This window comes from Ornithorhynchus anatinus, chromosome 16, assembly GCF_004115215.2.
Source record: "Ornithorhynchus anatinus isolate Pmale09 chromosome 16, mOrnAna1.pri.v4, whole genome shotgun sequence".
Lineage (NCBI taxonomy): Eukaryota > Metazoa > Chordata > Mammalia > Monotremata > Ornithorhynchidae > Ornithorhynchus > Ornithorhynchus anatinus.
The window spans coordinates 15932042-16076220 of NC_041743.1; positions in this window are offsets into that span (position 1 = coordinate 15932042).

Consider the following 144179-nt stretch of genomic DNA (forward strand, 5'->3'; position numbering starts at 1 on the left):
AACTCTGTTATATTGCATACTCTCCTGAGCATTTAGTACAGCGCTCTGTACACAGTAAGCAATCAATGAATGCAATGGATTGGCTGGAATACCAGTTTCTTACCACATCAGATGGAAACTCCTTTGACTCGAAGGCTCTCCACAAGCAATTAATAATAATAATACTAATAATGTTGGTATTTGTTAAGCGCTTACTATGTGCAGAGCACTGTTCTAAGCACTGGGGTAGATACGGGGTAATCAGGTTGTCCCACGTGAGGCTCACAGTCTTAATCCCCATTTTATAATAATAATAATAATGTTGGTATTTGTTAAGTGCTTACTATGTGCAGAGCACTGTTCTAAGCGCTGGGGTAAACACAGGGGAATCAGGTTGTCCCACGTGGGGCTCACAGTCTTAATCTCCATTTTACAGATGAGGGAACTGAGGCACAGAGAAGTTAAGTGACTTGCCCACAGTCACACAGCAGACAAGTGGCAGAGCTGGGATTCGAACTCATGAGCCCTGACTCTAAAGCCCATGCTCTTTCCACTGCGCCACGCTGCTTCTCTAACAAAGGGGAATCAGGTTGTCCCACGTGGGGCTCACAGTCTTAATCCCCATTTTACAGATGAGGGAACTGAGGCACAGAGAAGTTAAGTGACTTGCCCACAGTCACACAGCTGACAAGTGGCAGAGCTGGGATTCGAACTCATGAGCCCTGACTCCAAAGCCTGTGCTCTTTCCACTGCGCCACGCTGTTTTTACAGATGAGGTCACTGAAGCACAGAGAAGTTAAGTGACTTGCTCACAGTCACATAACTGGCAAGTGGCAGAGAGGGAATTCGAACCCATGACCTCTGACTCCCAAGCCCGTGCTCTTTCCACTGAGCTACACTGCTTCTCATTAAGTTCATGCCTTTCCTTTCTCTTCGCCACTACACCTCAGCATGCCCTCTTCACTCCATGGAAAAAACACCAGCCTGCGAGTTAGAGGACCTGAGTTTGCATCTTGACCCTGACACTCACCTGCTGTGTGAGCTTGGGCAAATCGCTTAACTTCTCTATGCCTCAGTTTCCTCTTCTGTAAAATGGGTATTGATTGCTCCTCCCCTAACTTAGACTGTGAGCCTCAGGTGGGACAGGGACTGTTTCCATCCTGATTAGCTTGTAACTGATGATAATGTTGGTATTTGTTAAGTGCTTACTATGTGCAGAGCACTGTTCTAAGCGCTGGGGTAGACACAGGGGAATCAGCTTGTCCCACGTGGGGCTCACAGTCTTAATCCCCATTTTACAGATGAGGGAACTGAGGCAAAGAGAAGTGAAGTGACTTGCCCACAGTCACACAACTGACAGGTGGCAGAGTTGGGATGCGAACCCATGACTTCTGACTCCAAAGCCCATGCTCTTGCCACTGAGCCACGCTGCTTCTCTACACCAGGGCTTAGTACAGTGCCTGACACATAGTAAGCACTTAACAAATGTAAGCCCGTCACTGGGCAGGGATTGTCTCTATCTGTTGTCGAATTGTACATTCCAAGCACTTAGTACAGTGCTCTGCCCATAGTAAGCGCTCAATAAATACTATTGAATGAACGAATGAACAAATACCATAAAAAATGGGTGGAGGGGGAGCTTCAGTGAGGATGGCAGAAGACCCTATGAAGCCCAGCATCAATAATGTGACAGTGCTAGGGAAGACTGTGGGATTGGGAATTAATGGGAGGTAGATAACTCTGAGGGACAGAGAGACCTTTTTAAAGCAGACCCCGTGGGAAGTTGGAACCACAAAGAGGCTGAGTGAAATAGATGCCAAAGACTTCCAATAAAAAATGTGAAAACCCAGCAGAGGCAGGTCGCTCCTGACATGTATCGTTGCAGAACTGAATGGTCACATATTGATCTTCTCTGACATTCCTGCACACATGGAAAAAAATCTCACTGCTAAGAATGGTATCTTGGAACCTGAAGGACAGCTATGTATTTGAAATCATCCAAGTTGCTAATTAATGAGCAGCGTAGCCTTTTTCTTCTGAATGGTATTCGTTGAGCGCTTAGTGTGTGTCAGGCACTGAACTAAATGCTGGGGTAGATACAAGCTAATCGGGGTGGACACAGTCCATGTCCCTCATGAGGCTCACAGTCTTAATCCCATTATTTAGATGAGGTAACTGAGGCACAGAGAAGTTAAGTGACTGGTCCAAGATCACGGAGCAGACAAGTGGCAGAGCCGGGATTAGAACCCTGGTCCTTCTGACTCCCAGCTCCATGTTCCATCCACTGCTATTCTCTGCTTCTCTGCTGTGTACTGTTTCCCCAAGGGGCCATGTCAAAAAGTTAGTGATTTCTTTCACAGCACCAAAATCTTGACACACAGTGGCAGGAACTAACCCTCAAACCAGAATCACACACACCAGGTGTCACCTGTCATTTCAACTTAACCAGATGCTTTGAGAGACCAAGTCTCCTGTAGAAAACTCAGTCCACAAGAGAGAAATAATCTGGGTGCAAAGGAGGAAATCCTCTCAAGAAAATGCTTCCCTTGCCTAAATTATCAAGGTTTCTCCCATTTTTGTGAGCTAATTTAAACTCGAGTGGGAAAAGATTAACTGCTTAATATGCTGACAGCGCTGAAAAACGAAGTGGAAATGTTGGCTTCTGTGAGGAGTCTCATTTTCAAACGGTTTGATTTTCCCCTTTTTTTCATGATCTTTAACTTAGAATAAAATCATGGGAGTCCCAGAAGAGCACTGTTTTGGGGGTCTTAATGTACTAGCTTCTCTGGGTTCCCCTTACTTTCAGACAAATTCTCTTTTCTTGCTATCGGGTGATTCACAGGGCTCTTCTATCAACTGGTAAGGAGCTCTGCATGAGGAGAAATCTTTGACGAAGAGCATCTACCAAGTATTAATTAAATGATTTATGAAGAATTAGTTTTTGTTGGAAAACGGGAAGAGACGATCGAATATTTATGACATCAAAGCCGTGGAACCGCCCATTCCGTCTAACTGGGACAAGTGTCGGCCCGCCTAGCCTAGAGAATTGACCGACAAAATAAAACATCTCCTTTCTAATGAGAGAATGCCATATCGATCTCATTGTAAATGTTACTCTTCATTCCTGCAACTTTATCGACGTCTCCCCTTGGATTAGTTTCAATGAGCAGCGATGGGAGCCTCACATCAGGTCGCATTTTGCTGCAAGGTTCAGAGGCTTAGCTCCCTTCCTGCCTGCTGGGAGGCAGGGAGACAGAGACAGGGTGGTGGACTGAGGGACGCAACGGTGCAGTTCTGGGGAGGGGATGCGGATGGCCATGGTTAAAATGGGAAGTCTCTCCTGTGTTAACAGGAACTTGGAACAAAACGCCTAGTGCATCTGGAGGAAGGAAGTGCATGGCGTGGCTTAGTGGATAGAACACGAGCCTGGGAGTCAGACGTACCTGGGTTCTAATCCCGCCACATATCTTCTTTGTGATCTTGGATAAGTCACTTAATTTACCTCATCTGTAAAATGGAGATTAAGATTGTGAGCTCCATGTGGGACATGGACTGTGTCCAACCTGATTCACTTGTATCTACCCCAGGGCTTAGAACTGTGCTTGGTACATAGTAAGTGCATAACAAGTACCGTACTTATTAATTATTATTATTAGGTCAGAGTCTCCCCCTGAGAAGGATTGTAATATTGGGGATTTGATAGAAATGGGAAATACTGGCAAATTTCTCCTGAGCTTAGCTTGAAGCCAGCCCCAGGGCCAGGAGTGAGGAGCTAGAGATGGAGCACAGAGTGACCCTGGACCATTAGAATCCAATAGTTGTGGTATTTGTTAAGCACTTACTATATGCAAGCACTGTACTAAATAGTGGGTGAGAAACAAGATCACCAAGTCCCACAGGGAGTTCACAGTCTAAGTACAAGGGAGAAGAGATACTGAATCCCCATTTGGCAGATGAGGGAACTGAGGCACAGAGAAGTTAGGTGACTAGCCCAGGGTCACACAGCAGACAAGTCATGTAGCCAGGATTAGAATCCAGGTCCTCTGACCTAGATCCACGCTCTTTCTCCACTAGGCCACACTGCTTGATATTCAACCCACCCCCAGCCTGACCGCGCTTGTGAACATATCCTTATGCTCTCTCATTTCTCCAACTAGTACCTATATTCCCCTCGAAAATGTAAATTCCTTGCCGGCAGGGATCATGTCTACCAACCCTGTTGCACTGTATTCTCCCAAGCGCTTATTGCAGCGCAGTGCTCACAGGAAGCCCTCAGGAAATACCATCGATCGATTGATTGACTTATTTACCCTCTTCTCACCGTCTGGTCTCTCTGAGGCATAATCTTGGAGGGCTATATTCAAGAACAACTGTTGATGTTTAAGAAAGGCTGGGCAGTAGTTACAGTAAGTCATCCGTTCTATCAGTATTTGCTTATAGGGGAAATCATGCCTCTGGTTCTTTCAAAAGCATAATGTCAGGAAGCTGGGTATAAGGTCACCAGCCTAATTTGCTACTAGTAAAACCGTTCCCCAAGCAGCCAGGACAGATGATTATTCATCTCATTTTGGGGGAAGAAGAGTCCATAGATTATCTCAATGACCTAATCAATGGTTTAGCCTCTTAGTGGTCCAAAGTTTTTCCTGAAATTGCTCCTGCTCCAATTTAACTCTGTTTCATTGTAATAAACCATGAAATTATGGTATTTACTAAACACTTTCCTACGTGCCAAGGACTGTGCTAAGATAATCAGATCTGACACAGTCCTTGTCTCACATGAAGCTCACAGGCTAAGAGGGAGGGACAACAAGTTTTGTATTCCCCTTTTACAGATGAGGAAATTGAGGGACAGAGAATCAACCATTGGTATTTATTGAGTGCTTACTGTGTGAAGAACAGTGTACTAAGAGTTTGGGAGTGTACAATACAGCAGAGTTGGTAGACAGTCCCCTGCCCACAAAGAGCTAACAGTCTAGAGAAGTCAAAGGACATGTCCGGAGTCACACAGCAGGTAAATTCATTCATTCATTTGTATTTATTGAGCTCTTACTGCGTGCAAAGCCAGTGGCAGATTTGAGATAATAATAATAATGATAATAATAATGATGGAATTTATTAAGCTCTTGCTATGTGCCAGAGACCTTACTCAAACACTGAGATAGATACAGACAAATCAGGTTGGACACAGTCCCAGCCCCACGTGGGACTTACAGTCTCAATCTCCATTTTACAGATGAGATAACTGAGGCACAGAGAAGTGAAGTGATTTGCCCAAGGTCACGCAGCAGAAAAGTGGCAAAGCCGAGATAAGAGCCCATGGCCTTCTGACTCCCAGGCCTTTACTCTATCCACTACGCCACGCTGCCCCAAGGTTATTTTTTGCTAGTAAACCGACTTAGAGGAATGTAGTATGGGCTCATAGGAGAATTTCAACTTCTTCTATCAGTGACTATGGGGAAATCATACAAATTGGATGATTCGTTTGGATTACACAGAGAAGCAAAGTACTTTTATTTTGCTACTAGTTTTCTCAGGGTTGTCACTGTCTTGGCTGTAAAAAGCCATAATCAATGTTTTGGGGAATGTCTATTTAGAGGCGTTTGCAGCAGAATGGACCTTAGTAGTCTTCAAATAATGTTGCTTTTTTATGGCATTTGTTAAGTGCTTACTATGTGCCGGGCAATGTACAAAGTTGCTCTGAGGTTTGACATTTCCCCCGGAAAATGGAGAAACAATTCTCTTCCTTGCTGCACTAACCATGCATTACATTGTACTACGGTTGACCCAGAGGAAGTAAGGAGAAAAATATTCCTTGAGGAAGCTACAGGAAAGGGCAGATACAGTTAAACAAGTAGCCATCTATGTCATCATAAAAGACAGTGCTCTACACGTAGGAAGTGCTCAGTAAATACGATTGAAGGCATGAAGTATTCAGAACCACAGACTCATTGGTACCCACTGCAGATGTTTCAGCAGGTTTCCAAACCCTCCGGCTTTCCCACTCTGCGGGCTTACAAGGCCAACTGTTTGCGGAGTTTTATGACTTTCCCACAGACCTGCCCTCTTTCTCAGCTCAATATTGGGCTCTGACATTTGGAGACGGAAGGACTCATATGAAGATTCTGGACGTTTGTTTTTCTGAAGAAATTAAGGTCAGGAGTTAAATTCTTGTTCCTCATCAAATTTCCACAGCCTGTGGAAGAGAATAAACTCAATTTAAATGTACTGATGAGACATTAAGAGCCGGGGGTGTATACATCCATTTCCTTCAGTTTTAATGCACAAAATTGCCTTAGGAAAATCTCTGCACTAAACAGCAGCCTGGGCAGAGATTCTGCATGCCATTTTACTGCTGTAAATGTAAGGGAGGGGGCAGGGAGGAATACCGAGATGAATAAGATGGAAGAACTTTTTTCATTCTGTCAAATGACTGTTTATATTGGGAAATATGGCAAGTTTATAGGTGGAGCCTAAAAGTTCTCTAAATGGGGAGAGCCATTTAACGCACAATAGAAAACTGTCCAGGCAAGTCATTTATAAAAATGAAAACATTTCATATCTGCCTTCCTACAGAATGAGTTTCCTTCTTCTGAGACAGAGCCAGCTCCACACTGATCAAGGGAATTCAAACAGGGCTTTGCTCATCGTTCAAGGAACAGGTAGACTCGATTAAATCCAAATACTTTCCATTTACGAAATTAATAACTTGACATTTTGGTTTATCCCGATAAAAGGTTTCCATCCTGTCGAGTCACCGAAGGCACATATTTGTTTTTTTCGGAGATTTCAGGTCAAATCAAAATTCAAGACTCCATTGCAAATTTGGGGTCTGGGCTGACTTGACTTTGTTATGATCAAAAGCATTTATTTCACCCCTTGTCTCTACTGCCTTAGGAAAGTGAACTGTCATGCTCTTTGCACCTTAGGGGGTTTTAGTCCGTCAAACAGCATTAACTTGGGCAGTAAGATTGGATACTGGGGCAGAAGTATAAAGGTCACATACAGTGGACATTACGATTGAATGAAAAAATGCAATTCAGCCCTTGCACTACCTGATGAATTGCACTGACTTTTATGCAGAAGCAGCGTTGCCTAGTGGCTAGAGCATGGGCCTGGGAGTCAGAAGGATATGGGTTCTAATCCCGGCTCCACCAGTAGTCTGCTGCGTGACCTTGGGCAAGTCACTTCACTTCTCTGGGTGTCTGTTACCTCATCTGTAAAATGGAGATTCAGACTGTGAGCCCCATGTGGACAGGGACTGTGCCCAATCCAATTTGCTTGCATCCCCTCCAGCGCTTAGTACAGTACCTGGAACATAATAAGCGCTTAGCAAATCCCACAGTTATCATTATTATTATTGTTACTATCTATTTGGGCCAGTCGAAGGTAGCGGTCTATGTTGAAAAGCAGCATGGCCAAAAGGAAAGAGCATGGGCCTGAGAGTCAGAAGACCTGGATTCAAATCCTCTTTCTGCCACTTACCTGCCCTCCAGTCTTGGGCAAGTCACCTCACTTCCTTGTGCCCCGGCTTCTTTGCCTATAAAATGAGGTTTTAATGCCCCTTCTTCCTCCTAATAGACTGTGAGCACCATGGGGGACAGAAACTGTGTTCGACCCATTTATCCTACATCTTCCCAAAGCTTATTACAGTGTTCTGCACATTGTATGTGCTTAACACACAATTCAATGATTAAGTTCTTTAACTCTAGCAGAGAAATAAACCCTGCACATGTAGTGTTTCACTGATTTTGTTCCAATAAATGAGCAGCAGATATGATTTACCGATGGCAGAGTGAAGCCCAGAGCTAATGTACGTCTTGGTTTGCCTAGTGAGTTGGGGTATAGTTGAGAAGGAGCATGGCCTAGTGGATAGACCCTGGGCTTGGCAGTCAGAAGATCATGGAATCTAATTCCTACTCTGCCACTTTTCTGATGTTTGGCCTTGGGCAAATCACTTAACTTCTCTATGCCTCAGTCACCTCATCTGTAAAATGGAGATTGTGAATGTGAGCTCCACGTGGGACAAGGGACTGTGTCCAACCTGATTTGCTTATATCCACCCTAGTACTTAGTACAGTGCCTGAAACATATTAAGCACTTAACAAATACCTTAATTATCATTATTATGACATAGGCAACTCCAAGGAATCCAGGCTTGCTGACAATTAGGGACTTTGAGGAATATTCAACTCATTTTTTTTTGTTTATGTTATTCATTTACTGCTGCTTTTATTCATTCAATCTTATTTATTGAGAGCTTACTGTGTTCAAAGCACTGTACTAAGCACTATTTATTCACCAGGAGCAAAGATCTTAGTACCCTCTAGCACATTCTGTCATTTAGGCATTACGCTACCTGAGGACGCACCTGTTAATAAAGAATTGGAAAACAGAATCGAAAAGAAGACATGACTTTTGGGAGAATGACAGATGACAGTGAGGCATTCTAAACCTAATGCCTATTGACTTAGTTATGCAGATGACAGTGCTCTAGAGGAACATTCATAAAAAGACACACAAATCATTTGGAATTGGATCACAGATGCGGATTCTTGGTTGATCTGACATTATATCTGGAGAAAACTGGAGTTGTGGGGCAGCCTAAATCCAGAAAGCCTACGCACAGTCAAAGATTTTTCATTGCCAACACAGAATATAATTCTGAGATCCCATCAGGACCCTATCCAATAATTCATGAATAGACAAAGAGGTATAAAACAGAATGAAAAAGGCCAGCAATGCTTTAACCAGCTGAAAAGAAAGGGCATGATTACAATGGAAAACACAAGGGTTAGAAGACAGATACGACTCCTGAAGAGTTTCACTGGCAACATCTCTGAGCCATGCGCAACATCAAAAGATGGGAGAATGCTCCGAACAATGAGGTACTGAAACAAAGCCAGCTCGCTGGCGTGGAAGCAATGCACCCCAGCCTCTCGGCCTTGCTGGGTGGGACATGTGAGGAGAATGGTTGACAGCAGGATACCCAGGCAACTGCTGATGGATGAACTGAATTAAGGGCGGGAAGGGAATACGTGATCGAAAGGACAGCGGAGCACGGGCTCAGATAATATGAGGGGTTGGAAGAGTCTGAAATGGACAGATTAGCACAGTGGATAGTGTCCGGGAGGGGGGCTATTTTCCTAGAATACAGGGTTTTGGGAAGATTGGATAGCAAGAGGTAGGCTGAAAACAGAGCTAAGTAGATCTTCCCAGGAACTCAGAGTGTAGTGAGCAGTGTAGCTGTCAGTCTGTCAGTGTCATCTTCACAAAGACGGGCACACACACACATACAGACACACACACACACACACGGACACGCTCATCCGGCACACAAGCTTGCCTGCACACACACCCCCACGTATTTTATATAGAGAAATATTGATTTACTGCCTTCTTTGTGCCGTACACTGCTTTAGGCAAGGTTAGGATTTACTCTAGTGAATTTAGCTGAAAATCCCAGGCATTCTCCTAAGGGAATGAAAACTCTAGTTTCATCCCACAGCATATTTACGGGTTAGTCACTGTAAATGTTAAGTTTATTTATTTCTACACTTAAATCCTAATGAATTATTGAAGAGCACTTTGATAATGCTTTGGCCTCTCCTTCCTATAAATCAAATTACTGAGCGATGTGTCTGAACGTAAGCGTAGTAAGAAACTGTTTTCCATATTGCTTTTTAAATGCCCTTTACATTCTCATTTTACAGAGTGGTTAGATTAATTGCAATTCTCCGAAACTGACCGTTGGAAAATTCACAAAAGGGAAAAGAACAAATGAGTAATCAAAGAAATGATTAAGGTTAGATAATCCTGGTTGAGAAAATGAAAATCATGCTAGTAAACACAGTTATGAGAGGAAGACTATTTTCGGTTCCCTTCGCTAGCACAATATTTGGAAGTGAAACTTTCGTCTTGTAGAATATCCCTGGATGTGATTTTTTTCTCCGCCCAAGTAAATGTGCATAAGAGCAAAGTTCTGTAAATACATTGAACAATTTCACATGTTGTCACCTTAAACACTGAGGAAAGAACATTTTATCTTGCTAATGAGCTATAGAGGCAAAAGGATAATAATAATAATAATGTTGGTATTTGTTAAGCGCTTACTATGTGCCGAGCACTGTTCTAAGCGCTGGGGTAGACACAGGGGAATCAGGTTGTCCCACGTGGGGCTCACAGTCTTATTCCCCATTTTGCAGATGAGGTAACTGAGGCCCAGAGAAGTTAAGTGACTTGCCCAAAGTCACACAGCTGACAAATGGCCGAGCTGGGATTTGAACCCATGACCCCTGACTCCAAAGCCCGTGCTCTTTCCACTGAGCCACACTGCTTCTCTCCGAGGATAGCTTGGATCCTTTGGGAAGAGTAAGTCAATCAATCACTAGTATGAATTGAGCCACTACTGGGTGAAGACTATTGTACTAAAAGATTTGGAAAGTGCAGTTTAAGCGAAAGGCACAATGACTGCCCCTCAAAGAGCTTATGATCTGAAGGGACAGGCAAGTGGACACAGAACATTTTTTTTTAAAATGGAAACAAGAGGAAAAACAAAGCTGCAACTGGTAACACCAAGAGTATGGAAAGATGAACAGATGAATAATTAAGTGAATGAATGAATAGGGTGGGTAAATCACATTCCTAGGGACAGCTACTGTTCACTCTTCCCTAAGCCCCAAAGCACTTATGCATTTATCCATAATTTATTTGTTTACATTAATGCCTGTCTCCTGTTCTGAACTGTGAGCTCCTTGTGGGTGGGGTATGTGTCTACAGACTCAGTTGTACTATACTCTCCTAATCACTTAGGACAGTGCTCTGCATACAGTAAGTACTCAATACCACTGGTTGATAAGAGGGAAGAATAGCTTTTGAAGTAACATGAAGGAAGGCTAGGGAGGTGTAAATTAGGTAACAACGTGATTAGTGAATGCCTCTTGGAAGACATAATCAATCAATCGTAATTATTGAGCAATTACTGTGCACAGAGCATTCTACTAAGCACTTGGGAGAATACAATATAACTGAATTGGTAGGTGTGATAACTCTCCACAGAGAGCTTACAGTCTGGGGGGGCAGAAAGACAATAATATCCATAAATGAATTACAGATATGTACATAAGTACTGTATGGCTGAAAAAGGCGTGAATATTGGATGAGAAGCCTAGTGGATAGAGCTTTGGCCCCGGAGTCAGAAGGACCTGGGTTGTAATCCTGCCTCCTCCATTTGACTGTTGTGTGACCTTGGACAACTCACTTCACTTCTCTGGGCCTCAGAATGTGATTTACCCACCCTATTCATTCATTCACTTAATTATTCATCTGTTCATCTTTCCATACTCTTGGTGTTACCAGTTGCAGCTTTGTTTTTCCTCTTGTTTCCATTTTTTAAAAAAATGTCTGTGTCCACTTGCCTGTCCCTAAGACTGTGAGCTCCATGTGGGATATGGATTGCGTCCAACTTGATTAGCTTGTATCTATCCCAGCACTTAATACAGTGCTTGACACCTAGTAAGACCTTAATAAATACCATTAAAAAAGGGTAACAGATGCACTTTCATGATGGGAAGAGCTGAATTCTGGTAAGAGGAAGGAGTTCCAGGCAAAGGGAAGGACTGGAACAAAGGTTTGTAGGAGGGAGAACAAAGAATGACTTCAGGAAGAAGTTCACCTTGGAAGAAGAAAAGAGATTGAACTAGGGAGAGCAGGGGGTGAAGAGAATGTATATGCAAGAAGGAGAGAATTGGTAGAAAGCCTCAAAGTTGATGTTCAGTAGGGAAACTGATAGTTTTTGGACGTCACTGAGGCGTGGAGAGATACCTTCAGGAATTGCTCTGCACACTAGCACTTAATAAATATGATTGAATTAATAAAGCGAGGAATCAAAGACATGAGAAACAAAAGCAAGTTTGTGATTTTGTATTGTATTCATTAAGTGCTTACTATGTGCCTAACACTGTGCTAAGAATTGGGATAGATACAAAATAATAATAATGACGATGATGGCATTTGTTAAGCACTTGCTATGTGCAAAGCACTGTTCTAAGCGCTGGGGTAGATACAAGGTAATCAGGGAATCCCACATTAGGCTCAAAAGCTTCATCCCCATTTTACAGATGAGGGAACTGAGGCCCAGAGAGGTTAAGTGACTTGCCCAAGGTCACACAGAAAGAAATTTGCAGATTTGGGTTTAGAAATCAGGTCCTCCGACTCCAAGGCTGGTGCTCTCTCCACTAGGCCACACAGCTTTCCTTCCAGTCACTCAGTCAGTTGTATTCACTGACTGCTCACAGCGTGCAGAGCACTGTACTAAGCGCTTGAGCGAGTACAGTATAATGATTTAGCAGACACATTCCCTTTTAACAATGAGCCTGAAGTGTAGAGAGGGAGATAGACATTAGTACAAATAAATAAATGATAAATATGTATATAAGTGCTGTGGGACTAGGTGGGGAGATGAATAAAGGGAGCAAGTCAGGTCAATGCAGAAGGGAGTGGGAGAAGAGGAAAAGAGGGCTTAGTCGGGGAAGACCTCTTGGAGGAGATGGGCCTTCAGTACGGCTTTGGAGGGAGGGAGAGTATTTGTTGGATTTGAGGAGGGAGGATGATCCAGGACAGAAGCAGGACATGGGCAAGAAGTTGATGGCAAGAGAGGTGAGACTGAAGTATAGTAGGAAGGTCAACATTAGAGAAGCAAAGTGTGTGGGCTGACTTGTCATAAGAGAGTAGTGAGGTGAGGTAGGAGGGAGCAAGGTGATTGAGTGCTTTAAAGTCACCTGGTCCTGCTCAACCAATCAGTGGTATTTATTGAGCCCTCGCTGTGTCAGAATGCTCTATTAAGTGCTTGGGGTTGATACATGATTGAGGCCCACTTTGTAGGTTGGTGTTAGTGGAGCAGTGTGTGGGCTGGATTGTAGTGGGAGAAGAAGAAGGATTTGTAGAAGGTGGACATCTGATTTGGTACCTTAAAATCCAGGGTGAGGAGATTCTTCTTCATGTCACTGAAGGTTTTTGATGATGGAGGAAGTGTGTACTGAACAGGTTTTAAGGAAAATGATCTGGGCAGGAGAGTGAAATAAGGGCTGGAGAGAGAGGAGAGGCAGGAAAGTCAGTGAGGAGGCTGATGCAGTAGTTGAGGCAGGATCCGAGAAGTACTTGGATCAGCGTGGTAGCAATTTGGATGGAGCGGATTCAGATGTTGTGAAGATAAAACTGACAAGATTTGGTCCCCCACTGAATATGTAGGTTGAATGAGACAAGTTGGGGTTGATGGGATGATACTAAGGTTTTAGCTTGGGAAATAGGGAATGTGGTGATGTCAACTGTGATGGGAAAGTTGAGGGGATGAGAGGATTTAGTGGAGAAAATGAAGAGCTCTGTTTCTGGTTTTGAGGTGTCATTACCTCATGCTCTTTGGCCTGAGAGGGAGGATTTGGGTCATTGTGCTACCTGCACACCCATCCTGGATCCTCTGAAACAGGGGCAGGAGGAGGACCAGGAAGTGATCATGTAGAGAGGATTGAGAGCTTCACAACGGAATTAATGGGTGCTGACATTGGCCTATCTGAGAAAGGAGTAGTCTGCAGGAGTCCATTAGACTCACATTTTTGAGACTGGGGTGTTCCTGTTGAAATACATGTCCTAAAGAACACAGTTATCAGTCCTCATCCAAAATGGAGGTGCAGAAGGAATAAAAGAGATGAGGAGTCCTGGCCTACCACCACCTTGAAAGGTAAGGGAGGGAACACCTTCTTCTCTCAATAGGTGCAGTGGCTAATGGTCTACATTTCCCAGCAGCCAGTGGCCTTCCAGAGAGGAGTCGACACACCCACCTCTGGGGTGTAGTCAAGTTTTGAAAAGGGGTTTGCTCTTTCACCTCTGACTTGGTAGTTCCTGGGAATCCTGCTCCAGCCTGGTCTCAAGGCACGTGGTGAGTCTCTCTCTGCTTAATCAAGGCCCCCAGGGGCCTAGAGGATTAAGGTTTGGTGACTTATTTTGGGGCTTTAGGGTTTGAATATCATTTTTCCATTTTCTGTCTCTTTTCTGAGACAAAGCTTTAGAACGAAAGGGTCTCTCCTTTGTAACCTAATCTGAGTACAAGGTAAAAAAAACCTCCTTATTGTCCAGTCAATCCTGGAATGAAGACAGTCTCCTAGCACTGAAGCTGTGTTCATCATAACCCAGACTCACCGGGAGGTACACTTTTTTTTTTAATGCTATTTAAGTGCTTACTATGTGTCAAGCATTCATTCATTTATATTTACTGAGCACTTACTGTGTGCTAAACGTTGTACTAAGCACTGTTCTAAGCACTGGGAAAGATATAAGATCGCACCTGCTGTGATATCTGTTAGGCCCTTACTCTGTGCTAAGCACTGTACTAAGTGCTGCGGTAGATGCAAGATAATCAGGTTGGACATGGTCTCTGTCCCACGTTGGGAAAACAGAGTTAGTAGAAGGTCTGGAATAGATATCGCACCCCCATTTTACAAGTGAGGAAACTAAGGCACAGAGAAGTTAGGAGACTTGCCCATCACACTGACAAATGGAGGAATCAGGATTAGAACTCGGGTCCCGTGACTCCTAGGCCCCTGCCCTTCCCAGTGGGCCACGTGACTTCATTCACTAGATACTGCTTTTTTACTGGATGAAAGGTCTATGGGTGTGCAGCATAAATTATATTAATGTTTTGTTAACCACAACCGTCAAATAGTATATCACCACAATTGTGTTACCAAGCTAATGGATTTGGATGAAGCCTTACCTATGTTAAAGTATTAAAAATCCTCTTCCCTGGCTGAACCACTGCTTGGATTTTTTTCCTTCCTTTAAAACACAAGTTTATGAGGCATAAAACCCCCAAACTCTGCTTCTGGAAAAGGTACACTTTTAGAGGCAAAAGTAACTTCACTTTTTGTACTGAACTGATTAGGAGAACGGGGAAGAGAGAGAAAGCATGAATCAGGCATCAAGCCATTAAACTGTATCAAATAGGCATTTATTCAATGGGCCTTATAAACGTGAGTCGTGCCCCATTGAAAGTCTGACCAAAATTATTGCACATTTCATTAGGGATGATAATTACCAATTTGTTCCTTCCTAAAAAATTATGTATGTAGAAAAACACAGTTAAAACCTTACATGACATTTCCAAGGTAAATAGAATTCCTCCTTTGGAGCAGAAGAAGACTGGTTAAATGGGTCCCTAGAGAGGGAGATTTACATTCTCCTTGAGTCTTTTTGGTTTTTCGATAGTTGTGACTGACTTAAAATCCTTCAAGTCAGTCTTCTAAAGAAACCCTTTTTATCCCATCACTGATGTTTTAGTTGATCATGCAGATATCTTACTATGGATTCCTAAATCTAATTTTGGTGATCAGGGAATCAAGCAACTAATCAATGGTACTTATTGAGTGCTTACTTTGTGCAGAATACTGAACTAAATGCTTGAAAAAGTACAGTGTAAAGAATTGATAAATAGTCCCTTCCCTCAAGGAGTTTAGAGTCCAATGGGTAAGAGACATTAAAATAAATTACAGACAAGGAAAGCACCCGATTATAAGGTTATATACACAAATGCTGTGGGGCCGAGGGTGGGGCAAATAGCAAAGTGTTTAGGAAGTATGGATTTAAGTGTAAAAGTGTTGCCCTGGGAGGGAAAATTTGGCGGGGAGGTGAGAGAGTAGCCAGGGAAGACTTCTTGGAAAAGATGTGATTTTTAGTAGGGCTGTGAATCCATTAATCATTTACAGAGCACTTACTGTGTGCACAACACTACCGTACTAAGTTCTACAGAGCTGTAGACACATTGCCTGCCCACAAGGAACTTACAGAAGGGAAGATGTGGAGTAAATGGCAGTGTTGGATATGATAAGAGGAAGGATTTCCAGGAAGGAAGGTATGAGTAATGGATTGATAGCAGGTGACAAGGGAGAGGGAATAGATTGATGTTAAAGGAGAGAAGTGTGTGGGTTGGATTGGGTTGTAGTGAGAAAGGAGGGACAGGGCTATTTGAGTGCCTGAAATCTAATGGTGAGGAGTTTCAGCTTGATGCAGAGATGGGTAGGAAACTTTAAATTTCCATGCCAAATCCTGCTTACTTCCTAACTGAGCCTAAAGAAAAAATGAGTACTTCATCTGAAACCCGTGTCTACGTGGTGCTTCCGAGTTTGCAGGGAGAGACCTACTTCTATTACTTCCCCTCATTAATAGTGACTGTATCCTGACTAGCCTCTAATTGCTCCTTCCATAACATTACCATGGTGACTTGTAGGAGAGGTCTTCTTTGTGCAATTAACACTGTAGCTGTTACATAAGTGCTAGGAAAGTGCCACTGAGAAGAGGCAGAGAGAGCCAGAATGGGAGGGAGAGAGAAAGAGACTGGGAAACCTAGAAAGGAAATAAAGAGATTATCGGTTTCCTTTCCCAGGATTTCTGTGCATACGGGATGCTCAGATCTGCATGGATTTGTTGGATCCTGGAGAGGAAGGAATCCAGGAATTGGTCAGGTGACTGACAGGAGTTTGCTCAGATTTTAGAAACTACTGTTATTGTGGAGCTTCCTACATCCTGAGAGAACACGGTCCCCTGCTGTTTTCTTATTGTTCTGTAGTTCTTTTGAGATTTTTTTTCAAATACGTTTGACTGACTGAATGTTGGCATCTGAACTGTTGAGGAGTCTGAACTCTGCAACAGTAACCACATTACCTGACTGCTCTTGATTCTTCTTGGTCTTTATATTTTATATTATATTTATATTCTGATTCTTTCATCTTTCTGTGCCAGCTTTAAATTCTCTTTTTTTAGATTGTTAGATTATGATCTCTTTGGGAGGTAGGGATCAAGTCTAATTCTCACCCATGAATTCTGACCCTACACACAGTAAACATTTAATAAATATAATGTGCTCTAAAACACACATCTTCTGATTTGCAGAGATGGTTTTTTTTTTCTATCAGATCAACAAGAAGGCACAATAAATGTTCACTTTGACCCAAAATCCTGTACTAACTGCAGATCAGTCATAGTGAGCTCATGGTCAGAAAGGATTAGCGATCCAAGCCTCCTTCTGTTTTTAGATTAGTTTTAACTTTACATGGATTCTGATTAGAGAAGCCTCAAGGCCTAGTGGGTCGAGCACAGGCCTGGGAGTCAGAAGGTCGTGAGTTCTAATACCGGGTCTGTTACTTGTCTGCTGTGTGACCTTGAGCAAGTCACTTACTTCTCTGTACATTGGTTCTCTCATCTGTAAAATGGGGATTAAGACTGTGAGCCCCATGTGGGGCAGGGATTGTGTCCAACCAGATTATCTTGAATCTACCCCAACACTTAAAACAATGTCCGGCACGTAGTAAGCATTTAACATATACCATCATCATTATTATTAATATTATTATTATTCACTGAGCACAAACTCCTCTAGACTGTAAGGGTTCTTATGGGCAAGGAATGTCTTCCAGCTCTTCTGTAGTATTCTCTTCCAGGCATTTAGTAGAATGCTCTGCACATAGTAAGCCCTCAATAAATACCATTGATTAACTGATAACCTCTTTATACAACACAAACCCAGTATACAGTAAAGGAGACAGCTATCTCATTCACTGAACAGTGAACAGATATTTACTACCTGTTCTCCCTCCCACTTAGACTGCAAACCCCATGTGGAACAGGGACTGTGTCTAATCTGATTATTTTATACCTACCCCAATGCTTAGTACAGTGTTTGGCCCCTAGTAGGTGCTTAACTAATAATAACAGTAATTGTGATATTGATTAAGCACTTATGTGCCAAGCACTGTTCTAAGTGCTGGGGTAGATACAAGGTAATCAGATTGGACACAGTCCCTGTTCCATGTGGGGCTCACAACCAATCCTACAATTAATATTACTAAAGGTTTAAAAAAACGGAATGGCTTAGTGGACAGGGTATGGGCCTGGGTGTCAGAAGGACCAGGGTTCTAATCCTGGCTCAATCACTTGTCTGCTGTGTGACTTTGGGCAAGTTACTTCACTTGTCTGTGCCTTAGTGATCTCATCTATAAAATGGGGATGAAAGCTGTGAGCTCCATGTGGCACATGGTTTGGTTTGGATCTAACTAGTTTAGTTTGAAACTACTCCATTGCTTTAGTACAGTGTCTGGAAAGCTGTAAGCACTTAACAAATGTCACTAAAAAAAAAAGTATCCTCAACCCTTCACAGGAGAAAAGATTCAAATAAGAAAGCTGTATGTGCTTTATATTAGCCAATTTATTATCCTTAAAATCCACCTTTATGCCACTGAGAGAAACTACAAAAGGGAATGCAGGCTATGGACATTGAATTTTCTCCTCAACAGACAGAAGTACCTGTGATGGTGTTACTGTTATCATCTGTGATCTTCCAATTTCTCCCGGGGAAAATGCCGTAAAAAGAGCAGCCCCTTCCCACCATTTTTGGATTATCGGATCTTCAACAGAGAACACATAAGGAGTGCTTCAGAGGAGAGAGTATTTGTTTTATGGTATTTGTTAAGCACTTACTATGTGTCAAACACTGTTCTAAGCACTAGTGGCTACAATTTAATTAGGTTGGACACAGTCCCTGTCCTGCATGAGTTTCACAGTCTTAAGTAGAAGGGAGAATAGGGATTGAATCCCTATTTTACAGTAGAGGAAACTGAGGCTCAGAACTAGAACCCAGGTCCTTTGGCTCCCAAACCCATGCTCTTTCCACTAGGCTACACTGTGACCCCATCCGGAATGTTATGTTGCATAACAGCCACGTTTAAAAACATTGAATCTCAAGGGAAGGCTTGAATTAAATAGCTATATTTTCCTGTAAGGGATAGTACCTTTCTGCCTTTTTCTCTTCAATTATCCCACACCACTGGGCACTTATCTCATCCATTTCTCCATTTATCTGGGAGCTACAGTCTGATCTCCACCTCAAATGGCTAAATGACAGTGCCACGGTGACTGTTGTCATGGCAAGCCGGGACTATCCTGGCTGTTACGCCGAGGGCTTGGAGATAACGGGGTTCCCAGAGGCAAAAGCTTTAGGCCTGGAGGTGTTCTAAGCAGGCACCACCCTGAAAAGTGGGAGGGAGGTCATTAACAGAGGCAGCGTCCTGAAGGTGACTGCCATCTGGAAACACCAGGTGTCCGCTCTCGAGATGGCCAGTACAGTGCCTGGCACATAGTAAGCGCTTAATAAATATTATTATTATTAAAGGACTTGCAACTGTCAAGTTCGAGGAGGCCATTTTTAGGAAAGACACTGGTTATCGAGCGATAGCCTTCCTCAAACAGTCAGAGCCAGTCTTGGTACTGAACTTCTCCTCAGAAGTTCTGTAACACATCCATATGATAGAGTGCAATTAGCCTCTGTGAGTTCTGTTTATTATTTTGTGTTTATTGTTATACTGTTCTCTCCCAAGCACTTACTACAGTGTTCTGCACCAGTAAGTGCTCAATAAATACTGTTGAATGAATGAATGAATCTCTTCAGCCATGTAGCCTAGTCAGGTAACTACTTATAATCATTCTCAGCATTTGCATCTACATATGGTATGTGCACATACATTTATTAAATTATACAATCAATTATTTATTGAATGATTGTGGTATTTGTTAAACATTACTATACTAAGTGCTGGGGTAGATCCAAGATTATCAGGTTCCACACTGGGCTCTAAATAGGAAGGAGAGCAGGTATTGAATCCCCATTTTGCAGATGAGGGAACTGAGGCCCAGAGAAGTGAAATGATTTGCCCAAAGTCACCCAGCAGGTGTATGGAGGAGTTAGGATTAGAACCCAGGTCCTCTGACTCCCTGGCCTGTGCTCTTTTCACTCGGCCATACTGCTCCCCTAATCTGTGAGTACTTTTATGCGTCTCCCTCATTAGTACGTAAGCTTCTTGGGCAGGGAATGTTTATCTTCCTGTTTTAAGTTTCTCAAATCCTTAGTGAGACAAGTGAGAAGCAGCATGGCATCATGGATAGAGCCTGGGCTTGGGAGGCAGGTCATGGGTTCTAATCCTGGCTCTGCCACATGTCTGCTGGGTGACCTTGGGCAAGTCACTTCTCTGGGCCTCAGTTCCCTCATCTGTAAAATGGGGATCGAGACTGAGAGCCCCACGTGGGACAGGTACTGTGTCCAACCCGATTTGCTTGTATCCTCTCCAGCGCTGCTTAGAGTGCCTGCCACTTAGTAAGCACCTAACAAATACAAAAATTACTATCACTACTCCAACTGCTGCTACCAGGATACTATCTCTCATGGGAGATGTGGAAATTAGAGGTAAGATAATGAGCTGATGCTTAGCACACCAATAAATCAGTGTATTTACTGAGTACCTATTATTTTAAGAAGCAGCGTGGCTCTGTGGAAAGAGTGCGGGCTTGGGAGTCAGAGGTCATGGGTTCTAATCCCGGCTCCACCGCTAGTCAGCTGTGTGACCTTGGGCAAGTCACTTAACTTCTCTGTGCCTCAGTTACCGCATCAGTCAAAAGGGGATTAAAAAAAACCGTGAGCCCCACGTGGGACAACCTGATCACCTTGTATCCCCCAGCGCTTAGAACAGTGCTTTGCACATAGTAAGCGCTTAACAAATACCACAATTATTACAATAGAGCCAGTGGACACTATCCTATCCCTACCCTCAAGGAGCTTTGGATCTAGGAGGGAAGACAGTTGCTAAGATACATTAAAGAGAGGAGGGATTAATAATGTATGAAGATATGTGCTTATGAGAAGCAGCGTGGCTCAGTGGAAAGAGCACGGGCTCTGGAGTCAGAGGTCATGGGTTCGAATCCCGGCTCTGCCACTTGTCAGCTGGGCGACTGTGGGCAAGTCACTTAACTTCTCTGTGCCTCAGTTACCTCATCTGTAAAATGGGGATGAAGACTGTGAGCCCCACGTGGGACAACCTGATTCCCCTGTGTCTACCCCAGCGCTTAGAACAGTGCTCTGCACATAGTAAGCGCTTAACAAATACCAACATTATTATTATTATTATTATGTGTTAAGAAGGGAAGCAGTAAGTGTCCAAATACTATCGCTATTTATCCCATCTCGTGACATCTGTTGACTTTTCCCCTACATCTAAGTTCAGTCAGTGCTTATTAAATAGTATTACACTCTTACCACGACTCTGTCTACAACCACTATACAGTTTGGCATTGCTACCCAGTAATCCAATATGTCACATTTAGTCACTGCTGATGTGGCGACAAGCCCTGGAAGAATTTTTAGGCATTTAAAGTTTGATGATGAGTATGTGATACCAATAAAATATAAAAATAGAGGATTTGAAAGGAAATTGGACCCATATGAGGCGATGGAGGAGGAAAGAATTGTGAGAGAAAGTAATTCCAAGATTTGAGTTATTTTCCCTGCCAACTTCCACGAAAGACAAACGGAAGGAAATCAAGTTTGGGTAGTCGGGTTGGTGGATGAATTTGGAAATTGATAATTCATCACTGAAGTATTTGCTTCTCTCTGATGGTCCTCATTGCTTGCCTTTCCCTCTTACCTGAGGTAAGCAATAAAGATGATTTAGAAATGAAATGGAGTGAGGTGGAAGTCTGGAGAATTAAGCTGGTATCTGAGCTCTGTCACTCTTTGTGTCTGTAATGTGGATTCCTTCCGAATCAATCCAGGATTGAAGATCCTGAACTTTTGTTTGAGATTTGGAAGAATCCTTTCATTATTCCAGAATGTTTCCAGTGTGGAATAATAACTACGTTGAAGAGCATCCTTCATCCAAGAGGCTCATATTGCTTCACCCATACGGGGTGTTGTGGAACACCGTACTGATCAGAGTAGGTGTTTAGTGCTGGGATTGCTATATGGAATTGCCCCTGTTTTAGAGACAAGAAACTGAGGCAGAGAGAAGTAAAGAGTCTTGATTGAAACCTTGCTTCCTCTCCCTTCTGCATCACCCTTGTACTGGGATTTGCAACCTAGTGGATAGAGCACAGGCCTGAAAGTCAGAAGGACCTGGGTTCTATTCCTGGCTCTGCCACGTATCTGCTGTGTGATCTTGGGCAAGGCACTTTATTCTCTGGGCCTCACTGACCTCATCTGTAAAATGGAGATTAAGAGTGTGAGCACTATGTGGGACAGGGACTGCATCCAACCTGATTAATTTGTATCTACCCCAGCACTTAGAACAGTGCTTAAACCCAGCGTAATTTTAATCCCCATTTTACAGATGAGAGAACTGAGGCCCAGTGAAGTGAATTGTCCAAGGTCACGCAGCAGACACGTGGCAGAGCCGGGATTACTACCCATTACCTTCTGAATCTCAGTCCCGTGCTCTACCCACTACCCCGTGCTTCCAAGTCACAGAGGGAGAAATTCTGGCCATAACAATCAATCAATCAATCAGTGGTATTTATTGGGCAGTTTCTGTGTGAGCTAAGCACTTGAGAGTACAATTTATAGAATTGGCAGGTATGATCCCTTTGGAACAGTTTTTATTTGGTTTAAATCTGTTTTGGACTGTCGGTACCTCTATAAGTGGTATTTATGAAGTGGCTACTTTATTTTAGGCACCGTGCTAAGTGTCAGTGAAGAGAGATGATAATCAGATCAGATCTAAGAGAGAGGGAGGTCAGATATCTTAGCCCCATTTTACAGATGAGGAAATTGAGGCAACTTGCTTATCCTCTCTGTGCCTCAGTTTCCTCATCTGTAAAATAGCAGTCCGGTGATGGACCTGAAAATAGAATCCAGGTCTTCTAGGCTCCCACTTCCATTTTTTTCCCCACTGATTCACAGTGCCTCTTTATCCTTTATTTTAGAATAATCTGGACACAATTTTAGAGTCATTTGGACACAGTGTTTGGGGTTAACATATTTAAAAATGAGCAAATTGAAACATTCACATTCAAACATAAGCTAGGGCAAATTAACACATGACAAAATGGCAAAGACTTGAATGAATGCAATCCATAATAACATAGCAAGAAATGTAGTAGTATATTCAAGCTGCAAGACCTAGTGAATAGAACACGGGACTGGAAGTCAGAAGGACCTGAGTTCTAATCCAACTCCACTGCTTGTCTGCCATGTGACCTTGGGCAAATAATAAGGTTGGTATTTGTTAAGCGCTTACTATGTGCAGAGCACTATTCTAAGCGCTGGGGCAGATACAGGGTAATCAGTTTGTCCCACGTGAGGCTCACAGATAATCCCCATTTTACAGATGAGGTAACTGAGGCACAGAGAAGTTAAGTGACTTGCCCACAGTCACACAGCTGACAAGTGGCAGAGCCGGGAGTCGAACCCATGACCTCTGATTCCAAAGCCCACACTCTTTTCACTGAGCCACACTGCTCTCTCTGCCTCAGTTACCTCAACTGTAAAATGGGGATTGAGACCATGAGTCATTTGGGGGACAGGGACTTGATTCACTTATATCTATCCCAAAGCTTAGACCAGTGCTTGACACATAATAAGTGCTTAACAAATGCTATCATTATTATGCTAGAGTAAATGGCAGCTATAGATAGGCACACAAAAAAAGCAAAAATAGTTCATAAAACTGCAAAAACCTATACAAATAGCATAAAATGGTCGATATGCAAATCTGGTAATGGAATGGACCAGGGAGAGGGGGTCTCAGCTGTGTTTTTTGGATGGCAAGAGCCTCGTTGTGTCACAGTACTCATCAGATTTGGCAAATCGACAGGTTAAAGTTGAGGAGGACATTTTCCCCCTCTGCACAGAACCCATGATCACGGATAGTAGTAGGAGCATGGGTATTTATTGAGAGCCCAGTGGGTGGGCAATTGCAGACATCTGGTTTTTAAATAAACTGGAGTCATTCCGTCATCGAGGAAATGATGAGATCCCCATTAATTCACATTAAAACTGGGCTGGGGATAGAACAGAGAGAAACAGCGTTGGCGTAGTGGAAGAAGCCCGGACCTGGGAGTCGGAGAACCTGGGATCTAATCCCGGCTCTGCCACGTGTCTGCTGTGTGACCTTGGGTGAGTCACTTCACTTCTCTGTGCCTCAGTTACTTCACCTTTAAATGGGGATTAAATCCCACTCTCTCCTACTTAGACTCTGAGCCCCAAGTGGGACAGGGACTTTATCCAACTTGCTAGCGGTCGGAGCGCGGGCACGGAAGTCATAGGTCTTGGGTTCTAATCCTGGCTCCACCATGTGTCTGCTATGTGACCTTGGGCAAGTCACTTAACTTCTCTGTGCTCAGTTACCCCATCTGTGAAATGGAGATGTAGGACATGAGCCTCACATGGGCCAGGGACTGTGTCCTACCTGAATACCTTGTATCTACCCCAGTGCTTAGAACAGTGCTTGGCAGATGGTAATCGCTTAACAAGCACCATAATTATTACTATCTACCACAGTGCTTCACAGGTAATGGCTGTGTAATAAGTACCATAATTATTATTGTTATTATTACTGTGCTTCTGACTGCCTTCCCTGATCCTCTTAGAAGGAGATGTAATATTTTCAGTGGATCGATAGACTATGTAGGCTATATAGTACCTATCCAAGGACATTCCAGGTATAAATTGAATGAATGAACCCTGAAGCACTTTGGGGCTGTTCAGAGGTTTTAAATATTGCAGGTCCTTCTGTCAGATGGTGATTGTTGGAAAAATGGCATTTCCCACTGAAGAAACATTGCGACATTCTGGGTAGTCCCATATGAAGTCTGCAACACAATGAAACATCCTGTTGGCTCTGAAAAGGTCCCCTTTTGTTGCCAAATCTTAGAGAAGAAAAACAAAAGCTCGTAGAAGGAAGGAAAAGAGGGGGAATGAGAAGCAGCGTATCCTGTTGATTAGAGCACGGGCCTGGTAGTCAGGAGGACCTGGGTTCTAATTCCAGTTTTCAGTTGTCTGCTGTGTGACCTCGGGCCAGTCACTTAACTTCTTCGTGCCTCAGTTCCCTCATCTGTAAAATGGGAATTAAGATTGTGAGTCCTATGTGGGACAGGGACAAACTCCAACCTGACTGCCTCAGATTTATCCCAGATCTTAGTAGAGTGCCTTGCACATAGCTCTTAACTTGCTCCTTCATTCGTCCTCCCTCCCATCCCCACAGCACATATGTATATATCTGTAATGTATTTATTTATTTATTCATCTATTTATTTTTATTAATGTCTGCCTTCCACTCTAGACTATGAGCTCACTGTGGGTAGGAATATGTTTGTTGTAATGTATTCTCCCAGACGTTTAGTACAGAGCTTTGCACGTGGTAAGTGCTCAGTAAAAAAACGATTTGAAGAAATACTATTCAATGAATTAACAAATACCATTAAAAAGGTGCCATATTTCAACCTGAAGTTGATCAGAATGATCCAAAATTAACAATGGCAATTTCTGCACAGGAATGAATACCAAATGGAAATGTAAGAATATGCTTGTTGCTACCCTAGACTTCAAGGTGAGGGTGCCGTATATAATCGTAAGCATTTTAATTGTAACCTCTCCAACATGTTCTTTGCAAACATTCCCACTGTGTGGCCCGTGATTTAGGACACAATTTCTCATGCCATTTTGAATTCTGATTCTCAGCTGAAGCTCAATCAAGTCATTTTCCTAAATTTCCTTTGGTGTCCAAAGGGAATGATAACCCTCCTCTACACATATAAATCTATGAATCCTAGATGATAATGCGTGTGGGGGGTCCCTCTTTACTGTAGGAAGTGGTTGATCGTGATTTTTGAGATCTATATTGACTTCTGTTGTACCATTACCCTACACCCACAGCACAAACGCACCTACATTTTAATTCTAAATCTGAGAAGGTTTCTTACTAAAGTAAGCAACATGATATCATTAATTCTCCAGGCCAACAGGCTGGTAAACAGTAATATTTTTTCTATTCCCGCTGTGTGCAGAGCAGTGTATTCGAAGTGCTTGCAAACACAATTGTACACATTCTCAACACATGTAACACGGTACTCACGTAAGTTTTCGAACGATCAATCTTTGTACTTTTTTCAAGCAATAAATAGCAGTTGTTGATTCTACAGTAGCTTGTTGTCCTTGTGTGCTTTTAGTGTTTAGTGAAATAACCAAACACCAGGAAGGTCATTCACTATGGGTAAATCTCCTGCTTCTAAATAGGCTTTAAATATTAAATGAATCCCAGTGTATTTAGTAGCGGGGCCTGAGCAGAATTTAAAGTATTTTTCATGCTAGTAAGAAAGTGAATTTGCAGTTGTTTAATGTATTCAGCAGCAAAATTAATACAACGGCAGTTGTCAGATAATTTGAGCCGTGAATTTATAGGAGTAATTTTAATTTACATCCAGCACCGCAGGCAATTTTTACACTCCAATTTGCATTTGACTGATTATACTGAAGGGAGACAAAATGAGAGTATTCTCGTGAAGAATTTGTCTGCTGTTCTATGATGTGGGTAATATTAAATTCTGAAAGAAGCTTGAGAAAGAAATAGAATTTTCATTGTCATACATTTTGTCTTAAAAAATTCCCAATCGAATGAGGATTCTGATAAAGGTTGAAAATAAGATTACGATCATTTCACTTCTCGCACACGTAATTGCGACGGGACACGAAGATGGAACTCTGTCGTTTCTGCGTTTAGGCAGGTGACGGAGTATTTTGCTCTGTTTTTCCCTCCCAGGTTTATGCTTCAGACGTAGATGTGGAGAGTTCCCTTATCTCGGATGTTTTCCTAGGTTGAACTGATTCATTTTCCACCCAGGTTAGGAATTAATGATTTGATGATGCTTCTTTGGTTTTGCAGGTTTTTAATATCTTCAATTCACCTAGTCGTTTCGTTTGACATCCTCATCGTCTCCATAAACGTTGGCTTGAATGATTTCCTAATTGAATCTTTTTTTCTTTTATCTTTCCATAATCTCCCTCTCTGTGTGGTTTTCTGATTTATTTTTCCTATTTCCACTGGTCTCCACTACACCTCCTTAGTCAGATGCTGATTTAATTTATTTGCTGTTTACTCTTTTCTAGGTGATTAATAAAAAATAGCAAGATCGGGGGGGGGGGGGGGGGGTACAGCTGTGATTGTGACCTCCCATTAGAACCTCCCTACAACTTTGTTTCCTGTAATTTATCTTTCATTTCCTTTGCGAATGGTGCTCTGTCCTGTTCATGGGGCTTGCAAGTAAATTTGAATACATTTTTTTAAAATTAAGGTTTTGAATTGCAATGGATCAAGCGCTGCTGTGAGGACTAGGAATAGTACGTCTATTTTGTATCCTTTCGCCATTCACTTCTAGGATGTTAGTTGTTCATCTTATCTGACATAAATCTTTGCTCTGTGCTAACTTTAGCCATGGACCTAATTTAATGTTGGTATTTATTAAGCGCTTACTATGTGCAGAGCACTGTTCTAAGCGCTGGGGTAGATACAGGGTCATCAGGTTGTCCCACGTGAGGCTCACAGTCTTCATCCCCCTTTTACAGATGAGGGAACTGAGGCACAGAGAAGTGAAGTGACTTGCCCACAGTCACAAAGCTGCCAAGTGGCAGAGCTGGGATTCGAACCGATGACCTCTGACTCCCAAGCCTGTGCTCTTTCCACTGAGCCTAATTGTCGATATACTGATTGCAGTTCACCATAGATGATACTGAAGTTCATTATGGGTGGGGAATGTGAGTGCTAATTCTGTTGTACTCTCCCAAGCACTTAATACAGTGCTCTGCAAAAAGCGATCAATAAATAAATGATAATAATAATAATTGTGGTATTTAAGTGCTGACTTTGCCAGGCACAGTACTAAGCGCTGGGGTAGATTCAAGCAAACCAGGTTGGACACAGACCCTGTCCCACATGGGACTCATAGTCACAATCCCCATTTTAGAGATGAGGTAACTGAGGTCAGAGAAGTGAAGTGACTTGCTCAAGGTCACACAGGAGGCAAGTTGGCAGAGCAGGAATTAAGATCCATGTCCTTCTGACATGACATAATAATGATGGTATTTAAGTGCTTACTATGTGACAAACACTGTTCTAAGCATCTAAGAGTCTTGCCTTATGGGTAGGTTATTATCATTATCATTGTTATTACAATAACAGTAATAACATTAGAAAGAGCATAAACACTAATAAACAAGTTTATAGTGATTTCAGAAGCAGCATGGTGTAGTGGATAGAGCATGGGCTTGGGAGTTAGGTCATGGGTTCTAATCCCAGTTCCGCCACTTGTCTCTTTTGTGGCCTTGGGCAAGTCACTTCAGTTCTCTGGGCCTCAGTTACCTCATCTGTAAAATGGGAACAGAGACTGTATGTAACCCGATTTGCTTTTATCTACCCCAGAACTTAGTACAGTGCCTGGCAGTTAGTAAGTGCTTAACAAATACTATTATTATTATTAGTTGTTATTATAGAGGCTAATTCTGAATTTAGCAGCATCATAAGTATAAATACCCATGATGTGAAATCACGCATTTGTTTAGAAAGATTAAAAAAATACCACCTCCTTTGGCTGTTTTTATATCAATTTCCATTTTTATTTAATCCATGTATTATAATAAAACACAGTACACTGCTAGAATGATATTATAGCTCACACAAAATACTAGGCATCTACCCTACTGATAAAGTATACCAAGGTCACTATAAACCTGTTTATTAGTATTAATGCTATTTCTGATGTTATTATTGTTATCATAATAACAATAATAATGATAACCTACCTATAAGGCAACACTCATAGATGGTTGCCTTTTTAAAAAGAACTTTCTAAAGCAAAAATTATGTCTGCAAATATATCAAGCTTTTTAATCACACCTTATGTAAAACTGCTCCACAATACAAAGTCATATAGCTTAGCAGGAGGACGTGTGCTGCGTTTTAAATACTAGCTCACAGCAAACATAGATGTTATGCCCCTGCAGATTTTAATTTTTGATATTCTAGAGTGGGTGGTTGCCTAGTGCTAAGGCTATTATTTCTGATGCTTTGTGAGCTATCCTCTGAGAACAGTCATTTTCTTTTCTGGAAGTGCTTTTTCCACCTTCAGGGTAACTAGGGGCCATCTCTCTCTGACCTCTTTCCCATCGCTGGGTCCAAGCATGCTACCTGTAACAAAGATGATTGCTCTCTGGAATTTCCCAACAAGAACCAGATGGCTGCTATTTTTTCATCTTTTAAATCCAAGCCTAACTCCTCCTCCTTTGCTCCCAATCACTGCTCTTGTACTGTGTTTTATTCAAGGATTTAATTCAGCCATACTTTAGGATCAAAGTTGAGGCAACTAATAGCTTTTATCAGTACTGTGGCTAATAAACTTGTCTGTGATTTCCAATACCTTCTGCACCGGCGGGCATGAAAAGCAGCACGGTACTGGGAATCAGAAGGACCTGGATTCTAATCCTGGTTCCGCCATATGTCTGCTGTGTGACCCTCAGCAAGTCACTTAACTTCTCTGTGCCTCTATGACCTCATCTGTAAAATGGGATTGACTGTGAGTCCCATGTGGGACATGGACTGCGTCCAACCTGATTAGCTCGGATCGACCCCAGTGTTTAGTTTGACCACTTATCTGGGGTGGGTTGAGTTCAGAAAGGAGGTTACACAGCACAGTTTCCCTGGTTACTTTTGTTTTTTCTCAGAATTCTTGAGGCCCTTTTGGCAATGAGTTCTCATCTTTGAGCCTGCCAAAGGACACACTAGCCTTTATTAACAGTATATCTTCCCTAAAAGTCCTTTTCCAACCAAATCCTCATTTCCTCTTCTCCCACTCCCTTCTGAGTCATCCTTGAACTTGGATTGGCACGTTTTAATCACCCCTCCCTCAGCCCCACAGCACTTTGGTACAAATCCGTAATTCACTTATATATTAATGTCTGCGTTCCCCTTTAGATTTTAAGCTCCTCGAGGGCAAGGAACTTGTCTTCTGATTGTTATATTGTACTCTCCCAAGTTCTTATTACAGTGCTCTGCCCACAGTAAGCTCTCAATAAATATGATTGATTGACTGCCTGTATTCTTAGCAATCCTTGCATCGCTGGATTCCCTCTAATAGAATCCAGTGACCGCACCCAACTCTATGCCACCTCTGTTAGCCCTTTGCTGTGAATAAGGTTAATAGTAATAATAATAATTGCGGTGTATTTAAGCACTTACTATGTGTCAGGCACTGTACTAACCACTGGGGCGGATACGAGCAAATCAGGTTGGACACAGACCCTGTTCCGCGTGGGGCCCACAGTTTCAATTTCAGACGAGGTAACTGAAGCCCAGAGAAGCAAAATGACTTGCCCATAGCAGACGAGTGGCAGAGTTGGAATTAGAACTCATGACCTTCTGACTTGCAGGTCCCTGCCATATCCACTAAGCCATGCTGCAGCTTGCTACACAACTGTGATCCGTTCCAGAGTCATTGTCAATCCAAGATATTTTGGTGATTCTACCTGTCTTTTGTTGTGTACAGTACCAGAGCATAGCCCTTGTCCTATCATTGAACAGTCATCATTCATTTTCCCATTAGACTGAAAACTCCACGAGGGCAGGGAATGTGCCTACCCGCTCGATGGTGTCTCTCAAATGCTTAGCAGAGTGCTGTGTACACGGCAAGAGCTCAAGCAATTCCGCCGATTGGTTGATTGATTCAGGTATTGTTGACGAGGCTCGTACCCTGTTGAATTCCAAGTTTATGGGAAGATTTGAACCGTATCGTGATACCCATTTCCAGATCTGCGTTGGTAGCCTCAAGCGTAGTTCTTATTGTGTTACAGTGTTTCCATGTTGTGTGTCCGGAGAAAGAAAGAGATCAAAAACTAACTCACGGTCTTGCTTAGATCAAAATAGAATACAGTAACTGATGAGGGGGAAGACTCATTCTTTCTGCAAGACACAGTTTCCCTTATTTGTATATGCCTAACTTCTTCAAACTAAGGATTCTGAAGTGCCCTATGAACCACATAGTAAAGGTAAGATCATTATGGGCAGGGAATGTGTCAATTAGACTGCTTATATTGTACTATCCCAAGCACTTAGTACAGTGATCTGCACTCAGTAAGCACTCAATAAATAGGATTGACTGACTAACAGAATGTATTAAGTCCTTACTGTGTACAGAACACTGTATTAAGCACTGAGAAAGAATGCACAAGTGGGAATCTACTTAGTTTGAAGATGTTATTCAGATACAAATAAGGGAAACTGTGTCTTGCGGAAAGAATAATCTTCCTCCTCATCAAGTACTGCATTCTACATTGATCTAAGCAAGACCCTGTATTACTTTTATGATGACACCTCCGAAAGACACACTCAGTCCCAGTTTATTATTCTTTTCTCTCTTGCACTTAGGCCGTGAGCTTCTTAATAATAGTTGTGGAGTTTAAGTGCTTACTATGTTCCAAGCACTGTGCTAATTGCTGGGGTAGATCCAAGATAATTCATTCATTCAATAGTATTTATTGAGCGCTTACTATGTGCAGAGCACTGTACTAAGCGCTTGGAATGTACAAATCGGTAACAGATACAGTCCCTGCCCTTTGAGTGGGCTTACAGTCTACTCAAGTCGCTTAACTTCTCTATGCCTCAGTTACCTCATCTGTAAAAGGGGGATTAAGACTCTGAGGCCCACATGGGACAACCTGATTCCCCTGTGTCTACCCCAGCGCTTACAACAGTGCTCTGCACATAGTAAGCACTTAACAAATACCAACATTATTTTTACTCATCAGATCCCATGTGGGACTCACAGTCTAATTAGCAGGGGGACTGAATCCTCATTCTGCAGGTGAGGGAACTGAGGCACAGAGAAGTTAAGTAACTTACAGTAGGCAAGTTGTGGAGCAGGATTAGAACCCAGGACCTCTCATTCCCAGGCCCGTGCTCTATCCACTAGGTCATGCTGTTTCTCTCATGCCCCTCATGTGGGACAAGGATTGAATCGGATCTGATTGTACTGTATCCATCCCAGAGTTTAACATAGAACTTGGCATATACTAAGGCTTAATTATTATTACTATTATTATTATTTGAGGCTGGAGAAGTTAACTAAAAACCAATAACTCCATAACACGATACACACACAAAGATGGTCCCTTGCCATGCTGTTCTAAAGACCAACATCTTAACGGTATCTATCGAAGTTACAGTTGTGTCGTGTTTAATACCAGATCGTCTTATGGCAAAAAATATTTTCTTACAAATTCTTCTATTTAGACAGACATATTTGAACAGTGTGAAATTACTCTTTACTGGTTCTTTAGTTCATATAAGGTGGGCAATTTGTAGATTTTTAGTGGTTTTGAATTTCAGTTTATCTAGCTTTCACCAGCAAATATCCAAGCACAAAATATCTCATTATTTTGACAAGCTAGAATAATGAAAATGGCATTTTATTTCATTACAGAATAGCATATGCTATGAAGAAGATGTAAGTTTTCTTGACTGGATAAAAATGCATCGTGTTCATTTTAATTCAATAATGATACTCTCATTGGCTTAAAAATGTCGGTTGATTTTTTAGTGATTTGGAAATATGCAAGAAGATGCTCTATTATATTTAAATTCTATAGAATCAGTATGCAACTTTAAAATGTTGCTTGGAGTTACTCTGGAAACAGCACCTGTCTTAATTCACTGGAGTGTTTTTGATCTATAGTACTGCTATGCTGTGCATATTTAAGATTAAATTAACCATCAAATTAGCACAGTAAGAGACAATATCTTTATGTATGTCAATTTTGAAAGCCTTCCCTATTAAAAACTAGGAGTTGTGCATTGTTCCAGATTTGAGCTGTAACTCAACCAAGCTACTCTTTAATTAGAAGCCACCTCAACTTTTATTCTGCATAGTCTTTTAAAATTGCTTTAAATGAGAACCTGTAAAAACAGAAGATGAAGGTGTTGCAAGGGTTTTGACTTTTCTAACTTGTTTCAGGTGCTCACGTTCTTGAAGACTTCTCCTTTCCCCGGGCAAACAATATTACATGACTCTTCTCTTGGTGTAGAAACACTGATAACACTTTGGTATCATAAAAATACAGACACTGGGCCTTTTAGAATCCTTGGAAAAAAATTACCTGTGCCTTCCCCAATTCCCTTGAGTAGGTTGAGAAGGCATAGCCTGTTTTCCTAGAATGTGCACTCCAATTTTTGGAGAGACTGCTTTTGGGGGATTAGGGAATGTTCTTTAGTCCACATATATCTGTCAGGAAAGAACACGTTACAGAGTCAGAAGAAACAGTTGTGTGCACATGCGAGTTGTCAGTCAAAAGTGCACCTGCTGTAATGCAAGTCTTTACTTTCTTAATGTGGGCTTTATCAACAATGTAATATCACATTCTAGGAGAACTCACTGTGAATTTACTGTTTTGAGGGCGATACACCGATTGAATGGTATAACTGCTCTCTAAATCTGAATACCCAAGCTGTTTCTTTCATCCTGGAGTTACTTGTGCATATCAAAGACATAGATTTATTTATTCTTAATTTTTATTTGGAACACCTGGGCCATGTCCACTGGAGGAAAATCCCATAAAGTGGAGGTATCTTAAAGATAGAAAATGGTCTGCTCCCAAATTAATCAACCAGTAAGTCAGTGGTATTCCCTGAGCATTTTCTGTGTGCAAAACCCTATACTAAGCACTTGGGAGAGTGCCCTAGAGTAGGTAGATATGACCCCCTCAAAGATTTCATAATCTAGTGGGGAGACAGACAATGAAATAAATTACACATAGGGAAGCAACAAAGTATGAGATGAGTACTTGGGGAGTTGTTGGAGGGTAACAAAGTGCTTAGGGGGTACAGATTTGTGTGACTGATGCAAAAAGGAGAAAAAATGGGGGGGGATATGAGGGATTAGTCAGGGGTGGCTTCCTGGAGGAGATGTGATTTTAGCTTTGAAGATGGGGTGAATGGTGGTCTGTCAGTTATGAAGTAGAGGTTAATTCCAGACATGGGTCATGGTGTGAGGAAAGGGTCATTGGCAAGAGAGATGAGATGGAGGGAGATTAAGTACGTTGCTGTTAGGGGAGTTACGTGCGCAGGCTGGGTTGTTAGTGGGAAAGGAACAAAAAATAGGTAAGAAGGAGAGAGCTGATTGAGTGCCTTAAAGCCGACACTGAGGAACTGCTGTTTGCTGCAGAGATGGATAAGCCATCCTTAGAGGTCTGTGTGGGATGGAGAGCTGTGTGCGGAACAATTTTTTAATGAGAGGAGAGGCCGGAAGCTGGGAGGTCGGCATGGTGGCTGGTGAAGTAGTCGAGATGGGATATGACAAGTGCTTGGAAATGGGGTTTGAACTGCTTGGGAGGGTCTTACTCAGACTGAAACCCCTGAGATGTGCCCATGTAGACTCTCTGGGGAACTGGTGAACCCAGGACCAAACAGGGCAGCACTGCTGGACAGCTCTTAGAGGGTTTGATTGATTCCATGGGTCCATGGATTGATTCCAAGCCTTCTTGCTGGGGAAGAGCTGATCGGTTGTGCTGGGCTCAATTCCTCCCTACCCATCTGCATTCTTCTGGGCCCTCTGGCTTCTGGAAGGGCTGGAGATGCACTCTTCATGTTTTGAGGAGCAGGGTTTACTAGGTCATTTTCCCAAGGGCCCTGGCATAGTATAGTGCCTGGCTCATACTAAGCACTTAACAAATTCTTTAAAAATAAAAGAAAGGGGAGGTGGGGAAGTCATTTGGGGTCCTGACTAGCAAGCTCTTTTTTTGTAGTATTTGTTAGGCTCTTACTCTATGCCAGCCACTGTACTAAGAGTTGAGGTAGACACAGTCTAATCAGGTTGGACACAGTGTCTATCTCACATCAGACTCACAGTCTTCCTTACATTTTACAGTGAGGTGGCTGAGGGCCAGAGAAGTTGAGTGACTCGCCCAAGGTCACTCAGCAGACAAATGGCGGAGCCAGAGTTAGAATCCAGATCCTCTGACTCCCAGGCCTGCGTTCTTTCCACTAGGCCAGGTTGCTTCTATTTTCCTCTCTCCCCAGGTTTGCATGTAACTAGTGTTGCCCAGAATATTGTCAGGATACTGTCTGTGGTGAGGAGGTGAAGGACTGAGGAAATAGGGAAAGAAGGGAATAGAACACATCGGGGGAGCGAAGTGGGGGGTGTGGAAGTCAACAATCTCAGTGGGAAACTTGGTCAAGTAGATTGTAAGCCCCTTAAAGGGAAGGCTTGTGCCTATCTATTGTATTGTTCTCTCCCAAGTGCTTACTACAGTGATCTGTACACAGTAAGCACTCAATAGATAGCGCTCATTAATAGAGAAACTCAGAGCTCCCTGTTCAATTTATTCTGAGGTGGGAAATCTGAATTGGAAGTCTTTGAATTTTTTAGAATTAATTCAGGCCTCTGACTAGTGAATGTTCTCAATTTCAGAAGCAGCATGGCTTAGTCGATAGAACACGGACCGGGTAATCAGGAGGACCTGGTTTCTAATCCAGATTCCACTTGTCTGCTGTGGGACCTTGGATAAGTCACTTCCCTTCTCTATACCTCAGTTACCTCATATGTAAAATGGGGATTAAGACTATGAGCCCCAAATGGGACACAGACTGTGTCCAACCTGATTATCCTGTAATAATGATAATAATTGTGGTATTTGTTAGACTCTTACTATATGCCAAGCATGGTACTAAATGCGGGGTAGACACAAGGTAGTCACACTGGATACAGTCCCTGTCCCCAATGGGGCTCACAGTCTTAATTCCCCTTTTACAGATAAGGGAGCTGAGGCACAGAGCAGTTAAAAGACCTGCCCAAGGTCACACAGCAGACAAGTGGCAGAGCCGGGACCCAGGTCCTTCTGATTCCCATCTACCCCAGTGCTTAATACAGCGCCCGGTACATAGTAAGCATTTAACAAATACCATTAGAAAATTATGCAAGTCCATGTCAGGAAAAGAAGGAAAACCCCAAGGTTCCTTTATTGTAGGTGAGATTTCCCTGCTGAGTAGCGATTGAGATGGGCTGGTGCAGATAATGAGAAAGTAGCTAAGGAGGGAGTCCAGACATCATACTGGGTTTAAGGAAGAAGGTCTCACATATCATAGGCCGAAATGAAAAGGAATGAAACCAAGATAACGATATGGCAACAGGAGGGAAAGTCTAAGGCCAAGGCACCGTGACTCATTACAAGTGCAGACATAATACCTGGATGCAGACGAGGTCAAAAGCAGAATTGTCACTTAGGACCCCAATTTCAGGAAACAAATCATATATGGGCCAGGCGTTGTCATAAAAGGTTATTTCTTGCCCTTTCACCAGACTTTTTATTGTATTTTTTGATTGATTGCCTTGAATATGGAATACAACAATTCTGAACCTGCAAATAAGTGGCCACACTTTTAAAGACTAAAAGTATCGAAATCAACTGGAATCTCAAGTTTTAAGTGCCTTAACTCACTGATCAAGACTTTTGCCGGCATTATCTGTTTTCTAAAACATAATCGTCACCATCAGAGGTTTACCAATGACATTAGGAAACCCCCCCCCCAAAAAAAAAGTAGTTTTTTATTCTGTCTCTCTCTCCAACTGTTTCATGCATGATGCTTGTTAATTACCCTTCATCATTTCCATAGACCTCATATCTATGGGGTGAACCCTAAAGGAGGGGGTGGTGGGCTCTGAGGAAGTTTGACCAGTCCTACCGATTGGTATCAGAAATATTGGGAGGGGTTATAACACTCCCCTTGACTCTTTTTTCATTAATCCTATCCATTGTAAATGGAGTAATTCAGCCAATACAGAAGAGGGGGTGAAGGGAGAGATGGAAGGGGGAGCAAGAGAAAAAAGGGGAGGAAGAGGGATATGGGGATAAATTTCTAATGTGATTAACTCTCCTTCCTCCATTCCTTCATTCAATCCTATTTACAGAGCGCTTACTGTATGTGGAGCACTGTACTAAGTGCTTGGGCAAATAGAATAAAGCAATAAGGAGAGACAATCCCTGCCCACATCGAGCTCACATTCTAGATGGAGGAAGACAGACATTAATTCCAGTAAACAGACATCAATATAAATAAATAAAATTACAGATATATGCATAAGCGCTGTGGGATGGGGGCGGGGGAGAGCAAAGGGATCAAGTCAGGGTGATGCAGAAGGGAGTGGGAGATGAGGAAAAGTGGGGCTTAGTCTGAGAAGGCCTCTTGGAGAAGATGTGCCCTCAGTAAGGGTTTTAGGAGAGTAATTGTCTTCCTCCTCCTCTTTCATTTCTCCCATTCCTCTACCGCCTCGTTCTTCTCTTTCTTTTCTTCTTCCTTCTTCTCAGCTTTTTCTTATTCTGGTGCCTCTCTCTGATTCCCCTGCTTCTTCTCCTTTTCCTCTGCCTCTTCCTCCTTCTCCTTCTTCACTTTTTTTCCTGTTCTTCTGCTTCCACCTCCCCTTTTTCCTCCTCCTTCGTTGTTACAGTTCTCTCAGCTTCCCTCTGCTGTGCACCCAGCAATTCTGCCTTGACTACTGCTACCTAGCCCCAGAATTGCTCTCAGGGTGGGTGGTTGACTGACTGCCACCAATGCTGGGTATCAACCTGCCACCACCCAAGTTGGGGAGGGCATTGGCGAGATGTTGGGAGCTTCCATGCTGCTCCAGGGTTCACGATAGTGATATATTTTGGCTCAAAGCCAAGGGCCAGGGTTTTCTATTTAATGAGGAGGGAAATGAGAATTCATTGGGAATCAGCATGACATAGAGGATAGAGCATGAGCCTGGGAGTCAGAAGGTCAAGGGTTCTAATCTTGGATCCTCCTCCTGTCTGCTGGGTGGTCTTGGGCAAGTCGCTTCACTTTTCTGCACCTCAGTTCCTTCATCTGTAAAATGGGGATAAAGACTGTAAATCCCATGTAAGACAGGGACTCTGTCCAACCTGATTTGCCTGTAACCATCTTAGAGCTTAGTACAGTGCCTGGCACACAGTCCGTGTCCCATAAGGGGCTCAAAGTCTTTATTCCCATTTTACAAGATGAGGTAACTGAGGTCCAGAGAAGGGAAATGATTTTCCCAAGATCATTAGATTAGTGGTGGAGTAGAGATTAGAACCCAAGTCCTTCAGACTCCCAGACCCGTGCCAAAACTACTAAGCTACACAGCTCATTTTGAGTTTAAGGTGCTCGTGCATCACTATACGATGATCATGGTATTTGTTAAGCACTTACTGTGTGCCAAGCACTGTTCTAAGTGCTGGGAAAGATACAAGGTAATCAGATTGTCCCATGTGGGACTCGCAGTCTTAATCCCCATTTTCCAGATGAGGTCACTGAGGCATAGAGAAGTGAAGTGACTTGCCCAAAGTCACACAGCTGACAAGTGGTGGAGCCGGGATTAGAACCCACAACCTCTGACTCCCAAGCTCGGGCTCCTTCCACTAAGCCATGCTGCTTCTCAAATGCATCTGTCCAGGGAGGTAGGAGCAATTCTGGAACTAGGTAGCGGCGTCAGTGGTTGAGTAAGCATTGCTGGATTCAACTGGGCATCAGAGGGCAGCTGTGAGGACCATAACTTTAGAGAAGGATGAGGAAGGGGAGGAAGATGCAGAAGAAGAGGAAAAAGAGGACATTGGAGAAGAGTAACAGCTGCATAGACGAGGTGGCTGAAGTCTTGTGCACAGATTAGCTCTTCAAGGGATTGAATTTAAAGCAAGAGGATTAGATGACCCAAAACAGAACCTTGTGAGACACCCACAATTAGAGGAAAAGGAGGAAGAGCCAGCAAAGGAACCTGAGGAGTTTTGGAGAGTGGGGAAATGAACTAGGAGAGAATTGCATCAGTGAAAACAAGTCTGGAGGGGATTTCTAGAATAACAGAGTGAGCAGCAGGGACAAAGTCAGCAAAGACTACATGAGGTACAGAGTAGAGCCCAGTAGCTTGGCTAAAAGACCAAAGTTTGGCAAGCATGGGAGCAATGACTGCTATTTACAGTTTAAAATGATCAGACTTTTGTGACATTCCACTTTCTGTATGGCAATGAGACTTTGACCGACTGCAGACACATCCAGCTTCTTGAGCAGCATGGTGTAGTAGATAGAGCTCGGATCTGGAAGTTAGAAGATCATGGCTTCTAATCCCAGTTCTGCCACTTGCCTCCTGTGTGGCCTTGGGCAAGTCACTTAATGTCTCTGTGCCTGTTACCTCATCTGTAAAAATTGGGGATTGAATGTGAGCTTAATGTGGGATAGGAACTGTGTCCAATCTCATTAACTTATATCTATTCCAGGGTTCAGAACAGTGCTTGGCACATAGTAAGTGCTTAACAAATACCATTATTATTATTGTTATTGAGCAATTTCACAGGTGCCCTACTCAGGATTGAATGGCGGGATAAAGTTACAAACCAACCTCTCTCAGAATGCCCCAACCTCTATCTGTAATCGTGCTAGTAGTGGATCCATAGAGTTTTCTCAGTAAAAATATGGAAATGGTTTACCAAGGCCTTGTTCGACACAGTAAACTTGAGCCTCTGCCCTCGACTCTCTCCTGTGCCGCTGCTGCCAGCCCAGGGAAGTTTTGATTTATAGCAGATTGCCTCTCACTCGCTAGTCACTGCCCAAGTGAGGAATGGAACATACATATGTACATATATGCATCTATATGTATTTGTACATTTATAAATGTATAGCTAGATATGCATAGAGCATGAGCCTGTGAGTCAGAAGGATCTGGGTTCTAATCCTGGCCACTTGAATGCTGTGTGACAATAAGCATCTCTTAACTTCTCTGGGCCTCAGTTACCTCATCTGTAAAATGGGGAATGAGACTGAGCCATATGTGGAACATGGACTGTGGCCAACCTGATTAGCTTGTGTCTACCTAGAGTTTAGTACAGTGCCTGCCTCTGCTTGACTCTCCCTCCCATAGTCAAGACGGGTAGAGTACTGGAAGCTCTCCAGGTATGATCCTGAGAGGGGCATTTGTGTTATTTCTTGGGTTGCATTATACAATCTGGCTAGAACATGATGAAAGAATAAGGGAATACAATTTCCACAATGTGAATGTGAATTGGTTAAACCCAATGAGAGTCTGTCAGGAATGCTGTTGCAAGCAAATCCAAGGATTGTCTGGGAAACCCTATTAGTAGTTCTTCATTATTCATTCATTCAATCCTATTTATTGAGAGCTTATTGTGCACAGAGCACTGTACTAAGCGCTTGGAAAGTACAATTCAGCAATAAAGAGAGATAATCCCTGCCCCCAACATGTTTACAGTCTAGAAGGAGGGAGACAGACATCAAAAGAAGTAAACAGGCATCAATAGCATCAATATAAATAGAATCATTGCAAAGGGCATCAATTCTAAGTACATTAATCTCTCCTACTGTGCAAAAGCTCTATTCTTGAAGCATTTTGTTTTGAGGAAAAATTGTGTGTGACACTATGTCTTGAATGATACCACATACCTAAGTGCACTAGTCCTCTAGAGTGTAAGCTTGTCATGGGCAGGGAATATGCTTAGTATATTGTTCTGTTGTACTCCCCAAGCACTTAGTATAGTGCTCTGAACACAGGACTCAATAAATAACACTGATTTATTAATAGATTCAGACACTTATCACTCTGTCCAGGCAGATGCAGGGTAATGGAAGAACATCCCTTAACTCTTCTAGAGTGTTCTCTCCAAATCAGGTAATGGAAACGTGGCTAATGACAGATCTGAGTACATCTAAAACTCACTGTTTGCAAGAAACTGACTTTTAACAGTGCTAATGCACTTCCCCTGTAATGCTAAAGACCACTGATATGCATCAGATTAAAACCGGAGAAAATTGCCAGATAAATGAATGGAGTATAATAGTTCACTGAAACTTTTAGCTACAAAGCTTGAAACAAACATTTTTGTCTTCATTTTGTTCTTGAATCTCACTGGTGTACTAGAAACCCTATATTTTCTATCATTTTCCCTGATTTTCACAGAACACGGAGATATGGAAGGATGCAATTTAAGGTGATGAAGATAAATGATTCTGTATCTTTGTATGTATGTGTACATACATATGTACATATATGCATCTATATGTATTTGTACATTTATAAATGTATAGCTAGATATGCATAGAGCATGAGCCTGTGAGTCAGAAGGATCTGGGTTCTAATCCTGGCCACTTGAATGCTGTGTGACATTAAGCATCTCTTAACTTCTCTGGGCCTCAGTTACCTCATCTGTAAAATGGGGAATGAGACTGAGCCATATGTGGAACATGGACTGTGGCCAACCTGATTAGCTTGTGTCTACCTAGAGTTTAGTACAGTGCCTGGCACATAGTAAGCACTTAAAAATACCAAAAGACCCCCAAACCAACCCAAAACAACAACAACAAAAACAAACTTAGATGTATATACTACTCTTTCTAACTATATAGAGAGCTATAGTTTCATATATAGAGTCATACATATGTATGTATATACATATACATAATAATTTATCCTTCGACACAGTGGTTCTTCCTTACAAATCTCTGTAGATATATAGAGATATACAGATAGAGGTATATATGAGAGCAATACTGTTATTTTAAGCTTTTGGGAAACTCAAGGTTATATTGAGGTACAGCAGTAGAGTAATGCTCATCACCACAGGTGTTTTCAGGGGTGAGGTGAAGAGAAAATGGACCATAACAAAGTTAGAAGGAATCTGCCATTGAAAACTTACAAGCTTGTAACATGCAGATTCCTCACTAAGCAAAGGAGAAGCTCATTGTTCTAGACAGTAAGCTCATTGTGGTCAGGGAATGTATTTGTTATTTGTTATATTGTACTCTCCCCAGCTCTTAGTACGGTGATCTGCACACAGTAAGCATTCAATAATATGATTGCAAGACCCCGGCCCCAGCTTTCCACAAGAGTGAAGAAGAATTCACAAGAGAATCGATCTTGTAGATCGCATAAGAGAGATAGAGTTGACAGAGTTCCAGGCTGGAAGGAATAAATAGCAAGGGACGGTTAAGAACATTGCCCAGTCTGAATATCAATAGCGGACAAGATGTGATGACAAAGCTTTTAGTCAAATTTGTCACAGGGTGAACGCTCTCTATCCGTTGGAACAGCATGTGGGAAAGAAGCCAAGGATAGAGAATTGAACGGGTCAAACAGTTGACATCCAATAGCATATGGAAATAACAATTGAAGTCATCTAATAACCTCAACACATTAGCACTTTTAGAAGCCAGCCCAGTCCATCAATTAACCGAACACTGCCACCAAGGGCATATTTCCTGCTGGAGATCTTTGAGCTCCTGAGCCAGGGAAAAATGTCACTCTCCTCACCCTCTTCTGTATTACTTGATTAGGATCTTGACTTACACCCTACTAGCACTTTGGTCGAGAAGCAGCAATTAATCCACTGGTCAAAAGTATTTACTGAGCAATTACTATTTATAGAGCACTGTACTAAGTGCATGGGAGAGTGTCTTAGAGTTAGTAGACATGAACCCTGTCCACAGGGAGTTTTCAAGTTTACTTTTGTAAAAGCAGGGTGGCTTAGTGGAACGAGCACAGGCTTGGGAGGCAGAGGATGTGGGTCCTAATCCCGACTCTGCCACTTATCAGCTCTGTAACTTTGGGCAAGTCACTTAACCTCTCTGTGCCTCAGTTACCTCATCTGTAAAATGAGGATTAGGATGACTGTGAGCCCCACGTGGGACAACCTGATTACCTTGTATCTACCCTAGTGTTTAGAACAGTGCTTGGCACATAGTAAGCGCTTAACAAATACCATCATTATTATTATTACAATCGAGTTGGGGAGTCAGACACTAAAATAAATGACAGGTTTGGGGAAACAACAGAGTTTAAAGATATGCATGTAAGAGCTGTGGTGGGAAGGAATCAGTGTGTAGGGGTTGAGGGGGTAAGTGGAGAGGTGAGGCAGTAGATGGGGGATTAGGGAAAGTAGAAGTCACTTTTTTCAGGGGAATGTGTCCTGGAGATGTAATTTTTGTAGGATTCTGAAGATTAAGTACTGGTCTGCTTTATATGAAGGATCTCCAGACAAGAAGGAGGGTGTGAACAAAAGGTCAATAGTGAGAGAGATGATGGGAAGGAGGGTGGGAACAAAAGATAAATGGTGAGAGAGATGACCTTGTGGATAGAGCATGGTCCCGGGAGTCGGAAGGACCTTAACTTACCTGCGCCTCAGTTACCTCATCTGTAAAATGGGGATGAAGACTCTGAGCCCCATGTGGGTCAGAGACTATGTCCAACCTGTTGATCTTGTATCTACCCCAGTGCTTAGAACAGTGCTTGACACATAGTAAGCACTTAACGAATACCCTCATAATAATTATTATTTTAGAGATGAGAGTGATGCAGAATAAGTAGGTTGGAACTATAGATGTGAAGTTTTTTGGGCTGGGTTTCTAACAGGAGAAGAGCCAGGCTAAGCAAGGGGTGGGATGGGAGGGGGAGCTGATTCAGGGCCTTAAAGCTGATGGTGAAGTATTTCTGCTTGATGCAGACATGGATGGTCAACCCCTGGAGGGTTTGAAGGAGCAGGGAAATGAGAGCAGAAGAAAGTTATAGAAAAATGACAAGGGCAGTGGAATGATCAGTCCTTCTTGGGAATTCCAAAGGTAGTGGCCATCTTTTGAAAGTCCCAAAGTCCATAATTTTCATGTATTCAGCTGCTTTGGTCCACATATGTTAGATAAATGAGCGTTTTCCAAAGTGCAAGAAAAGAGTTAAATCCATTTAATGGTATGGAAAATGGAGTGGAGATCATAAGGTTTTTATATTGGAGAAATCACAGTTAGATATTAGACTGAGGTCTAAATGGGACTGGGGCTGTGCTTCATCTGATTATTTCATATCTGCATGAGTATTTAGTCTAATGCTAGCCACATAGGAAGCTCTGAATAATGTCTTAATAATTATTATTAATTAGGGAAGGCTTCCTAGAGAAGGTAGGAATTCAGAATTAATCCACCATCATCATCATCAAAGGTATTTATGGAGCACTTGCTATTTGCAGAGCACTGTACTAGCTGGTCATATAAAAAGTGGACACACAGCCAATCAATTAGTCAGTGGCATGTACTGAACGCTTACTGAGGCAGTGAAGCAGTTTGGCCTAGTGAAAAGATCACAGACCTGGAAGTGAGGGGACATGAGTTCTAATTCCAGCTCTGCCACTTGCCTAAACTCCCCTCTTGATTGTAAGTTCCTTGTGGGCAGGGAATGTATCTACCATCCCTGTTATAGTCTACTCTCCCAAACGCTTAGTACAGTGTTCTGCACATAGTAAATGCTCAATAAATCTGAACCTCAGTTTCTTCATCTGCAAAATGGAGTTTCAATACATATTCTCCCTCCCCCTTAGACTATGAGCTCTAGACTGTAAGCTCGTTGTGGGTAGGGAATGTCAGTTATATTGTACTCTCCCAAGCGCTTAGTACAGTGCTCTGCATACAGTAAGCACTCAAATACAGTTGACTGACTGACTCCAAGTGGGACATGGACTGTGGCTGACCTGATTATCTTGGATTTACCCCAGAACTTGGTACAGTGATTGGCATATAATAAGAAGCAGCGTGGCGCAGTGGAAAGAGCACGGGCTTTGGAGTCAGAGCTCATGAGTTCGAATCCCAGCTCTGCCACTTGTCAGCTGTGTGACTGTGGGCAAGTCACTTAACTTCTCTGTGCCTCAGTTCCCTCATCTGTAAAATGGGGATTAAGACTGTGAGCCCCACGTGGGACAACCTGATTCCCCGTGTTTACCCCAGCGCTTAGAACAGTGCTCTGCACATAGTAAGCGCTTAACAAATACCAACATTATTATTATTATTATATAATAAGCCCTTAACAAATACCACAATTATTAAAAACAAGGGTGCAAAAGGGAGTCCCACTAGCTGAAGGATTGTTCACTGTAAGACTGTAAGCTCACTTTGGGCAGGGAATGAGTTGACCAACTCTGCTATCTTGGCCACAAATCAGCTGTGTGACTTTGGGCACGTCACTTAATAATAATAATAATAATAATGATGTAATGTTGGTATTAAGCACTTACTATGTGCGGAGCGCTGTTCTAAGCACTGGGGTAGATACAGGATAATCAGGTTGTCCCACATGAGACTCACAGTTGATCCCCATTTTACAGATGAGGTAACTGAGGCACAGAGAAGTGAAGTGACTTGCCCAAGGTCACACAGCAGACAAGTGGCGGAGCCAGGATTAGAACCCATGTCCTCTGACTCCCTAGCCTGGGCTCTTTCCACTAAACCACACTGCTTCTCTGTGTCTCAGTAACCTCATCTATAAAATGGGGATTGACTGTGAACCCCACGTGGGACACCCCCAGAGCTTAGAACAGTGCTTGGCACCTAGTAAGCACTTAACAAATACCATTATTATTATTATTATTACTCTCCCAAGTGCTTAGTATAGTGCTCTGTACACAGTGTGTGCTCAGTAAATATGATTGATCTATTTAGTTGATTTATTCACCCCAGTGAACTCTGCTCTATCTAAGCTCATAGAATTCCCTGCTATGGTAAAGTTCAGCCACCACTGCCTCACCAGCCCTCTCCTTGAAGCTGAACTGAGTGTGATTTCTCAGATCGGGATGGAAAACTTCCAGCCCATCTGCCACTCTAATTTATACCTAAGAGGATAAGAGTGACCAGAAAGGCCATGAAAATGACGAAATTTATTCCCATTTGTTCAATTACTGTGTCTCTCAGAAAAATAGCTGGGCTGTTAATACACTCTGAGTATACACCCTACTGAGTGGGGGGAAGGCAAGTTGACCATAAAATAGGTAACACAAAGAACTTAACTGCTGGAAAACGTCTGCGGATTATCCCCTAAAACATCCCTGGTTGAGAAACATACCCTGAAGCAGTGGTGTGTAAAAAACTCGACGGTGACAATCTATCCACCTTTAAGCTTTATGACCAAAGGTGAATTATTCCCTTGCCTCTTATTGTAGAAGGAGAGGAAGCTCACAGTTTCTCTTTACCCCTTTGCTTGATTTTCCATAGTGTATGAGCATGTTGGTGTATCATAATAATATTAATGACGGTATTTAAGCGCTTACTATGTACCCGGCTCTGTACTAAGCTCTGGCATGGACAAGGCCAAGCTAAAGTGATTTAAATGGCCCCCTCATGGTCCAGAAGATTTTAGCAGCTTCTCGGAGTGTCTAGGGGTAGCCTATAATAAAAAAATAATGATGATAGTATTTTTTAAACACTTACTATAGGTCAAGCACTGTTCTAAGAGCTGGGATAGATACAAGGAAATCAGGTTGGCCCCAGTCCCACATGGGGGCTACAGTCTTAATCCCCATTTTACAGATAAGGGATCTGAGGAAACTGTGACTTTCCAAGGTCACACAGCAGACAAGTGGCGGAACCAGGAGTAAAACCCATGACCTTCTGACTCCCAGGCCCCTGCTTTATTTTCTACTCCATGCTGCTTCTACATATTATGTACATTAGGCTTCTATGAACCTATGTAATGGGAGGTCACAATTTCAGATTTTATGACCAGTAACTTAGAGTTTATGCACTATGTCCTCCAAAGTGCTTTATAGGCAAAGAACGTGTCTACCAACTCTGTTGTATTGTACTCTCCCAAGTGCTAAGTACAGCTTTCTGCACACAGCATGTTAAGGGGATAATGCGTCTATTATATTGCACACTCGCAAGTGCGTAGTAGAGTGCTTTGCACACAGTAATCGCTCAATAAATAATAATGTTGGTATTTGTTAAGCACTTACGATGTGCAGAGCACTGTTCTAAGCGCTGGGGTAGATACAGGGTAATCAGGTCGTCCCACGTGAGGCTCACAGTTAATCCCCATTTTACAGATGAGGTAACTGAGGCACAGAAAAGTGAAGTGACTTGCCCACAGTCACACAGCTGACAAGTGGCAGAGCCGGGAGTCGAACTCATGACCTCTGACTCCGAAGCCCAGGCTCTTTCCACTGAGCCATGCTGCTTCCCCTACAATTGAATGAATGAATGAACAAATAACCATTGATTGATTTTTTGGGGGTTGACTTGGCATCTTTGAATTTACATCCTCTACTATTTAATCATTTGTGAGTTCACTAATCCATCTTTCCATTCCCTTTTCTTCCTACCTGTAAATGGTAGTGTGCCTGCCTCTTGCATTAGATTCAAACAGTGCTTTGCACAAAGTAAGTGCTTAACAAATGCCATCATTATTATTAGGTTGAAAATTTGTCAAGGGCAGAGAACGTATTTTTTTCATCACTATCGGACTGTCTCAAATGCTTAGTGCAGTGCTTTGCGCCAACGTTTTGTAAAACATTTCAGGGCCAACGCTTCTGTATTTAATTTTGAATCATACTTAAGGACAACTAATTGACTCCATGTTTAAACTATGTCACGCTTCAAAATACTCCGCTGTCTCAAAAAATGGTAAATAAAATGAAAGAGCGGGGTCAGTAGGTGATTTGGAGACCACTGTCTTTGTTCCGATACCACTGAGACAAGGAGAGCTGCAGCCCTCTGATGGAGTTAGCTATTCTGCCAAAAATATAAACCCCAGAAAAGAAAGAAGAAACACCGCTTTTTATTATTTTTTCTCATAACTGGATATTATTGCATTGAAGATAAACTGCCTCAAATTCCAATTTACAAAACGGGAAAACTCTAATAAAAGCAGGAGATGCCAGGTGGCCAGATTTAGCCTTTTCATTACTTTGAATCACTGGCAAATACAGAAACTTTCTAATGTAATAATCTTTTCATATCACATCAGGGAAGCGTGTGCAGCAGACGGGCCGTGGAAAAGTACAGGGCTCCCATCGTTCGGAGAGAGGTCCATTCCCTCGCCTTTCTGGCCACTGCTCTTTACCTAGTTTACTCTAAATACTAGTGACCTTTCCAAGTCAGAGGACGTTCGGCCGATTCCGATTTCTGTTGGCTGCTCTTTGGAAATGTCTTGGCACCATGTGGATTAGGGAGGTTTCAGAGGTTGATACACACAAACGCATGCACCCTGTCAGATCTGGTCTCCTTTCTTTACCCCTGCACTTTTCCTCTGTGCCCTGTGAATCCTTAATCACTCAGTCAACTCTTCTAATTTCACCGTATTTTCCTTGAACATTTTCTCTCTGTGGGTTTGACTGGGTTGTCTATAAATGGAATTTTTCAGTGTGTCCAGACTGACAGCTGTGTGGGGTCAAATATAGCATCTGAGCAAGCTTTAGCAGTAGAGTATCTTTTCAGACTGGAAACTCCTAGTGGGTAGAGATCATGTCTACTAAGCATTTTATACAATGCTCTGCATGCAGTAAGCACTGAATAAATACCACTGATTGATTTTTGCAGGGGTCTATTCATAATTCCTAGTTTAGCCCTGCTCCTTTGGATTATTTACCTTTCTTAGGAGAAGCAGCGTGGCTTAGTGGATAGAGCTTAGGCCTAGGAGTCAGAAGGGCTTGGGTTCTAATCCTCACTCCGCCACATGTCTGCTGTGTGACCTTGGGCAAGTCACTTTACCTTCTCTGTAAAATGGAGATTAAGACTGTGAGTCCCTTGTTGGGTGGGGACTGTGTCCATCCCGATTTGCTTGTTTCTTCCCCAGTGCCTCTCACATAGTAAGTGCTTAACAAATACCACAATTTTATTATTATTATTGTTATTTTTCCCACCTTCGCCTCAGCAGAAGTCTCTTGTTTTTCTCTATTCGTTTATTGTAAGCACTATAGTATACGGGGGACTATACTCTTCACTGGAGAAAAGGATGAAAATTATAATTCAGGTAGAGTCCTGACCCACAAGGGGCTCAATTTAAAATGACTTGTAATTATAATAAATATGGTAATAGTGATTCTTGTTAAATCCTCATTGCGTGACAAGCCCATGGCTAAATACTGGGGTAAATACAAAACCAACAGATGAAACACAATCTCCACAGACCCTGTTCAAATGGGGCTCAAAGACTTTAGGAGAGGGAGGGCAGATATTTTATTCCCATTTTACAGATGAGAAAATTGAGGCACAGAGGTCCTACATCAAACAAGTTCTGGAGCCTGGTCTCCCAGTTATTAGGAAGACATACAGGAAGAGACATACTGACCAATGAAACAGAGTTCAACAACAATCAAAGAAAAACGGTTATAAATTAGCAGAATAATCCATACTTGATTATTATTGCTCCAATTGATGGTCTGTTTGGCACACAGCACCCTGATCCTAAACTTTTGCCTGGGAGATTGCAGAATAAAAAGAGCAATAATGGATCTTATATTTTTCAGACCACATTCCTTAACATCGGGCTGCCTTACAAACTCAAAGGCACACCAGACTTTTATTGAAATTGGAATTTCACCTTGCTAGATGCCCTGGGAATTGCATTCAAACATTTAAGAAATTGAAATATCAATTGGGATCAAGTTACCAAGATCTAATCAGTGTTTGCCATGGACTACCCTAAGTACTTAGTATTTACAAGTTCCTGCCAATGTAGATCATCTGGGGATGAGAAAACCCTGAGTGAATATTTTAAATAGAAAGAACCAGACAAAACTCAAGAAACCCCAAACCCCACATCTCATCAATACTATGAGATTTTTAAAAGGGGCTTGCCAGTTGTCATATAACGTGGTAGAAATGTGAGTTTTCCCCGGTTTTAAAAGCTTTTCATTTAGCAGGTGGCTGAGAGGATGTGTCTTGTTCAGTGATTTTTTTTTTTTTACTAGCAATCATAACAGAAAGAAGGGTTTGATTATGGTCCATTAGGCAGAATAAAGATGCATACCTTGCCCAGTGCCGTGGTCCATTGATGTACTCACTGATTGCCGCCGTCTGATCAGGAATTCGTTCATTCCCATAGCAGGTGGAGCACGGCTTGGTTGAATGAGTTGTTGAAAAGAAAGCCTCTCCATCTGGCTGCACAGGACCCAGAATCCCAAGTTTGGGAAGAGTGATGCTGGAGGATGCAGAAAGAAGAAGCCTCATTGCCTCATCTCTCAATCAATCATATTTATTGAGCATTTACTATGTGCAGAGCACTGTACCAAGCACTCTGGAGAGTACAATACAACCAAATTAGCCGACATGTTTCCTGCCCATAACGAGCTTACAGTCCCTTTTTCAGGTGGAAAATCTGGACTCTATTCCACTCTCCCCGTTGAAGAAGAATCAGGGTTGAATTATATCATTAAAAATGGAAACATGGTGGATTTGGGGGGCAGCGGGGAATTGGTCAGCATTCCCAGGGACCAGAAGGGATTCCTCTACCATCATTTCCTATCTGATCATTCAATGTCTCAATTTGAAGCTTTGAAATGTTCAATATTTCTGTCTACTAAACCTATATATTCCATAATAATAATGATATAAATAATAATGATAATTGTGGTATTTGTTAAGCACTTACCATGTACTAAGCACTGAGGTCATTACAAGCAGATTGGGTTGGACACAGTCTCTCTCCCATGTGGGGCTCACAGTCTCAATCCCCATGAGAGATGAGGGAACTGAGTCACAGGGAAGTGATTTGCCCAAGGTCTCACAGCAGACATGCGTGGGAGCCAGGATTAGAACCTATAACCTTCTGACTTCCAGGCCTGTGCTCTATCCAGTGAAATTGTTAGAAATTCATGTTCCTGCCATTTCTCTGGTGTCTGACATGTGTTCAAGGATTGATTGGTTAAGTGGCTCATTCATTCAGTAGTATTTATTGAGCGCTTACGGTGTGCAGAGCACTGTACTGTTTGAAATGTAGTTTGGCAACAGATCAGTCTAATCAATCAATCATATTTATTGAGCTCTTACTCTGTGCAGAGCAAGTACTAAGCACTTGGGAGAGTACAGTATAACCAAGTTGGTAGACCCGTTTCCTGACCACAGTGAGCTTAGAGTCTAGAGGAGGAGACACACATTGATATAAATAAATAAATTATTTGTATGTAAGTAAGTGTTGTGGGGCTGAAGGAGGGGTGAATAAAAGACACAAATCCAAATGCAAGGACAATGCCGAAGGTAGTGGTAGAAGAGAAAGTGAGGACTTTGTTGGGGATGGACTCTTGGAGGAAATGTTATTTTAATAAGAGTTTGAAGGTGGGGGGAGTGTTCATTTGTCAGATACGAAGAGAGAGGGAATTCCAAATCCACTCTGGTATATCGCTATATTCTAGTTTCCCAAGTGCTTCGTACAGTGCTCTGCATGCAGTAAATGCTCTATATGAGATTGATTGATTGAACAGAAATGGAAAGGCTCAAAAATCTTCCAGAAGTTGATCTTGACAAAGTCCTAGATGTGCAGGTCAGAATTTGGTAAATGATTATGTTTGGTGAAACCAATCTAGGCAATGGGTAAGTGGAAAGTCTTCATTCTTTTGAGGAGCCACAGAATGTGAAGGTATTTCAAAGTGTCAAAGACACTTTTGTAAAAAAAAAAAAACCAAAAAACCAAAACCTGTTTAATAATACTAATAATTGTGGTATTTGCTAAGTTCTTGCTGTGTGCCAGGCACTGTACTAAGTACTGAGCTGGACACAGTCCCCATTCCACATAGGGCTCACAGTTTAAATCCCCATTTTACAGATGAGGTAACTGAGGCACATAGAAATAAAGTGACTTGCCCAAGGTCACACAGAAGACAAGTAGCAGAGCCGGGATTAGAACCCATGACCTTCTGACTCCCATCCCTGTGCTCCAGCCACTATGCCATGCTGTATTTAAAAGATATTAGGATTAGTTTTGGATTTTACTGCCAAACCTTTCTTCAGAAGTGGACAGGGGGTAAAGAAGGAAGTGTGGTTTTTATATGGGAACATATCTTAGTGCACTGGGGAGAGAGGGGAGAAAAAAAGGTGAGTTCTGATGGTTAATTGTTCATTTATCCTGTTATTTGCCTTTGTGTCATGAGTAGGTAAGCATCAGTCTTCAACTGATCTGTTTCTTGTATATTTACAAGTATCCAATCTAGTGCACTGCAAAAGGTAGACACTCAATAGGTAAGCCTCAATCATTTAAGCATACCTTGAGTTTTTATAACGTTTTATAATTTTTTCAACATCCTTTCACAGCTATTAGTACATTTGAGGTCCACAGATTTCTGAGAGGCGGGGGGAGATAGGAATTCAATTTTCCCATTTTACAGGTGAGGAAAGTGAGGTTAAGCCAGGCGATCCAGCAGGCTAATAGGGGATCTAGGATTAGCTTCGACATTTCCTGACTCCCAGACTGCTCTTGCCTCTAGATCACGCTGCCTTCATGATCTGTTTCCCTGGTGATTTACTGAGGTAATTTCTCAGGGTTTGGTCTTCAAAAATGTAGCCTTAAATTGTGTTAGCACTGCAGATAGGTTAAATCTATTCTTTAGCCCACAAAACTTTTACTGTTATTTCCCCACTTTCCAGGGTCACAGTGAAGATAAGGTGTTGAAGAGAGATAAGGTTGAGTGTTAAGTGCTTCAAGTGCTGTGTTTTGACAGCAGGCATTCAAAAGAAGCAGATTTATAAGTGTGAAGTGCTTTGAAAATATGAAAGAGCTGTTTGAATGGGAAATAGTACAGATAATTTTAAACTAATGCATTATGTTCAACCCATAACTTCACAGTTCTTGGAAAACATTAATCGTTTCATTCACCCAAGCCCCCTGAAGTGAGTATTTGCATTCCTTAATGTGACAGAATGCTGAAAGATGATTCTTTACCTACAGGTGAATCTTATGCGGCTGCAATTTTGGTTCTTGATCATAGTATAAAATAGAGCACAATTTGGTCTTCTACATATAACTGCTAAATCTCTGGTTACTTTTTCTCCATCATTATGATCTTTGGTGATTTTAATGGTAAGAGACATAATATAGATGCAAGAAAATATTTTTCTGATGCTGTATAGGGTTCTATTCCTTAAAATAACTCAATCAAGCAACCAAGCAATTGCATTAATTGAGTGCTTACTATGTACTGAGCACTATATTGAGCACCTGGGAGAGTATGATACAAGATTAGTAGACAGTAGACCAAAATTCACCAATATGAGGAATTCATTTTTTCCCCACCTTACAGCTAAAGCATCCCATTCACCTTCTGCTTTGGGCAGGGTAAGGTTTGAAGAGTGCTATTTTTCCGTTCCACTTTCATGTGGCACTTTAGTGCCTTATCGGAACACTGCTTTACTCTTTGCTCTCTTCCTGTGGATCCTCGAAAATACTTTTGGCTTCACTAATTTACCTGCGTGCTTCCAGGAAAGGTTAGCAGCAGGAAATTTGCATTTTATTGAGTCCTGGCCATGGGTGATCTGACAAGAAATTCCAATCAAGAGCTACTATTAATAGCTCTGGGATCGATTTTCTAAAGAGGCCTTTTGTTGGCTCAGGCGATGAGGATTTTTACAATTTTAAGGGAAAACATCAGGCTCACCTTCACTCTCACATTCTAGCTAAATAGCTACATTGATTCAATTATACAGTGTGGAAGATAGTGGATCCAATTTATCAATAGACTACAATCCCATTTTCAGTAAAGAACTAAATCAGCTCCAAACTTCTGAAATGTACTAGTCACTAAGTCAGTACCATCCTAACAAGAAAAAAATGTTTAACTTATATAATAAGTTTTGAGCATGAAGATGAGCCCACGGTGAGAAGCAGCATGGCCTAGTGGATAGAGCCCAGTCCCGGGAGTAAGGAGGACCTGGGGTCTAATACTGCCTCTGCCACTTGTCTGCCATGTGACTTTGGGCAAGTCACTTTACTTCTCTCTGCCTCAGTTGCCTCATCTGTAAAATGGGGATCAGGACCGTGAGCCCCATGTGGGACAGGGACTCTGTCCAACCTGTTTAGCTTGTATCTACCCCAGCATTTAGAACAGTGCCTGGCACATACAAGTACCATACTTTTTACAAATACCATAAAAAATGGAAAAAAGTTGCTCTTGTCAATGGGGTAATTCCAGACAAGGGAGTTTGCAAAGAGATCAGTTTCGCCAAAATGTTTTACCCAAGTATTCAATAGTGATTCATTTGCTTTTCCCACTAGATTGTAAGCTCCTTAAGAGCACAGTTCATGCCTCCCAACGATATTGTATTCTCCCAAACACTTTATTCTCCCAAACGCTTGTAACCTTGAATGCTATTCCAGTATATTGTATGATAAGTATTCAGTACAGTGCACTGCACCCAGTGGGAGATCACTACATCTCATCAGTCAATCAATTAACCAATGGCATTTATTGAGCACTTACTTTGTGCAGAGGACTCTACTAAGCGCTTGAGCGAGTACAGTATATCAGAGTTGGTAGGCACAATCCCTGCCCACAAGAAGCTTACAGTCTGGAGGGGAATAAGAATAAATGTGGTATTTCGTAAGCCCTTACTCTGTGCCATGTACTAGTTTCCGGGGTAAATATAGGAGAATTAGGTAATAATAATAACGTTGGTATTTAAGTGCTTACTATGTGGCAAGCACTGTTCTAAGCGCTGGGGTAGATACAGGGTAATCAGGTTGTCCCACATGGGGCTCGCAGTCTTAATTCCCATTTTACAGATGAGGTAACCGAGGCACAGAGAAGTTAAGCGGCTTGCCCAAGATCACAAGAAGACAAGATCTGGAGCTAGGATTAGAATTATTGTCTTCTGACTCCCAAGTTCAAGCTCCTTCCACTAAGCCACACTGTGGACCTGAGCTGCTGCTGGGCATTTTCTGAGTGTTTCCACCGGACAGACGTGTGACTCCTCCAGGTACCTAGTGAGGCTCCCAGGGCCCTAAGCATCCTTTCCTACTGGACAACCATGCTGCTTCTCCACAATCTCACACCAGTTCTCTTCCCCTCACCAAGGAATCTCCATTCTAACCTGCATCACACCACCCACTATCCACTAGAAGCAGCATGGTTTACTGGAAAGAGCACGGGCTTGGGAGTCAGAGGATGTGGGTTCCAATCTTGATTCCGCCACTTGTCTGCTGTGTGACCTTGCACAAGCCACTTAAGTTCTCTGTGCCTCAGTTACCTCATCTGGAAAATGGGGCTCAAGACTGTGAGCCCCATGTGGAACAACCTGATTACCTCTATCTACCCCAGTGCTTAGAACAGAGCTTGGCACATATTCATTCATTCATTCAATAGTATTTATTGAGCGCTTACTATGTGCAGAGCACTGTACTAAGCGCTTGGGATGAACAAGTCGGCAACAGATAGAGACAGTCCCTGCCGTTTGATGGGCTTACAGTCTAATCAGGGGAGACGGACAGACAAGAACAATGGCAACAAATAGAGTCAAGGGGAAGAACATCTCGCAAAAACAATGGCAACTAAATAGAATCAAGGAGATGTACAATTCATTAACAAAATAAATAGGGTAACGAAAATATATACAGTTGAGCGGACGAGTACAGTGCTGTGGGGATGGGAAGGGAGAGGTGGAGGAGCAGAGGGAAAAGGGGAAAATGAGGGTTTAGCTGCGGAGAGGTAAAGGGGGGATGGCAGAGGGAGTAGAGGGAGAAGAGGAGCTCAGTCTGGGAACGCCTCTTGGAGGAGGTGAGTTTTAAGTAGGGTTTTGAAGAGGGAAAGAGAATCAGTTTGGCGGAGGTGAGGAGGGAGGGCGTTCCAGGACCGCGGGAGGACGTGACCCAGGGGTCGACGGCGGGATAGGCGAGACCGAGGGACGGCGAGGAGGTGGGCGGCAGAGGAGCGGAGCGTGCGGGGTGGGCGGTAGAAAGAGAGAAGGGAGGAGAGGTAGGAAGGGGCAAGGTGATGGAGAGCCTTGAAGCCTAGAGTGAGGAGTTTTTGTTTGGAGTGGAGGTCGATAGGCAACCACTGGAGTTGTTTAAGAAGGGGAGTGACATGCCCAGATAGTTTCTGCGGGAAGATGAGCCGGGCAGCGGAGTGAAGAATAGACTGGAGCGGGGAGAGAGGAGGAAGGGAGGTCAGAGAGAAGGCTGACACAGTAGTCTAGCTGGGATATAACGAGAGCCCGTAACAGTAAGGTAGCACATAGTAAGTGCTTAACAAATACTATCATTATTATTATTACCACCCCAGAGAGAGAGAAGAAACAGCTACAACCTGGCATTGCCTCCACAAGCAATGTGGTCTAATGGATAGAGCACAGGCCTGGGAGTCAGAAGGACCTGGGTTCTAATCCCAGCTCTGTCACATCTCTGCTGTGTGACCTTGGGTAAGTCACTTCACCTCTCTGGGCCTCAGTTACCTGTAATCTGTTATCTGTAAAATGGGGATTAAGAATGTGAGTCCCATGTGGGATAGGGACTGTGTCCAACCTGATTAACCCCAGAACTTAGAACAGTGCTTGACACACAGTAAGTGCTTAACAAGTGCCATAATTATTTGTATTATTCTCACAAAACCTTGGGAAAGATGTGGGTGTATTGATCGGTGTGGTTGTGTGGTTATGTCAGCATAGGGAGTCTGAGATTCTGCTCCTCTACCACAGTATCCTACTGACTTTTGTTTTTGTTTCTATGTTGTCTTAGTGATTTTGTTTAATCTCTTCCAATGTTTCCGTTGCTCGTTCCCTTTTCCCCTTTTTATTATTAGACTGTGAATATTTTGAGAAGCAGCGTGGCTCATTGGAAAGAGCCTGGGCTTGGGAGCCAGCGGTCTTGGGTTCGAATCCCGGCTCTGCCACTTGTCAGCTGTGTGACTGTGGGCAAGTCACTTCACTTCTCTGGGCCTCAGTTCCCCCATCTGTAAAATGGGGATTAACTGTGAGCCTCACGTGGGACAACCTGATTACCCTGTATCTCCCCAGCGCTTAGAACAGTGCTTGGCACATAGTAAGCGCTTAACAAATACCAACCTTATTTGAGGGACAGGGACCATGCTAATTCCTACTTAAGTAGTCTTTCTGAGCACTTAGTATATTGCTCTGCACACAGAAAGCACTTAATAAATTCTGTTAATATAATTACTATTATTACTAACTGATTCAGCGTGTTCAATTGGACAGCTTCATTGTAGAGGGGGAGGCAGACATCAGTAAAAATAAATAAACAAATAAACAAATAAATACTTCTATGCCTCTACTGTGACCACTGCTGTTACTATTAGTATTGTATCACATATTACATTTGTTAATAGACATTTCAATAAAAAAAGTTGTTTCTGAGGAAGGGTCTGATGAATTATACCAAGAAGAACATCAATTTCTCTGGACACATTCTAGAAGCACAGGTTTGCTGAAGATACTGAGGATGGGGGTAAAGTTTTTCAGGGTTTGAACCATTAATTCATTCCTCAAACCAGTCTAAGCTTGTATCATGTGGGAACCTGTCATTCCAATAAAATCACTTCATAGGTTAATTTGAGGCCAATTATTGAAATAAATATAGTAGACATTCCATGGAACTAGGGGCAAGATATAGCCATGCACAAATATGTCTTGGAGTAAAGTATGTCTCTCAGCATCTTAAAAATTTTGTTAAGAAGGATCTTTGATATTTAACATAGTTCGTTAAGCAATTTTAAAGAAAAATCACTCTGGTATCTTTATAAACTTCTTCAAAGTCTGCATTGGTCTTGCTAATTCTGTTTTTCAAGTCTGCTTTCCTCTTTACATTTGAAAAGATGGGTGCAAGGTAGCCTTAGATGTAAGGAGTTTAGGATATTGGCCTCACGGTTGTTGCTGAGGCAATGACAGCTCTTGAGTGTTTGAGCAGCCTTATTTAGGGAATCACTGCTTTTCTTAATAGAACGGCAGAAATGAGGCTCTAAATACTGCCTGCATCAGCAAACTCAAAGCTGGCTCACTAGAGCACCTCACTTAGTGAACTTTATCTTGGCACATAATAATAGTGGTATTGCTATGTATTAAGCACTGAGTGAAGTCCGCAGTACTAAACACCTGGGAGATGCAACCGAAGTCCAAGATAGTATTTTCTGCCCACAGGGAGCTCACACTCTATCTCGGGAGGTCAACTTGGAAATAATGATCACGTGTATGATAATAGAGATTAAATATCTATTCTCTCTCCCTCTTAAACAGTGAAATCCATGTAGGACAGGCACTTTGACCAGATTAGTTTATATCTAGTGCTTAGTACGGGGCTTGAGGCATAATAAATTCTTAACAAATGCCACAATTATTTAATATAGCCATTATATTGAATATTAAAAAGAGCGAGTGTTGTGGATGAACATAAATACCTAAGTTTAAAGGGCAGTTAGGAGAAGCAGCATGGCCTAATGGAGAGAGCAGGGGCCTGGGAGTCAGGAGGACCTGGGTTCTAATCCCCGCTCTGCCACTTGTCTGCTGCGTGACGTTGGACAAGTTATTTCACTTCTGTGGGCCTCAGTTTCCTCATCTGTAAAATGGGAATGAAAACTGCGATCTCAATGTGGGACAGTGACTGTGTCCAATCTGATTACCTTGTTCAATTCAGAAATAGGATTTGGGCAGCGGCTTGCAGTAGACTACCCCAGTGCTTAGTACAGTGCCTGGCACACAGCAAGCACTTAACAAATGCCACATTATTATTATGGTTTGAGAATCAGAGTAATAATAATCAGGAAAGCACTTTGATACCCTTCCCAGCCCCACTCAACATATGTATTTATATATACATATGTTTATGTATATTTATATATGCCTTATATGCTCTATTTATTTGAATGTCTGTCTCCCCCTGTAGATGGTAATCTCTCAGTGGAAAGAGCCTGGGCCTCGGAGTCAGAGGTCATGGGTTCGACTCCCGGCTCTGCCACTTGTCAGCTGTGTGACTTTGGGCAAGTCACTTAACTTCTCTGTGCCTCAGTTACCTCATCTGTAAAATGGGGATTAAGACTGTGAGCCTCACGTGGGACAACCTGATTACCCTATATCTACCCCAGCGCTTTGAACAGGGCTCTGCACGTAGTAAGCTCATAACAAATACCAACATTATTATTATTATTATTATTTGTCGACAGCAAACGTCCACCACCTCTATTGTATTGGACTTTCCCCAAACACTTAATAGAGTGCTCTGCACATAGTATGTGTTCAATAAATACTATTGACTGATTGTTGGGGGAGGTGGAATTTCAGTAGACCTCTGAAGGTGGGAGGAGTGTATTCCGATGGTTTCATAAGGTGATGAGAGAGAGTTCCAAAGTTTTGGAGGCAGTGTGAGCTGCATACCAAAAGTGGAAAAAAAGGTGGAGAATTAGTTACCAGCCAGGAGGGGAGTTTATGTGGAGCAGAGAGGATAAGCAGGAGAGAAGCAGGTGAGGAGAGCCAATAAATGAGGTGGAAAGAACTGGCAGAGAGCCTTAAAGCCAATGGGAAGGAGTGTTTGATTGCTCCAGAGGGAAATTGACAGCTATTGGAGGGTTTTAAGGAGGAGGAAGCTGTGCTGAGTTTCATTTCAGAAATAGGATTTGGGCAGCGGCTTGCAGTAGACTTTTGATGATACTCTTTGTTCATTGAGCTGGAAGCTTGCTGGGACTCAGAAATTTATGCTGATGGGCCACATTTGACTCTGACTCTACCAAACATTCTGTCATTTAGCAGGAGCCTGAGGCTATTGGTGAATGTCTCCGAATAGTCAGTCGGATTTATTGAGCACTTACTTGGTGCAGAGCACTGTACTAAACGCTTGGGAGAGTGTGATATAACCATAAACAGACACATTCCCTGCCCACAAAGAGCTTACAGTCTAGAAGTGGAGACATAATTTAATATAAATAAATACAATTACAGATATGTATGTAAGTGTTGTGGGACTGTGTGTGGGGGAATGAATAAAGGGAGCAAGTCAAGGAGACCTGCAGAAGGGAGTGGGAAATCAGTCAGAATGTTTGTGTGTGTTTTTAAATTATCCATCAATTAATGTTACCTATAGACACGATACCAGAGACAGTGGATATCATTTAGAGGTCTCGGTGAGGTGTTGCTCCTCCTTGAGCTGTTTATCTTGAGTCATTTTAGGGACCAGGTGGTTTACATCACTTAAAGCCAAGGGACCAGTTCTTCCACTGGATTGTAAACTCTTTGAGGGCAAGGTGTGAGCTCTTTATGGGCAGGGAATGTGTCTTTTTGTTGTTCTACTGTACTCTCCCAAATGCTTAGTATAGTGCTTTGCACAGGGTAAGTGCTCAATAAATGCAGCTGAATAAATGAATAGATGAAGCATATTTACTAACTCTATTGTATTCTCCCAAGTGCTTTTGCAGAGTTCTGCGCACATTAAGCACTCAATAAACACTCTTCATTGATTGATTCTTCCAATAGCGCTGTCAATACACAGCTTTACAGTTAAAATGTAAATGATAATTAATAATAATAATTATACTATCCGTTAAATGCTTACTCTCCATTAGGCACTGTTCTACACACTGAGGTAAATACATGATAATCAGGTCAGACACAGTCCCTGTCCCACATGGGGTTCCCAGTCTAAGTAGGAGGGAGACCGAGTATTGAAACCCTATTTTACAAAAGAGGGAACTGTGGCACAGAGAAGTGAAGTGACTTGCCCAAGATCACACACATTTTACTTTTATTTATTGGCTCAGAGGAGCTAACCACTTAAACTGAGAAATGACAATTAATTCAAGAAGTATGAGAAGGAGGGCATCTCTGCCTTCAGGAATGATTGAAACAAGAGCCAGAAAATTACTGAGTGCTATATTTTAATTTAATATCGATCGTGGCTAATATTATTTATGCTTTCATGTATAATATCTCTGAACATAATGTATAATGAATACATTAAGCAGTATCATCACACCTTAGGCTTATAAAGAACCTCTTCTAAAGAGTTTGAAGCACTTTCATGTCTTTTCCTTGAAGAATGACTTATGCATGAAAGAGCAGGCTAAAGAACCTGTTGGTATGAGTCTCTGGAATATATGACCTAGGGATATCACAATACATACTTGTAGCAGTTGTACTTTTAGAAAACAAATATATATATATATTCATAGAATTTGTTTCAGTGATGAGATTTTCTTTTGAATTTCATTGGCTGTGTCCAGTAATGATACTGTCCTACAGTGACTAAACAGTTTACAGTATCTGGTGCTATTTTTGATTTTGCCCTTTGTCATTAATAATAATAATAACAACAATATTTGTTCAGCGCTTACTCTGTACCAAGCACTGTACTAATTGCTGGGGTGAACACAAGGAAATTGGATTGGACACAGTCCCTGTCCCTCATGGGGCTCAGAGAATCAGCCCCCATTTTACAGATGAGGTTACTGAGGCACAGAGAAGTGAAGTGACTTGTACACGGTCACATGGCAGACATGTGGCGGAACTGGGATTAGGACACATGATCTTCTGAGGCCCAGCCATGCTCTAGCCGCCACACCATGCTGCTTCTCATTATCATTGTTGTCATTCTCTCATTCAATTTGTGGCTCTAAAAGTCTCATCCACTTCCTGATGGGTTCCTCAGCTATCCACAGTAATGCCATGTTAAACATTCTTCCATCTTCTTTTACCCCGCTTGAGTTCCCTCAAGAAATTGCCTGGAAATACTACCATTTTCCAGACTCCTCGAATGCTCTGCATAGTGAATATCGTGATTTGACCAGCATAAAGGACTTTCTTATATGTGATTTTGTGGTATATGTTGAATTGTAATAATATAATTATGATATTTGTTAAGCACTTACTATGTACCAAACAGTGTAGGCAAGGCTAGGGTGGATATAAGCAAATTAGATTGGACACAGTCCCTGTCCCACATGGGGCTCATGGTCTTAATTCCCATTCTACAGATGAGGTAACCAAGGCACAGAGAAGTGAAGTGACTTGCCCAAGGTCACAAAGTAGGCAAGTGGTGGTGCCAGGATTAGAACCCATGACCATCTGACTCCCAGGCCCTTGCTCTATCCACTATGTCATGCTTTCCAGTGCTTAATACAGCATTCTATACACAGTAAGCGCTCAATAAATGTGATTGATTCTGTCTTGCCATTTGATGTCGAGAGAAGTAGGCTAATGGGAATGTTCAAGGGATGAGAGGCAGTGTGTCCTAATTCATTCAATCATATTTATTGAGCACTTACTGTGTGCAGAGCACTGTAGTAAGCTCTTGGAATGTACGTTTTGGCAGCAGAGACAATTCCTGCCCAACAACAGGTCCTAATGAAAAGAGCAAAGGCCTGGAACTCAGAGGATGTGGGTTCTAATCCAGGCACTGCCACTTGTCGGCTGTATGACCTCGGGCAAGTCACTTTACTTCTGTGTGCTCTGTGGACATTGCATTTTAATGGAATTCCCAACCATATATTTACACTTACCGCCGACTTAACGAGTAGCACTGGTTGGATGTCATAAAAGGCCTGAAGGTCAAGGTTTCTGGATTTATTCTTATTACAAATCTGATGAAATTTTTGATTTTAAGCAAATTGAAAATTGAAAAAAAAAAACAAACTTACACCCTGTTCTTGAATGTGCATGATAGGACCTGGATTCTAATCCCGGCTCTGTCACTGGTGTGACCTTGGGCAAGTTACTTCACTTCTCTGGGCCTTAGTTACCTCATCTGTAAAATGGGGATTAAGACTGTGAGCCCCGTGTGGGGCTGTGTCCACAGTGATTAGCTTGTATCTACTCCAGCACTTAGTACAGTGCCTGGCAGATAGTCAGTGCTTAGCAAATGCCATTTTTTTTTTAAAAAGAAAAAACATGTCTGCTAAAAATGTGATTTTTAGATTGATGTTTTGAGAGACATTTTATATTTTGGAAACACACTTTATGCGCCATATTTTCATTCCCAAAGCTCCCCAAAGCTTATCTGAAAACCTCAAAGAGATATTCAAAGAATTCAACTGCTATTTATTTAATGCTGCTCTATACTCATTTAAAGGAATAAAAAGGAGTTCTAGAGCTCCAAATCCGAAGATACAAATTTGTCTCAGTAAGAATGCTGTATTTATAATGGTGTTGAGTTCCAGTAATAGGACAATCACAAATCAACTAGTCATTCAATCATTAAATAGTATTTATTGAGTGCTTTGTGTGCAAAGCACTGTACTAAGCACTTGGGGGTGTAGAGTACAACAGAGTTGATAGACATGTTCCCTGCTCACCTCAATAAATAGTATTTACTGAATAGCTACTGTTCCCAAAGTACTGTAATTAACACTCGGGAAAGTAGAGTAGAGGTAAAAAACATACAATCTAATGGGAGAGACAGACACAGATTTACGTTCAGGTTTACGAAAGAATGAAAAATGATAAGTAAATGGAAATCAGCAGTATAGTCTAGTGGAAAGAACATGGGCCTGGGAGTCAGAGGAACTGAATTTTAATTCTGCCTCCACCACTTATCTGCTGTGTGACCTTGAGCAAGTCGCTTCAATTTTCTGTGCCTCAGTTACCTCATCTGTTAAATGGGGATGAAGACTGTGAGCCCCATGTGGGATAGGGACAGTGTACAAGCTGATTAATTTGAATCTATGCCGTGCTTAGTACGGAGCCTAGCACATAATAAGTGCTTAACAAATACCATTAGAAACACTTAAGTAGGAAAGTATGCGGATTAGTATGCACGAAAATGTTATGAATGGTTCAGAAGGCATTAATGCTGAGGTGGTTGTTAGAAAGTTAAGGCCATGAATTTAACTCAGCACTAGTACAGACCAGTAGGTACTGCTGATTTATAAATGCATTTTGCTGCCCTTTAGACTGTAGGCAGGGATTGTATGTGCTAATTCTGGTGTCTTGCTCTCTCAATAAATAAAATTGATTAAAGATTTAATGATTGATTTTGGAGTAAACTAATGTCCTGAGGCAGTAACCAAGTTAGCATTCCATAGTTATGTGGAGTTTTTCAACTATCTCGTCAAGTGGACAGGCACTTGGGTAGCATGTTTGATATTTAGAGGTAGTGATATTCTGGAAGGTTTTTTTTTTGGCTTGTCATAAAAATCTATAAATGCCAAGAGTTAAAATAGTTGGAACTGAGACTAAAAATGCTTATGGTGTTAATCCTTCCTCTCCTCCATAAAAGTCAAATTTGCAGAATTAACATTTCTCCCTTTCATATCAATTCTAGAAGAAGTAGCTCATCTAGATCCACTGGGATTCACTTTTGTAAACACAATGAACTGAAATCATATTTAGAGTCTTAACTTGTGGGACAAATGTATATCAATATTATCGATTCCAAATGATTGCTTTTTCTGTCATTACCTTCAAGCAGTACCATTTTCTTTCCACTCTCTCCAGACAGAAAGAGTTCAGTAGGAACATATTTGTCCAGGTTCTGACAGAATTTATTTATCACACTACGTAGATGATTAAGGTCAAATCTCCTCCAAGACGCCTTCCCCGATTAAGCCCTCTTTCCTCCCGCTCCCTCTCTCTTCTTCATTTGTGTGCACTTGGATCTGTGACCTTTGGGTTTTTGATATTTTCCCCACCCTCAACCCCACGGCACTTACGTACATATCGTTAAATAAGACATCATTTATATTAATATCTTCATATCTGCTCTGCCCAAAGTAAGCGCTGAATAAATACCACTAATTGACTGATTATGAAGCATTTTCTATCTATATTTTGCTCAAGATGCTAAATACTAAAATGCATTTTCTTGATCTTGACTTTACCAAAAATAGTTCTTCTCCTATCTCTCTGGCTGCTCCTTTCGGTCTTTTTTTCAGGCTCCTCTTATTCTAGCCATTCTCTACCTGAGGGGGTCCCTCATGGCTCATTTCTGGGTCCCCCTTCTATTCTCCATCTACACCAACTCCCTCGGAGAACTCATTCACTCCCACAGCTTCACCTAGCATCTCTAGGTAGGTGATTCCCAAATGAACCTCTCCTGCACTGACCTCTCTCCTCTGCAGTCTTGCATTTCTTCCTGGCTTCAGAACATCTATGCTTTGATGTTCCACCAACATCTCAAACTTACCATGTCCAAACAGAACTCTTCATCTTCCCATCCAAACCCTGTCTCATCTCTGAATTTTCCATCACTGTAGATAGCACCACCATCCCCCCGTCTCACAAGCCTGTAATCTTGGCATTATCCTCAACTCTCTCTCTCAAACAACCCATATATTTAATCTGTCACCAAATTCTGTCGGCTGTACCTTCACAACACCATCCATTCTTTCCTCTGTATCCAAATTGTTACTAAGCTGATCCAAGGACTTTATCCTTTCCAACTTTGATTACTGTATCAGCCTCCTCTCCTAAGAGAAGCAGCTTGGCTTTGTGGAAAGAGCACGGGCTTGGGAGTCAGAAAACATGAGTTCTAATTTCTGGTCTGCCACTTGTCTGCTGTGTGACCCTGGGCAAGCCACTTAACTTCTCTGTGCCTCAATGACCTCATCTGTAAAATGAGGTTTAAGACTGTGAGCCCCATGTGGGACCTGAATACCTCATATCTACCCCAGCACTTAGTACAGTGCTTGGTACATATTAAACACTAAACAAATACCTTTATTACTATTATTTGACTTCCCTGATTCCCATCTCTTCCTCTCCAGCTCACACTTCACTCTGAAAATCTTTCAATCCATACTTCCCCACTCCTGAAAAACCTCCAGTGGTTGCCCATCCAACTCTGCATCAAACAGAAGCTCCTTAGCATCAGCTCTAAGACATTCAATCAGCTCTCTTCCTCCCGCCTTACCTTGTTGATCTCCTACTATAACCCAATCCGCATACTTTGCTCTTCTAACACCAACCTACTCCCTTTACCTCGATCTCTCATCCCACCACCAGCCCCTTGCTCACATCCTACCTCAGTCCTGAAACACACTTCATATCTGACAATTCACCACTCTCCCCACCTCCAAAACTCTCCTAAATCACTTCTCTTCCAAGAGTCCTTCCTTGATTAAGCCCTCATTTCCCCTATCTTCTTTCTGCATTGACTAAGCACTTAAGCTCTTTGATAGTCACTCCAACCCCAAAGTATTTTTATACATTTTCTTATACTCTACTATTTCCTCTCTTCATAATTTATTGCAATATCTGTCTTCTAAATTCAGAGTAAAATTTTCCTTAGGATCATATTTGTGGACATTAAAAAACCCTATAAATCCAGTATGCAAATATAAATAGAAAAAAAACCCTGTAAATCTCACTTATAATAAAAATAACTATTATTGTATTAAATATTTATTATATGTCAAGAACTGTTCTAAGCACTGGGGTAGTAAGCAGGACCAAGTTTAGGATGAAGCTATAATCTATCTCACATTTTGACTTCTTTTGGAGTGATGAGTGGATTTGCCAAAAAAAATCTAAATTCTTTATTTTCTTCTCACTGTGAAAGGGAAATAGAGACAACTCAAGGCATTGGGAGATTGAGATTAGTTAACAGTGGCCTGCAGTGCATTCTTGAGAAATTTTAGGCATTTCCTTCAAATGAAAACTGTTAAAAAATTGTGCTAACCTTAAAAAAAACCCAGGTCCCAAATATTTAGGAAAAAACCCTGATAAAAGACAGTGATTTTTGTGCCGTGAATATTTCAAATAAAACACTTAAAAGTTTTTATTTCATGTACAAGCCATAACTACAATATGAATAGCTCTAATTTATATACCATAATTCCCTTCAAAATGAAATTGTGTACTGAAATTGGAAATACGTGCTCAATTCACATGTATATATTGTTACCTTATTTTGAGAAGCTCCAAAACAATTTGCAAAAAGATTAAATGAGTATCTTCTTTGGAGTCAGTGTGAAAACATGGGTCATAAAGTTCAATTTAATTGCAGTTTCCCATCCACCAGAAAAACCATTGGATTTTTTTTCTCCAGTAAAATTAGCATACTCAATGGAGGAAAAAAAGGTCTATTTGAAATGCAAGGCTGCAAAAACATAGTCTCCTTGCCCTACCATTATGTCTTAATAAATTACAATAAAATCACCATAGTATATGTAAACAAGCTAAGACGGTCTCTCTCTCTTTGTAAAAGCAGATTAATAATGACATTCACCTTATTTGCAGAAATACTCATCATTCCGTGGGTATTAAGGCTACTTGTCCCAAATTCTAACCTAACTAGGGGAAAATAATCTCATTTGCAATGAAAAGTCCCATTTAGTAGCTATATATTTCAACCCAAAGTAACTGTTGGCAAGGCTGGAGGAAGAGAAGGGCATCAGGAGGGCTGCCTTCGGACAGTAAGCACGGTAAGCCATTATCTCAAGGAGTCAAGTGATGGGGTGGCCATGTGGTACCTTTTGTTCCTTTTAAAAGTGGCCACACCACCCCCCTTCTCAAAGATGGCCACTGACTCAGGTCCTCCTACAGAAGGCCACGATTTGAAGTCTTTTCAAAGATGACTGCTACTTCAGGTCCTCCTAACGATGGCCAACTTCAAGTCCTCCCAAAGATGACTGCTGCTTCTGGACTTGAGTGATAGCAGAGGGTAAGTCTGCGTCTTGGAGACAAGTGGTCCAAAGTTGTTAGTTATTGATGAGCAACTACCCGGGCAATGTAAGTGAGGGACCGGGGGATCTGACTCTTTTTCACAGTTGCCATATGTCTGAAACCAAGACCTACCTGTGAAGGTGGGGTCCTGCAAATTCCCTATTCTGAGCATCTGACTTACCCTGTCCTGGGTTTCTTCCTGGTGGTCCCAAGGAGGTTAAAACACAGGAAGAGTCATGTTAATCAGGGCTAGGGCAGACTGCTCCTGGGAGGAGGGCCTAGCTATATGAGTCCATTTTAAGCCCAGGTCACTGCCACTGCCATTTCTGCCAGATGGCTCTGGGCCATTTCAGTCAGGGCTGCCTCCAGGACCATTGCCAGTCTTCTCTGTGGAGACATGTCTGAGCCGGAAAAGGTTCAGAGGAGGAGAGTAAATGATGAGCAACTGCCACAAGAAAAGAATCTAGAGAGATCAGGACCCCTCAATCCAGACAGATGTAGGGTGAAATATGAGAAGCAGTGTGGTCTAGTGGATAGAGCACGGACCTGAGAGTAAAAAGGACCTGGGTTCTAATCCTGTCTCTGCTACTTTGCTGCGTAACTGTGGGCGAGTCACTGCACTTCTCTGTAACTCAGCTACCTCATCTGCAAAACGGAGATGTGGGGCAGGGACTGTGTCTTACCTGATTAGCTTGTATCTACCCCAGGGCTCAATACAACACCTGGTACATAGTGAGTGCTTAGCAAATACCACAGTTATCATTACAATCATTATCATGATTGACATCTTCAGAGCTGTGAAGGTTGTGGACATGGAGGTTAAGCAACTCTCATCCCCCAAATCCCCCAGGCCCAGAATAGGAAGATGTTACTGAGGCTGGATGGTGACAGTTATAAGAAACAAATAATAACTGTGGTATTGGTTAAGGGCTTTGATCAGCACTTGAATGTGGCCAAGCCCGAACTCAGTGAAACTCATTTTTAGTCAACCAGAGGTGGGATTTCAAAGAGACTTAATTTCACATAATTTTTGGCTGATGGGATGCATCCCTCCATTATAAGACACTGTCTGAATCAGTAGGCTTGAAAATCAGTGTAACTTGAGTTTCCAATTTTATTATTTTGCCTTTTCCCACTCAATAGGCAGTGTGGCCTAGGTGAAAGAGCACAAGCCTGAAAGTCAGAAGACCTAGGTTTTAATCCCTCTCTTCAAACCTGACTACTTTGTGATCTAAATCAAGCCACTTGACTTCTCTGGGCCTCAGTTTCCTCACCTGTTAAAATGGGGATTTGATACCAGCTCTCCCTCCTGCTTAAACTGTGAGTTTCTCATTGGATAGGGACTGTGCCCAACTGATTGTCATACATCTACCCCAGTGATTAGTTCAGAGCCTGGAACATAACAAGTACCACTATTATTATTATTATTTGCAGGTATTAATTTCATTCATTCATTCAATCGTATTTATTGAGTGCTTACTGTGTGCAGAGCACTGTAGTAAAGCGCTTGGAATGTACAATTCGGCAACAGATGGACAATCCCTACCCAACAATGGGCTTGCAGCCTATAAAGGGGAGACAGACAGCAAAACAAAACAAGTAGTTATTTAGAGGCTACAAACCTGAGAAGCAACATGGTTTAATCGAAAGAGATAAAGGACCTGGGTTCTATTTCATTCGCCTCTACCACCCCCTCCAGTTACTTGTCGCTGTCATCTACCGCCCTCCCGGTCCCACCTCCGACTTCTTCAACCACCTTGACCCCTTTCTCACCTTCCTTCTCTCCTTCTCTCTGCCCACTCTGATCCTCGGAGACTTCAACATCATATGGATGTACCCGACGACTCCTCTGCCGCCCGCCTGCTATCCCTCCTCGACTCTGCCGACCTCCTCCTCCACCATACCGCGCCCACTCACCGACTCTGTCACACTCTCGATCTCGTCATCTCCTACCGTTGCACTATCTCCTCCCTCACCAACTCTGAAATCCCTCTCTCTGACCATAACCTTCTCACCTGCCTCATCTCTCACACTCCCTCCCCCTGCAAATCTTCGCTACTGCCCCACAGAGACCTCCGCTCTCTCGATCTCATCCGTCTTTCCAATAGCATCTCTCCTCACCTTGCCGCCCCGTCCTCTCTTCCCACTCTCGACGATCAGGTCTCCGCTCTCAACTCCACCCTCTCTACTCATCTCGACTCTCTCGCCCCCCTTTCCCTCCGCCGCTCTCGCTCCACTAACCCACAGCCCTGGATCACCTCCTCCATCCGCCTCCTATGCTCCTATGCTCGAGCTGCTGAGCGCTGCTGGCGAAAGTCCAAGCACCGAGCCGACCTCACACACTTCAAATTTATCCTTTCCTGCCTTAACTCTGCCCTCTCCTCCGCCAGGCAAAGCTTCTTCTCCTCCCTCATCGACACCCATGCCCTTCACCCCCGCCGATTGTTCCGGACCTTTAACTCTCTCCTTAGGCCCCCTGTTCCTCACCCTCCCCCATCTCTCACCCCCAATGATCTGGCCACCTATTTCCTCACGAAAATCAACACGATCAGGTCTGAGCTCCCCAAAGTCACCCCTCCGCCTCTCCCCTCTCCCCCACCAACTCCCTCCCCTACTTTCCCATCCTTCCCTGCAGTATCCTCAGAGGAGATCTCCTCCCTCCTCGCAAGTGCCACCCCCTCCACCTGCGCCGCGGACCCCATTCCCTCTCACCTTATTAAAACCATCGCCCCTGCCCTCCTACCTTCCTTAACTTCTATTTTTAACCACTCAATCTCCAAGGGCTCCTTCCCCTCTGCCTTCAAACATGCCCATGTCTCCCCCATCCTAAAAAAACCTGCTCTTAACCCCACTTCCCCCTCCAGTTATCGCCCTATCTCCCTACTACCCTTCCTTTCCAAAATCCTAGAACGAGTCGTCTACAATTGATGCTTAGAATTCCTTAACTCCCATTCTCTCCTAGACCCCCTCCAATCTGGCTTCCGTCCCCTCCACTCTACCGAGACTGCTCTCTCTAAGGTCACCCATGACCTCCTTCTTGCCAAATCCAATGGCTCCTACTCCATTCTGATCCTCCTTGACCTCTCTGCTGCCTTTGACACTGTCGACCATCCCCTCCTCCTCCATACCTTATCTCACCTTGGCTTCACGGACTCTGTCCTCTCCCGGTTCTCCTCTTACCTCTCTGGCCGGTCATTCTCGGTCTCCTTCACTGGACCCTCCTCCCCCTCCCATCCTTTAACTGTTGGAGTTCCTCAAGGGTCAGTTTTTGGCCCTCTTCTGTTCTCCATTTACACTCACTCCCTCGGTGAACTCATTCGCTCTCACGGCTTTGACTACCATCTCTACGCAGATGACACGCAGATCTACATCTCTGCCCCTGTCCTCTCCCCCTCCCTTCAGGCTCGCATCTCCTCCTGCCTCCGGGACGTCTCCACCTGGATGTCGGCCCGCCACCTAAAACTCAACATGAGCAAGACTGAGCTCCTCATCTTCCCTCCCAAACCCGGTCCTCTCCCAGACTTCTCTATCACTGTCGATGGCACGACCATCCTTCCCGTCTCTCAGGCCCGCAATCTCGGTGTCATCCTTGACTCGTCTCTCTCGTTCACCCCACACATCCTATCCGTTACCGAGACCTGCCGGTTTCACCTCTACAATATCGCCAAGATCCGCCCTTTCCTCTCCACCCGAACGGCTACCTTACTGTTATGGGCTCTTGTTATATCCCGGCTAGACTACTGTGTCAGCCTTCTCTCTGACCTCCCTTCCTCCTCTCTCGCCCCACTCCAGTCTATTCTTCACTCTGCTGCCCGGCTCATCTTCCCGCAGAAACAATCTGGGCATGTCACTGCCCTTCTTAAACAACTCCAGTGGTTGCCTATCAACCTCCGCCCCAAACAAAAACTCCTCACTCTAGGCTTCGAGGCTCTCCATCACCTTGCCCCTTCCTACCTCTCCTCCCTTCTCTCTTTCTACCGCCCACCCCGCACGCTCCTCTCCTCTGCCGCCCACCTCCTCACCGTCCCTCGGTCTCGCCTATCCCGCCGTCGACCCCTGGGTCACGTCCTCCCGCGGTCCTGGAACGCCCTCCCTCCTCACCTCCGCCAAACTGATTCTCTTTCCCTCTTCAAAACCCTACTTAAAACTCACCTCCTCCAAGAGGCGTTCCCAGACTGAGCTCCTCTTCTCCCTCTACTCCCTCTGCCATCCCCCCTTTACCTCTCCGCAGCTAAACCCTCTTTTTCCCCTTTTCCCTCTGCTCCTCCACCTCTCCCTTCCCATCCCCACAGCACTGTACTCGTCCGCTCAAATGTATATATTTTCGTTACCCTATTTATTTTGTTAGTGAATTGTACATCGCCTCGATTCTATTTAGTTGCCATTGTTTTTACGAGATGTTCTTCCCCTTGACTCTATTTATTGCCATTGTTCTTGTCTGTCTGTCTCCCCCGATTAGACTGTAAGCCCGTCAAACGGCAGGGACTGTCTCTATCTGTTGCCGACTTGTTCATCCCAAGCGTTTAGTACAGTGCTCTGCACATAGTAAGCGCTCAATAAATACTATTGAATGAATGAATGAATATTTCCAGCCCCATCATTTGTCTTCTGTGTGACCTTAGGCAAATCACTTCCCTTCTCTGTGCCTCAGTTACCTCATCTGTAAAATGGAGATTAAGACTGTGAGTCCTATATGGGACGGGGACCGTGTTCAACCTGATTATCTTGTATCTACCCCAGTACATAGTACAGTGCCTGACACACACAGTAAGCACTTAGAAAATACTATTAAAAAAAACACCCCAAAAGCTAGGACAGTGGTTTGCTAGGAACTAGGTCTAGGACTAAAAAAAGGCACAGCTGTTAGCACATTTGCTGAGAAACAAAACAACTTTAGCCAGAGTTGCCATATTGACCTAATCTCTTTGGGGTAATAGATTTCTCAGAGATCTGGCAGATTTTCTCTTCCCATCTTAAAGAGGTAATTACAACAGGAAAAGCTCATTAACTTGTATTTCCTAGTAACACAAATTTGTCATCTCCCACCTTGTAGGGCTTAAATGCAGCAGATGGAGAGCGCTAAACTAATTAATCAATACTTCTGGAGCTGTATATTAAATGTTTAAGGAAACTGATGAAAGACTCTTAACAGTGTACATCTTCAAGCCACAAAAATTGGTGCCGTTAAGATAATTCAGGTACATTTGTTTAAAATTAAGACTAAAACAATAAACCCATAATTAAACTTGACATAGATTTTAACTTGCTTCACTGCCATCTCTAATGTAAAGCTGTTTGTAAAGACATGAATTCAATGCATATTCATTCCAACATCATCACAGGTGAATATTAATTAAATGATTGTTCATGATGTTGTGTCATTAAGTTAACTAGATGGATGATATGAATGAATCATATTTATTAAGCATTTAATATGTGCAGAGCTCTTTATTAAGTGCTTGGGAGAGTACAACATAAGTGTTGGTAGAAACATTCCCAGACCACATTGAGCTTACAGTCGAGAGGGGTATTCAGACATTCATATGAATAAATTAACTACAGGCCTGGAAGTCAGAGAACCTGGGTTCGAATTCCTGCTCCTCCCGTAACTGCCCGTTACAGAAGACAGGGAGATCAGCAAGGAGGCTGATGCAGTAGTCAGCGTGGCTCAGTGGAAAGAGCCCGGGCTTGGGAGTCAGAGTTCATGGGTTTGAATCCCAGCTCTGCCACTTGTTCGCTGTGTGACTGTGGGCAAGTCACTTCACTTCTCTGTGCCTCAGTTCCCTCATCTGTAAAATGGGGATCAACTGTGAGTCTCATGTGGGGCAACCTGATTGCCCTGTATCTATCCCAGCGCTTAGAAGAGTGCTCTGCACATACTAAGCGCTTAACAAATACCAACATTATTATTAGTTAAGGCAGGATAGGATAAGAGCTTGGATTAATGTGTTAGCGGTTTGATTAAGCACTCACTACAGGGCTCTCCACTCAGTAAGTGCTCAATAAATATGATGGAATGAATGAATGGAGAAGAAAGGGCAGCTTTTAATGATGTGAAGGTTAAGCCAACAGGATATGGTAAGGGATTCAATATTTGGGTTGAATGAGAGAGATGAATCTGGGTTAATGTCAAAGTTATAATAATAATAATGTTGGTATTTAAGCGCTTACTTTGTGCAGAGCACTGTTCTAAGCACTGGGGTAGATACAGGGTAAACAATTTGTCCCACATGAGGCTCACAGTCAAGTTATGGGCTTGTCTGCTGTGTGACCTTGAGCATGTCACTTAACTTCTCTGTCCCTCAGTTACCTCATCTTTAAAATGGGGCTTAAGACTTAGGTAGGACAGGGGTGATTATCTCGTGTCTATTCCAGCACCTAGTACAGTTCCTGGCACATACTAAGTGCTTAACAAATATCACTTTAACAAAAAAAAAGAGAGGAAATGAGGGGAAGGCCTCTCGGAGGAGATGTGCTTTACATAAGGCTTTGAAGGTCGGGAGGGTGATAGTCTGTCCGATATTAAGAGGCAGGGCATTCCAGGCCAGAGGCAGAATACAGGTGAGAGGTTGGTGGCGAGATAGACAAGATCGCGGTACAGTGAGTAGCTTGGCATTAGAGGAATGAAGTGTTGCAGGCTGGATTAGAGTAAGAAATCAGGGAGGTAACGTAGGAGGGATGGGCAACCACTGGAGGATCTTGAGGAGTGGAGAAATATGGACTGGACATTTTTGTAGAAAAATGTTTCGAGCAGCAGAGTGAAGTAAGGACTAGAGTGGAGAGAGACAGAAGGCAGGGAGATCAGCAAGGAGGCTGATGCAGTAGTCAAGGCAGGATAGGATAAGAGCTTGGATTAATGTGGAAGCGGTTTGATTAAGCACTTAGTACAGTGCTCTGCACACAGTAAGCACTCAATGAATAGGATTGAATGCATGAATGGAGAGGAAAAGGCAGATTTTAGTAATGTGAAGGTTGAGCCAACAGGATAAAGAGAAGCAGTGTGGCTCAGTGGAAAGAGCACGGGCTTTGGAGTCAGAGATCATGAGTTCGAATCCCGGCTCGGCCACTTGCCAGCTGTGTGACTGTGGGCGAGTCACTTCACTTCTCGGTGCCTCAGTTACCTCATCTGTAAAATGGGGATGAAGACTGTGAGCCCCACGTGGGACAACCTGATTCCCCTGTGTCTACCCCAGCGCTTAGAACAGTGCTCGGCACATAGTAAGCGCTTAACAAATACCGACATTATTATATGGTAACAGATTCAATATTCGGGCTGAATGAGAGAGATGAGGCCGACTTAATGTCAAAGTTACGGGCTTGTGAGAAAAGGATGATGGGGGTGCCATCTACAGTGAAGGGAATGTCAGGAGGAGGACAGGGTTTGGGTGGGAAGATAAGGAGTTCTGTTTTGGACAAGTTATTTTGTGATGTCAGTGGGACATCCAAGAAGAGATATCCTGAAGGCAAGAGGAAATGAATGACTGCCAAGAATAATAATAGTAATAATGATTTTGATATTTGTTAATCACTTACTATGTGCCAGGCGCTGTACTAAGCACTGGAATAGATACAAGCTAATCAGGTTGGACACAGTCCCTGCCCCACGTGAAGCTCATAGTCTTAATTCCCATTTTACAGATGAGGCAAAGAGAAGTGAAGTGACTTGCCCAAGGTTAATACAGCAAAAACGTAGCAGAACCAGGATTAGAACCCAAGTCCTTCTGACTCCCAGGTCCATGCTTTATCCACTGGGCCTGGCAGCACTAAAGGTGTAGATTTGGAGACCATCTGCAGAGATGGTAGTTGAAGGCGGAGGAATAAGTGAGTTCTCCAAGGGAGTGGGTGTAGATGGAGAATAGAAGGGGACCCAGAACTGAACTTTGAGGGACCTCCACAGTTAGGGGGTGAGAGGCAGAGGAGGAGCCCACTAAAGAGACTGAGAAGGAGCCACCAGAGAGACAGGAGGAGAACCAAGAGATGGGTTTGTCAGTGAAGCCAAGATTGGATAATGTTTCCAGGAGAAGGGGGTGATCTACCCTGTTGAAGGCAGCTGAGATGTCAAGGAGGATTAGGATGGAGTAGAGATCATCGGATCACAGTTAAGTCAAGCAAGAAGGAACTTGAGGTAGGAGAGGTTGCCCTGTTCTCTGGATTTCTGCTGGCAACGCTCTGTGGCTCGTGCACGGGAGCAAAGGATATAGACTGTGGAGGTGATCCGGGCCTGTGTGTTAGTGGCACAAGATCGACAAACAGGGGAGTGAGTGAGTTGAGTTCAGTAGAGACGGTGGTATTGAGAGCTCCATTTTACTTGTCAAGGGAAAATAGTTTGAGTCTCGAAACTAAGTAGGACATGATGGTTTGAGAAAATTGGATGGGGTCAAAAGATCAGAGGTCTCTTGGGGGGAACAGGACAGATTTGAGAAGCAGTGTGGCTTAGTGAAAGGAGAACAGGCTTGGGAGTCATAGGACATGGGTTCTAATCCCATCTCTGCCACTTGTTTGCTATTTGACCTTGGGCAAGCCACTTAACTTCTCTGATCCTCAGTTACCTCATCTGTAAAATGGGGATTAAGACTGTGAGCCCTATGTGGGACAACCTGATTACCTTATATCTACCCCAGCACTTAGAACAGTCCTTAGCACTTAGTACGTGCTTAACAAATACCGTAATTATTATTATTATAATTTGTGGTGAGAAGGTGTGTGGGAGAGAAGACAGGTGAGGCTGGGGTTGCATAGAGGGATTTCAGAGTTGGTGAGAGTAGGGATTGTACAATGACCAGAGATAATGAGATTGAGTGTGTGTCTAAGTTGGTGCGTGGGCAAGTTGGGGTGGTGGAGGAGGTTGGTGGAATTGAGGAGGAACAGAATGCAGGCAGCAGAAGGGTAGTCGGGAACATCCATATGGATATTAAAGTCCCCAGGGATCAATGTAGAGATAGAGGAAGAGAGAAGGAATGTGAAAAAGGGATCAAAATTGTTCAACAATTGGAGCTGAGGCCTGAGGGGTAGGAGATGACCATGCCTAGTATCTGGAGGAGGTGGATGATATGAGCTTCCAAAGAAGGAAAAGAGAAGGGCAGGGGAGGTGGAATGGTACAAAAGCAGCCTTGGGGAGTGAAGAGGAAGCCAATTCCTTCCCCTTTGCCAGTGAGCCTGGGGGAGTTGGGGAAGATGAGGCTCGCTCTAGAGAGAGCAGCAGGCGAGACTGTGTCATCTGGAGAGTCAGATTTCAGTGATGGTGATGAGGATGGTTAACTGGAACAGGTTAAGGATGAAGGGAAGATTTCTCACAATGTAGGGGGCGTTCCACAGGTCATACTTGGCTGAAGGCAGGGGGACAATTTGGGAGGTGGGGAGGGGTTGGATGGAGGGGGAGAAGGGGGGTGCTGGGAAGGGAAGTCAGGAATGGGCTGATTTGGGAGGAGGGAATTGAGGAGATGAAATGAGGTCCGAGGATCTTAAGGTTTGAAACTGTCAACAGTAATACCTGCTTAATTGGATGGTTCTGTCATGAATTTGGGGAACTGTTTATGCAGTAATATGGAGACCAGAATATCTTTATAACAATAAATATCAATGAATAAATGAATCTAGAAACACATGAAAGCCATTCACTGAATAGTTCATGTCCTCTATAAGTCATCTAAATACGCTTTTACAATAACCAAAATAACATTTTTCTTTTACAGTGCCACAAATGCCTAGTTATTTTTATTTCACATTCATTAGACACTGACAATTAGTTCATTAGTTGAAAAAAATTAAGATGATCTTTGCCCAGTGGACTTCTGATCCTTATAGAAGAGCCTTGCATTTTCTAGCCGGAATAATGTTGTTTAAACGTATTATCTAAAAAGAAAAGTAGTACCAGGTCACAGTCTAATAGGACAAAGCATCAAGGCTTATACAATACTCTGTGTGTGTGTTGTGTGTGTTAAGAAACCTGATTTCACTAGTTCTGGAAACTTTGAACAGAGGACACAGGGAGTAAAAAATAAGAGAAGATCTATCAGAATCTCTTACCATCACATTAGCAAAGTATCATTTCCCTAGTTGATCTCCACAGCCACACAATAGCATTATTAAAGTCACATCTCCTCCAAGAGGCCTTCCATGATTAAGCCCTCTTTTTCTTAGAACAGTGCTTTGCACATAGTGCTTAACAAATACCATTATTATAATTATTATCATAATTATTATTATTATTATTCCCAGCTGGCTCCAACAAGCCTTCTCTAACTCCTGAGTCATATCGATCCGTCAGTCACATGTAGCACATGTATTTCTTTATTCCAATCCTCAGCACTTATATATGCACTTCTACTCAATTGTTCAGAAGCCTTCCCCATTTAAGCCTCTCTTCCCCTACTCCGTCTTCCTTCTGCACTACCCCTGCATATGGATCTGGATCCTTTAAGCACTCGATAGTCACTCTACCCTTAGGCCCAAAGCATTTATGTTTATATCCATAATTAAATTTAATATCTATCTCCCCCTCTAAACTGTAAGGTCCTTGTAGACAGTGACGTGTCTACCAATTCTTTTGTATTGTACTCTCCCAAACACTTAGTACAATCCTCTGCCATACAGTAAGTGCTCAATATATGATTGACTCTGATGCCTCTCTGTAAATATAAGTGCCTGGATCTCCCTCCCCCTATATATCTGGTATATCAGCACTCTTTCTATCTCAAGACCCTACTAAAATCACATCTCCCCCTATATATCTGTTAGACCTTCACTCTCCTTATCTCAAAACCCTACTAAAATCACATCTCCCCCTATATATCTGTTAGACCGTCACTCTCCTTATCTCAAAACCCTACTAAAATCACTTCTTCTTCAGGAAGTCTTCCCTGATTAACCCCTCATGTCCCCTCCATAGTCACCCTCCTTTTTGTACCGCTTATGTCTATAACCCCTAAGCACTTTGATATTCACACTCCCACAGCACTTACGTATATGTCTTTATACTCTTGCTTCCCCATCTATAATTTATCTTAAAGTCTTCCCCTACTAGTTCACAAATTCCTTAATAATAATAATAGTAATAGTTATGGTATTTGTTAAGCACTGTGCCAAGCACTGTTCTAAGAGCTGGGGTAGATACAAGTTAATCAGGCATGTGACAGGGATCACGTCTACCAACTCTATTGCATTTTACCTCTCCCAAGTACTCAGTACAGTGCTCTGAACACATATGTGCTCAATCAATACTACTGAATGATTGACAGAGATAATAAGGAAGGGTCAGTCCATGGGCAAAAGACCATGAAATGAAATCTGGTCATCAAACCTACTTTTTCTTCTTGCCTACAATGTTAAAATTTCAGAATTCACTTGATCAGTCTGGATTGATGAAGGGTGACCCTCTTATCTGTCAAGGAACTGGTAGTCTAGAGGGAGAGTCAGAAATTAAATTACAGATAGGTACATAAGTGCTAGGGGGATTGAGGGTGGGATGAAGAAAGGGAATAATAACTGTGGTATTTAAGTGCTTACTATGTGTCAGGTTCTGCACTAAGTAATGGGGTAGATCGGGGTTGCCTGTCCCACGGGGGCTCACTATCTTAATCCCCATTTTACAGATGAGGTACCTGAGGCACAGAGAAGTTAAATGACTTGCCCAAGGTCATGCAGCAGACACATGGCGGAGCCAGGATTAGAACTCAGATCCTCCGGACTCCCAGGCCCATGCTCTATCCATGAGACCAATTTTGCAATGAGGCTTTACATCAGGAAACGGTTCTCTGCGCAGGCTTCTTTCACATCCTTGGCCACAGAAAGCTATCCCCAGTGTAGAAGCTGCTATCATCAGCATTTAATTACAGAGGCCAAAATGAGCTGAGCCGTGAAGAAGCGATATTGTGACACGTATGTTCTGGAGACCATCTCGTTTTTCATCTCTGGTGGATTGAAATCATAAGCTCTCGGGCCAAGCTTTCCGATAATCTCCTGCCTGTTCCCATGTCCATCTGTAAGGGTTGATACACCTCTCAAACTCCTAATTGGATCATATATTAACCGGACATCAAGGGTGAGTGGTCAGTTGCATCTCTAATCATATAGGGTTTGCAAGGATTCCTGGGGATGGGGAATAATCCGAGTCCGAGATCCCTGAAGGCACAAGATTGCTTTCAGAGGGGCCGTATCCTTTAAAAGCATCAATGTGCAGATTTGAGCAGCTGAAAGGTAGCGTAGCACACCTATGTCAGCATCAACGTGAGTCATTCCTTCCCAAGGGTTTCGGGTTTCCGGAGGGGAAAAGCAAACATGTCCGAGACCTTGCGCTCATATAAAATGTGACTAATTGCAACAACAAAAATGTTGCTTTTTATTGCCAGACCGTGCTAATGTAGTAGCTTTGGTTTGTCATTATTCCTTAATAAGATACAATAAAATCACCATAATGTATGTAAACAACCAATCTCTCTGGGATAGAATGGGAGTGATGGCACAGAGAAATAAACCCCGTTTAACAGCGATTCTCCTCTCCAGAGATTTTTCTTAACCTACAGCCGGCATTTGTTTGGAAGATAAAGGGAAATGTGGCTAAAAATAGTGGAATAGTCTTTAGTCCTGCAGTATATTTACCATCCTAGCTTTCCTTGCCCAGTCAGGGGAATATAGGCTCCAGTTAAGATATGGTAAAGGAAATTTGCATATTTTATATGAAACATATATCTTCCACTATACCAGTTCTAAGGGTTTAGAGTTCATTTTAATTATTAACTCCCTTGCTAAGTGGGAGCTGGGGAAAGAGAAGAAGCAGTGATTCCAGAGAGTAAATCAGACAGATCCTTTGTATGGGGGACCAAACTCATGTGGAGCCATTGGAAATATATACATATATATATATTTGAAGTGATAGATCTAGTTTGATTGACAGTGGCTTAAGAAACAGTGAAGACTCTGCTTATCCTAGTCTGCACATCCAGGGAGCTGGCTCAGAACAGGTCAGTGGGATGAGGGAATTACTCTTTATTAAATCTACCAATAAATAGTATTTATTGAGCACTTGACTGAACACTTAGCAGAATACAGTAGACCGGATGATGCCTGCCCTAAACAAGTACATGGATGCATCTTCCTCTTGGTCATCATGGAATTTATTCTTTGTTCTCTTCTCACTGCTGCAGATTGCACATCACAAAGTAGTCCGGAGTCATCATGTTGCATGTTTTTCTATTTTTCTAGATTGTAAACTCGTTGTGGGCAGGGAATGTGTCGACCAACTCTGTTATATTGTACTCTCCCAAGCGCTTAGTACAGTGCTCTGCCCACAGTAAGTGCCCAATAAATGCAATAGATTGATCTTCCATCTTTCCCTCTATGCTTGCTTTCTCGTTCCCTCCTCAAAGTCTCTCTGTCTATCTGCATATCTTGAAATCATTCCCAAAGACAATGCTGAGAAACCATATTCACATGTGCAAGTAGGGTTGGAAAGACCAAAATGTGAATATTCCCTTCTGCAGTGGGTGCAAAAAGAGATAGACCCCAGACACTTATGTATATCTTTTTGAATTTCCCTTCCCATTCAGCCATTCCCTCACCTTCTTTACCTTCCTTATATATTCCATAAAAAAGAAATGACGTGGGGATGGATAGAAGCAGATCTCTCAAGACCAGAATGAGCTTGTACTTCATAACGCATATGAAAAGTACTGTTATGACAAGGATGTCACATGACAGATCACCCTTCTCTTCTGGTCTTTTACATTTCTGAAGTTATTCAGACTGAAACTCTTAGCTGGGAAGCAGCATGGCCTAGTGGCTTGGGAGTCAGAGGAACTGAGTTCTAATCCTGCCTCTACCACTCATCTGCTACCTGACAACTTCTCTGTGCCTCAGTTACCTCGTCCATAACGTGGGGATAAGAATGTAAACCCCAGGTGGAACGTGAACTGTGCCTAGTCTTATCTTCTATTTACCCCAGCACTTAGTACAGTGCCTGGCATATAATAAGAACTTAACAAATACCATAAAAAAATCACATCCAGGAAGACTTGGACAGGAATTGAGACATCATTTAAGAGAGAGAAATAGTCTGTTTCATCTAAAATCTGAAACTTCATTTGCTATTACAGGATGTTACTTTTCCAGCAGCTGAATTGGTTTCAAAACTGATAAAGGAAAGACACAGGATTTTGCTAGAAACTGAAGTGTAAATTTATAAAAACAGATCACAGGAGTTAGATTTTTAATGAATTGAAGAAAAGGAACATCCCAAAGAAAAACATAATTGCATTTGGTACAAGACCCTATCTCACACGAATATTTCACCAGTCTGATTTTGTGTTTCTTGGAGAATGAAACTATTTTAAATGCTTTGAAGTGCAATGTAATTGTGAACCGTACTCTGAATTGATACATCTTGGTTCAATTTATTAAGCTAAACATTTATAAGAAATAAAATCTGAAAGACAGATGTTCTGTGACTTTTATCACTGAGAGGACAACCCGAGTTGAAAGAAAATGTACTGTGATGGGAGCACTATTTCTGATAAAACAGTAGAGCCCTGCACTTTCTGTTCTTTTCAAGCGGAACACTCTGACTTCCAGTAACTTCCCTAAAAGCTTCCAGTTCAATGGAATGATTTCTCCCTTTACTCCACTAAGAATAGGTCAAATTACAATCCCCCTCCAATCACCGCTTACCATTTGCAGTAGCTGTGAGGCAGGGCGAGTTATTGAAAATCCTGTTTTACCTTGAGGTGCACATTGTTGCTTTCAAGGTTTCTAATCGGAGCTGGCACTTAGTCATGTCCCTCCTGATTCGTTGGCTGCTAAAATCGTGTCACCTGCATTCTGGCCATATGAAGCAGTTCTGGAAATGTGGGTATTGCTTAATGCCCATGCACAGATGAAAGATAAAGCCAGAGCATGTTGAGATTGAATTGGCGGTGAGAAACGTTACTGCTTAGAGATTACTGGTCTTTGATTCTCCCCTCAATCAGAGATCCAACAGTCTCAAAAATTGCTTAATCAATCAGTCGGTAGTATCTACTGTGTGCTTACTCTTTGTCCAAGACCACACTAAGTGCTTGGGAGAGTATGATAAAAAGGGTAAGACACAACCCCTGCCCTCAAGGAGCTTACAGCTCAGTGGGGAAGACAGACTCCAAAATAAATCACAGGTGGGAGAAGCAATCTAAAGTAAGGATGCCTCTTCCTTTTCCGGACTGGATAGTATGCTCTCTGCTGATTAAGGCTCGGAAGCTTCCCTCCCTATTCCAGAAGCTAGCAATCTTGGTGTCATCCTCCACATCTTCAAACTCTTCAGTTCTTCACTCTTCAAACTCAACTTCAGTTCTTCACTCAACCTTCCAGTTTCTCCACAATATTTCTTGGATATGCCCCTTTCTCTCACCCCCAAATCCCACTAAACGTTTGCCTTTCCCCGGCTGTGGAAGTTAGGAGACCTGGGTGATAATCCCACCTCTGCCATTTGTCTGCTGTGTGACTTTGGGCAAGACACTTAGTTTCTCTGGCCCTCAGATTTCTCATCTGTAAAATGGGGATTAAATACCTGTTCTCTCTCCCCGCTCTGAGTGAGCCTAATGTGGGCCAGGAGCTCAGCCTGCTCTGTTTATACTGTATCTACCCCAGCGTTTGGCTCATAGTTGGCACTTAACAAATACCATAATTATTATCATTATTATGATTACTGTAATCATTGCCATCTCTGTTAGCCAATTCAATTACAGGATTCATGCTGAACCCGTTCACTATGTCCAACTTCCTAGGTGGGTCTCTGTAAATCTTCCCCGGTGATGGGCTAGGATTCCCATAGGGGTGACCAATCACAAGGTTATAGCTTGCTCTTAAAACAGTGCTCTGCACTCACTAGAATCTCAATAAATATTAGCCATGCCTGTTTATATAAGGTGGAAGCATTTGATTCCAGAGACAATGTAACGGAGTTCTTTTTAGACTCGGGGAAAAAGGGCTGGAAATTCATTTGTTGACTGTCACGTAGGAGAAGAGGATCTGGGACTTTTATCACTATGCATAAAGCCCTGTGAACACAAGAATTTTTCTCCACTGACTTCTGACCAGGAGGAATACTAAATATTCATGATTTATTTCCACAGCATCGCCCTGTGACAGGGCACAAATCCGTTGCTGGCTTCCCATAATAAACTCATGGCTGCAAGGTCATTGAAGAGAAAGTGCTTTGAGTTGGGCTCATTAATGCAAAAATCCCTGCTTTCACAGTCACATTTGCTTTCCCTTTGGTGAGGAGAGACAAGGCATTCTTTCTCACTCTGGGATTCGTCTTATCTCGAAGAGTTTGGAGGCAAAGAAGGAGAAAATCCTTGTTCAAGTTCAGGCACTTCAAAGTCTCTCGTCACATGATCCTCCACAGAATCTTGGTTTTGATCCAGGTGGTGTTTAGTGAAAGCTGATCCATCATGGCTAATGGTGGCAGAACCTTGGGGAAGTTCATATTGCTCCAGACCCCCTCAAATCACCCTTGGAAGTCATTTAGATTCAATAGAGAGAGAGCAAAAAAATCTCCATTCAGCATCTTCCACTGAAATACAGGAGTATCCCATGATTCAGCAGTGATCTGTTCCTCAAAGATGTGGATGGTTTCAACTTGAGGTATATTTTCACAGACACTTAGATGATATTTGTTAGGTGCTGTCATTCGTGGTCGCACTGTTTCCCCATATCTGTAATTTATTTTAGTTTTATCTACCCTGCTAGCTCCTCAAGAGCAGGGATAGTGTCTACCAACTCCACTGTATTCTCCCAAGGGATCAGGGTTCTATTGTGTGCAGACCCCTGTGCTGAGTGCTTGAGATTTGTACAATGGGAGCAGCGTGGCCTAGTGGATAGAGCCCGGGCCTGGGAGTCAGAAAGACCTGGGTTTTAATCCCGCATCTGCCACATGTCTGCTGTGTGACCTTTGGTCAATCACTACACTTCTCTGCCTCAGTTACCTCATCTGTAAAATGGGGATTGAGACCAAGTCCATGTGTCCAACCTGATTAGCTTGTGTCTACCCCAGCGCTTAGTACAGTGCCTGGCACATAGTAAACGCTTAACAAATACCATAAAAAGGGTAGAATAAGTGCCCAATAGATACTACTAATTAATTGATTCCATTGCTCCCCTCTACCTTCCCCTTTGTAGGCAGAGAATATGTCTGTTATATTGTTATAGTGTACTCCCAAGTGCTTAGTACAGTATGATTGATTGATGTCGAAGTGGCCTGAGACATTCTCACAACCCAGACGTGTCTTACATATACTTTCATCAAGTCCAATCAATCAGTCCATCAACCCATCAAAGATATTTACCGGAAACTTATCGTGCACAGAGAGAGCAATGTACTGAACCCTTGGGAGAGTATAAAAGAGTAAATAGATATGATCTATCCTCCAGGAAGCCTACAGCCCGGAGGGGCAGTCAGACATAAATTACAGGCCAGGGAAGCAATCAAATACAGAGATATGCACATAAGTACTGTTGGAGGTGAGGTTGTGTACTTAAAATGAGAGATTAATTAGGGGAGGCTTTATGAAAAGATATTTTTAGAGGGTTTTGAGATAGGGAGAGTGGTGGTCTGTTGGATATGATGATAATGGTATTTGTTAAGCGCTTACTCTGTGCCAAGCACTGTTCTAAGCGCTGAAGTAGATGCAAGGTAATCAGGTGGTCCCTCGTGGGGCTCAGAGTCTTAATCCCAACGTGGTTAACTGGGGAGGTTAACTGAGGCACAGAGAAGTTAAGTGACTTGCCCAAAGTCACACAGCTGATAAGTGATACAGGAGGAATTCAAGGCAGAATAGAGGGCTTAAGCAAGGGTTGATGATGAGAGATGCAGCGTATAGGTCAGTGGAGCAGAGCATGTGTGCGGACTGTGTTGTGGTGGCTGAGGAGTGAGGCACATTGGTGTTGAGAGAGCTGATTGAGTGCCCTAAAGTCAATGATGAGGAGTTTCTGCTTAATGAGGAGATGGATTGAAAGTGTTTGAAGAGTAGGGAGCTGTGTGCTGTAATTAGAGACTTGTCTTGTATAGACTGTATTCCCAAATTGGCCTGTTAGGCTGGGCGGGGAGGAAAACATGGGAACCATTGGATCAGTCTGCCTAAAATGCCCTGAGAGTGGCATGTTGAGAATAGAGGAAGATTGGTGTTGGGAGCAAACCTCCTGCCCTAAATGACTCTGTGGTCCTGGAAAGCTTTACCTAAAAGACTGGGGAAAATCTCTGGAGATCTTCAGGATGAAACACATATCTCTTCCGAGAAGGCCGAATTGCTTATATGTAAGATCCTGCTTTGGGCAGGAACATTTGGCAAAAAGTCTTTCCGCCTCCCTTCCCACCTTTGCTTTTTGGAGAATAAGGTTTAGAAAATGAATTTGCAACAGACCATTCCAGTTTGTTTTCAAGATTTGGTGTTTTTTTTTTGTTTGCTCCTCAAATCCAAAGCAGGGGTGTTTGAAGGACATTGGCGAATGACTAGCATTTAGATTTATTTATAATGCTTATTTATAAAAGCATTAATATTTAAATGTATTCTTACTATCCACGGACATCTTCATCAGATTTATTGCCTCACACATGAAATCCTCCTGGAAAAGAGCAGTAGAGCAGTGTAGTTGAACTTGCTTTGGGTACCAGATTTAATACAGTATATAAGTCATTTATCAGCAAATCCATCACAATAAGTGTTAAGTAGTTCAGAGAGTTACAAATATTTGATGTATGAAAGAAAAAAATCAACATAACTGATATTGAAATTTACAATTTATTAAAATAATGAGGCAGAAGATATAATTAAAAAATGGTGAATCATGATAATAATAATGGTATTTGTTAAACGCTTACTATGTGTCAAGCCCTGTTCTAACCCCTGGGGTGGATCTAAGCTATTCAGGTTGGACACAGTCCCTGTCCCACATGGGGTTCACAGTTTTAGTCCTCTTTTCACAGATGACGTAACTGAGACACAGAGAAATTAAGTGATTTGCCCAAGGTCAACCAGAAGACAAGTGGGAGAGCCAGAATTAGAACCCAGGTCCTTTAGACTCCCAGGCCCGTGCTCTATCCACTAATAATAATGTTGGTATTTGTTAAGCACTTACTATGTGCTGAGCACTGTTCTAAGCGCTGGGGTAGACACAGGGGAATCAGGTTGTCCCACAGTCTCAATCCCCATTTTACAGATGAGGGAACTGAGGCACCGAGAAGTTAAGTGACTTGCCCAAAGTCACACAGCTGACAGACCATGCTGCTTCCCTATGATTCAATATGAATGTGAGGGCTTGAGTCATATGTTCATCTTGATATTTTTCAGCGATGCATCTTAGTGGTCCCAGATGGTATTTTGACAGATGAGCTGTATCTTTTAAGATAGCTGTCTTCCTGGGATGTGAATTATATATAATTGAAAATGTTACGAAGTATTTCCTTTAAGCCGCATGAGAACTAGGCAGAAACATGAACATCAGAGATACCTCAAGGTCTATCATACTTTGAAAGTGAGTTCTGAGCAAACACATACAAGCCTAATTTCAGTAATTCCAGGAAATGATAGATCAACACGGAAGAAAAAGATTTAGGTCCTACCATCCGTCCCAAAGGTGGTATGACAAATGAACTGTGTGTGTGACCTTTTGTCCCACTTCTCTGACAAACAGCTGGCATTGTCTGGCTAATTTCACAGTATACACCTGCTCTTTTCTGGTCCTTGGTGCCCACTGTATATGCTAGCTTTTTTCCCTTTGTGTCAGTAAATCAGACTTTGCCAATTTGCGTACTTGTCCGTGAGCTGCTTTTAAACAAGACCATATATAATGACTTTTTCCTAATGATGGTCGATGAAACGACCACCTGACTTCTGCAGACCCCCAGGCCCCATACACTCTGCGGTCTTTGGAGAATGGGAAAAACTCAGGTTGTGTCTACCTAGCACAAAGTGAAATTTTAAGAATTATCCAAATGGGCTGAGGCAAGTGGCAGAACCGGGATGAGTGCCCAGGCCCTTCTGAGTCCCAGGCCCATGCTCTAGCCCCTTGCCTGCTGAGTGACCTGGGTAAGTCACTTAACTTCTCTGGGCCTCTGTTTCCTCATCTGTAGAATGAAGACTAATACTGTGATCCCCATGTGGGACATGGACTGTGTCCAACCTGCTTGGCTTCTATCTACCCCAGTCATTAGCACAGCACGCATAGTTGGCACATAAAAACTACCATCAAAAATATTTATTCTTCCTGTTCCTATCACCCATTGGTGGAGGTAGTGATAGTACTGGTGGTGAAATCACTCAAGAAGCAGAATGTGGCATTCAAAGGGCTCGGATCTTCCTGTGGAAAAATAGGCTGAACATTTACACTACTCTGCAATAAATCCACTTGGTCAATAATTTCGTGCTATACTATCATCTGACTTAATTCCCCAGCTTTTCTACCTAGCCTCGACATGGCGATCGATTGCCCAAACTACTCTGTACTTTGGGGACCAATTGAAAATTTGGGGGAATAGTTGACCCTCTTTTTTCCCAGCGCGATCTTGAGTGGTGATTAGGGATTGCCAGGAAAAATCTCTGGGTGGAGAAATAATAATGATGGTATTTGTTAAGTGCTTACTATGTGCCAAGCACTATTCTAGGAACTGAGGTAGATATAAAGTAAGGAGTAGATACAAAGTAATCAGGTTGTCCCACGAGGGGCTCACAGCCTTAATCCCCATTTTACAGATGAGGTAACTGAGGCACAGAGAAGGTAAGTGACTTGCCCAAAGTCACATGGCTAAGTGGCAGAGCAGAATTAGAACCCACGACCTCTGACTCCCAAGCCCGGCTCTTTCCACTAAGCCACACTGGGAGGAATCCTATTTTGGACGATGGATTGAGAAAAAGTGAAAAATCATAGTCTTCTCATTCCTTTGTGAAATTACTCATTTATTTGGACTTGCCTCATTTTTTCAGTCAAGTGGAATGGCAGGTGATTTTTTTGTCCACATTCCATTCTTTGGAAGATACAATATGGGAAACATTAATGGGGAATTGAGGAAAGTTTAACTGAAAAGATGTGAATGAGAGAGCATCATATGTAAGATCTGCATTTTTTTTAAATGAATATTAATTTAGGACTTGTAAATTTTCTGATGTGATCAACTATTTTCCCCCTTCTAAAATAAGTTGTGTGTGTGTGTGTCTTCGTGCTCATGTGATTCTAGACTACAGAACTGGACATGCTCCAAAAGGACATGAAAAAATCTGTTAAAAGTTCAATGAAAAGCTACCTAGAAGATAGAATTTAGGTCAGCTGGCATTTTTCCATGTTTTGGTTTTCCTGTTGACTTTTGGAAAGCTCAAAATTGGAAGTGGGTAATTTAGCATTTACCTGCTGTGAACCTTAAATGCTCTTCTCACTTTGGCCTTAGGTGTCCACTCTTAATTTAGTATATATTGGCCACTTGGTTGTTATTTACCAAGCAAGGAATGGTAACAGAGCTCTAGCAATGAACCCCAGCAAGTATGCAAATATCACTGTTTAATATATAAGAATAATATAGATCGTCGTGTAAGGCAGATTACCTAGAGAAGACAAATAGGAATTTTGACACAAAGACAAATATTGAAAGAAAGGATATCTTGCAAATTAAGGGAAATCAATTGTGATGAGTGACAGTATTAACCACATGTTGACAGTGGAAGATAAGAACCGCAGCACACACTGGAAGTTAGACTCCCGTGCTACGACAGGGCATTACACTGGCTTCACTTGCTTCTTTATTCTGGAACATCATCGAATAGTCTGTAATGTGCTTCTCTTTCTTAACCTGCCTTTCCTGACCTAGTTCGGAGTATTAGTGGCAACGGGAAATGAAGAGGTGAAAGAGAAGGTCCCGAGGCGAAGAAAGTAACAAAAAGGGGAATTTCTTCTTGAAGATCATTGGACTGGCCTCGGATCAATCTAGCAGGATATTCTTTCCTTAGTCTAAGTTTATTGAATTTTAACAGCTCTAAAGTCACTGCTGAATCAATCGAGGGCACTTATCGAGAGCTTACTGCGTGCAGAACACTGTACTAAGCACTTGGAGGAGCACGTTGCAATTAGTAGACTATCCCTGCCCTCAAAGAGCTTAGAGTCTAGTCTAATGAAGTATTCTAACCTAGAATTATTTTTTTACATAAAAGCCTCTTTCTGGTGGGATATTTGGTAAACAAAATGAAGATGAAACTAAAGCACATGTGAAACAAAGATTAATGTGGATAGCTCCATATTGAAATATGCTTAGAGTAACATCCTTCATTGTAGAAGCAGCATGGCTTAGTTCACGGGCTTGAGAGTTAGAGGTTATGGGTTCTAATGCTGATCCGCCATTTAGCTGTGTGACTTTGGGCAAGCCACTTAACTTCTCTGTGCCTCAATTACCTCATCTGTAAAATGGGGATTAAGACGGTGAGCCCCACGTGGGACTAACTGATTACCTTGTATCTACCCCAGCACTTAGAACAGTGCTTGGCACATTGTGCTTAACAAATATCATCTTTATTATTATTATTATTATTATTAATATGAGCCTACCGATAAGGCAGGTAAGACCAATGTGTGACTGAAATCACTTAGTACAGTGCAAGTGCTTAGCACAGGGCTTTGCATATAGTAAGTGCTCAATAAATGCCAATGATTGATTGATTGAACGTCCTTTCTGCATCGTGTGCAGGGAAAGAGCTTGTTTCATTTGTTAATCCCAGTGACTAGCCTTATTTTCATTTCTCCCAGTTGAAGTCGCAAATTTTCAAAGCCTCTGTACAGTGCTCTGCACATAGTAAGGGCTCAATAATTACGACTGAGTGAATGAATAAGCCAATCACTGCATTGCTAGTTGCTGTGTAGTCTTCCACTATAGTGTCCTAGCTATTCACTAGGACCTACCTACCTCGAGTTTCGATTCACTGTGTCTTTACGCTGCTCCTTCTTCTGTCCACCTTGCTTAAGATTTCCCAATTTCAGTTTCCCATACAGGAGCAGTTTGGAAATTCTGCCTTCAACCATTCTTCTCCCCTGTTCTAGCTAGGGAAGGTGTGTTGTGGTGAGGGTTTCCTTGTGGCTGGTAGAGTAACTGTTCCCAAAGCTCACTGTTGGGGATCCAGTCTGGCTGCTCGATGTTCAGAATTGCACATGGATGTTCTGGGTGGAACTGTTCTAATTAATCAGTCAATCAATCAATCAATCGTATTCATTGGGTGCTTTCTGTCTGCAGAGCACTGCACTAAGCACTTGGTATAGTACAATATAATAGACCCATTCCCGGCCCACAGTTTGCTTACATTCTAGATGGGAAGAGAGACATTAACATAAATAAATTATGGATATGTATGTAATTATGTACCTAAATCTTGCTGTGGTGCTGAGGGGATGATGAATAACGAGATGGGCGATGGGAGAAAAGGATATGGAAGGTATCTTGGAGGAGCTGTGCCTTCAATAAGGCTTAGAAGGTGGGGAGAGTAATTGTCTGTTGGATGTGAAGAGGGAGGACACTCCAGGCCAGAGACAGGATGTGGGTGAGAAGACAGCGGCGAGATAGATGAGACCGAGGCTGTTTTAAATGTTGGGACAGCCTAAGTTCACAATTCTACAGGCCTCCGGTTGGTCTGAACTCCGAGGCTCTGTGTGCCACATTCCATCTGCCTCCTTAGCCTTCTTGGTCTGGTTTTCTACGTCCTTATCTTTCACAGTGTCACCGAACAATGTCTTGTTATCTACTCTTCTTCTGCAGCCGAATCACGTCTGCTGTATCTCCTCACTGTGGGCCGAAACCAGGTTGCAATTCTTTGAGAGCAGGGATAATGATGTACAGCAGTCAATTCCGGAGAAAAGTGAGATAACATGAACGTGTTTGTAGTCACCTCTCCAGCCTTTCTTCTTGAAGGTGTTATTAATGTTGGCATCCTGTGTCACTTGCCTACCGTGGGACTTGGACAAGTCACTTAACTTCACTGGGTTTTCTGTAGAGTGGGCTGTTAAATATCTGTTCTCCCCTCATTTTAATTTGGGAGCCCCATGTGGGACGGAGACTGTATTTGACTGATTAGCTCAGTTCTATCCCAGTGCTCAGTACAGTGCCTGGCACAGCAGCATGGCCTGGTGGGTAGAACATGGGCCTGGGAGTCAGAAGGAACTGGGTTCTAATCCTGGCTTTGCTGCTTGTCTGCTGTGTGACCTTGGGCTAGTCACTTCACTTCTCTGGGCCTCAGTTACCTCATCTGAAAAACGGGGATTAAGACCGGGAGTCCAATGTGGGACAGGGACTGTGCCCAGCTGGATTAGCTTGTTTCTACCCCAGTGTTCAGGACAGTGCTGACTACATAGTAAATCTTAACAGATGCCATTGTTATCATCATCATCATCACCATCATCGCAGAATAAGCACTTAACAAATAGCTCAATTATTATTAAGGAAGAGCATCTCCAGGTGATTGAATATTTGCTCCTCCCTGTTGTTTCCTGCATTTTAAGGCATCAGCTGCCTCTATTTTCAGCAGTGCCTTCGCTGAGTGAATAAATCCATGTCTTCAAAGGTTGGCAGATTTTTCATTCATTCCATCAGTGGGTCAGTGGTATTTATTGAGCACTTACTGCGTGCAGAGTACTGTTCTAAATGCTTGGGAGAGTACACTACAGCAGAATTAGCAGATATGTTCCCTGCCTACAGTGAATTTAGAGTCCAGAGGATGAAGCTTACAGTCAATCCATCAGTAATATTTACTGAGCTCCTATTTATGTGCAGCGTTCTGAACTAAATCCTCAGGAGACTACAGAAGAGTTAGAAAACATGATCTCTGCCCTCGAAGAGTTTGTAATATAGCAGGGAAGACAAGCACCCACTAATTTAGAGATTGAATAAGAGAACTGGAAAATGGATATGTAGATGAGTTAGTGCTTGAATAAATAAGATACATAAATCTATTTGGACACAAGTGCTCTGAGTAAATAAGTGGGTAGTACGGGAGTACTGAAATGATAATGGATATCACCTGGACAGAAGAGGAATTAATCCAGGAAGTATCAATTTTAAAGGTGGAGCAGGATGGCCTAGTAGATGGAACACAGGTCTGGGAGTCAGAAAGACCTGGGTTCTAATTCTACCTCTGTCATTTGTCTGCTGTGTGACCTTGGACAAGTCACTTCAATTCACTGTGCTTCAGTTACCTTACCTGTAAAAATGGGGATTAAGACTGTGATCCCCATATGGGACAGGAACTGTGTCCAACCAGATTATCATGTATCTATACCAGTGCCTGGCACAGAGTAAGCACTTAAAAATATATATTTATATGTATAAAGAGACGGTTGAATTGTTCTTGCCCCCTCTTTTTTAGGGTTTATTTGTTCAGCCCTCACTGTATCAAGCAGTATTCTAAGGACTGGGGTAAATTCTCCTTGATTCCCTAATTATCTGTGATAAAAGTGGAAGAATGCTGCTCTTTTTCTCTAGAGGGGCTATGCACTACACAACTATAAAGTCATTGCTTTGGTCGATGTTTGCGGAGTCTTAAATAACTTAGGACACAATATCCCACTACTTCTCATTCAGACGCATTCTAAAGTAATGAAGTGGGCTTTGATAAGCAACCAGTTTGATCAGGTCCTCAGAGGTATCGAAGTTGCTTTTCTTATTTCACAAGCAGAACATTTTAGCAACTTCTCACCTAGATTTTCTACATTAAGCCTGTTAATATGTCTGGGAGGGTTAATTTGGAAAAAGTAATCAGAGAAGCAGCGTGGCTCAGTGGAAAGAGCACGGGCTTTGGAGTCAGAGGTCATGGGTTCGAATTCCGGCTCGGCCACTTGCCAGCTGTGTGACTGTGGGCAAGTCACTTCACTTCTCGGTGCCTCAGTTACCTCATCTGTAAAATGGGGCTGAAGACTGTGACCACCCCCCACGTGGGACAACCTGATTCCCCTGTGTCTACCCCAGCGCTTAGAACAGTGCTCGGCACATAGTAAGCGCTTAACAAATACCAACATTATTAATCACCCATCGATTTAAGCTTCAATCTGTCTTTATTTTCTCTCACCCTTAACTTGGTGTTAAACCATATTGCTCTTCTAACCTCTTAGCTTCAAATAACACATAATTTTAGGTTGATTTACTGATGTGCAACTATTCATTTTTAACCTCCTCCCACAGTGCACGGGGGAACTATTTGAGGTCCTGTTTTTAGATCTGGTCAAGGATAGTACTTTAATCTGCCATGCGGGAGCCAAGAAATCTGGTTCATTCCCGACGTGGCAAATTTGTCCTGCAAGTAGCTGTTACCCTATATCAAATATGTCTTTAGCAGACATTTTTATGGAGATGCCCAGTCATGGGTGTGTGGAAGGGGGATCTACCTCCAATTCTGGGGTACATTTCCACAATTTAGTAGACCCCTTCCACCATAATGTTGCTTCATGGGCAAAGTCTCTTTTTTCACAATCTAACTACTGGTATCAATCAATCCATGGTATTTTTGGAGGACTTACTGTGTACAGAGCACTGTGCTAAGCCCTTGGAAGAGTACAATACAACAAAGTCAGTCGAGAGACATGTTCTCTGTCCATAATGAGTTTGCAGTCTAGGGAGAGAATAAGCAATTTATGACTGGAATGTGTCAGGAATAAACCTCTTCTGGGATGCCAGTACATTGGAAGTTGGAGAAGACAAATGAAATACAAAAAGGATGAGAGGGACAGAAGCTTGAACAAAAAGGCTTTAAATTATTCAAATTAGCAGTAGCAGCAAATGAAAGCGTCGAGTTCTAGTTCCCATAATCTGGATTTCTTCATATTCTTGAGTATTCTAAAGGTTTATCACTCCTAGAGGTCCTTGTAAACTCCCCAAAGCAAGAGGTCCTTGATTTCCCCCTCATCCTCTCCAATGTCTTATGACATGCTTTACACAAAGTGGAAACCTGGGTTTTAATCCACTCATTTGCTGAGTCACCTCAAGCAAGTCACTTAACTTCTCTGTGCCTCAGTTATCTCATCTGTAAAAAGGGAATTAAGACTGTGAGCTCCATGTAGGACAGGAAGTCTTTCCAACCTGATTAGCTTATATTAACTTGTATCGACCACAGAGCTCGGTAGCATGCCAGGCTCATAGTAAGCTCTTAAAAGTACCTCAAAAGAAAAAAAAAACCTTTCTAAACTCTGTGGCATGGATTTAAACATATCACTTAAAGGGATATACTTTTTTTTTAACATTGACAAAGGAAATTTGAAAGAAATCAAAATTTTTATTTTCCCCAGATAAGCACTGAAATCACTGTGGCTTCAACCAGCAGGTGCAGGAACTCCCAATGTTCCAAGAAAGGAAAAAAAAAAGAATTCTCAAAGAGAAGGGAGATGAACAGAGGTACTGGAAAATTCACTTCTGAAGCACCTGTGAGTTCAACCCATCATATCTGCATCTTAATACTCTGGTAATTTCTTCAGATTTTTGCTTGTCACACACTACTCTTTCAACATGGTATGTAGCTCCATCCATCCGCCTCTTCCCAGAACCTATTTCTTAAATCAGGGAGAGAGAGCAAACTTTTTTTTACAGATGAAATTTCTCTGGATTTTCACAGAAGTTTTGGGACAAATTTTCTAACCTAAAATTGCATTTTGGGAGAGTCTGTGGTACCAACATTGCCCACTGTGAATTTCGATTTCTATGCTTGAAGTTGATCAGCATTTTAAATAGGGCATCTGAATAAGCTGCAGAAGAAGTGTATACTTGACTTTTCTGTTTCCTTGGAAAAAATCTTGAGTTCTTGTAAAATTTAATTTAGCACTGCTGACACTTTTGGGTGACAAGAGATGTTCATCCACTCATGGCTTCTTCAGCTCCAACCTAATTAATCACCTTTTCAAAGCTTCAAAGAAGGAAACATAATAATAACACTACTAACAAAATCTACCATTGATTATTTTAATAAATCATCGATGGGTAGTTTCTTTACCTGAAGGGTGGAAATAATTTTACCATATCTTGTTTTCAATATGACCTGGTCTAAAACCAGTTCAGGTCTTTCGATCAGGAAACATGGCAGAAGGAATATTGCTCCATATTTATTTTCCTATTGAACATTTTAGGTTTCTGTTTCAGTGATGCAGGAATATAGGCTTAAAGGTGCTCAAAATAGCATTCCATCATGATCAGATATGAAATTCTCTTTTTCCCTTAATTTTCTCTAGTTTTCCTAGATATTTCATACATTCTCATTACTAATTCCCTCTGGGATTTAGCAAGTGGCCTAGCATATTCTGCCCATCGTACAGATGGGAAAACTGGTGTACTGAGAAAACAAATTCCTGCTTTAAACACAACCCAATGTGCTGCCTCTTTTCAGTTCTTTCTTTTTCTGCTTGTAAAAAACTGTTAATTAGGGCAAAGGTAGCTGCCTCATACCTTTTCTGAAGAAAGAAGACTTGGTTTTAATTGCTGACTAAAACAGAGATCTTATTTCATTCTAGAAATCAGCTTTTCATCACTAAAAGTTGTCAGTGACCCCACTATTGACAAATTAAACAGAGTGTGGGACAGCAACATATGCACGCAGGATGGGAGTAGCTCAGTAACAATAATACTCATTCCTGTGGTATTTGTTAAGCACTTACTATGGGTCAAGTTCTGTACTAAGCACCAGAGTAGATACAAGATAATCAGATCCCATATGAGGCTCACAGTCTAAGTAGAAGGAGAACAGGTATTGAATCCCCATTTTGAAGATGAGGCAACTGAGGCACAGAGAAGTTAGGTGACTTGTCCAAGGTCACTCAGCAGGTATATGGTGGAGCCTGGGTTAAAACTCAGGTTCTTTGTCTCTCAGGCCCATGTTTTTTCCACTAGGCCACCATGATGATGTGTTTTCCTTAAGCTTGAATCTGTCACTTTAAACAAAGAACATCAAGGGCTCCTGATATTCTTGGAAAATTCCCAATGAACTGAAAAGCAAACATCATGGAGTAGGGAGATTGAGAGTGTATGCGTGGAGTGGGGGGAATGATTGCTGTTCATCAACCCCCTGAGCAGAGATAATTTGATATGGTTTGTCATACACAGTTGATAATGATTAAAACAAGGCAAATTAACCTTTCTTGATGGAGAAAAGACATTTGTCTTTGATGGGCTCTTTGAATCCCATTAAAGTGGTTTATAAACGGGGATGTTATCAAATAGAATGACAAGGTGTAGGAAGATGTTGCTGGAAGTATGCATCTGGGTTCAGGGAATTATTGGTATTATTTAATTGTTGTGGTAAATATTTAGAAATGAGTGGGAGAAGAGGCCTTCCCAATGTGGGATTGGGTGCTAATGAAGATGTTTGAAAGAATCCTCTCTTGGGGCCAGGAACCATGTCTCCTATTTAAGAGTACTCTTCCATGAGCTTAGTATAGTAGACACTCAATGAATGATACCATTGATCAATTGATTAAAATGAAGTCCCATTCATTCAATTGCATTTATTGAGCACTCAGTGTGTGCAGAGCACTGTAATAAGCACTTGGGAGACTACAACAATAAACAGTCACATTCCCTGTCCACAACAAGCTTGTAGTCATCGCCTTTTATACAGCCACTTTCTATAGGAACTATTTCTTAATTAATTGCCTCCTTTCTGGTCATTTCATCCCATCAGCCCCCCATTCCATTTGTGCAAGTATTAATTTATTTGTTCCATTCCTAGTAATTTTTGCTTGATTTTGCTTTGTTGGTTGTTTTTATGCCCTTAGGTTTGTTCTTATTATATATATATATATATACAGTATGATCCTGTCTGTGAGGGGGAGTAAGTAGGAGTGTAAATTCATTAAGTCACTGTACTAAGCAGTTGGAACAGTATAATACAACAGAGTTGGTAGACCTATTCCCTGCCCACAAGGAGCTTATAGTCTAGAGGGGGAGGTGGACATTAGAATAAACAAATAAATTACTGATATGTACATAGGTGCTGTGGGGCTGTGGATGGGGTGAATAAAAGGTGCAGATTCAAGGGCAAGGGCAATGCAGAAGGGAGTGGAAGAAGAGGAAATGGGGGCCTAGTCAAGGAAGGCCTCTGGGAGGAGATGTAGTTTTAATAAACATTACCCTATTTATTTTGTCATTACCCTATTTATTTTGTTAATGAGATGTACATCGCCTTGATTCTATTTATTTGCTATTGTTTTAATGAGATGTTCATCCCCTTGATTCTATTTATTGCTACTGTTCTTGTCTGTCCATCTCCCCTGATTAGACTGTAAGCCCGTCAAAGGGCAGGGACTGTCTCTATCTGTTACCGATTTGTACGTTCCAAGCGCTTAGTACAGTGCTCTGCACATAGTAAGCGCTCATTAAATACTATTGAATGAATGAATAAGCCTTCAGAAGTGGGGGAGAGTGGTCATCTGTCAGATATGAAAGGGGAAGGCGTTCCAGGCCAGAGACAGGATAGAGGTGTACAGTCGGTGGAACCATAGATGATATTGAGGTACAGTGTTGGTTGACATTAAAAGAGAAGTGTATGCGGACTGGGTTGTATTAGGTTGTAAGCTTATCCTCTAGACTGTAAGCACGTTGTGAGCAGGGAATATTTTTTACCAACTCTGTTGTAAAGTTCCCTCCCAAGTGCCGGAAATCAGGGAAGAAAGGTAGAAGGGGGAAAGGGGATTAAGGGTTTTAAAGCCAATGGTATGGGGTTTCTGTTTGATGTGGAGGTGGATGGGCAACCACTGGAGGTTTTGGAAGAATGAGGAAACATGGACTCAATGTTTTCATAGAAAAATGATCCGGGCAACAGAGTAAAGTATGGACTGACGTGGGGAGAGATGGGAGGCAGGAAGGTCGGCAAGGAAACTGATGCAGTAGTCAAGGCAGGATAGGATAAATGCTTGGATTACCATGGTATCAGTTTGGATAGAGAAGAAAGATCAGATTTTAGTGATGTTGTGAAAGTTGAATTGACAGCATTTGGAGCAAATCGAATATGTGGGTTGAATGGCAGAGATGAGTCGAGGATATCATGTGTACATGTGTTTGTATCTGTAATTTTATGTACATAGTCATAATTTATATACAGATTCATTCAATCATATTTATTGAGCACTTACTGTGTGCAGAGCACTGTACTAAGTACTTGGAAAGTACAATTTAGCAACAAATGGAGACAATCCCTGTCCACCACAGGAAGAATCTGTAATTTATGTGTCCATAATTTTATGCAAAATCCATAATTTATTCAATCATATTAATCTTTGTCTCCCCATCTAGACTGGGAGGGAGGAAATACAGGCCTGCAGAGAAGGAGCGAGGTAAGGGCTGGAGAGATAGATTTGGGAATCACCTGCACAGAGTTTGTAGTTGAAGCCATGGGAGCCAATGAGGTTCTCAAGGGAGTAGGTGTAGATAGAGAATAGAAGAATAATGTTGGTATTTGTTAAGTGCTTACTATGTGCAAAGCACTGTTCTAAGCGCTGGGGTAGATATAGGGTAATCAGGTTGTCCCACGTGAGGCTCACAGTCTTCATCCCCATTTTACAGATGAGGTAACTGAGGCCCAGAGAAGTGAAGTGACTTGCCCGCAGCCACACAGCTGACAAGTGGTGGAGCCGGGATTCAAACCCGGAACCTCTGACTTCCAAGCTCGGGCTCTTTCCACTGATCCATGCTGCTTCCCCGGGGACCAAGACCTGAGTCTGGATAGTTAGGAGGTAGGAGGCAGAGGAGAAGCCTACAAAAGAAAATGAGAATGAGTAGGTTAGAGGGATAGGAGAATCAGGAAAGGACAGTGTCAGTGAAGATAAGGTTGAAAATGTTTTTTGGGAGAAGGGGGTGAAGTCTTCACTATTGGCAGATATTTGAGGGGTGAAGAGATGACTTTGCTCAAACTTCCCTTTCCAATCCATGCTACTGGGAGGAGGTAGAGGTCAGACCTATTTGAGGCTTGTTTTCAAACACTCAGACTCTGTGCTCAACATCCTTTCTCCACTAGGTTACCCCTTTTCTTGTGAGGTGTTGACACCAAGGAAAGACCTTGACACTCATTTTATATAGCAATCTACCTGACGGTCCTAGCCCTGAATGCAGGATTAGAGGATAACTCGTTAATATAACTAGGATGAGAAGCAGAAAAAGCCCTTTGCCATTTCAGACATTCAAAAGGAATAAAGAAGGTGCAAAATCTTGCCAGAATCCAAAAGGGAATTCAGCCCGAGTCCTTTTAATAATCTTAAAACTCTGATTACACAAGTGTACTATCGAATAACATTTTTAATGGGCAAGCCAATTAAAATCTCAACTTTAAATTTTAAACAAGAAAACTCTAGAATATATCACAATGTTCAGCCTTTTCCCTCACATAGGACTTGCATTTCAGAGATGAGTGAAGTCCACTTTCCACAAGGAGAAGAGAAAAGAACTGTCACTGCATAAAAGAGAATTCTGGTTTGGCTCCATACTGGATGCAAACAGTTGTGAATCAATCCCTCTGCTTCCAGGAAAATATAGTTTCTGCTTTGCTTCTCTGCAATTCCCCTGTCAACTCTTACCAGTGTTTGATCTCATAACCCTAAATCTATCCCAGTGTTAAGTACGTAATATGTGCTTAATGAATGCCATTTTTTAAAATGGTGATAGAAAAGGGAGGAAGGGAACAAAACAAACATAAAACAAATGAACAACAATCACTATAAAGAATTTCCCCAAACCAAATCTTCCAGCACATAAAGACTCCTGGAAATTTCTGTCCTCAATGTTGATTCAAAATAGTCTCCAGTCATTCTTCCGACACAACCCTGCTATAGTGATTTCTGGGTAACCTTATTCCAAACAACCCATTTCAACCGGGAAACTTTTAAAGATAGAATCACCTCAGTTTATGCAGTTGTAATGAAGACCTGTTGGGGTATTAACAATCCTAATGTTTCTCATTCTTGGTTGTCTAAAGACATTTTATATGCATCTAAAAATAGATGTATTTATTTTAACAGTGAAAATACTTCATAGTATTTGAAACAGTGTGCAGGGAATGATTTGGGTCTCCAAGCTACTGGTAGGTTCCCCCCCGACTCCCCAAAAGCAAGTTTATATTCTGTACTACGAGTAGAGTATATGTAGTAATAATGTTGGTATTTGTTAAGCGCTTAAGTGCAGAGCACTGTTCTAAGCGCTGGGGAAGATATAGGGTAATCAGGTTGTGCCACTTGGGGCTCACAGTCTTAATCCCCATTTTACAAATGAGGGACCTGAGGCACCGAGAAGTCAAGTGACTTGCCCAAGTCACACAGCTGACAGGTGGCGGAGCCGGTATTAGAACCCATGCCCTCTGACTCCTAAGCCCAGGCTGTTTCCACTGAGCCAAGGTGCTATGAGTAGAGAAGCAGCATGTTGTAGTGAATAGAGCACAGGTCTGGGAGTTAGAAGGTCATGAGTTCTAATCCCGACTCCGCCACTTGTCTGCTGTGTGATCTTGGGCAAGTTACTTCACTTCTCTGGTACTCAGTTACCTTATCTGTAAAATGGGGATTGTGAATCTGAGCCCCATTTGGGACAGGGACCGTGTCCAACCTGATTTTCTTGTATCCACCCTAATGCTTAGTATAGTGCCTCGCACACAGTAAGCACTTAGCAAATACCATAAGTATCACCATCATCATCATCATCATCACCATCATTACATTAAATAGGTTCTCTGGGCTGAATTAGAGATGTTCTGTAAGAATGGATTTTCGGCCTTAAACCTGTATGGTTTTCTCTTCAGGTTCGGACATGGAAACTTTCCATAACTATAATTGACATTTTTTTGGAGGATAGTGACTTACATTTGATTTCATTCATAATATTCAAGGGACTATAATTTTTAATCTTAGAAAACCATATATTGCATTCTCAGAAATTTATCTCCCCTATATATGTTCTAATTTCTTATGGTCACGAAGCTTTTAAATTCTTTACAATATATTATGTGCATAGATGTAATATGTTTTATATAAATGGTCATATTTGTATTCATGGTAAGTCACATTACACTCTCTCCCACCTACAAGCTCTTTGGTTTGGACTTTGAAGAAGCATTGTATTTATAATCAGATTCGATATAATGCTAGATGTAATTGGATTAAAGCCTGGATTCAAGCGTGAGGTTAGTTTTCTAGGAGAGATACAGTGAGAGTCGAAATGAAGAGGACAGACTTGGAGACGAGTACTTGATACAGTTGCAATTTGCCAAGCTCTGGCTGACAGGACTGTGGCCATCCCTGAGCACTGGAATCTGATCATCCTCCACCTTGTTGAAGGGGTTGATTTACGACACAGTAATGAGTCAGGTCTTCTGATTGGTTTCTGCAGACAGCCTTGATTGATTGGAACTCTGCCAATCTTCGGACGCAGAGAAGTAATAGTGGGGCACAGAGACCACGGAAGAGAAAGAAACTTTCTAGAAAATCAAAATCAGTGTCTTTCCTCGTCCCCACTTCCCCACCGCCCCCTACCCCACCACAATCCAGTAGTTGCCCAGCCATCTCCGCAGCAACCAAAAACTCCTCACCATTGTCTCTAAAGCAATCACCTTGCCCCTTCCTACCTCACCTGCAACCCAGTGCATACTCTTCATTCCTCTAATGCTAACCTTCTCACTGTACTTCGATCTCGTCTCTTTCACTGCTGACCTTCTCACCGCTGACCTCTCGCCCATGTCCTGCCTCTGGCCTGGAATGCCCTCCCTCCTCATATCTGACAGAAAACTATTCTTCCCTAGGTCAAGGCCTTATTGAAGGCCCATCTCCTCCAAGAAGTCTTCCTTGACTAAATCTTCCTCTCCTCTTCTCCCATTCCCTTGTAAATCATCCTGACTTTATTCATCCTCCCTCCCATCTCCACAGCACATATGTATATATCTGTATTTTTTTTTATTTATGTACACTGATATCTGTCTCCCCCTCTAGACTGTGAGCTCATTATGGTCAGGGAATGTGTTTGTGATGGTATTGTACTCTCCCAAGCACTTAGTACGGTGCTTTGCACACAGTAAGTGCTCAACAAATATGATTGAATGACTGAATGAATGAATCCTCTCCTCCCAGCCTCACAACTCCACACCTTGGCTCCTTCAGGTGGGAGGAATAATTGCCATTGCAGCCCCAGACGTTATGAGCCTCACTATGCTACATCATGGCTTCTCAGGTTCGGGAGGAAAACCCAAGTTGTCTCTGTGCTGGCTTCTCGGTGGGGTTACGGCCATCCCCAGAAGTTAAAATCAGGATTAGAACTCAGGTCCTCTGATTCCTCGGCCCAGTGCCTTTCCTTTAGGTCGTGCTGCTTCTCGAAGAATGGGGAATAGTCATTCTCGCATTCAATCGTATTTATTGAGAGCTTACCGTGTGCGAAGCACTGTATTAAGCACTTGGGAGAGTGCAATAAAACAGACTCATTCCCCACCCACAGTGAGAGTGCCAAAACACGGGTGTGAATTTTAAGTAGCATGGCTTAGTGGATAGAGCACGGGCCTGGGAGTCAGAAGGACCTGGGTGCTAATCCCGGCAGCACCACATGTCTGCTTTGTGACCTTGGGGCAGTCGCTTTACTTCTCTGAGCCTCAGTTATGTTATCTGTAAAATGGGGATTACGAGTGTGAGCCTCATATGGGAGAGGGATGGTGTGCAACCCAATTAATTTAAGTCTACCCCAGTGTTTAGAACAATGCTTGGTATATAGTAAGCACTTGAGTACCATAATTATTATGATTAATTATTAATTGGTCATAACGATATGGGGTACTGCCCAGGAATGTCCCAAGGAAGACTGTGTTTCTGTATCAGAATCCCTAAATCAGTTCATTAGCATTGTTTAGGAGATTAACGGCAAGTGCTTAAAGTTTACGGTTATTATTTGTTTTACTGGATACAGTGAACCTTGAGTCTTTACAAATTAGTTCCTTGTAAAATGTTAGTGAAGGGTTATAGAAACACAGTTCAGATTGCTTAAACAAGCATCAGAAGCAGGAGATCAGTGGTTGCTAGCCCCGTTCATTTTCTCTTTCAATTGTCTGAAATATTTAATGCCTTTTTTACTACTAATAATTATGGTACTGGTTTAGTGCTTCTTGTGTGCCAAGCAAGCACTGTTCTAAGCACTGGGATAGTTACACATCATTCAGATTGGATATAGTCTCTGTCCCACCTGGAGCTCACATTCATAATCCCCCTTTTACAGATGAGATAACTGAGGCCCAGAGAAGTTAAGTGACTCGTCCAAGGGCACACAGCAGATGTGTCAGAGCTGGGACAAACAATAATTGGCACAAAGTGAGTGTTTCTTAATACTAAGGTCTTCTAGCAGGAGCAACTGTAATGCATTTAGGGTTAGATGCCGGTGTTTTAGTTATTTTGGATATCTCCTACTCATCGCCCACCCCCGGCCTCCTCCATCACCACCTCTGAGCACTGATTGGCTGTACATCTCCTCCAAGAGGCCTTCCCAGACTAAGCCCCACTATTCCTCATCTCCCGAACTTGCCCCCTTTGCTCTTCCCCCCTCCCAGCCCCACAGCACTTTTGTACATATCTGTCATTATTTATTTGTATTGATGTCTGTCTCCCCCACTCCAGACTGTAAGCTCGTCGTGGGCAGGGAACGTGACTGTTTATTCCTGTATTGTACTCTTAGAAGCGTTTAGTACAGTGCTCTGCACACAGCGAGAGCTCAATAAATACGACTGACTGAATGAACGAAAGAACAGTTCTTAAGTGGCAGTGTGATGGGAAAGCTGGGGCATCTTTTCTCCAATTCAGTCAATCAATTAGTTCAGTGAGTGCTCAAAAAATACGATTGAATTAATGAATGAATCCGTTAATGGTGTTTATTCATTCATTCATTCAATTGTATTTATTGAGTGCTTACCATATGCAGAGCTCTGTACTAAGTGCTTGGAAAGTACAATTTGGCAACAAATAGAGACAATCGCTACCCAACAATGGGCTCACAGTCTAGAAGGAGGGAGATAGACAACAAAACAAGACAAAACAACAGGCATCAATAGCATCAATATAAATAAATAGAATTATAGATATATACACATTATTTAAATAAATAGAATAATACATATTCATTCATTGTATTTATTGAGTGCTTACTATGTGCAGATCACTGTACTAAGCGCTTGGAATGTACAATTCGGGAATAGAGACAATCCCTGTCCAATAAGGGGCTCACATGTGTACATATATACACAAGTGTTGTGGGGTGGGAAGGGGGGTAGAGCAGAGGGAGGAAGTAGGAGTGATGAGGAGGGGAGGAGGAGCAGAGAAAAAGGAGGCTCAGCCTGGGAAGGCCTCTTGGAGGAGGTGAGCTCTCAGTAGGGCTCTGAAAGCGGGAAGAGAGCTAGTTTGGCCACTGTGAAGAGGGAGGGCATTCCAGGCCAGAGGTAGGACTTGGGCCAGGAGTCGATGGCGGACAGGCGAGAACGAGGCCCCGTGAGGAGGTTAGCGGAGGCAGAGGAGCGGAGTGTGCGGGCTGGGCAGTAGAAGGAGAGAAGGGAGGTGAGGTACGAGGGGGAAAGGTAATGGACAGCTTTGAAGCCAACAGTGAGGAGTTTTTGTTTGATACGGAGGTTGGTAGGCAACCACTGGAGATTTTTGAGGAGGGGGGTGACATGCCCAGAGTGTTTCTTGAGCTCTTACTATTTGCAGAACACTCCACTAAGCACGTGGGAGAGTACAGTACCACAGAGTTAGCAGACATGATCCCTGCCCACAACGAGCTTATAGTCTACCACCTCAGTTCTGTCCCAGAGGACCACTGAGACTGATTTTTAATGCAGCGCTATAGCTACAGACCACTGTATTCATCATTTATTCCTTCCAGAATCAGAGAGTCCACACTTCAATTGATTGTTCCCATGCCCACTTTCTATTTACAACTCTGTGGGGTTAAAGAGTCAGACACTGCAACTCAGCTAATAAGTCTGGTGTTTAGCTAAAACCCCGATTTTAAGATTATGGACTAGATTTGGAGTTTTTACTGGCAGGTGAATATATGTCCATTTCTAACATTGTCTCGAGGAAGATTTTTCTCTCTTCTTAAACATCCCGATCGTTAATTGATTTCTGGGGAGAATATCTTGGGTATCTGTGGAACTGTAATGTAATAAGAATAAACTTGGACAATTTTTTGTCCTGCTGTTTCACATCCCAGTCCTCGTTAGGGTTCAGGTTCTTAAATCTTTAGATTTTAATAAAAAGGAGAATACTTTTCCAGTGCCTAGTTTCACCAATTTATTCTGGAAAACATTTTAGTGATTAGAGAAGTCATCTGGGAAAGCTCAATTGGGTTAGAGAGCGAGCAAAATTCTCATTCAATATCGGCAAATGTTGGCAGCTGAGAACTCCCCGAGGACCCTACGTTAGCTCTCCATTAGATTCCCACCAGTATTTCCATGTTTTGAGGGGATGGGAGGGAAGGCATCATCGTTCCTTTGTTTGGCCCAGGAGAGGAGAAAGGAACAGGTTGAGGAGGCTGAAGGAAGCATAGCGGGAGATGGTGATGACATTATCCCGCATGGTCCTCTGCATCCCACGAGCTCCATATGGCTTATTGAATAAGAGCTGAGAAGACGGAGGATAGATTTTGCATTTTTTCAGAGTTGTATTTATTGGGTTTCACCTCCGCCTTGGATGCTGGTACAGGTGGTTGGCCCCTGATGGCTTAGTGGAAAAAGCACGGGCTTGGGAGTCAGAGGATGTGGGTTCTAATCCCGGCTCTGCCACTTGTCTGTTGTGTGACCTTAGGCAAGTCACTTAGTTTCTCTGTGCCTCAGTTACCTCATCTGTAAAATGGGGATTAAGATTGGGAGCCCCACATGGTACAACCTGATTACCTTGTATCTACCCCAGTGCTTAGAACAGTGCTCGGCACATAGTAAGCGTTTAACAAAAAACGTTATTATAGAGAGCAGCATGGCCTAATGGTTAGACCTTGGACTCACCAGGTCATGGGTTCTAATCCCAGCTCTGCCACTTGTCTGCTGGGTGACATTGCGTGGCTCAGTGGAAAGAGCCCGGGCTTGGGAGTCAGAGGTCAGGGGTTTGAATCCCGGCTCTGCCACTTGGCAGCTGTGTGACTGTGGGCAAGTCACTGCACTTCTCTGGGCCTCAGTTACCTCATCTGTAAAATGGGGATTAACTGTGAGCCTCACGTGGGACAACCTGATTACCCTGTATCTACCCCAGCACTTAGAACAGTGCTCGGCACATAGTAAGGGCTTAACAAATACCAACATTATCATTATTATTATTGGGCAAATCACTTCATTTCTCTGTGCCTCACTTCCCTCATCTGTAAAATGGGGATTGAGACTGTGAGCTCCATGTGGAACAGGGGACTGAGTCGACCTCATTTGCTTGTATCTACCCCAGTGCTTAGTACAGTGCCGGGCACACAGTAAGCATTTAACAAATACCATTATTATTATTAATTAACAGAAAACAGAATGATCTGTGGCCGTTCCAAGCACTTTTGAATGACAACTGAATGTTCTGAGCAGAGCGATTCTAATAAAAATAATAATAAAACATTGACTGTGTATCTCATGTTGGACAGGGACTGTGTCTAACCTGATTCATTCACTCGTTCACTCAATCGTATTTATTGAGTACTTATTGTGTGCAAAGCACCGTACTAAATGCTTGGGAAAGTAGAGTACAAGATTACAAGTACAAGAGTACAAGTAAAGTACAAGGGAAGAGTCACATTCCCTGCCCATGACGAGCTCACGGTCTAGAGAGAGGGAGACAGACATCAATACAAACAAATAAAGTAAAATTACAAAAGTGCTGTGGGGCTGGGGGCGGGAGGCAAGGGGGGAAACAAAAGGAGCAAGTCAGGGCAAAGCAGAAGGAAGTGGGAGATGAGGAGAAGCGGGGCTTAGTCTGGAAAGGCCTCTTGGAGGAGATGTGCCTTAGATCTACCCCGGAGCTTAGAATAATGCTTAGCACACAGTAGGTGCTTAACGAATGCCATAATTATTAATTATTGTTATAGATAATAATAAATATTGTACTTGTTAAGACTTCAGTATTTGCCAAGCCCTGGGATAGATAACAAGAGCATCAGATCAGAAAGAGTCCCATCCCAAATGAGACTTCCAGTCTAAATGGGAGGGAGACCATGTATTCAATTCCCATTTTATGGGTGAGTAAAGCACAGAGAAGCTAAATGACTTGCCCCAGGTCACAAAGTAGGCAACTGCTGGGCCAGGATTAGAACCCAGGTCTCTTGTCTCCCAGTCCTGTGATCTTTCCACTAAGCCACAACAATAATAATAATAATGGAATTTGTTTAGCGCTTCTATGTGCCAGGCAATGTACTAAGTGCTGGGGTGGATACAAGCAAATTGGGTTGGACACAGTCCCTGTCCCACATAGGCTCACATACTCGATCCCCATTTTACAGATGAGTTAACTGAGGCACAGAGAAGTGAAGTGACTTTCCCAAAGTCATACAGCAGACAACTTCCCTAGCATTCACTTAGGAGAGTGAAGAAGAGAGAAGCAAAGTTCAAGTTTCCAGAATTGAACCTGCAGGAGCTCTTCTACACCATGAGCCCCATTGTCTGGATTTTAATGGAAAAATGAATAACCCATTAACCAATTTCCAGGAGATTATTATCTCTTTGAGGAAAGGGACTGTGCCTTCTTCTATTGCAAAATTTCCCAAGCAATTGCTGCGGTGATTTTTATAACATACACACTCAATAAATAGGCATGATTGTTCTGTCTCCCTCCTCCTTAGACTCAGAGCCCCATGTAGGACAAGGACTGTGATTTGCTCGGATCCACCCCGAGTGCCTGGCACATAATAAACACTTAACAAATACCACAATTATTATTGTCATTATTATTATTGCTATTAGGAGCCTACTCCCTTGGGTTTTAGGAACTGGGTCACTGATTGTCAGACCTCTTCCATGGCTGACCTACCTTCCTCTAGGAAGTTTCACCCCCCCGCCCCCCACCCCACTATGGAATACTGGAAATATAGCCCTCAAAAGATTCTGAAAAATGTAGTCTCCAGACAGGAAGGGATTTTTAGAACAGGCTTTCTAAGCTTTCAATTTATTTAGGTCACAGTTCCACCTCCTATTTGACCCTGAATATTTTCACAATTAACCCCCAACAACAGGATGGAGTGACAAGAGAGTAAATCAACTCTGTGGCCTTATTGATAGTACCACGAAACAACAATCTGTGGTTCTTCTGTCCTCCTTGACTTCCCGGTGACTTCCACTTGGAAAACCATTCCGATACTATGAATTCACTTTCTGACGGATCGAATCATCATATTAAACTGATGAGTGTAACCATTTTAAAGCTCTCAAAGTGATGCCTTGGGAATGCAATGCACTCTAACAAGCAGGTGATGCTTATTAATGATCTGTTACAATCTCGCTTTGCAAACCCCGCCTTAGAACCCAACCTGTATTTGATGGTGATAGGAAGTAGCTTGGTTGTCCCAACTGCAAGACCGTTGCATTGAATAATATGGAATTTGTTAAGTGCTGCTATCTGCCTAGGGGAGAGGCAATTACTATATAGTCAGTCAGTCAGGACTCAGCCCACATGGAGTTCATAGTTGAACCAGGCTGGAGATCAGGTATTATAATCCCATTTTACAGGTGAGGAAACTGAGTCACAGAGACGTTAATTGATTTGCCCAAGGTCACACAGCAGACAGGCGATGGAGCCAGGTTTTGAGCCTGTGTCTTCTGACTTCCAGTTTTGTGCTACTTCCAGCTAATATTCCTTATGAAGCTATCCTTTACCTAAGTCCTACAGAGGAAAAAGAAGCAGTGTGGACTAGTGGAAAGAGCATGGGCCTGAAAATAAGAAGATCTGAGTTCCAATGTCAACTTTGCTACTTGCTGCTGTGTGATCTTGGACGAGTCACCTCACTTCTCTGTGCCTCAATTCCGTCATCTGTAAACTGGGGATTGAGACTGGTGAGCAGATAATGTGAGACAGGGACTGTGTCCAACCTGATTATCCTGTATCTACCCCAGGACTTAGCACAATCCCTGGCACATAATATGTACTTAACAAATATTTAAAATAATAAAAAAAAAGAAATTGAATATAGGGCAATGAAACAGCACAGAATAGTGGGTAGACCACCGGCTTGGGAGTCAGAAGGTCATGGACTCTAATCCCACCTCTACCACTTGCCTGCTGTGACCTTGGGCAACTCACTTCACTTCTCTGTGCCTCAGTTGTCTCATTTGTCAAATGGGGATCGAGACTGTGAGTCCCACGTGGGACAGGGACTGTGTCCAACTCGACTTCCTTTTATCCATCCCAGTGCTTAGTTCAGTGCCTGGCACATAGTAAGCACTTAACAAGTACCATAATTATTATTAAACATGGACAATATTTACCTCTTCCATTTGTAATAATAAATATTGAGGTATTTTTAAAGTGGGTTCGAATCTCGGCTCTGCCATTTGTCAGCTGTGTGACTGTGAGCAAGTCACTTCTCTTCTCTGTGCCTCTTCTGTAAAATGGGGATTAACTGTGAGCCTCACTTGGGACAACCTGATTATCCTGTATCCACCCCAGCGCTTAGAACAGTGCTCTGCACATAGTAAGCGCTTAACAAATACCAACATTATTATTATTAAAGTATCTACTGTGTGACAAGCACTGGGGAAGATACAAGATAATCAGCTCAGGCATAGTCCCTGTCCCACATTAGACTTTCCAAACACTTAGTATACAATGCTCTGCACCCAGTAAGTGCTTGATAAATACGATTGAATGAATGAGTGAAATAAAATCAATCATATTTATTGGGCACTTACTGCGTGCAGAACACCGTACTAAGTGCTTGGGAGAGTACAGTATAGCAATAAACCGACACACAGAACAGTTACTGAATCTCTATTTTACAGATGAGGAAACTGATGCACAGAGAAGTTAAGCAACTAGCCCAAGGTCACCCAGCAGGTGAGTGATAGAACAAGGATTAGTACCCAGATCCTCTGACTCCTTGATCCGTGCTCTTTCCCCTGAGCCATGTTTCCCGTTTCCCTTCACCTTTTGCTCCCTTTGTATTTCTTTGCACCAATCCTGAAATCTCCTTTCTTTTTTCCTTTCAAGTGCCCTGGAGCTCTCAAAAGCCCATCGGGTAACCCCCAGACTTTCACTGTTGGGAAGACTTGTCCTATCTATCATAAACCAACTCACACAAATGCTGTCTAAAGACAAATGGACACATCAAGATTCTGTTCCTTATCTTTTCGTCCTCTGGACTTCCAGTAGAGGTCAAGGGATAGCCAAGCCATTTCCTGAATGAGGGAAAGGAAGTGATGAATGAAGAAAGTGGCGACCAGGGCTATTTATCTGATGCCTTAGGACTGGTTTTCTTTCTTTGCCAGAGGGATAGTAGAGCCTGATGAAAAGAGAGGTATAATTTACAAAGAGCCAGAAGGGTTTGCAAGCAATACAGCCTTCTTGAGGATCCTAATTTAGGTAGGTGGGAGTGTGAGAAAAACTGACTTTCACTTCCAAGAATGCAATTAGAAAGACCTCTTATTTGGACTAAAGGGGAGAACAGTCAGCCTGAATTAGTGAAAAGTGTGAGTTGGAGAAGCATCTAACGTAGTTTTACTATAGTGGTATGTCAGGAAGGATGCAATTTCACTGTTTCGCCAAGCAATGTGCTGCCGCGATGGGAGACAGAATACTAAACTGGGTGGATCCTTGGCCTGTGCCAATTTTACGTGATCATATATCCTACTTTCTGGTTATAGTAATTCAGGTACTCAGGACAGAGTTGTGCACAGAGTAAGCGCTCAATAATGTAAGCTTGTTGTGGGCAGGGAACACGTCTACCAACTCTGTTATATCGTACTCTCCCAAACACTTAGCTCGGTGCTCTGCACTCAGTAAACATTCAATGAATATTATTGAGTGATTGACCGAAGTAGCAGCAGAATTTATTCAGAGGTAACTGAGTAAAGTGCTATAAAATGCTTGGGAAGTACAGACTAAAGAAGTGAAAGATTCTCTTCCCAAAGGGAGTTTAAACTCTAATCATAATAATAATAATAATGATAATGATGTTGGTATTTGTTAAGCACTTACTATGTGCAGAGCACTGTTCTAAGCACTGGGGTAGATACAGGCTCATCAGGTTGTCCCACATGAGGCTCACAGTCTTAATCCCATTTTACAGATGAGGGAACTGAGGCACAGAGAAGTGAAGTGACTTGCCCACAGTCACACAGCTGACAAGTGGCGGAGCCGGGATTCAAACCCATGACCTCAGACTCCCAAGCCCAGGCTCTTTCCACTGAGACACGCTGCTTCTCTAACTAGGGAGGCAAACATTAAAATATTTGATATTTAATACTTAAAATTAAAATACGGTTGTTCATATTTTCCAATGACACCACTGATTGTGAAATTCACTTATTATAATAATGGTATTTGCTAAGGGCTTACTATGTGCCAAACGCTGTTCTAATGAGTCCCTGGGTGGCTGAAAATGTGGATCCACAGTTCTGGCCTCGTTACTCATGAGAAAGGGTAGTTCTCCGTTGCGCTGTCATGCTCAATATGTACAGTGCCTGCTATTAATAATGATAATTCTGGCATTTGTTAAGTGCTTACTCTCTGCCAAGCACTGTACTAAGCACTGGGATGGATACAAGCAAATCGGTTTGGATAGAGTCCCTATTTCATATAGAGCTCAGAGTCTTAATCCCTATTTTACAGATGAGGGAACTGAGGCACGGAGAAGTGAAGTGACTTGCCTGGGGAGCGTAATGGTCAAGGTCCTGCATTATCCCCTTTCTCTCTCTGAACTGTTTCATCTGTCGGCCTGCCTCTGGTTACCAAGACAATCCAGAGCACAACACATCTTCACTTTGTTCTCTAGGAGTAGCTGAAAATAAAACGAAGCTACTCCTTTAGTGGGGGTGAGTGGCTTTAATTACCTTGAAAACAAGGTAGAAAACGGCACCCCGAGGGGGTGTTGCTGCCCATCCTGCTGTATTTTCCCTGTATTGTACTTTGATTAAATCAGATGCTATACTTTCGAAAAGGAAGCTCTGGTTTACTCAGAACTGAACTGTCCTTGACTAACCAGAGGAATCTCTGTCCATCAAACACCACTCCCTACTAATGCTAGAAGAAGTGCTTAGAGTAATAATAATAAGAATAATAATGTTGGTATTTGTTAAGCGCTTACTATGTGCAGAGCACTGTTTAAGCGCTGGGGTAGTTACAGGGTCATCAGGTTGTCCCACATGAGGCTCACAGTTAATCCCCATTTTCCAGATGAGGTAACTGAGGCCCAGAGAAGTGAAGTTACTTGCCCACAGTCACACAACTGACAAGTGGCAGAGTCGGGATTCGAACTCATGACCTCTGACTCCCAAGCCCGAGCTCTTTCCACTGAGCCACGCCGCTTCTCTAGAGTAATGGTGTAGTGTAGTGTAACAGTGTAGAGTAATACATTTGTCTCTAACAAACCCACTCGAACTTCACTTCAGAGTTTGTGAAGATTTTCTTCACGAGGTCACACAACAGGCACGTGGCAGAGTGGGGAGAACCCAAGTCTTTCTGACTCCCAGGCCACTTTTCTTTCGCCTCTGAGTCTCTCATTCCTTGCTAAACTTTTGGTGTGACAGAGCCACCTTCCTCCTTCAGAGCAGTGTGCCATGCAGATGGGAATGTCTGTTTATTGTTCATTCATTCATCACTCATTCAATAGTATTTATTGAGCGCTTACTATGTGCAGAGCACTGTACTAAACGCTTGGAATGTACAAATCGGTAACAGATAGAGACAGTCCCTGCCCTTTGATGGGCGCACGGTCTAATCGGGGGAGACGGACAGACAAGAACAATAGTAATAAATAGAATCAAGGGGATGAACATCTCAGTACTTAGTACAGCGTTCTGCACATGATAAGCGCTCAGTAAATACAACTGAATGAATGACTGAATGAATAATAATGTTGGTATTTGTTAAGCGCTTACTATGTGCAGAGCACTGTTCTAAGCGCTGAGGGAGACACAGGGGAATCAGGTTGTCCCACGTGGGGCTCCCAATCTTAATCCCCATTTTCCAGATGAGGGAACTGAGGCACAGAGAAGTGAAGTGACTCGCCCACAGTCTCACAGCTGACAAGTGGCAGAGCTGGGATTCGAACTCATGACCTCTGACTGAATGAATCCACCCTCACCATTTGGCTCCTAGTTTTCAGCTGAGATACAGTATTGTCCAACGCTTTGTTTTACTGTGCTTTTGAAACATTTCTTTAGTTCTTTTGTTTCCCCAATTTCAGTTCTCCATATAGTAGCTATTTGGCTCTCCTGCTGTCCTTTATTCTCCTCACATGTTCTATCTACCATAGTTGTGTTAAGGTGAGAAAAGCTTGGACGCTAGGCGATGGACTCGGCCCAAGAGTTCATTGCTTGGGATCCTCGGGTTGCTATAACAATAATAATGATAACGTTGGTATTTGTTAAGCGCTTACTATGTGCAGAGCACTGTTCTAAGCGCTGGGGTAGATACAGGATAATCAGGTTGTCCCACGTGAGGCTCACGGTTAATCCCCATTTTCCAGATGAGGTAACTGAGGCCCAGAGCACTGAAGTGACTTGCCCACAGTCACACAGCTGCCAAGTGGCAGAGCTGAGATTCGAACCCATGACCTCTGACTCCCAAGCCCGGGCTCTTTCCACTGAGCCACGCTGCTATTTGACATGGAATATGTTACATCAGTGATGCTGGGGCACTGATCAAAGAGAGACATGTGGTGTTGGTGGATGATCTAGATCTCACCACCGGAGAGAAGTTTGTCTCCCCCTCTAGACTGTAAGCTCACTGTGGTCAGGGAATGTGTCTATTTCTTGTTGTTCTCTCCCAAGCGCTTAGTATAGTGCTCTGCACACAGTAAGAGCTCGGTAAATACGATTGAATGAATGAACACTACAGATCTGTAGACCTTTAGTTTGCTCTAGAGACTATCACCGGGCACCAACTCTTTCGTGGCTCAGTGGAAAAGAGCCTGGGCTTTAGAGTCAGAGGTCATGGGTTCGTCTCCCGGCTCTGCCACTTGTCAGCTGTGTGACTGTGGGCAAGTCACTTAACTTTTCTGTGCCTCAGTTACCTCCTCTGGAAAATGGGGATTAACTGTGAGCCTCACGTGGGGCAACCCTGTATCTACCCCAGCGCTTAGAACAGTGCTCTGCACATAGTAAGCGCTTAACAAATCCCAACATTATTATTATTGACAGTCTCCGCAAAGATGTGCTAGCCTTTAAATTCAGTTTTCTCCTTTGTCTACCATTGTGTCATTTGCAGTGTGCTGGCTAGATTTTAAAAAATGTATTTTTGGTTGTGTGTGTGGTTTTCCTCTTGCAGGCAGCTCCATCAATCATCTTAGACTGGATGATTTGGTGAAGTGGTTTCCAATAGCTTGCGTGTCTTCTTGGATGTAAGCCTCTGGGGATCTGCCATCAGTATAGCGTAATTCTCGAATGCCTGTTTCTAGGATTTTGGATGATGTTCTTAGTCTGTGGTAGAGTGGTCAAAATAAATAATTGAGCACTCGTACATACTCGAGTACTGAGGAGGGCTGTGTTTTTCACTCTGACTGTCATTTTACATTTTCTAGAGTAGCTAGAGTTTTAGGTTTCTCTTTCCCATTCCCCTCATCCTTGGCTCCAGTTTTGAAGCTTGACTGTTTAACCGCAGTGTTACTGAAACACTTCTGCCTGATTCCTTTTGGCTTTAGTAGAGGGTAAAGGGAGACTGCAGGAATTTGGAAGGATTTTGAACTCCAGGTAGAGGCATTCCAATGAATAAACTACTCTCCCCAGCTGTAGGCTAATCTGTGCAGTGTGGGAAGTTATTCATAATAATGTTGGTATTTGTTAAGCACTTACTACGTCCCGAGCACTGTTCTAAGCGCTGGGGTAGACTCAGGGAAATCAGGTTGTCCCACGTGGGGCTCACAGTCTTAATCCCCATTTTACAGATGAGGTAACTGAGGCACAGAGAAGTGAAGTGACGCCCACAGTCACACAGCTGATAAGTGGCAGAGCCAGGATTCGAACCCATAACCTCTGACTCCAAAGCCCGTGCTCTTTCCACTGAGCTATGCTGCTTCTCTATTCATTCATTCAATAGTATTTATTGAGCGCTTACGTGCTTGGAATTTATTGAGCATTAAGTGTTGGAATGTACAAATTGGCAACAGAGATAATCCCTGCCCATTGACGGGTTTACAGTCTAATCGGGAGACGCACAGGGAGTCCAGTAAATTGTAAGCTCCTCGAGGCAGGATCAGGTCTACAAACTCTATCGTACTCCACCAAGCGCTTAGTACGTTCTTCTCTGACTGGAGTAAAGCACCCAATAAATACCACTGATTGATTGGCTGAGTCAGTCTGGGAGTTTGAAGACATGATTTCTGGGCATATCGACCTGTCGGTCTGTCAGCAGTGTTTCCTGAGTGTTCATTGTGTGTGGGTCAATTAATTAAGTGCAGTGGAGAGCTCAGTGAAAGCACTAAGCTTCCATAGCATCGGGGCGGCAATCCCTTCTTCACGTGATGAAAATTTGGATTTTCACATCAGCCCATTTGCTATCCTTCCTAGCCCAGTCCTCCTACCCTTGTGCAGGCTGCTGCTGGTGGCAGTGGAAGGTGGGGGTTGCAATATAGGGAGGCTGGGACCCTTTCTGGTGTGAGCAGGAGACTACAGGTGGGGTGTCTCTCTCCCCTTACCTTGCTTGTTATGGGTAGCCAGAACAGAACACAGCACTTTAATTAATAAATGACATTTATTGAGCACTTACTGAGTACAAAGCACTGCACTAAGTGCTAAGGGGAGTATAATAAATCAGAGTTGGTAGACATGTTCCCTACCCTCATGGAGCAAACAGTGGTGGGCGAGACAGAATAAATCCAAATATGTGAACACTAAAATGAAAATGAAGCACAAAAGCTTAGAAGCATAAAAACACACCAAAGATGCAGAACATACAAAATGCTTTATAGACATGGGAAAGGACTAAAGAATGAAATAAAGTGATAGTGTATTCTAACTTGTTTCAATTTTTTTTGTAAATGTAAATGAAAAAATACTGCTGTTTGTCATCCACCTACCTCTTGCACAATAGATGAAATTATCATTTAATCAATCAATCTTATTTACTGACTGCCTACTGTGTGCCAAACATGGTACTAAGCGTTTGGGAGAACACAGTAGAACGGAGTTGGTAGACATGTTCCCTGTCCACGAGGAGCTTACAGCCCGTAGATTTAGTCTTACAGTCTAGTCTGCAATTATGAATTTGGAAACAAAGTAGCAGCAAGATTATGCACAGTTCCTGGCCAGATAATAATAATAATAATGACGTTGGTATTTGTTAAGTGCTTACTATGTGCAGAGCACTGTTCTAAGCGCTGGGGGAGATACAGGGTAATCATGTTGTCCCACGTAAGGCTCACAGTTAATCCCCATTTTCCAGATGAGGTAACTGAGGCACAAAAAAGTTAAGTGACTTGTCCACAGTCACACAGCTGACAAGTGGCAGAGCTGGAATTTGAACCCATGACCTTTGACTCCCAAGCCCAGGCTCTTTCCACTGAGCCACGCTGCTTCTCTTGGGGGTTGCCCGAAACCTGAAGGGTTTTCATAGCAACTATCTCAGTTTGGAAACCTTGGTACAGGGAGTGCATTAAATAATCCCAGTCATGAAAGAGATCCCAATTTTACCTGAGTGCTTTTATGCTTACTTCTGAAAATTGCTTTAAGAATAAGAAGAAACAAAAGAGGGATTTTGCGGAATATGTTCGAGGGGGCTTTTGTCCTAGGAGGAAAGCGATGAGAAGTTTGAGAGTGTTTTCGAAAGCTAGTCTCCTACACTCCCTTTGAAGCTCTGACATCAGTCCCTATTTAATAATAGTAATAGTAATAATAATAATAATGGTATTTGTTAAGCACTTACTATGTGCCAAGCACTGTTCTAAGTGGTCTTGGCAGAATACGGGCAAAGCGTGTTTATGAGGTTGGCATTGAAGCGAACACATTATTTATCTCAAGTGCTATCAACTTTATGAAAAAAACAAAAAGCAAACAAAAAAAACCATCCTGGATCATCAGTGACCATGATAATCGTACTTGTTGCAGCTCAACTTTCTCTGGGGTGGCTCAGTGGAAAGAGCACGGGCTTTGGAGTCAGGGCTCATGAGTTCGAATCTCAGCTCTGCCACTTGTCGGCTCTGTGACTGTGGGCAAGTTACTTAACTTCTCTGTGCCTCAGTTCCCTCATCTGTAAAATGGGGATTAAGACTGTGAGCCCCACGTGGGACAACCTGATTCCCCTGTGTCTACCCCAGCGCTTAGAACAGTGCTCGGCACATAGTAAGCACTTAACAAATACCAACATTTATTTATTTTACTCCTCAAGGGAACTGGAAACAGGGAAGACTCGCCACAGCCCCTTCTGGATTCAATCAATCAATCGTATATTGAGCGATTGATTCAGTGATTGAGCCTAATCCTCGGCAGACTTGGAACTGTTAGAATCAAGCTCTGCAACAGAGGTCAGAGGCCTAGAGCAACCTGGAACACTCACGTGTCAGCATGGTGTAGTGGATAGAGCACGGGCCTGGGAGTCAGAAGGTCATGGGTTCTAATCCTGGCTCTGCTACTGATCTGCCTTGTGGCCTTGGCCAACTCACTTCACCTCTGTGCCTCACTTCCCACATCTGTAAAATGAGGATTGAGACTGTGAGACCCCTGTGGGGCAGGGAGTGTCTACCTGATTTCCTCGTATCCACCCCATCCTCCTCCTTCTCGTCTCTTCCTTCTCCTTGAGAAGCAGCGTGGCTCAGTAGAAAGAGTGCAGGCTTGGGGGTCAGAGGTCATGGGTTCTAATCCCAGCTCTGCCGCTAGTCAGCTCTGTGACTTTGGGCAAGTCACTTAACTTCTCTGTGCCTCAGTTCCCTGATCTGTCAAATGGGGATTAAAACTGTGAGCCCCACGTGGGACAACCTGATCAGCTAGTGCTTTGTACATAGTAAGCGCTTAGCAAATACCATAATTTATTTATTTTTTTATTCTCCTCCTCCTCCTCCTATTTTGCCCTGCAGCCTAGTCCTACCATCTAAACCAAGCCCCAGTGGCTTGAGTGGGAGAGAATTCAGCTGTTCATGCTGCAGCTAGTGGAGCACCCGTGATGGGGCGAGAACACAGCTTTCAACCTGACCTGTGGGAATAAAGACCTTCCCATAGAAAGCGCTTCATCATTTCCAACAGGCACATTTCAGTGATTTCCCATGACTGACAGCAAAGCAGACCTTCTAGAAATTTGGCAGATTTCTCCAGCCAAAATGGATTCATAGTTTTAATGGACCTTCCTCTCAGTTGGAGGAAAAACTGCAAGTTTGCAGCTAGTACTCTTTAATTACTTTCCCAGTAAGAACATGCAAAGATGCTTCCAATTCTAAATGGAGTCGGATGGAATGCTGTCGCTCTGGGGTGTGTGCGCACGCAGTGCTATGCTATGTCAGAGGTTCTGAGACAGTGTTTGGTAAATTAATGAAAGTCTAAACTTCGGGACCGTCTAGGTACAAATTAAATGTGGAATTCATTAGAGTGTGTCTAGACTGAGCAGAGCTAGAATTTAAACATGCACTTTTCATTCTGACTTCAGAATAAAAGGCTTCTTCGTCAAACATGGAATATGAAATATTTATAGAATTGGGACGAAGTCCTTGTTTTACCTTGTGGATTTTCAAAATCAGATTGCAGGACAGAATCATGAGCGATTAAGTTGTGGAACATAGACTGCCTCCTAACATCAAACCTGTACTGACCTTAACATAGCTCTGCGGGGTAGGAGGTGTGAGGAGAATGAATGACGGCAGGTTATTCAAAATGCTGCTGTGTGGGGAGTCAGAATTGGGAAAGTAAAAGCGAGGAGGGCAGAGGAAATGTTTGAAGGACAAGGGAAAACAAAGCCGCAGACGATGCTGAAAACTGGGAGTCAGATGTCAAGGATAGATCTCCACGGTACAATACGTTGGAGAAAGGAGGGGCATGCATCGAGAAGAAGCTTCTTAAGGAAAGAGAAGCAAGGAAGCAAAAGAGGAAATGGTGACTGATGCCCCAAACATTAATTATGGCACCACAACAAGGGGCAATATTTTTTTTTTTCTTAATGTGACAAAGACTGTGGATCCCATGTTGGGAATTTCTGCCAACCACAATTAATAGGTGAACCTCAGAGTCAAATATTTTAGGACTTATATTTGTGTGTATATATGCATTTATGTACATATATATGTGCATATGTATTTTTGTGTGTATATATATCTATGTGTTTTTGTTGGATCTACAAAGGATAAATTTGGCATAGTGTGACATAGTAGAGGAGCAGTGTGGCATAATAGGCGGAGCCCAGGCCTAGGAGTCAGAGGACCTGGGTTCTAATCCCAATTATGGCACTTGTCTGCTGTGTGACCTTGGGCAAGTACATATATATATATATATATATGCATATCTTGGGTTTTATTGACATTCAGGAGAAGCAGTGTGGCCTTTCACATGGACCTGGGAATCAAAAGGACCTGGCTTCAAATCCTATCCCTGCCACGCATATTCTGTGTGACCTTGGGAAAGTTACTTAACTTCTCTGTGCCTCAGGTACCTCATCTGAAAAATGGGGATTAAGACTGTGAGCCCCTTGTGGAATATGGACTGGTCCAACCTGATCATTTTGTATCTACCCAATGCTTAAAACTGTGTGCTTCTGGAAAGGAATGTGTCTGTTTGTTGTATTATTGAACTCTCCCAAGCTCTTAGTACAGTGCTTTGCATATGGTAAACACTCAATAAATGTGATTGAGGGAATGAATGAACAGTGCCTGGCACATAGTGAGTGCTTAACAAATACCATAAAAAAAAAATCAGGACAGTACTTGAATTCTCATAGTTACCCTCAGAGGGAACCTAACAATGGACCCCAGAGTATCCGGAGATGGATGATGTATGGCCCATGGAGGGTGGAAGGTTGTTTATGCTCCTGTCATTTGTTTTTTGAGAATGGGAGAAGGAAATTTAGAAGGAGAAGAGATGGATCTAGCAGAGAAAATGAAATGGATGAAGAGAATTGGTCTCCTTGGAGACAGTTCTGCTGTGGCCCAGAGTCCTTTCAGTGGAGAAGAAATGCCCAAGGTGAGCATTCTCCTAATAGAATGTGAAAATTGTCTTCATTAGATCAATCAATTGTATTTATTGAGCATTTACTGTATGCAGAGCACTGTACTAGGCGCTTGGAAGAGTACAATACAGCAGAGTTGGTAGAGGAGTTCCCGGCCCACAGCGAGCTCACAGTCTGCAGTTTGTCAAATGAAATTGTGTACCATGCCTCCCTCAACTCCACTAAAAGACAGGGCCAAGCACTCAGGTGCCTCTAATCCTTTGATGATCCTTAGTGTCTTTAATTGAACCTGTCCAGAGTGCTTGGTACAATGCTCTGCACACAGTAAGCTCTCAGTGAGTACAATCGATTGATATACTTCTTTCAGAGGGAAAGGGGAAGGACAGCAAGGGCTTTTGGACCCAGCATAATAGAGGTGAACTTCAATGTAGTTTTTTTTTCATGGTATTTGTTAAACGCTTCCTATGTGCCAGGCACTATGCTAAACACTGGGGAAGAATCAAGATAATCAGGTTGGACACAGTCCAGTCCATTTTACAGCTGAGGTTACTGAGGCACAGAGAAGTGACTTGCCCAAGGTCACACACTGGACAAGTGCTAGAGTTGTGATTAGAACCCAGGTCCTCTGACTCCTGGGTCTGGGCTTTGCCCACTGGGCCACACTGCTCCTCTATGATTCCACATTATGTTACATTACTCCTTGGTTTGTAGATCCAATAAAGACAGTGAAACAGTGAAAATGGAAATTATGCAAGAAAAATGTGGTATGAGTCATCACACAGATATCTTGCATTTGGAAAAATATTTTACAATGAATATAATCAGTTTTTGTTTGTTTATAGCATCAAAATGAACACAACAATAAGAAGTTGCAGGTGAAATTGTTTGAAAGCAGGCATGACAGTAGGAAGTATCAAAATGAATGGAAGCAATGCCTATTAGAGCATACAGTTAACATAAAATGGAAATGAATCAAATTTTTGCTACACACTCATGCCCAAGTAAATAGTATATTGTTAGATTTATAATGGCGTAACCATGAAATCAGAGCTATTCAAATGACCAACAGCATCGTATTCATATTGTCCCTTAGAACAAATATTAGGCTAGTGTATTTTTAAGAGGGAGAATGCTTGCAAAGAACAAGTGCTGTGAGAGGCATAGTTTAATCTAAAAAACAAACAGTTTTTTGTTGTAAATAAATCATGCAGTAGCTTGATTGATTGTAAGTGAAGATGCACAGCAGTAGAGAACAAACTAATATAAAGTCCGTTTGAGTAATTTTTTTCCAGTGAAAAACCTGGGGTTACATTTCTGATCTGCCAGGTTTATTAAAAGGATTAAAAGATTCGAAGCTCCAATAGAGAGCTGCCAGAAAATCACAAAAGAAATGTCAAAAATTGAAGGGTTTCAGTGCTAGTTAAACTAAAAGTCACCAATTGTGGACAATTTGGCCCAGAACTTGCAAGTCCCCAGCATCGAAACTATCGACAAAAACCAAACTACCCAGATTTGGTTGGAATCAAAACAGGGAGTAAAATCCAAAAGACTCACCCAATACTCAGGGATCAATCCTGACCCTATATTATCTGAGGATGTTGAATGCAGTTTTTGTTTTCAGAATGATGCCTTAAGTGGGTCCGCCTTCATGTAACAGGAACAGATATCATAAATAATTCATAACATCAAAGAGGAGAAAATCAGAGCGCGGATCTGTCGCGTAATATGTGGTGTGACTTGCCAGCTCCATGTTTGCTGGATAAAAGGGACGAGTGGATTCCTCAAAGAGTTGTATTTTCCAGAAGTATTAGAAGAGTTAAGGAAATATGAGACCAGGATATCCTAGGGAAAAAGGTACAAGCGACTCAGCTGTCTGACGCTGTGTTATTCTTTTCCATGATGCAGTTTAATTATTAAACCAAGGAAATGTTGAAAATGTAGCACCCATCAGGATCTTAATTCCTGTTATTAGCTAAAAGCTAAGATAAACTGGGGCTACTTATTTTCCATTCTTCCTCCTAGGCTTCAGATCAAATTTTGTTGAAAGAGACCAAACCCATAACAACATGCTGTCTTCATAACTGATTTATTTTATTTGAACCTGGTGTATTTGTAGCCTGTTAGCTGGGCCAATTAGATTGCAATTATGTCGTTGCATTTCTCAGAGGTAAATTAGTTACTCTGGCACTTGGAGGTTAATTGAACAATCATTAATGGTCCCATATTGTCTGGGAAATTGGAATTTAAATTGATTGGAATCTGAACAGACCTGAGTCTTTATTCTTGCAGGGATAAAGGGCACTCAGGAAGGTGTTTGTAATTGAGGATGGGATGAATGTCTTCTCGCCTTTCAAAGGTCTGTAATGTGTAGCAATCTATTCACTTTATTAGGTGATCACTTAAAGAATATCTCTGAATTTAACCCTCGCTTATGATATAACGTTTGGACCTCTTAGAATATTTCTTTTAAAATCCTAACCAGGCTAAAAACATAAACACTTTTCCCCCATATAGGATAGCTCAGGACACTTTGTGTAAGTATGGTTAGGAGAAAATGCAAATGTCACAGCAGCTCTTCAGAGGGGAAGCAGGGTGGCCTAGTGGAAAAAAGCACAGGTCTGGGAGTCAGAAGACCTGAGTTCTAATCCCTCTCTGCTGCTTGCCTATCGCGTGACTGTGGATGATTTAGAGAAGCAGCGTGGCTCAGTGGAAAGAGCACGGGCTTTGGAGTCAGAGGTCACGGGTTCAAATCCCAGCTCGGCCATTTGTCAGCTGTGTGACTATGGGCAAGTCACTTAACTTCTCGGTGCCTCAGTTACCTCATCTGTAAAATGGGGATTAAGACTGTGAGCCCCACGTGGGACAACCTGATTCCCCTGTGTCTACCCCAGCGCTTAGAACAGTGCTCGGCACATAGTAAGCGCTTAACAAATACCAACATTATTATTATTATTATTCACTTCTCTGTGCCTCAGTCTCCTCATCTGGAAAATAGGGATTCAGTACTTATTCTTATTCAATAGGACTGTGAATCCTGTGGGGGGGGCAGGGACTGTGTCCAACCTGATTATCTTAACTCTACTTCAGTGCTTGGCATATAGTGTTTGCCTTGACTGATGCATCGGTCACTCAGTCAATCACTCAGGAGTACTCACTGAGTACTTACTATGGGCACAGCACTGTATTAAGCACTTAGAAGAGTACAAAACAGAATAAGAAGGCATGTTTCCTGCCTATAACAAGCTTCGGCCTCCTTGCTGACTTTCCTGCCTCCTGTCTCGGCCAACTCCAACTCCATACTTCATTCTGCTGCCTAGATCTTTTTTTGCTACAAAAATGTTCAGACCACATTTCCCCGCTCCTCAAGAGCCTCCAGTGGTTGCCCTTCCACCTTCTCAAGAAACCAGAACTCGTTACTGTTGGCTTTAAAGCACTCAATCACCTTCCTATCTTAATTCCCTGAATTCTTACTACATAAGCCAGCACACTCACTATTGCCCTGTCTGGTCTATCTCACTGCCACTCACTCACCTACATACAGTCTCTGTCTTGGAATGCTTTCTCCCTTCATATTCGTTGGCTCATTCATTAATTCAATTGTATTTATTGAGTGCCTACTGTGCGCAAAACACTGTACTAAGTGCTTGGGAGAGTACAATACAACAAGCAGACTTATTCCCTGCCCACAATGAGCTCACAGTCTAGAAGGGGTCGAGACATTAATATAAATAAACAAACAAATAAATAAATAAATTACAGAGGTAATTATTTGCTGTGGAGATGGGAGGGAGGAAGAATGAAGAGAGCAGTCAGGGCGATGCAAAAAGGAGTGGGAGAAGAGGAGAGGAGGGCTTAGTCAGGGAAAGCTTCTTGGAGGAGATGGGCCTTCAATAAGGCTTTGAAGTGGGGGAGAGCAATTATCTGTCTGATATGAGGAGGGAGGGAACTCCAGACCAGAGTTAGGACATGGGCGAGAGGTCAGCAAAGAAATATACGAGATCGAGGTACAGCATTAGTAGAGCGAAGTGTGCGGGCTGGGTTGTAGTAAGTAGAAAAGTAGCAGGGTGAGGTAGGAGGGGGAAAGGTGATTGAGAGCTTTAAAACCAACCGTGAGGAGTTTTTCAAGCTGGGGGTGAGGATAGTCTGACAGACCACCCTCCCCATCTTCAAAGCCTTATTAAAATGACATTTCATCTATGAGGCCTTTTCTGACTAAACCCTCATTTCCCCTACTCCCTCTCCCTTCTGGGATGCTCTCACACTTGGATTTGTACCCTTTATTCACCCCGCCCACAGCCCCTCTGTTACATACTTATCCATTATTTATTTTAATGTCTGTCTCTCCCTCGAGACTTTGAGCTTCTTGTGGGAAAGGAACATGTCAACCTACTCTATTATATTGCACTCTCCGAGCTTAGTACAGTGCTCTGCATGGTAAGTGCTCAGTAACTATAACTGATTGATTGATTGAATCTTAGTAAGTTCTTAACAAATAGCCTTAGTATTGTAACCTTCTTCCTTATGCATAGAGTACCTATATAAGCAGCGTGGCACAGTAGAAGGAGCACGGGCTTTGGAGTCAGGGCTCATGAGTTCGAATCCCAGCTCTGCCACTTGTCAGCTGTGTGACTGTGGGCAAGTCACTTAACTTCTCTGGGCCTCAGTTCCCTCATCTGTAAAATGGGGATTAAGACTGTGAGCCCCACGTGGGACAACCTGATTCCCCTGTGTTTACCCCAGCGCTTAGAACAGTGCTCTGCACATAGTAAGCGCTTAACAAATACCAACATTATTATTATTATATAAGCACTATATGCAAATTCCTTTTCAATCGTGGCACAAATGAATGTCCTCCTCATTCCTTTCCAAGATCCAAAAACTCAATATGGAACATGTGTGTGTTTGTGTGTGTGTGAGTGAGATGGGGGAATAATTGAGGATAGCCTCCTTACACACCTGGAGTTCAACATCTAACCTAAATAAGACCAGTCAACAGCAACACAAATCATTAATTAGATAATACTAACCTACTTACTGTGTCTCGATCTCACCTCTCTCATCATCAACCCCTTTCTCACACCCTCCCTCTTTCCTGGAACTCCTCTCTTTCCTATCTGACAGACCACCACTCTCCCCATCTTCAAAGCTACAAAAATCATATCTCTTCCAGGATGCCTCCTTTGTGTAATTTCCCCCTATTCACCCTCATAATAATAATAATGTTGGTATTTGTTAAGTTAAGTGCTTACTATGTGCTGAGCACTGTTCTAAGCGCTGGAGTAGATACAAGGTAATCAAGTTGTCCCACGAGGGGCTCACAGTCTTAATCCACAATTTACAGATGAGGTAACTGAGGCACCGAAAAGTTAAGTGACTTGCCCAAAGTCACATAGCTGACAGGTGGAGGGGCTGGGATTAGAACCCATGACCTCTGACTCCTAAGCCCGTGCTCTTTCCACTGAGCCATGCTGCTTCATAATCATCATCATCATCATCAATGGTATTTCTTGAGCACTTTCTATTAAGATAAACCCTTGAACCCACTGATTTTTTCCCTTTGTTTTAATCCTTACATCAGTAATCATTTGGATTCCTTTTTGAATCTTTCGCTAGACTGTCCTGTGTTTTGATAGGTTAACAATTTCTTTGCATATAATAATTATGATATTTGTTAAGTATTTACTCTGAGTCAGACACAGCCCCTGTCCCACATGGGGCTTACTTGGCAGAGTGGATAGAGCATGGACCTAAGAGTCAGAAGGCTGAAGGTTCTAATCCCGGCTCTGCCACTTGTCTGCTGTGTGACATTGGGCAGTTGTTTCACTTCTGTGTGCCTCAGTTTCCTCATCTGTAAAATGGGTATTAAAACTGTGAGTCAAGGACTGTGTTCATCCCAGTGCTTGGTGCAGTGCCTGGCACACAGTAAGTGCTTAACAAATACCAGAATTATTATCATTATTAAGTGGAGGTAGATCAGGTATTTAAAGTCATTGTTCAGATGAGGAAATTGAGGCACAGAGCAGTTCAATGACTTGCTCAAGTTCATACAGCAGGAAAATGGATGAGTGAGGATTAGAACCCAGGACCTTTGAATATCGGTGCATGCTGCTTTTCCAGGTATTGCCATATTTCAATTTTCTTAGCTGCTCAAAGCATAAGACCTCAAATTTTGCCAAGCCAACATTCCAACAAACAGAACCGACTCACTTATGGGTGACACTCAAGTCACAGAAATAGTCCAGATGCAGTCCGAGTCGTTTAGAAAGCCCAAGCTATGTGGGCAAAATAACACAAACTGCTGAAGACATCTTGAAGGAAAAGGCATAGAAAATTTATTCAGAATGTTGCCAGGTGTCATGAGGAAATGGGGAGAACAAGGAGATTTTTTCATAAACCAAACAGCATGACACTGGAGAAATGTAAATTCCAAGGACAGAAGAACGTGTTTACTTTCTAGAAATGTATATGGATAGGGAATCATTGTTTTAAGCCTCGTCAAAGGTATCCTTTTCTCTCATAACTGATTATTTCCCCCTTTCTCTGTCCGATTTATAATTTGAAAATGATTACATCACATGAGAAATGATGGAGTGGCATTCCAGGAAGGTGATGTATCAATTGCTTTGTGGTAATTGTCTCTTACTTTTAAAATTGTGATCTTCATTCTCTGGTTTCAAATTCCTTGGAGAGGCTTTCACTCTAACACCAACTCTGTCCTACAGAGAGTAGAGGAGCTCATCTTCTGCATTTATGAGTGGCATGATGGTGACATAATGGTGACATGAAGAGACTGAAGGAATTATGAAGTAACATCCAAGGCACTGCTGTTGTAAGCTCCTCGAGGGCGGGGATCCTGTCTACCAATTCTAATTAATTTATTAATTATGGTACTCAGTTAGTCCCTACTGTGGGCTAAGCACTGTTCTAAGAGCTGGGTTAGATACAAGTTAATCAGGTGGAGTAGGAGTGGGATTTAATCCCCATTCTACTCCACCTGATTAACTTGTATCTAACCCAGCTCTTAGAACAGTGCTTAGCCCACAGTAGGGACTAAATGAGTACCATAATTAATAAATTACAGATGAACTGAGGCACAGAGAAGTTAAGTGACTTGCCCAAGATCAAGTTGCAGACACATGGCAGAGTGGGGATTAGAACCCAAGTCCTTAGACTCTGAGGCCTATGCAGTTTCCACTAGATCATGCTGCTTCTGCACCGGATTATACTCTCCCATGATTTAGGACAGTGCTCTCCACACACTAAATGCTCAATAAATACCACTAAATGATTGATTGGGACAGACGGTTATGGCAACCTTGACTTTTGACATCTCCGCTTATCTCCCTAAATGCAGCCACTATTCTGGAATGGAGTGGATGATAAATCCATTAAATGGCAAGACCCTTGAAGGCATGGATTGAATCTTCTTACTCTGTTGTACTATCTCAAGTGCTTAGTACTGTACTCTGCACATGGTAAGCAGTCGACAAACACCACTGATTGTCGGCCAACGCAGAGTGAAGCAGGATGGTGTAGTGGATAGAGCACGGGCTTGGAAGTCAGAGGATGTGGGTTGCAATCCCGGCTCCGCCACTTGTCTGCTGTGTGACCCTGGGCAGGTCACTTCACTTCTTTGTGCCTCAGTTCCCTCACCTGTGAAATGGGGATTAAGACTGTGAGCCCCATGTGGGGCAACCTGATTACCTTGTATCTATCTTAGTGTTTAGAACAGTGTTTGGCACATAGTGTGCACCTAACAAATACTATCATTATTATTATTAATCCAATAACACTTCTCCCAGCCCCAGAGCACTTACCTGTATGTATCTGTAACTGATTTATTTATATTAATGTCTGTCTCCCCCTCTAGACTTTAAGCTCGTTGTGGACAGGGAATGTGTCTGTTTAATGTTATGTCATACTCTCCCAAGTGTTTAGTACAGTGTTCTGCACACAGTAAGTGCTCAGTAAATACTATCGAATGAATGAACGTTAACACTTATTGGCATCATTATTCTAATAGCACATATGGAGAATCCGATCCCATCCTGTTGTGTTGTAAGTTTATAATTTTCTTCATCGTTCCGCAGTTGAAAACCAAATCAAGTACTGTGATGTAGAGCAATTAAGAGTCTTGGGTACTTTCAAAACTCCATTAATTGTGACGCCTTTTCTTGCAGAAAATAATGCAAAAGGCTTTGGGTCGTTTCATTGTCGTGTCAGGGCTGCATCACGTCTGCTCTTGCTTGCATATGTGAGGGAGCACGTATGCCTTTTGGTTGGTTGGGAATCGAGGGACTCTGGGTTGCCATTTCCACTGTAGCAAAGTAGTGTCCATATTGGCTAGCAGCCAGCTGCCTCCCATACTGCTTCATCCAGAGAGAAAAAATCAATGCTTCCTCTGTGCCCACTGTATGAGCTATTGACATGTTTTCCTGGATTTAAATGTGTGAGCTCAAAGAATTATTCCCTGCCATATCATTTTTTTCTCCAGGAGAAAGAAATCTAATCTTATGGCACCCTTTGACTTCATCCATCAGTTAGTTTAGCTAGCTAATGTTCATACTTATTAAGTGCTTAACGTATGCCAAGCACGAGATAAACAGCTTGGATGAGGTGGCTGTCCCTCAGTGGGCTCACAGTCTAGATGATGGAGAGCTGACAACGGAGAAAAGAGGAATAAATTACAGCTGGAAAATTACACCCAATGGGACCATTTTAGAATTTAAGATTCAAAAATTAAAAGTCAAGATGGGTAGATGATGATAAAGATGGAGCATTTGACTGAGAATGTCAGATGAACCTCAGGCTTGAGACTTCCAGACAGAGAATGGTGGATGATGATGATGATGATGATTGTGGTATTTGCTAAGCGCTCACTAGGTACCAGGAACTGTACTAAGCACTGGGGTGGATACAAGCAAATTGGGCTGGACAAACCGTTTTTTTTTCTTTTCTTCCACTCCTTCCTTGCATCGTCTTGACTAGTTTCCTTTATTTACCCCCCCTCCTACCAGCCTCACAGCACTAATGTCTATATCTGTAATTTATTTATTTGTATTAATGTCTGTCTCCCCCTCTAGTCTGTAAGCTTGTTGTATGCAGGGAATGTGTCTGTTATATTGTTATACTGTGCTCTCCCAAGTACTTAGTACAGTGCTGTGCACACAGTAAGCACTCAATAAATACAACTGACTGACAAAGGGCTCACGGTCTTAATTCCCGTTTTACAGATGAGGTAACTGAGGCCCAGAGAACTTAAGTGACTTTCCAAGGTCACACAGCAGACAAGTGGCAGAATGAGGATTAGAACCCAGATCCTTCTGTCTCCCAGGTCCGTGCTCTATCCACTAGGCCACATTTCCTTCCTGACCTTTATGAGTAGTTAATTATTAGTTCACATACCAACAATGCAGAGCTACCCAAAGGGATGGAAAATGGAAAGAAAAAAACTGACATGGCCTTGAAAAGAGAGTATGGCAACAGCGGGCTATATCTGTGCAGGTTTTCTAGGTTGTTATATTAGTAATGATAATAATGCAGTCTGCTAGACTGTAAGCTTGTTGTGGGCAGGGAATATGTCAACTCACTCTGTTATACTGTACTCTCCCAGGCACTTAGTGCAGAACTCAGTAAATATGATTGGTTAATAACAGTAATGGTATTTATTAAGTGTCACTATATGTCAAATAAATCATATTTATTTAACACTTACTCCGTGCAGAGTGCTATACTAAGTGCTTGGGAGAGTACAACACAACAATATAACAGACATTACTCACACCCACGATGACTTTACAGCCTAGAGGGGGAGACAGACATTAATATAAATGAATAAATTATGGATAAGTATATAAACGTTGTGGGGCTGAAGGAGGGGTGAATAAAGAGAGCAAGTCAGGGCAACCCGGAAGGGAGTGGGAGAAGAGAAAAAGAGGGCTTAGTCAGGGAAGGCCTCTTGGAGGAGATGTGCCTTCAATAAGGGTTTGAAGGCAGGGAGAGTCACTGTCTGTCAGGCATAAGGAGGGAGGGTGTTCCAGGCCAGAGGCGGGATGTGGGTGAAAGGCTGGGGGAGAGATAGATGAGATGGAGGAACAAAGAGTAGGTTGGCATTAGAGAAGCGAAGTGTGCTGGTTGGGTTGCAGTAGGAGAGTAGTGAGGTGAGGTAGGCGGGGGCAAGGTGATTGACTGCTTTAAAGCCGACGGTAAAGAGTTTCTGTTTGATGTGGAGGTGGATGGGCAACCACTAGAGTTTTTTGAGGAGTGGGATAACATAGCCTCAACCTTTTTTTTAGCGAAATGACCCAGGCAGCAGAGTGAATTATGGACTGGAGTTGGGAGAGAACAGCAGGCTGGGAGGTCACGCTGCTTGAGAGAAGCAGCGTGGCTCAGTGGAAAGAGCACGGGCTTTGGAGTCAGGGCTCATGAGTTCGAATCCCAGCTCTGCCACTTGTTGGCTGTGTGACTGTGGGCAAGTCACTTAACTTCTCTGTGCCTCAGTTCCCTCATCTGTAAAATGGGGATTAAGACTGTGAGCCCCACGTGGGACAGCCTGATTCCCCTATGTCTACCCCAGCGCTTAGAACAGTGCTCGGCACATAGTAAGCGCTTAACAAATACCAACATTATTATTATTATTATTAGGTCAGCAAGGAGGCTAATACAGTAATCAAGGTAGGATAGGATAAGTGCTTGGATCAACATGGGACCCGTTTGGAGGAAAGGGCGGATTTTAGAAATGTTTTGAAGGTCGAACTGACAGGATTTAATGATAGATAGAATATGTAGGTTGAAGGAGAGAGATGTGTCAAGGATAACGCCAAGCTTGTGAGATAGGAAGGATGGTGGTACTGTCTAGAGTGATGGAAAAGTCGGGGGAGGACTGGGTTTGAGTGGGAAAATAAGGAGTTCTGTCTTAGGAATGCTAAGTTTGAGGTGATGGCAGGACATCCAAGTAGAGATGTCTTGAAGGCAGGAGGAAATGCGAGACTGCAGGGAGGGAGAGAGATCAAGGCTGGAGATGGAGATTTGGGAATCACCTGCAAAGAGGTGGTAGTTGAAGTCATGGAATTGAACAAGTTCTCCGAGGGAGTGGGTTTAGATGGAGAATAGAAGAGGATCCAGAACTGAACCTTGAGGGACACCCCCCGCCCCCTTCCCCCCCCCCCCCCCAGTTAGGAGGTGTGAGGCAGAAGAGGAGCCTATAAAGGAGAATGAAAATAAGCAACTAGAGAGATAAGAGGAGAACCAGAAGAGGACAGTGTCAGTGAAGCCAAAGCTGGATAATGTTCCCAGGAGAAAAAAGTAGTCGGCAGTGTCAAAGGCAGCTGAGAAGTCAAGGAGGATTAGGATGGAGTAGAAGCTGTTGCATTTGACAATAAGAAAATCATTTGTGACCTTTGAGAGGGTGGTTTCTGTGGAGTGAAGGAGGTGGAAACCAGATTGCAGGGGGTCAAGGAAAGAATTGGCAGAGAGGAACTTGCTTGATTGATTGAAAGGCAAATCGTATGGTTTGACAGCAATTTTTCCTCTACCTAGATACATACCTGCAATTTCTAGTGCAATTATTTTTTCTACTAAAATTTTGCTTCTCAAAACTCATAGAATTGATGTCAAATCTTCCACGGCTGGTGTCCACCTGGGCAACTGTTTACTGCATTCTGGAGCTTTAACAAGTCTAAGGTTAGCCAAATAATATATTCAAACCTTCCATCTAATGCGTTGTCAAACGAGACCCTGGAGTTGAAGAAACAGATATTTATGCTTAGAACAAGAACTTTCAAACCAATCTCATTTTTGAGGGCATGAATGATGAATATAAATTAAAACTGAATCATTATTCTTGTGCCAACAATATCACGTAACGTGGAAAACAAAGTTGGCAGACAGACCAAACATGTTTAACTCAGAGAGAGTATAATCTTGTTTCCTGCCCAGATCCAAAGACTGGGGCAATCCTGGCTCTGCCATCACTTGCTGCTGTGTGATTTGGGGAAAGCACATTTTCTTGTACCTTAGTTTTTTCTTCCATTAAATGAGGATTCAATACCTGCTCTCTCTTTTTCTTAGACTGATAGGAAAATGTGCGATTGCATTTAGCTCACCAGCACCTAGTACGGGGTTCAGCACATAGTGAATGTTTGCATAGGCCACTATTATTATTAATGAACTACCCATCATTTGAGCCACACTTGTATGCCATTTTACTAAATCATAATAAAAGTTTATGGTCCAAACAGTACCGATAAAATGATATACACGTAGAGGGCAAACCTATTTTTGTTTAGTGTAAAAATTAGTTTAATGTTTTCAACTAAATGATGCCCTTAATAAGGTGGTAAAAATGCATGTTTTAAAAAGGAAAAATCATGGAACTGAAATGAGGTTGATAAAGTTAAACCATTCATATTCTCTCCAAGCATTTTAAAAAAATGGGTTTCAGCAACTTGGCTGACATATGTCAGCCTCCTAAATCCTTGCGATATTAGGGAAACCAAGCAAGACCTCAAATGGAAAGATTGGAAATACACTTTATTTAAGTATATTTATTTAAATGGAAAAAAAAAAGTTCAATTCCAGGAAAGCAGTAACAGAGAGGAAGTAGTCAGGGAAACCAATTGTTTTCTTAACAACTCATGATATACATAAGGGAACTGGAATGGGTTCACGGTATAACACGGAGTTTGCCATTTAGAAAATGGTTGCTAATTCAGTCCCCATTACTGTGTACCTGGGTTTCAATATCCGTGGCTGTGAAATGGGGAGTAAGAAGATGGAGCTAACAACCCAGAGCAGGGTTACAGAGAAAATCTTTGCGGAGTTCACAATTTCTTGGGGACGTTTCCTGCAAATGCAGGTTGTCCTGAAACCCGTTCTTGATGCACTCATTGCCTCTTCTGCACCTCTTCCAGCCCAACAGCACTTTAGTACAAAGCTGTAATTTTATTTATTTATATTAATATCTGTCTCCCCCTCTAGACTGTAATCTCCTTATGGGCAGGGAATGTGTCTCTTTACTGTTGGATTGTGCTCTCCTAAGTGCTTAGGACATAGTTTCTTAGTACTTAGCTTAGTACTCTGCATACAGTAAATAAATGTGGTTGACTGACTGACTTGCTTGCTATGCTCCACACTCCAGTCCCCAGCCCTTATGACCATAACCTTATCCTGTCCTATTTCCCCCTCTCTGTATTTTATTTTAATGTCTCTCTCCCCCTCTAGACTGTTTGCTCCTTGTAGCCAGGAATTGTGTCTTCCTACTCTATTGTACCCTACCCTTTCTGCCTACCCTAAACACTTTTTTTTTTGGTACTTGTTAGCACCTACTATATGCCAGGGACTGCTCTAAGTGCTGGGGTAGATGCAAGATAATCAGGTTAGACACCATCCCTAGCCCATCCCTATCTTGATCTTAATCCCTATTTTACAGATGAGGTCACTGAGGCCCATATAAGTGAAGTGAAGGTCACCCAGCAGACTAGTGGCAGAACCAGGATTAGAAACCAGGTCCTTCTGACTCCCAGGGCCAGGCTCTACCCACTAGGCCACGTTCCTTCTCTAGTTCAGTGCTCTGCACACAGAAAGTACTGGAATCAATACCACTGATTAAATGATGGATAAACATAGACGACGAATGGAAGGGACTGCGCTCATCCTTTGTTTCTACCATCTTGGGGGATAAATTGCTTTCTGGGTGCCAGGAGCAGACGGCGGGGAGAAGCCAGGAGCCACACAGCCCAGCCCTCCCACTCTACCACGCTCCTATCTCTGTGCCCCATAAATGGCAGAAAACATACCCTTCACCTCTCCCCAACTCCTCACCCTGATCTCCTTCAACAGCTGCGCTCACCAGGATTCTTCTCTCCAAAGTGGTGACTTGTTCAAAACCACCTTCTCCAGAGGTTATTAATCAATCCACCCGTAGTACTTACCTTGCGTTACTGTGGTCAGGGCACTGCACTAAATGCTTAGGAGAGTACGATAGAACAAGAGTTGCATCTTAACTAGCTCAAGAGCCACAATCCTGGTGTGTGATCTCCTCGACAATGGCTACTTAGTGACACGGTCTCCCCGGTATCCGAGACGGTCAGCGATAGTTGGGCGAGACCCAGAAGAGTGCTTGGCACATAGTAAGCGTTTAACAAATGCCATCATCATTATTATTATTGCCCAAGTCGGTTTGATTAATTGGTATTTGCATGAGACAATGCTGTTATCGGGATGAGTCAGTGGTAAAGTCTGAAATTCCTAAAACCCAGATATTGCTGAATAGATGGTTTCTATTGCATTTTTAAAGAAGGCACGTGATTAAAAAACGTAAAAAAAAAAGAAATGTCCTCCTGCATTATTGTCTTCTTGTTTAATATCGGAAGTAAATTTCTCCTTCAATCACATTCCCCGTCCCCCAGGATTAATGTCAGGTGGCATTTGTGACAGTCAAAAGATTAGAAAATAATTCCATTAAACCCATCTTCTGCATTTGAGTTTTGAGCCATTAAGAAGAAGGATTACCTTCTGCAGAGGCTCTGGTAAAAATAAGCTTGGTGTAATTGTCTTATGAACCAGATGCTTATTTTCAATTCAGGGAAGATTTTAGTTCATAAAGATCTATGATTAAGACATTCATTGAAAGTTTAGTAGAATTAGCTTAATGGAAAAATCAACAGTTCTATTCCACTTTGGCTGTGGACATCACAGACTTAATAGATTCATAAGGTAGATAATAATAAAAAGAATATTATGTATACTAAAATCAGACCAAGCAGAGGTAGACCCCGTTGCTAAATCAACTCCATTCCTAGAAGCAAGTGGGCAAGAAGATGAATGGAAACAATTAAAAGAACCCATGTGCTTAGGAGAAAAATTATTTCACTCCTTTCCTCCCCTCACCCTTTTCAGTAATTCCTTGATATCTCCTTTCTCAGGGGAATAATAATAATTGTGGTACTTATTAAGTGCTTACTATGTGCCAAGCACTGTATTGAGTGCTGGGGTGAAGAAAGAGGCCAGGAATAATCTCCCAAGCAGTCCTAAATGGACACAGCATCACGCCTGTGCGCTTGGGGTTCCCAGACAGTTCATTCAATCATATTTATTGAGCACTTACTGTGTGCAGAGCACTGTGCTAAGCATTTGGGAAGTACAGTGCAGCAATAGAGACAATCCCTGCCCCCAAAAGGCTCAGAGTTCCCCTGTCAGTCAGATTGAACACAGACCCTGTCTCATATAGGGCTGGCAGTCTTAATCCCCATTTAACAGATGAGGTAACTGAGACACAGGGAAGTTAAGTGACGCCCTAGTTCACACAGCAGACAAGTGGTGGAGCCGGGATTAGAGTGGGGTCCTTCTGACTCCCAGGCCCATGCTCTGTCCGCTATGCAACACCATTTCTCAATCTTTACCCCAGCCTTTCTCACATTCATTCTTTTAAGTCTTGGGCTTCTTCAGTTTAAGATTCTCTGCAGTTTGGAGGGTAAACAACCAGTCCTGTGTTGCAGGAAGACTCTATACTGTGAACTCCTCTCTAGACTGTAAACTCATTATGGGCAGGGATCATGTCTGCTAATTCTGTCATATTGTACTCTCCCAAGGGCTTAGTACAGTGCTTTGCACCCAGTAAATGCTCAATAAATTCCAATGACTGATTGATTGACTTTAAGGGGGTATCTGATTCATGCTCTGAAAACCATTTTAATCCCCTCGCAGCTAACTCATTCCAGTGCTCCTTCTCCTTCATTGGGTTTCTCTCTGATGGTTCAGGAGGAAATATTTGAAACCAAATGCAAGTTCTCCTTTGTTGTTCCTTGCTCTACTCTCCTGGATGTGCTTTTGGAAAAAGGGACTGAATCCATACTGATTATCTTGGATCTTCCCCAACTCTCATACAGGGTTTGCCTCATAATAAATGACAAACAAATACAACTAATAATAATATTTATTTGTTAAGCATTTATTGGTATTATTGTTAACAATAAGAATAATACACCATTTCCCTGGATTTTCTATTGTTCAAACCCGTGGTTTACTCTAAATAACCCTGTTAATTAGATCTCCTTTCTTTCCCACTAAACCTGCCTGGGTTTTGAAACTGAGTCACCTCTCACTTAACCCTTAACGTTTGGTTTCCTCTTCCCAGAAACGTGATTGGATCTCTCTTTCCTTTCTTTTAGGGCAAAGTACAACGTGGTGTGATTCAAACATGGGACATTTGCTACAGTGCAGGATGGAGTAATTTAGGAGAGCGGGGATTGTGTTTACCAACTCTAGTATTATACTTTCCCCAACTCTTAGTACAGTGCTCTGCACACAGTGCTCAATAAATACCATTGTTTGCTTGCATGCCTGACATTGAAAAAGAACATAGATCTCATGTCTTTTTGGAAAATACGATTTAGGAAATCAGTTCTCTGGCCTGATAGTTGAAAAATACAGGTAGGATTAAACGTAGAATTTTCCAAATGATTGTTTCAGTTTTTTTGTTTGACCATGCTAAATCAGGTTTACACTGGTATATGGTGCATAAATGTATGCTCTGAGTATGTGTGTGTGGTGTGTGTGCATCTGTGTGCCTGCCTAGAGATTCTATTTGTTTTTATTCTTTGTTTTTGTGAATACACAAGGGGTTTTTTGTTGGTTTGTTTTTTCCTGCAGAAAATGTGGAAGCTGTGCTTTCCGACTCACGTCTCATACCTGAAATGTATTTAAGTGAGGTGGGAGCTGAATAGAAAAGTGATTGGCCATGAAAGCACGTTCAAATCTTAGTCAAAGGAAGGTTTTAGAGGAGCAGAAAATTGTGGAGGGACCTAAACATAAAGAGATGGACTATGAAAGTAGAGTCTTAAAGGTCCATGGTTTGACACATATGAATTGGGTTTAGTAGTGGGGGTATTGAGCATTTGGAAGCAGTGTAGCCCAGTGGAAGATCACAGGCATGGGAGTCAGGAGCCTGGAGTTCTTACAAGTAAAGCAAATTCCCAGTGCTTCAGTTTTCTCATCTGTAAAATGGGTATTCAGTGCCTCTTTGCTCTCCCCCTTAGTCTGTGAACTCCCCATGGTAGAGACTGTGTCCAACCTGATTATCTCACATCTACTCCAGTGCTAAGAACATAACATAGAACCAGTAACACAGTTATTATCATTACTACTGTTACTGGGGAAAGTTCCACATTTACAGTAGTAGATAGAAAGATGAGAGTGGGGACGGGGAAGGGGAGCTTGGCGGTTATAGAACTTGCCAAATGACTCTTAGGGTCTCTAGATTGTTGAGAATTGTTACTCTGTTACGCCATTTCCAGATTCATGAACTTTAAAAGGCTAGTTTGTATTTTTCAAATGAAATTTAACAAATATTTTCCTCATTGCTATTCATGGCATTGAAACATGCAAGAAAAATATCAACAGAGAAAAGAGTGCCTTGTCATCAATATGGTTCATCTATGGTCAGCATAACATTAAAAAAGCCTGCCCTGAATTACTGCAGAATGTATTTTTCTTTCATTGTTCATCACCTCAAAAATGAAGTAATTTACATTTAAAGGAAAAAAATGCTTGAGCTGAACATTTTGAGAAACATGCAAGTGCCAAGAGCTTTTTGTCAAATCCTTAACTTTGATTTCTTTTTTAACTGTGGGCAAAGTGTCAGTTTCATGTTTCTCTTGAATGAGCATAAACTTTTGTTCTGGCGGTGATTTTATTTCTTTGCACGAATATTCATTCATTTATTCAATAGTATTTATTGAGCGCTTACTATGTGCAGAGCACTGTACTAAGCACTTGGAATGTACAATTCGGCAACATATGGAGACAATCCCTGCCCACTGACGGGATTACAGTCTAATCGGGGGAGACAGACAGACAAAAACAATAGCAATAAATAGAATCAAGGGGATGTACATCTCATTAACAAAATAAATAAGGTAATAAAAATATATGCAAATGAGCAGATGAGCACAGTGCTGAGGGGAGGGGAAGGAAGAGGGGGAGGAGCAGATGCAAAGGGCGGGGAGAAGGAGGCTTAGCTGAGGGGAGGTGAGGGGGGTAGAAGGGGAGCAGAGGGAAAAGGGGAAGCTCAGTCTGGGAAGGCCTCTTGGAGGTGGTGACCTCTATGTAGGGCTTTGAAGAGGGGAAGAGAGTTAGTTTGGCGGAGGTGAGGAGGGAGGGCATTCCAGGACAGAGGGAGGATGTGGGCCGGGGGTCGACGGTGGGATAGGCGAGAATGGGGGACGGTGAGAAAGTGGGAGGCAGAGAAGCGGAGCCTATGGAGTGGGCAGTAGAAAGAGAAATGGGGGAGAGGTAAGAGGGGGCAAGGTGATGGAGAGCCTTGAAGCTCAGAGTGAGGAGTTTTTTTCATGCTGAAGTTGATAGGCAACCACTGGAGGTTTTTAAGAAGGGGAGTGACAGGCCCAGAGCGTTTCTGCAGGAAGATGAGCCAGGCAGTCGAATGAAGAATAGACTGGAGCGGGGAGAGACGGGAGGAAGGGAGATCAGAGAGAAGGCTGACACAATAATCCAGCTGGGATATTATGAGAGCCCGTACCAGTAAGATAGCCGTTTGGGTGGAGAGGAAAGGGTGGATCTTGGTGATATTATAAAGGTGAGACCGGCAGGTGTTGGAGACGGATCGGATGTGTGGGGTGAATGAGAGAGCTGAGTCAAGGATGACACCGAGGTTGCGGGCTTGAGGGACGGGAAGGACGGTCGTGCCATACACAGTGATAGGGAAGTCAGGAAGAAGACAGGGCTTGGGAGGGGAGATAAGGAGCTCAGTTTTGGACATGTTGAGTTTTAGGTGGCGGGCAGACATCCAGGTAGAGACGTCTTGGAGGCAGGAGGAGATGTGAGCCCGAAGGGAGGGGGAGAGAATAGGGGCAGAGATGTAGATCTGTGTGTCATCTACATAGAGATGATAGTTGAAGCCGTGAGAGTGAATGAGTTTACCGAGGGAGTGAGTGTAGATGGAAAACAGAAGAGGGCCAAGAACTGACCCTTGAGAAACTCCTACAGTTAGAGGATGGGAGGGGGAGGAGGGGCCTGCGAAGGAGACCGAGAATGAACAGCCAGAAAGATAAGAGGAGAACCGGGAGAGGACAGAGTCCGTGAAGCCAAGGTGAGATAAGGTGTGGAGGAGAAGGGGATGGTCTACCGTGTCAAAGGCAGCTGAGAGGTCAAGGAGGATTAGGGTAGAGTAGGAGCCATTTTAGGACTATCTTTATATGTATGAGAGACAGTGGCATTTGAGTGGCACTTAGACTTTCAGCCACATCCACACGCAGGGATAGAATCTTACCTATTCTTGTGGCTCCTTCAAACTGCGGAAGCACAGTGGTCAAGGTCCTGCATTTGTCTGCCTTTCTCTCTCTGACCTTTCCCTCTCCCAGGCCTGCTTGACCACTTTGGGTGCCTGATGGGTGCAGATTGACTCCTGCTTGGTTGCTTGATTCAATCAAGTCAAGCCCAGTAGTTTGATTAATCCAAACTACCTGGTTAATTGATTTCAAATCGAGTAGCCAAGCTAGATCTGAGCCAAACACATTACAACATGGTAAAACCAGACCCTTGAACCGATCAAGCCACTGGCCCTACTTATCACCTTATCAGAGGAGGTCCAGGACTAAACAGAAAATACCCCAGGGATGCCCTGCTTTCTATAATATAATATTATATTAATATCTCCCAAGAAGATAAGTGGCATAGCCTAGTGGAATGGGCAAGGGTCTGGCACTCAGGAGATCTGGGTTCAAATTCATTCAATAGTATTTATTGAGTGCTTACTATGTGCAGAGCACTGTACTAAGCGCTTGGAAGGTACAATTCGGCAACACATAGAGACAATCCCTGCCCAATGACGGGCTCACAGTCTAATCGGTGAGACTGTGAGCCCCACATGGGCCAGAGACTGTCCAACCTGATTTTGCTTGTATCCACCCCAGAGCTTAATAGAGTGCCTGGCACACAGTAAGTGCTAAATAAATACCACAACCATTATTATGATTATGATTATAATGACCATAAAGATGATTATTATATGTAAAGTCTGGTTCTTAGGAGATGATGGTGAAATTGCTTACAAAGTTTACACTGCCTCCATGAGTGTGTGTGTGTTCGTGTAATAATAATAATGCTGGTATTTGTGAAGTGCTTTCTATATGTCAGTCACTGTACTAAGTGCCGGGGTGGATACAAACAAGTCGGGTTAGACACAGTCCCTGTCCCGAGGGGGCCTACAGTCTCAATCCCCATTTTACAGATGAGGTCACTGAGGCACAGAGAAGTGAAGTGACTTGTCCAAGATCCCACAACAGAAGCCATGACTCTTTTGACACTGAGACCCACACTCTATCCACTACAATATGGGTGTATCAGTGAGAAGGGGTAGTCAGATGGTCAGCCCAAGGGCAGGGGAGGGTCTAGATCATCCCCACAACTCCCTGGTCTGAACTAGAGGCTGTGTCCTGACAGCAGAGAGCAAGGGGTGGCTACGGTGACTAGTCAGTGAAGAAGATTCACCTGAAGTCACATGTCCTAAATGATAGTCCTGCTGGACAGGCCCTCGGGGCAAGGTGGCTAATGGTGGCGAAGACAACTGAGGTTGGAGGTGGGGGCCACAACCTCCCTCAACCAGGCCCAGTCATCCCTCCTCCCAGCCCCACAGCACTTATGTCTTGTCTTACACTGACGAGTCTTCTCCGATCCATAGCGATGCCTTGGACACACCTCTTTCGGAACGCCCCACCTCCATCTGCAATCATTCTGGTAGTGGATCCATAGAATTTTCTTGGTAAAAATACAGAAGTGATTTACCATCGCCTCCTCCGGAGCAGTAAACTCGAGTCTCCACCCTCGAGTGTCTCCCATGCCGCTGCTGCCCAGCGCAGAAGAGTTTTGACGTGTAGCAGATTGCCTTCCACTCACTAGCCACCGGTCAAGCTAGGAATGGAACGGGTAGGCCTCTGCTTCACTCTCCCTTCCATAGCCGAGACTGGTAAAGTACCGGAAACTCTCTACGTGCGACACTGAGAGGGGCAGCCTTATGTGTATATCTATTATTTATTTATTTTTATTGTCTGCCTCCCCCTTTAAACAGTAGGCTTGTTGTGCAGGGAATGTGTCTGTTTATTATTATATTGTACTCTACCAAGTGCTTAATTTCAGTGCTGTGCACACAGTAAACGCTCAGTAGATACGATGGACTGACAGACTGACTGTCACCACTACCCACCAGTTGACAGGGCCACCACTGCCCCATCGGTAAAATCACTTTCCAGTACTTGTCTTTTTTTCAGAACGGAGCTCCAGTTCTTTTCAGTACGTGTCCCCTTCTGCTTAAGAGCAGTCCAGCTTCCTGGTCCAGGGCTCCTCTAGATTTCTAATGGGCATCAGGTCCCTGTTCAGTTCTTCAGTCTGGGAACAATCATAAGGCTCCCACTTTGTCCTAAAAACCAGACTTTACCGTTCTCCTTCATATCCTGCTGGGTCTCTGTCTCCTTACCAGGTTACCCCAAAAGCTCCTTCCAGGTGTCTAGATAGATGGGAGGGAATACCCTGCTCTCAATTTCCGGGAAAACATCCATTTTTGGGGGGGCCTCTGACATCTCTTTCCCATTGGGAGTACACTCTTCGTGGTCTTAAAAATGTATGGCTCATTTCCTCGTTGATGTTAAAACCTCGTTTTCAAATTCCTTTTATTCATAATGAGAAGTGTTCTTTATCTTTTGACCTTTCAGATTGCTGAGCAAAGTAAAATGAATGCCATTTTACTTTACACAGTGTGAAAAGTATTGGAGCACAGTTATATTTATCACAGATGAAAATACTATATTGTAATCTTTCTAGTGGTTTATAGAAGGGAAGTTCCTCAGAGAATGTCATTTATCTACCAAATGTTACAGAATGTTACATTTTTGAATTTAGATTTCTGATTTAGTTAAATATTTATAATGTGTCCTTAGGCAATTTCCTTTTGAGGTAACATCCCATCTTATCCCATCTAAGAAGAAGAAGGGGCACCCTGGAAGCAGGGTGGCCTAGTGGTAAGAGCCCAGGCCTGCGAGTCAAAGGACCTGGGTTCTCATCTTGGCTCCACCATGTACCCGCTGTGTGACTTTGGGCAAGTCGCTTAACCTCTCTGTGCCTCAGTTCCCTCATCTCCAAAGTGGGGATTCAATACCTCTTCTCCTTCCTACTTCAACTGTGAGCCCCATGTCAGACCCGATTATCTTGTATCTACTCCAGCTTTTAGTGCAGTGTTTGACCCATAGTAAGCACTTAACAAATACCACAATGATTATTCTTGCTAGATTGTAAGCTCCTCAAGGACATACTCTGCAGGAATCTCCCAAGTGCTCAGTAAAGTACTCTACACAGAGCAAGCATTCATTAAATACTATTGATTGATTGATTGAGTCTGGTATTTACCCCAGTGCCTGGTATCTACCCCAACACTTAGCACAGTGCTTAATACGTAGTTAGCACTTATCACATATAATAATATCGGTATTACTAATGACAATAAAATAAGAAACATTATGTTATATTGTAGTGAAATAATATTAATTATTAAATAGAAAAGATCAGAAGACCAGTCTCCCATCTTCAAAGCCCTACTGAAATTATGCCTCTTCCCAGAGGCCTTTCCTGATTAATTTCTGCCTCTCCATTTTGTCAATCAATCAGTGATATTTATTGAGCGATTACTACCTATTGCACTGTTCTAATCACTTGGGAAAGTACAATACAACAGAGTTAGCAGGTTTGTTCCCTGCCCACAGCGATATTACAGGCTAGAGAGTGAGACAGGCATTACGCAAAGTAAATAATTTATAATATATAACTTAAAGCTTACTATGGTGCTATGCACATAGTAAATGCTAAATGAAGATGACAGATTGTTTGAAAGCTATGTACATCAGTGCTGTGGGTTGAGGGCATCAGCTCAACAGTTGCTTTTAGGATTTTTGCTTATGAAGCAATTCTCAATACTCGTGCATATGTAGACTTCTGGACTCTACTTCGGTTTCCACTTATTTATTCATCTATTCATCTCTTTAGTCTCTACTATTTATTATTATTATTAGTAGTAATAATAATAATGGTACTTGTTAAGTGCTATGTGTCAAGCACTAAGTGCTGGGGTAGTTACAGGCTAATCAGGTTAGACATAGTCCCTGTCCCATATGGGGCTCATACTCTTAATCCCCATTTTACAGATGTGGGAACTGAGGCCCAGAGAAGTGAAGTGACTTGCCCAAGCTCACACAGAAAACATGTGGCAGAGCAGGGCTTAGAACCCCCTCAGGTCCTTTTGACTCCCAGGCCCATGCTCTATCCAATAAGCCACACTGCTTCTTCTGTTCTCTCTCCGTGTCCTACTCTGGTAAATAATTTGAGTCTGCCTGTTTCTGCCATTAGATTATAAACTCCTTGAGGGTAGGGGTTGGGTCTCTCCCTTTTACTGTACTTTTCCGTACTTGGTACTGCTGTGAGTCCAGGGGAAAGAACACTGCTTTGGGCTTTATGAGTCTCAGGGCTATCTATCTGTTGGGGCCCTGAAATCCATGGTGAAGAGTTCTTTCTTTTTATGGTATTTGTTAAGGGCTTCCTTTGTGTCAAACACTGTTCTGACTGCGGAATCACCTGGGATGTGTTGCGGAGTGGATGGGCCGATGGAAATACAGGAAAATAGCTGGATAATGTGAGGGAAGATCAAAGTGACTCCTAAGGGATCATCCACTCACTGGTTCAAGGTGCTTCAGCAAAACAAACCAAGCGCCTAGGGCAGTTCTCTGTACA